General features: G+C 38.0%; 1 protein-coding gene across 3 annotated transcripts; it reads right to left on the minus strand.

Moving 5' to 3' along the window:
• Positions 1 to 10804: 10804 nt before the first annotated feature.
• Positions 10805 to 94877, minus strand: LOC132311042 (uncharacterized). Of its 3 annotated transcripts, XR_009482799.1 has the most exons (17): positions 94597 to 94877; positions 94321 to 94461; positions 94085 to 94176; positions 79658 to 79754; positions 78517 to 78560; positions 62950 to 63038; positions 44318 to 44409; positions 44084 to 44230; positions 43491 to 43638; positions 43232 to 43308; positions 42396 to 42467; positions 12868 to 12915; positions 12647 to 12774; positions 12384 to 12540; positions 12040 to 12250; positions 11216 to 11326; positions 10805 to 11144 (listed from the first exon to the last, which is right to left on the minus strand). XR_009482799.1 is itself a non-coding variant. In XM_059808731.1 (16 exons), exons 1-16 carry the CDS (start codon positions 94705 to 94707, stop codon positions 11277 to 11279), a joined length of 1704 nt encoding a protein of 567 aa, XP_059664714.1. In that variant the 5' UTR covers positions 94708 to 94877; the 3' UTR covers positions 10805 to 11276. The 3 variants fall into 3 exon arrangements, 2 of the variants coding, with proteins under 2 accessions (XP_059664714.1, XP_059664715.1); XM_059808731.1 differs by having other exon boundaries at positions 10805 to 11326; XM_059808732.1 differs by lacking the exon at positions 42396 to 42467 and having other exon boundaries at positions 10805 to 11326.
• Between the last annotated feature and the right edge of the window lie 49302 nt (positions 94878 to 144179).

Genomic DNA, 144179 nt, shown 5'->3' on the forward strand with positions numbered 1-144179 from the left:
TGAAATAACTTTCTTGGAAATCAAATTGGAAGGCAAACCATTTAAAATTTTACTTCCATGCAATGACTCAAATTCTTCAATTTCATTGTCAAGACATTTTTCCACAACACATGCTTCTTCATGCTTGTCTATTGAATTCGAGATTAGATTAAAGATGTTTAACTTCACTTTCATGTGGCCAAATGAGATTTTCATTATCCCCGTCCTACAATTTATGTTGGCATTTGCGGTTGCCAAGAAAGGACGGTCAAGGTTAACAGGAATTTGGCTCTTAGGATTTGGTACCGGTTCCGTGTCAATGACAACGAAATCAACTGGGAAGAAGTACTTATCAATCTTGATCAATATATCCTCAATAATACCCCGGGACTTTTTAATGGATCGGTCGGTAAGTTGCAAAACTACCGACGTTGGTTTTAAGTCTCCTAAGCCCAATTTAACATATACCGAGTACAGAAGAAGAATAACACTCACTCCTAAATCAAGAAGAGCTCGATTAATGACATGGTCACCAATGATGCAAGAAGTAGTAGGTGAACCGGGATCCTTAAACTTTGGGAGAGTGTTATATTACAAAATGGAGCTTACTTGCTCGGTCAAGACCACTTTCTTTGGTGATTGGCTTTTGTTCTTCCTCTTTTGGGTGCAAAGATCTTTCAACAATTTGGCATAAGCCAGAATTTGTTTGATTACATCCAAAAGTAGAAGATTAATCTTCACTTGCCTAAACACTTCAATTATTTCATTCATTTTGGTCTTTTGTTTTTCAATAGCAATGGATCCTTTCAAGGCATCCAGAAATGGAGCCTTTGCCTTAAAAACTTTTTCAAAATATTTCTTTGAATCACTTTCAACACAAGAAGTTTTTAAATCATCTTTCAAAACTTTTTCAATAATTGGCTTATGCACATGCAATGAAGGAGGAATAAAATGTGAAATGGGACGGGTGTCAACTTTTGGTTGCACCGATTTACTCTCTTCATTTTGGACACTAACTTGGTTGTCAACAATTTTTTCACTTCTTAAGGTTGTAACCACATTAACATGCTCGATTATGTGACATTCCGATGAGGAATTGGTTTCCACAACAAATTGTTGCTTGGGTGGGGCATTTAGAGGCATCTTCCCTTTCTCTCTAGCATTCAAGGTACTAGCTATCTGCTTGACTTGGGTTTCTAGCTTAGCAATAGATTGGGAATGAGAGTGAAGCAATTGAGTATTTGCCTCTAGAGTACCCAAAGCGGTCAACATTTTTTCCTCAAAATCGGGACTCCTAGAATTTCCTTGAGAATAAGATGATTGATTAGGAAAATAAGAATTAGAAAATTAATTTCCATGTGGTGATTGAAAATAAGATCTATAACCTTAGGGACATTGTCCTTGCATTGGGGGCAGAACATATTTACCTTGAAAACCACCTTGGGGAGGGTTTGAGCCTTCCCCTTGGCTTTTCTAAGAGAAGTTTAGATGGTTCCTCCACCCAGCATTGTAGTGTGTGCCATAGGGATTATTCCCTTGGTTGACAAATGCAGCATTAACTTGTTCATGATGTTCACTTTGCGCATGTCCATGGGGCAATTAGAAGTAGAATGTAAGACACTAGAATAAGTCATAGAAGATTCATTAGATGAATGGTGAATATGATTAGTGGAGGAAGACATTTGATTTGCCGAATTTTGGTTGATCAAAAATTGACCAAACCTTTGAGATAAAGATTTCACCTCGGTGGCTATGTCATTAGAATTGTCAACTTGATACAAGCCAACATTCTTCCTTCCACCTAGAATTCTACCATTTTTAGAAGACAAGGATTTATGCATGGAATTTTCACTCATACTTCCATATAATTGCCAAACATCATTTTCATGTCTATCAAGATAAGAACCACCCATAGATGCATCTACCATTCCTTTTTTTATTATTCGGCAAACTTTCAAAGTAGTATTAGACTAATTGCCACTTAGGAATATCATGATGTGGACACTTCCTAAGCAAGTCATTAAATCTTTCCCATACCTCATGAAACAATTCCCCTTCCTCTTGAGAAAATTCACGAATGAAAGCTCTCATAGCATTGGTCTTTGATACCGGATAGTACTTTTTCAAGAACTCTTGTTGCATTTCTACCCAAGAAGTTATTGAAAAAGGCCTAAAATTGTTGAACCAATATTTTGCCTTCTCCTTAAGGGTAAAAGGAAAAAGTTTGAGTCTTAACACTTCTTATGGCATGTCCATGTATTTCACGGTGGAACACACTTCAAGAAACTCATCCAAATGCTTGTAAGGTTCTTCACTTGGAAGTCCATGATAGTTAAGAAGTATTTGAATGGTTTGAGGTTTGATTTCATAGTGATATGCTCTAAATGGGGGCAATTGAATGCATGTAGATGCATTATATTCATTCGGCACATAATGATCACGCAAAGCAATGGGAGGATTCACAACCGGTGGTGCTACACGAACACCTTAATGGCCTTGCATAATGGGAGGTTATGGAGCAAAAATTGACCGAGGCATTCCCAACGGAACTTGGCCTTCTTGTTGTGGTGGAATGTATGGTCTTGGCATGCCTAATGGGACTTGGATGTTGTCATGATGCACATTAGGGTGGAGGATGCCTTGTTGGTTTATGTGACCAAGGTCCTCCACATGGTCGTCATGTTGCTCCTCCATTGGTAAAATGGAGTGGTGAGAGCTACCCCTTCCCCTAGGATTACGAACAATGGATTCAAGATTCAAATTAGGAGGAACAAGAATAGGATTTAATGACCTACGACCATGCATGCACAAACAAAACAAAAACAAGAAACAAAGCAAGTAACAATTACTTCGCCTCCGCAACAAATGAATAATCAAACATCCTCCACATACGATGATCCCATACTCCTATGCTTTCAACAATATGTAAAGAAAAGTAAATTGTCTCCACGCGGGCTCACGATTTATCTAAGAATTTAAGAACTTGCCACCACGCGGGCCGACGATTATATAGAGATTGACTTAGAAAGAGCTTACAAAGGGTCCTTAAGCAACTTCAATTCATTTTTCAATTTTCGCTTTACTTTGCAAATTTGTTTTAGATTTTAGCCTTTTTATGCTCAGCTTAGCTCATTGCTTTTCAATTCTCCCCTCGCTTCACTTACTTGCTTAATTCACCTAGCCAATCAAGAACAAACACAATAAGTAACTAAAATAAAATAAAGTAAAAACACAATCAAAAGAGTACTAATTCATAATTGTTTCCAAAACACGGCGTTGCCAAAATCCCCGGCAATGGCGCTAACACTTGGTGTCGTGCTACCGCAGTGCACCTAAATTGCATACAAAAATGTGGCCAAATTTAAATTTACAAAGTGCCACTACTACCTCAAACTACTAATATAGCTAGGGTGAGTATGGATCTTTCCAAGGGATCAAATGCATGTTTGAAATGTAAACAAAGTCAGATTAGTAGGTCGAATGATCAAAAGGTTGTTTGTTTTGTTAATTAAGTTACAATATAAATAAATTCAATACAAAGCAATTAAAATAAAGAAAGGGTAGAAAACAAGAGTGAGAGGTCTTGGGATTTAAAGGTCACCACTAAACATCACCTTTGGAGATACTCAATGTGTAATGAATGAGGGAAAATATGTGTTACAATACTAACAGGTGTGATTGATTGAATCAACAAGCATGGATGACTAATTAAGCATATATTGTCTAAACAACTTAATGAATAGCACAATATATCAAACTAAGCCATTATTCCTTCCTTTAAGCTCACAATTAAACATATTAACAAACTAGAAAATTATACTACTTGCATTCATAAGTATAGAACATCAAATAACAAGCATGGATTGTCCGCCTATCTAGGAAAATAAGGCAACTACACTACAACTAAGCTAGAGACATGAAAATTAAACTAATGAAACTAAGGTAGAGGCACAATCCATCAAGAAATGAGTATGAACCATCAAACAAACCACAAGAGTATAATATTTAAGCACTATACCTTGACAATCTCTAGATTCATAGCATCAACACACATAGACATGCATCAATAACACAAAACCTATAAATAAACACATGAATATCTATTCGAGCATACATAGACATATGAATAGAATAAAATAATCAATTGGAAGTATTAAACAACACAAATCATTGTAGAAACAAGATTCATATATAAATCAAATGTCAAAACAAGATTACAACACAAATCCCCTTAAAATACAAAACATCAAGGTCTAAAAGGCATGCTTAGGGCTAACTCTAGCCCCAAGAAGATGTTTAGTCACTCATTGATGTAGTCATCCAACCCTCAAGGGTTATCTCCATGGTATGAAGCATCTTCTCTTTGATGGAAACCCTAGATGAATGGAAGAACTCCCAAATGGTGTATGTCTCTCTATCTCTGGCCTCTTCTCCAAGATTGTATATATATTTAAAGTTGTATATGTGTAAAAATGGCTCAAAATCCTTATATAGGTAACTCAAGTGTCACACCCAATGGTCAGGTCTCGTGCACTAGGGCCCCTTCAATGATTGCACCACGAGCCATCTTTTAATAAGCTAGACTTTTTTTTATTTTGGACTTGAGGAGGTCCGATCGATTGATCGAATTCAGATGAGATCGATAGAACTATGGCCATATCAATCGAAGTAAGGCCAGATCGATCAATCCTTGGCGGCGCCTTTTTGGAAAGAGACAAATCTGAGATATTTTTGGGATATTTTGGGAAAAAGACAAAAGTGGTAGGTGGAGATAAGTTCAAGGAAGTTTGATCAATCTGAAGAAAAGTTGGGTTGATGGAAGATGGAAATTCTTGAGGATAAGGACAAGGGGTTTGATCTATCTTGCTGAGACTGGATCCATCACTGTGAGATCGATCAAAAATATGTCTGATTGATCGAAGATTGCTGTTTTCGCCCACTTTGCTCCATTCTTCCATTTAGCTTGAGATTGCTTCTTTTATGCTCTAATTTGGCTGAATTGACTTATTTTGGGGATAAGTGCCTGAAAAGGGCATTAACATGAAATTAATCTAAAACGAGAAAATAAGATAGATAAAGGTCCTAAAATGTTCAAGCTTAAGGGATTTAAGTGTGCACTTTTCAGCGCTCATCAATATTTGCCCCAAATCACTGAATTAGTGGCAGACCTGCACACCAAGGATCAAATAACATGTTAAAAGAACCACCATTTTCAATCTTGAATACCACATTTTCTTGAATAAAATCTCTTGTATCCAGAATCTGCTTCCAAAAACTTAAGTCTTAAGGTTTTGGTAACACCATCCAGAAATTATGTTGCTGTAAATATCTAGCATACATCCACTGCACCCATAAAGTGTCCTTGTTCCTCAAAAAATCCCAACATATAGAAACCTTAGTTGCAAAATCAATGTCAGAAATTCTGCGTAAATTAAAACCACCTTCTACATAAGGAAGTGTAACTTGACTTCATTTGAGTTGAGACATCTTTCTTGAATCTAACTTCCCACTCCATAAAAAGTGTTTAAAATTTTTGTCCAAAGCAGTAATATAGCCCCATGGAATTTTAAATCCAAAAACCCAATGATACAAGAAAGAATATAGAACTTATCTAATGAGCTCAATTCTACTTGCAAAGGATAGATTTATAGTATTCCAATGATCCATCCTTGCATTAACTTTACTAAATAATCCCTTGCAATCAACACTCTTCAAACCTCTGTTCACTAGAGTAATTCCAAGATATTTTATAGGAAAAGCTTTATTTTTCATTTGCATAATCTGTAAAATCCTTCTCTTCCCCCTAACAGCCTTAGAAAAAATTATTGAACTCTTATCTTTGTTCACTTCAAGCCCAGAAACCTTATGAAACCTCTTAAGCACCTCATCAACTGTCTTGACAGTGTAGATATCTGCCTTCACTATAATAAATAAGTCATCAGCATAAAAGGCATGAGAGACCAACAATCCAGTTTTCTGAACCACATTACACAGCTTGATCTGACCTCCTACAATTTTTTCATGCATAAGAGTGGAGAAATGATCAGTAACTAATGTAAACACAAGAGGAGAAAGAGGGCAACCCTATCTAATCCCTCTCCTAGCTGAAAAATAACCAGTAGGCACCCCATTGCAAAGAACCAAAAAATTGGTAGAAGTAACACACTGCAAAACCTACTTTGTCTAATTTGCACTGAAACCATATAACTGAAGATTCTTGCGAATAAAATCCCAACTAATAGAATCATAAGCTTTCCTAAGATCAACCTTTAAAGCCATAGTAGGACCTGTTGTCTTTAACCCAAAGTTTTTAATCACATCAGTCACCAACAATTTATTATCATGAATTCTTCTTCCCTTGATGAAAGCAGACTGCTCCAACCCAACAATATTAGGGAGAACAACACTTAGCCTATTTGCCAAAATTTTGGAAATAATTTTGTAACTAAGATTGCATAAGGCAATAGGTCTGTAATTCTCTAACTTGTCACCATAATTTTGCTTTGGAATCAAGGCAAGGAAAGTAGAGTTTATCCCCATAGGCAACACAGTAGCATTGAAATAGAAGATAATAGCATTAATCAAATCAGTACCTACAATGTGCCAAAATTTCTAAAAAAAAAACCTGGCTGGAAAACCATCTAGACCAAGTGTTTTTTCTGGACTAAAAGCTATCACAACCCTTTTAATTTCCTCAGCTGTAACCTCCCTATCAAGCTCCTGCAAATCTTCAACTACTAATTGTGTTCTAGGGGAAGCTACTTATGTCACAACTGAATCCTTGGCAGTATATAAATCTTCATAATATTGCACAAGCCAATCCTTAATCACTTGAGGATCAGAGGATATTGCTCCACCATGTTGCTTCAAACAAGTTATTGCATTGTAACATCTCCTCTGTTTGACCAAATTGTGGAAATAGACTGAACACTTATCTCCCTCTTTAAGCCACTTAACCCTTGATTTCTGACACCACAAAATTTCTTCTAAGTCCAGTGTAGATTGCAGCTTCAAAGTAACATCTCTCTCTTTAGAAATTAAATTATGGTTCATAGGATCTTTAAGCAAGTCCATTTGAATCATATGTAATTCTTCTCTCACTACTTGAACCTACTCAGAGACCTTACCTTTCTTCTTATTCCGATCTCGAATAACAGATTTCACAGCTCTAAGTTTCTTCTACAACTTGTGTAAGGGTTCCTTCCAACTAGATCAATCCATGCTTTGAGCACCAACTCCTCTACCTCTTGTTGAAAACACCATATTTTTTAAGAACTTAAAAGGTTTAAGCCTTACTGCACAATCTAAATGCCAAGTAACTGCCATCCGATAGTGGTCTGACAAAGAAACAGGTGTCAAGTGCACTCTAGTGTCAGTGAACTTATGTAACCAGTCTTCATTGACAAGAACTCTGTCCAATTTAATATTAATCCTTCTATCTCTCTCTTGTTTATTACTCTAACACCAACTATCATTATTAGTAGGTAACTCCTCCATTTGAATATCTTTTATCACTTGGTTAAATTCATCAAGAAGATGTTGAGGCACTCTTAATCCCCCCATTTTTTCACAATGAAACCTAGAAATATTCCAGTCCCCTGTAGCAATCCAAGAACTATCAACCACATCATCTTAATCTTTCAGATTCAACTATAATTTCCTTCTTTCTTGCACAGTGTTAGCAACATATATAGCAGAAATAAACACATTCCCTCCTGTTAAAATATGTCTAACCTTCAAAAACATCACTTGAGTATCATCCTTTATAAGCTGAACTTCAAACACCATAGGATCCCAAGCAATCCAAATTTTTCCCAAGAAGTGAGAGTCATAATTAGCCAACCAATCCCATCTAGAGTTAATTTTTCGTTGTATTTTACTAGCTTTACCTTGTCTAACTCTAGTCTCCACCAAAGCCACCAAAGAGAATTTATTCTCCCCCATCCAGGCATTGACAATTGTCTGCATATTAGGTCTATTTAGACCTCTAACATTCCAAACTCCAAGCATTAAGAAAAAGTCTTGGATGGTAAAGCACCGCCAATTTGTTTACCTATAATAACCCTATCAGAGGGTAGAGCTTGATACCTCTTCTTAGGTTTCGTCTTTTGTTCTTCTATTTATTCCTGTAGACCAACATCTTCTGGACCAGAACCTAAAAATCCAACCTTACCACTACCCTCAGTTTCTTTACCAGCCCCATCAGTATAAGAAAGTCCCTTGACTAAGACTTCCTCCCTACAAATAACCTGCTGTGACTCCTGTAAATTTTCCTTGAAATTTTCTTCCTTAGAGCCCTCTTCCTCAGTTAGTGTTAGGTCATACACAGCCCTAGTTGGACTAACAACCCCCTCATCATTCTTCTAAATAAGACTCTCCATAATAGGGATCAACTTCCCTTGATCTATGCTAGCTAACTCCAGTCCCTCATCAACCCTTGCATCACCATGCCCCTCCATTATATCTGTTATATCAGTATCAAGCAAATCAAAAGAATTAGATACCTCCAAAATAGTAGTTGCACCAGAATTTCCCTGAATAGTAGTTCCTTCTAAACCTCTTTAAGGCATTTTGTCAACAACCTTCTCGGCATCTCCATTGTCCACCAATTTTCCTTTCTGTTTTATCACCCATTAATCTATCTGTGGTTTTCTTCATTTTGACTGGAATAACTTTCTTTAGGCAGTGATCCACCACATGATCTATCCTTTTACACAAGGAGCATAAGTGAGGCTTCCACTCATATTCAAAAGATATATTACAATCCAGCCCATTCATGTCAACAACCATGTTTTTAGGAAAGTCCTTAAAAATACCAACTTCAATCATGACATGAACGAAGCCTCCTTGGTCTTTGTATTTAGCCGGATCATCCATATAAATTGAATGCGAGAATGAAGAACAAACCTTGGAGACCGATACAGCATTGCGACAATGCATATGAAGATCGTGTATACGAGTCCAGATAGGTACCGAATCCAAAGCTTCTCTTTCCAAAACCACATTCTTGCACCACTATTTCATATTTATCAATCTCCCTTCAAATGTATGAATCCTATACAAGACTTGTTGCACCAAATCTTCATTTCGAAACCGAACCATGAAGAATCCATTCTTTAAATACACCAACGTAATAAAGAATATCTTTATCCCATCTTTTCTCTATAAACGCCTTGAAGTGATGATAATATGGACGACATCCCAACACATAGCCCACCACTGATGTCTTCCAATAATCAATCTCGTCTGCTACATCTTCAATAGTAATAGAAACCTTCGATCCACGACTAGAACTATGATACTGCAGGTTAGTAAAAGCAGAAGAGGGGGAGGTTAAAGAAGCAAAGCAACTCCTCCATGAAAGTTTTGGTTGGGTAAGGGTATCATGCTGGCTCGGAGACACAGCCGACAATGGAGGGGAAGAGGAGTTGCCCTCCTCTATGAGGATAAGCCTCTATAAAATAACCTAAGGACATGCAAACCCTAACCCTAAAAATCGCTTCCTGGAGGGCGTTTTTTTTAAGATTTTGTCGAGGCCTCTTTAATCTCTTTGAAGCGTCTTTTCATCAGCACTTAGAATATTTTTGGACTTCTTTTTCAAGGTGCTCAATCACCTTGGCTGGGGTGCTCGAGCCTTTTACATTCTGCTCAAGCTTTTTGGATGGTGCTCTAGCATTTTGCATTCTGCTCGAGCTTTTTGGATGGTGCTCGAGCATTTTGCATTCTTCTCGAGTTCTGGCAATTTGGAACTTCCGAAGAGTCTTTTTCATCTTTTGAGGAAGTCTATGCTCAGGGGGTGTCAATGTAAAAAAAGCCATTGACCGTTCACTGAGTGACGTTGACCAAAACTTTAAAGGGTGTCAGTGCCATTTACCCTAAAATAGAAAACGCACACACACAGAGTGAGGTCGGCTCCAAGTAATTGAGATTAAGATTCTCCAATCTAAATTCAACTGGCGCAAAGGTTATATATTAAAGGGGTAAAGTGCAAAAAAACCCATTGAACTATGTTTGAACTTGCAAATAACCGTCTTAAATTATATTTTGTACATAAAACCCTCTAAACTATCTTATTTTGTTGCAACATACCCCAATGACTATATTATATTTTATTAAATGACCATAATATCCCTTCTTATTGAATTACATTTAATATATTTTCCTTATCTAAATAAATTATGAAAAAAAATCATACTAATTTGATGAGATATTTTCCATTAAATTTACATAAATTTACCTTTAATTTTTTTAATTAATTATTTAAATAAAAAAATTTAGCAAAAATTTTTTAAAAAAATTAATTTATTTTTTAATTTTTAATAAATATATTACATGAAAAGAAAGTATTTTTTTCAAAAGTATTTTATTAATTTTTCATCAATATATTGTCTGAAAAAATGATATTTTTTTACGATAAAAATGCTTAAATTGGTTATAATACATTTTATTATAAATAATAAAGTTTTGATAATAAGTTAATCAATTTAGAAAAAGATAGTTACAAATCTATTTATCTATTTTTTTTCTTTCAATTTTGTAATAAATTGATACTAAAAATAAAATTAAGGTAAATAGTATAATTAATATTTACTTAAGAGAGAAGATAATAAAAATAATTTAATAAGAAATGAAAATTTTAATGAGAAAGGGTAAAATAGTCTTTCGTGATTGATTTGTCCTTAATTGCAACAAATCAATAGTTCACTGGGCTGTTTTTAGTTTAGGGGGTTATTTGCAAAAGGGCAATAGTTTAGGGGGGTTTTGCACTTAAACCCTATATTAAAGGCATAATTTACAATCCAATAAAAGCATAGTTTGGCAAATAGAAGGCCAATGATCAATTAATCAAATAAATGCCATGACACTCCACAATATTCCACCACATCAAGAACAATTGCAAACGCCCAAAAAAAAAAAAAAAGGTACAGTGCCTCGAGTAGTTGTATCAGGTTCTACAAGGGTTTGGGCCTAATGGGCCATGTTTGTATTGCATTACTCTCTTGGGCCTTTGGGCCATGTAATCTTCAGCTATGCTGTATTATTCTATTTATATAAATATACAATTTGCTTGACCTTCAAAAAAATAAAAAATAAATAAATAAAAGGTACAGGGATAGCCAAGTCCAGCAAATCGTCTGCGCCAGTCTACATTTCTCAACAATTACCTGTATCGGAAACCTCCAAGTTTGATATCTCAAGCACGGACATGGCTAAATAAAAGGAATTCCAGGGATACCTTGGGATGATATAAATTTGGGGATTCCAGGAATTCATTTCTTTCTGCAAAATAAGCTTCATTATCTTCTGGGAAGGATATCTGAGAAGGAAAAATCGTGGAATGGAGGACCTGCAACAGAGAGTGTAGATATTAAGTCCATACTAATGGAAGTGAAAACGAGGGAAGCTACAATATTGGCTAAAGCCCATCTGGCAGCAGCAAATGGCATCAACTTCTAAATAACATTCTATTACATTGTAGGCTCCGTTTGTTTAAGGGTAAAATATTTTTCAAAAAAACATTTTCGGTGTTTTCTAGTGTTTGGTCGTTGTAAAATATTTACAAAGAAAAAAAAATATTAAAACCTAACAAAAATAACTTATTCATTAATTTTTGACAAGCTATTTTACACTCCCTACTTGATGGACTCAACCTCAATCTCGACTTACCTTTGCCAAACACCGAAAAATAAAAATAAAAGAAAATATTTTACGTCCAAACAAACGGAGTCATAACGACTGTTCATAGAAATGTTATCAAAAGTGCATTTGGCACATTTTAGGGTGGAACAGGGCACAATAACATTGCCCCTACAAATTGAAGTTAAAGATTGCTAAAACCCCAAAGAGCAGCATGTAGCATGCAATCGTCTGAAGTCAAATTTAAAATTTGTTGAATTACTTTTCAACTAGAAAGATGTGAACATCATCAATTCAAGAGCTATAGGCCTACACATACAATTATGATGCCTTTCAGAAAGTCAAAAAAGAGGATTTTGAGCTAAGTTGCATATTTCAGAATTTCAAATTTCCACAGGAATCATCACATGACAAATCATTTACCTTCTTGTTCACCAAGAATGTAAAATGGAATATGAGCAATCATTTTTGTGCCGCCTTCATTCCAGTTGACAGTGCCTGGATTATTCATGCATCCATGTGAAGGTCGTGAAGGACCCAGGACAGACGAACATATAGCAGGTTCATTCATTAAACCCAAATAATCACGAGCACGCCTCCAAACCCTGACATCTGAGATTCGAGAACGAGCCACCTGTGATGCATATCAGAACAAGATTCTGTAAGCTGAATTATATATAAAACTGTGAGCAACATACTAACTGTAGTAGTCATCATCATCAATATTTTTTTTCCCATACATTACGGTCAAAACAGACAAGACCAACCTTGGCCAAGGATACACGAGCCCTTGGTAGTAATTCACGGTGGTGTGTGGCAAGCTTTGCTATTGCTGTCACAACAAAACACAGAAGCCTTGATTGCGACGATTTTCTGAAGGCTGAACCACCGGAGCTAAGAGCTGACTCACTTAGACCCAGACGACTACCAAAACCAACAAAAGGAGAAGATAGAAATCAGTATGCAATATAGCCAAGATTACAATGTGAATCCATAAAAGTTTAAAATAGAGGGCTATTATAGAAGGTACCTGGATGAAAGGTTCTCATACAAAAGCAGTTCCAAGCTCTCAAAAAGTTCACGTGCTGCATCTTTATGAGACTCACCACCCCCTCCATGCTCCCCAATTGCCCAACAAAGTTGTAATGCCAACTCCATCTGTAGGACAATCAGTGTATAATCGTTCGCTTACACACACACACTTGTATTGAGGTAGGGGGGCAGGGGGAAGTTGGAAGTTAATAAACTGACCTTCGCAGGGTTGTCATAAGCTTCTCCGAGTCTGTCTACTATAGGCTTCTGTAAAAGATATAAGCAGATGTTATCCCGTCAATGAAGAAAAGGAAAAAAGATAGAAGTTTCTCTACAAAAGAGAAGTCCAGCAGAAGTATTTACAAGAGATGAATATATCACATAATTACTAGATGCACAAAGCATACTTTTGTATTGATAACTTCATTAGTACTAGTATAAACACAATGAGATGTTATACAGCATGAACATTGATGTTCACATCCATCTCCATCTTCCAACTTTAATTAAAATAAAAAATAGTTCTTTAGTATCGCTCTATAACTAGGATTAGAAATTGTTCCAAATTTGAGTTTCTAAACTTTAGTAGGATGCAAGGGTAATTTGTGCCTTTTTGTATCTCCATATGAGCAATACAAACTAGAATTGTGGAAAATTTTCATCAAAATGCTAACCAATCCCGTGTCTTTATTCATTGACCCACATAACTGAGCTAAAATGTAGAAAAAGGGGAAAACCACCTAACCTAGTCCAGACAGAACAAATTAACTAGGTAAAGGAAGTCTACAACTAGGTTAGCGAGACTCTAATTTAAGACTCCCTTAACTACCTCTGACCCAGACTTATGCCAAACAATACTCTATCATCTCTACTGATGGTCAACAAACTCATCTCCTCATGTAGTCCTCCCTTCCTCTAGTAAATTCAATCTCAGAAACGTCCAAACTTCCTTGATTGATGTATGAAAATTACTTGTGGTGTTGTATACCTAACAGCTTCTGGTTTGATGATTGTTAACACTCGAATTCACTAATCATCTAAATGTGTGATGATGAATGTTGAAATATATTTACTATTATTATTTTTATTTTTATTAACTGTTTTTAGCCTTTTATTAGGTGTTTTATATAAGATCCCCATAATCATGGAATCATGTAGATAAAATCCCAATAATCATGGGATTACGTAGATTTTGGCATATTTTCTGTTTTTCTTTGATTTAGTTTCCTTTCTTTGTACCATATTCTTGTATATAAATATAGATCTTGGCTCTCGGTTTGAGTAAGCCAAACCCCAAAACTTCTTCTTTCTGGTACCAGAGCAAAAAAAAAAAAAAAAACCTTCGCATCCCCATCTTCCTCCCCAACACCACCAACTTCTCTCTCCCTCTCTCCACTTTCCCTCACCTCCAGCGTACCTCCATCTCCTCCCAGCCCTTGCGCCGGACCCCTCAGGTAACCCTCTGTTTTTTACTCCTTTTTTAGGAGAATTCCCTTAGTTTTTTTTTTTTTATGATCTAAGGATCCTTCTAGTGTTTTTTTTATCTTTGCGGGCTGCCGGTGTTTGTTTGGCAGCATATTAAGAGGAAAGCGCCGATTTTTCCGGCCTTGTTTCTATCTTTCCTCCCTCTTCGACGTGTGGACCAGCCTTAGTTTGGTATTATGAGTGATTCTAGTAGCCAAAAGTACACATTATCTTCGGGCCGTGGCCGCAGTAGCCAATACTATTGGTGGGTATACTACTCCACATATTGTTGTCCCTCCTACTTCAACTCCTCCAAGACTATCTTTTTAGGACTTCAAACAGTCACAGTCCCAGATTGGTCAGATTCAGCAGCAGTTTGGAGCCTTATCTACTGGGGCCGACTCTTCTACCCCCACGACTACTATTGCTACAGGTACTCCTTTTGCTTGTCATGTTAAAGCGTGAAAACCTACTTGGGTTCTGGATTCCGGAGCCAATGATCACATGACTGGTGAGTTGTCACTATTTTCTACTCCCATTACCCCTGTTAATCAGGCTGTTAGTCTAGCAGATAGGTCAACCACCATTATTCGTAGCAAAGGAAATGTTCATCTATCCCCTAGCAAAGGAAATGTTCATCTATCCCCTGATATTATTTTGCCATCTGTTAACTTTGCATTTAATCTTCTATCTGTTAGCAAACTTGCCAAATCACTGAACTGTGCAGTGATTTTCTTTCCTCATTACTGTGTTTTAAAGGACCTGTGTTCGAAGAGAATTTTTGGCAGGGGATATGAGCACGATGGCGTCTACTACTTTAAGGATCCTCCACCGACACCTCCTCGACTTGCTTCAAGCCTCTATTCTTCCATTCCAGGTCCTATGATTTTTCATTTTAGACTCTTAAGTTTATGGCATGCTCGCCTTGGGCATGTTAACTTTCAGTATTTATGTCTACTTTTCCCTTCATTAATAACGGCTTGTAAGGATAATAAGTTTCAATGTGAGATTTGTGAGCTTTCTAAACATACTAGAACCAGTAATATTTCTCATATGCATCGTGCACCTAGTATGTTTGATCTTATACATTCTGATGTGTGGGGTCCTCCTATTACTACTTTTTGGGGCATCGTTATTACGTCACATTCATTGATGATTATTCCCGTTGCACATGGGTATATTTACTTAAAAAGAAATCTGAAGTTTTTCCCTTGTTCACTCAATTCCTTCAAATGATCAAAACTCAATATAAAACTGTTGTTAGAAACATTAGGTCTAACAATGGTTGTGAATATGTTTCAAATTAGTTTCGGTCTCAACTTAACCAATGGGGTATTCTTCATCAGCTTACTTGCCCATATACCCCTGAATAGAATGGTGTTGCAGAGCATAAAAACTGCCAACTAATGTCAGTTGTTCGAAGTCTTTTAAGTGGTATGAATATGCCAAAGTCATACCAGCACATGAAGGTTCTTACAGCTACTTTTCTCATTAATCATACCCCTAGTAGAGTCTTAAATGGTAAGGCCCCCTTATAAGTGCTTCAGCTTGATATTACTATTTTTTCCATCATGCCTTGGGTGTTTGGATGTACATGTTTTGTTCAGAATCATAGCTCTTCTCGTACTAAACTTGATGACAAGGCTATGAAATGTATCTTTTTAGGATACTCTTCCATGTCAAAAGGTTACCGGTGTTATAATCCAGTACACAAACACATGTATCACTCTTTTGATGTCACATTTCATAAGCATACACCTTTTATGGTTCTAACACTATTTTGCAGGAAACTTCTACTCTCAATCAAGAGGCTTCTACTCTTGCTCACCCTCTTCCTATTTTTCAAGAAGAGCCTTCTCTTGTGGTTTCCTCACTCCGTTTGCTGGTCTATTCACGCCGCCCTCGTGCTCCCGCCTCCACAGCCTTCATCCTCCTCAGAGTCAGGTTCAGGTACATATCTCTCTCCTTTACATTGCCATAACCCTGTTCCTGTTCTTGAGTCTTGGTATCCCACTCGGGACCGCAAACCCCTAACTCGATTTGGATTCGCTTGTAGTACTAATCATCTTATTTCGCATTATATCTCTTATGATGGTCTTTCAGGGTCTTACCAAGCCTTTCTAGGCAAACTTGATTCCATTTCCATTCCCAAAAAGTTATCTGAGGCTCTTTAGAATCCCAATTGGATGTCTGCTATGAAGGTAGAAATGGATGCTTTGCAGCATAATGAAACATGGGAGCTTGTATCTCTCCCTCCTGGTGAAAAGATTGTTGGTTGCAAATGGGTCTTCAGTCTTAAATATGTGGCTAATGGCTCTATTGATCGGCATAAAGCCTGTTTGGTGGCCAAAGGGTTTACTCAGATTCCTGGTATAGACTTTAATGATACCTTCGCTCCAGTGGCTAAATTGACCTCAGTTCGTTTGTTTGTCTCCCTCGCTGCCTCTCACAATTGGCCTCTTCATCAGCTTGATGTGAAGAATGCTTTCCTTAACGGTGATCTTCTTGAGACTATTTACATGGATCCTCCACCTGATTTTCGGGATGAGGGGGAGTATGCTGGAAAGGTCTATCGATTGCGGAAGTCTTTGTATGGATTAAAACAATCTCCCAGAGCGTGGTTCAGCCACTTCAGGGATGTAATTCTATCCATGGAATTTGTTAGATGCCATTTTACCATACATGTTTTATCCACCGTTTCTCCACTAGTCGATGTATCATTCTGCTTGTCTATGTTGATGATATCATCATTACTAGCAATGACATCCCTGGGATTGCTCAAGTAAAGCTTTAATTGGCTAAAGCTTTTGATGTGAAAGACCTTGGGCAGCTAAGATATTTCTTGGGAATTGAGATTGCTAGATCTATGCAGGGTATCTCTTTATCGCAAAGGAAGTATGCCTTGGATCTTCTTCGAGACACGGGTATGCCTGGGTGTAAACCTGTTTCCACTCCTATTGATCCTAATCTGAAGATCTCGGCCGAGTTCGGAGATCTCCTTTCTGATCCCTCGCAATATAAGCGCTTGGTAGGAAGATTGACTTATCTTACCAACACCCGTCCTGATTTGGCTTTTGCAATAAGTGTAGTGAGCCAATTTATGCATGCTCCTCGCACAACTCATATGGATGCGGTATATCATATTCTTCGATATCTTAAGTCCTGTCCTGGACTTGGATTATTCTATTCTTCTAGCAAGCAGGTTGGGCTATCCTGTTTCAGTGATGCAAACTAGGCTGGGTCCAAGACTGACACACGTTCCACATCTGGCTTTTGAACTTTCTATGGAGACCATCTTATATCTTTGAAAAGTAAGAAACAACCTGTAATTTCGAGATCTTCAGCTGAGGCTGAGTATCGTGCCATGGGTCAAGGTACTTGTGAGATTCTCTGGCTTCGATCTTTCTTGGAGGAGCTAAGGCTAGGTGAAAAACAGTCCTAAGACTTGTTTTTTAATAATAAGTCAACCAGCATGCTTGCTTCAGATTCTATTCTTCACGAGTGGACTAAATATATAGAGGTGGACATTCATTTTATCAGAGAGAAGGTTCGTTCGGGAATTATCAAGCCGTGCTTTGTTCGATACTCTAATCAGTCGGCCGATGTGTTCACCAAATCTGTTGGTCCATCTTTGCTTCATTCCTCGATTACCAAGCTAGGCTTGACTAATATCTTCACTCCAGCTTGAGGGGGAGTGTTAAAATATCTTTACTATTATTATTTTCATTTTTATTAGCTATTTTTAGCCTTTTATTAGATATTTTATGTAAGATCCATATATTCATGGGATCACGAAGTTGAGATCTCCGTAATCATGGGATCCCGTAGATAAGATCCCCATAATCATGGGATTATGTAGATTTTGGCATATTTTCTTTTTTTCTTTGATTTGGTTTCCTTTTTTTGTACCATATTCTTGTATATAAATATAGATCTTGGCTCTCGGTTTGAGTAAGCCAAAACCCAAAACATCTTCTTTCTCTAGCAATTGGAATGCTAGAATGCACTCAGAAACTTTTTTACACTCCATGTATGCTTTAACAAGGCAAAAGTTCCTTCGTCAATTCATCTAAGAAACCTCATAAGAGAAAGCTTTAACAACCAGTCTAAAAAAGTAACATACGAATGCCAATTGAAGCAAAAGAACCATGACTCCAATAAAACATAAAACAGTTCACAAGCATGACACTAGAACACAAGATTTTCAGCTTATTTATTTTTTTTTTTATAAGTAAGATTTCAATAATAAAAAAAAAAAAAAAAAGACTCAAGAGGGGAGCGCTCCCAAAGGAATACACAAAACAAAGATTTTCAACTTTTCCATATAAATAAAAATCTTCGAAAACAAAAATTAACAAAAAAATTTACAATCTAGCACTCCAGACTCCATTTCCAGATCCAGACTATACTTTTGAGTTTTCAGACACCTAGTGACTCCTAGATCATCCTTGGGGAAATTATTTATGACCCTAACCAATGAGGTAGGTGTATTGGGAGCTATATGATTCCTTACACTCGTTTGGAAGGTTGTAATTTAGTCCAAAATGAAGGAAAATAATAATTCATGTAATTGAAACATTTGCTAGTTGCATGTTTACCATTGTCGATTTGTTAAGTTGTTGCTTACTGACCTTTGCTCACTCTATTGTTTCCTCATATTTCAGGTACTTGAGTTATTGGATTACTAGGGGAGTTTCCATAGCAGTCCATTAGTAGTATTTATGCTTCATTTAGTTAGTTAGTTATTTTTCTTTTATTAGAGAGATATTATGTAGTTAGGATGTTCTGTAGTTAATTTTCAATCATGTATTTATATAGATCCTGGATAACGGTTTGGTTTTAGTTAGGATTGTCATAATTAATTATGGAATGGAGATTCCTATTACATATTTGTTTGAAAAGTTATGTCCTTCTCCTGCATATACTGACACACCTTATGTGTTTGTTTTTACTACTTGTGTAAGTAGGTAGACCGTTGCTATGTCATATGCTAGCTGTTTATTTTTATGTCTTATTTTGACATTACATGTTGTCCCAGCATGGTCGGTAGAGATTGATGCCAGGGCATTGTCTCTTAGGGTCTGCCGTATTCTTTAGATGTATTTTTGCTTTATGAAGTTCTTCCTTGGGTAGGAGAAATTCATTCTGTAAGGACCCAGGTCAGGAACCTTCTTGTTTGTTTTATTGGTTGGGTGTTTTGAGACCTTAGTCTGACGGTTGATGCGAGTAAGGCTCTTGTGAGCGTAAAATCGTAGTTTATGTCTAGTGGAGTGAGATGCGGGCCAGGGAGGTTCCGTTTCATTTCGCTTTCCTTCGTGGCTTCACAACGTGGTCGGGGAGTGTCCGGGGTATTGGTATCGTCTCTTGGAGTTTCGCGGTGACCTTGATGTGGTGACGTCATTGGGGTTTTGCTTCTAGCGTCGTGGGACGATGAGTTGGAGTAGACTCGAGTCCTTCCTTGGGAAGCCGAAAGTTGCCTTGTGAGCCTCAGGGTGAGGTTCTCGTGTCTTGCCTTCTTAGGGCAACGGTTTTGGGAATTGGATAGGTAAGTTGACTTAGGATCCTTCTTGAGTTACGTTGGACAGCTCTTACGAGCTACGGTTGGGATGTGAGATGTTTTGTGTAATTAATTGCATTGGTGCAATTAATTACTCTCCCTTGTTATTTTAAGGTTCCGTTAGGATCCTGCTCAGTCCTCGTTGAATTTTTCGGCATCTTGAGTTGAGTTCTCTATTGACGTCTCGTAATGGCTAGTGTTGGAACTATCCATTATGTCGTTGTTTCATTTTGTATGGCGTTAGGATTCCACGTTAAGTATGAGCTAGTTTTGGGAAAGACTTGTAGACTCCTTGTTTCGGGAACCTTGTTATTCATTCTAAGTGAACAATCCAATAACTCATACATCAATAAAAATATATATCATCATGTATCAATATATATCAACATATTAAATCATACATATATCATCATGTATTAATATATATCAACATATTAAATCATACATCAACATACATCAATAAAAATATATATGAATAAAATTTTGGATCCATGAATGATGATTTTGATAAAAACAAGATCTCTAGTAATAAATCAAACCATGCTCTGATACCAATGTTGGGAAACGTGCATGTTTTAAAAACTTTTTGAGGGATTTCCATTGACAGATCTTGATTCATCACATAGAGACAAGTTTTATGCAAAAATAAAATATGATGTATCATTCAATTAATGGATTGAATACTTACATCAAAGGTCTAAGTAAACCTTTAAATCTTTCCTCTAAAGTGAATGTTCTCATTTATTGTAGATCCCTTAGCAAGATGTCTTCTCCTTGGATCTTCATCTTCTTGGTAATTGTTTTGCCTTTAGAAATCACTCATAAGCCTCCATGAATGACCTTAGAAAACTAGGCTTGTGGGAGCCTCCATTAGATGAGAACACTAACCCTAATTTTCTAGAAAGAGAAAATATATTCCTTTTCCTTCCAAAAATCAACCCTATAATATACATAGACCATGTATATATATAGGCAACAAAAAGATAAGGAAAATGAAATAATAAATTCTTCTCAATCTCTAATTCACATGTCTCAAATCTAATAGGATTCCAATATCAAGTTGGGCTATGAGTGAGAATCCTTTGGGCTTATTATTTTATTGGCTACAATGAATTAATAATTGGCCCGGTCCATGGATCCAAATCAATTAATTCATAAATTAATTTCTACTCCACTAAAACAAATTAATTGAACTCCAATTAAATAATAAATAACCTCTAAGTCAATGTTGCACTTTGACCCCTCTATGCATAATTAGTTATCGGATAAATAAAGCCATCAATCCGACTACTTAATTAACATATTTATTTTGGTACCATTGATTATTTTTAGCTCGATCACAATAAAACATTTGTTTGACAAAAAATAATAATTTAAATAAATAAATATATAATAAATCATTTTGTCTAAAACACACGAAGGGCTTCGAATTTACTTTGTGATCAACCATAATCAATACAAAATAAAAAAAAAAGTAGTAATGATGTAAATATTGAAAATATAACCCTTTAACTATTAATTACATAACTACCCAAAGTGTTGGTCTAAAGATCCCGAAGTATCCGCCGAACAAATCAAAATAATTATTAATTGATAAAAGAGTTTATACTTTTCTCATGCTTAAGAGTCGAATGCCATGACGGTGATAGGGAGCAATTGTATACGACGGCTCTCGCAATATATCTCAACCTCACGCGGATCCAGTTCAAGTCTTAATCAATTATGAGTACATCCATAATTACCGACTATGAACAATTTATGATTACTATTTATATTCATGTATTGATCGCCATCACATACATATATAAATATCTCTTGTAATCAAGTGGACACTATTAATTCTATAATAAATCGAAACATAATACATTGAATTCACTAATTGTATAAAGCATAAATATTTCAGAAACATCAGGAACATATGTCACTATAATCCAGATAAGAATTTACTATGCCAGGGCATATAAATCCCAACACTTGATGTGGTGACGTCATTGGGGTTTTGTTTCTAGCGTCTTGGGACGATGAGTTGGAGTAGACTCGAGTCCTTCCTTGGGAAGTCGAAAGTTGCCTTGTGAGCCTCAGGGCGAGGTTCTCATGTCTTGCCTTCTTAGGGCAATGGTTTTGGGAATTGGATAAGTAAGTTGACTTAGGATCCTTCTTGAGTTACGTTGGACAGCCCTTACGAGCTACAGTTGGGATGTGAGATGTTTTGTGTAATTAATTGCATTGGTGCAATTAATTACTCTCCCTTATTATTTTAAGGTTCCGTTAGGATCCTGCTCAGTCCTCGTTGAATTTTTCGGCATCTTGAGTTGAGTTCTCTATTGACGTCTCGTAATGGCTAGTGTTGGAACTATCCATTACGTCGTTGTTTCATTTTGTATGGTGTTAGGATTCCACCTTAAGTATGAGCTAGTTTTGGGAAAGACTTGTAGACTCTTTGTTTCGGGAACCTTAATGTTCATTCTGGGAGATGATTCCTTTCCTCATTTTGGGATTCACTTTCAGTGAGTTCGCCCTTTTGAGAGGTATTTCTTCCATTCTTGCTTTTGACTTACGGGATTGTTAATTGCATAGTACTTTTTACATGTTCATATGCCTTGTTGTTTTGAGCATGTCTTATAAACATGTTTAGGATACGTGACCATCTGGTAGTTATGTGATGATATAGATGATGTGTGTTCCATTTACTATATCTGTTTAACCTATCAGTGCCATTGGTGGTGTATAGCTTGTCGTTGATTATTTGACCCCTATGTGGTAGGTGGCTTGTTTGATTTACCTTATATGTTGTGTGCTTAGTACTAAGGTGTTATTTGATTTATGCAATTTAATTATTGCGAGTATGTACTATGTGAGTATCTGGCTTATACTGTTTTATCTTTCCTGCACTTATGTTGGGGTTCTGTGACCTTGGTTTTTGGGATTTGGATGAGTGAGCTATGTGGTAGACTTCTGTTTTGAGAACTTAGTTGTCCATGATAGGGATTTTGACCCAGCATTTTGTTTCCGTTTGTGACCTTAGGATAAGTCTGCTTAGGACGGTGTCTTTTGGTTCTGTGGAGTCTGATCCATTGGCTTAAGGGCATAGACTTGTCAGGCTTTGGATTCGTGACTGGAGGTTATTGAAAAGGGTGTTTTGCAATGTAGGAGTTGCTGACTCTACTTGCACTGAGGATTTAAAACCTTAAGCATGACGGTGCCTATGACATTATTGTAAGCTACCCCAACTCTCACAAGATGCTTGGTTCCCGTAGTGCTTTTAGTAATGATCTTTTTCGAAATTGATGTCATTCGTATAGATAAATTTTTTTGGGTTGACCTAGGTTGGGCAGATTATGAACTAGTTTCTTATACTGTCATGTTACTGTACAAAGTTGTGTGTTGTGGGCAAATGCTAGTTGCCGTCGATGCTACCTTACTGACGAGTAAGTGTGGGCAAGCACTAGGCACTGTCATTGCTATCACACATTTGACTACATCTGGGTGGGTTCTGGTTGCTGTTCGTACTACCATGTCATTTTTAGTCTTTTGTCGTGTTTTGACGTTTCATTATCTTGGGATTCTCTCGGTGGTTGACATTGAGTTGACATGCCGATTCGTCTGAGGAGTTATCTTTCGGTTCGTGGTTTCGCGTTCCTTCAGTTGGATCTTGAGGCTTCTGGAGTTGTCCTTTAGTTCTTTAAGATCCTTTACTTGGTGTGAACTTGTGTTCGGTCCTTATTCGGTTCTCCTCGGGATGTTCCTAATTTCGGGGACAAAATTTCCTTAAGGGGGCAAGTTGTAATGACTCGGTCATTTTCCTCCCTTTCCTTTTCTCAGATTTTACGGATAAATTTTTCCGTTGAATTCTCTTTTCTCAGTTCAGTTACTCGTCACTTAGTGTCATCTCCAGTGTTCAGAAATGGTTTTGGTGACTCTTTCCTTTGGATTGACAACTTCCTTAAAAGACCGTTTCATTTTCAAAATTTTCAGTTTTTTGACACTATTCACTTTTCGCCCTTTTCCCCTTTTGTCACTTTGTTCACATAACCTCACTTTTCGTGTTCAGAGTTAAATTTTGACTTCATGAGTTTTCATTCCAGTTGATTTCCTCAACAGGTGTAACTTTACTTTTGGAGAGAAGCTCGTCGGTTGCCTCCTTTTCCCGTAGGGGCGTGGATGAAAGGATTCTTTAGAAACACTGATATTTCTTGGGGTGTTTTTCGTAAATATCTTTTGAAGATATTTTATTTCAGGGGTTTTTAAGAAAATAACTTTTGGAATATATTTTTATTATGGACAGTTTTACAGTTACCCTTTCTTGGAGGGGCCATTGTGCAATTAACGAAAGTTATTGCAAAATGCCTCATTTTGAGCCTGGATTCTCGCACGGGATTTATTTTCATTTTGAGCCTGGATCCTTGTACAGGTTAGCGCTGAACTTATTCGAGGCATATCTTCCAGCACGGGACTCAGTTTTCGACGCCGCTTTTTCCATTGTTCATTTTTTATCATTTTGGTTCTTTTTTGTTCACGGTGTTTTACCATATGAGCGCGTCGGCGCAGATTCCACTTTTCCGGACCCAACAGGGCCCGTTCGGGGCATGTTTAGGGTTTTACTATAAATAGGGGGACTTAAAATGAAAAATCAGATTTTTTTCATCTCTTTCCCCTCTTAGCCGACAGCCATTGCAGCCCAAGGGGCTGCCACCTTCTTTTTTTTTTTTTCGGCCACTTCCTTCTTGAATAATGCCTTAGTGCCTTAACGTTTATCGTAAGCCTTGGCGAGGCAGTCCTTTCCCACTTATTAGAAACCAGTTTTGACCATTTTTGAGTTCAAGTTGGGATTTTGGTGTTACCTCTGGAAGGAATGTTGTTCCCCTCGTTGTCCCCGTTGTAACCCCGAAGTATCGTTGGATTCGGGGCGGTTTTCCTTTGGTGGCTTTTGAGATTTTCATCTCAAAATGAGGTAGGGGATGTTTTAGATTATATATGTGTTGTATTGAGTGCTTGTCATGCTTATACAACTTGTTTGCATGTCTTTGTATTAAATTTACAAATTTAATTTAATTATTTCTTTGTATAAGATTTAATTCAGATGGATGTATATAACTTAGAATTAAATTGTGGCATGCTATTAAATTAAGCCTTGATATGTTCATTAAAATATATTAAATTGGGATTATTTGAATAAGTATTGAAACTTTTATTTAATTAGTTTTTGAATGAAAATTTAATTCACATGATTGTAACTTGTATGGAATTAACTTCTAATGTGATATTAAAATAGGCCTTGGTATGTACTTTAACCTATATTAATTTGAGAGTAATTGAAGTTGTTTTAAAATCTAGAGAAAATTAATTAATTAGATTAATTAATTTTATTTTAGGTGTTCTACTCACTTAATTGAATTATTAACTTGATATTGTTGATGAGCTTGGTATATTCTATCATATATATTAAATAGAGAATATTTGGATAAGTTTTAAAAACTTTATTTATTCATTTTCTTGGCATTGAGTTTAATTTACCTAGTTGCAACTAGAGTAGAATTAACTTGTAATATGATTTTAAAGTAGGCCTTGATATGTTTATTAACATACCTTGAATTGAAAACATTTGAATGAGCATTAAATACTTTATTTAATTATTTTCTTGTATGAAATTTAATTCACCTAGTGATGCCTAGTGTAGAATTAACTTGTAACATGAAATTAAAATAGGCCTTAATATGACCTTCGACATATATGATTTGTAGAATTTTTTAAGTTACTTTGTAATCTTGATAATTTAATTATTTAAGTTAATTAAATTCCTTTTTATGCTTCCATTGAGGTAATTAGGCATTGATGTTGTATATTAGGTTAATTTGTAGTTTGGAACTTGTCGTATGATTACATAATAGTATTCCATGAGTTGAGGTTATGATTTAATTTGTAAGTATTCACATTTTACTTATATGACATTTAATATGCCATTGTAGCTTGAATGCCTAGGGCATGGCTTGTGTGTATTACATGACTTGGTTGTGTATGGTAATTGATTTTGTGCATTGTGTACATGTGATATACTTGTTGCACAACTTGATGATTTTTGGAAAGCTTGTATGGACATTGAAAATTGTTGCGGCTAGGTCATGGCTCTAGTATGGGGGATGAGAGTTCCCTCTATATCATATAGTGCGCACTGGGTGGTACCCTGAAGGCTAGTAACCCAAAAACACCAATATAACGGTTTTATTCTGGGTTTAGTGCGCACTAGGTGGTACCTTGCGGGCTAGTAACCCGGTATCACTTGCTTGGTCATTGAGACCTTATGTCATTTGTCTTTCCGCCATTGGTTTATTTCATATTCAATTCCTAGTTGTAATCTTGGATTACTTTTAGCTTGTACTTGGATACACGATACTTCATTTCTTGCTTAGTATACTTGGATTTGTATACTTATTCGCCTTATATATCAAAAATGCTTAGTATACTTGGATTTGTATACTTGTATGCCATGTGTGTCAACATTGCTTAGTATACTTAGAAATGCATACTTGAATATATATATATATATTGCATTTCCATTTCAATATTACTTAGTGTACTTAGAGTGTACACTTGTATATTGATGATTTACTTTCAAGATAACCTAATATACTAGTCACTTGTGCATTTCAATATTGATTGTATATTTGTGTATGTGTACTTGTATATTTATTATCTTATTGCGTTATACCACATGTTCCTATGTTGTTTAAATTGCATGAATGATGTGATTTATGCTAGAAATGATCTAAGGTAGCTTAGGATGTTCCCTGAGTCTCACTTTTGACATAGACGCTAGGTGGCATGTCCGTTTGAAATAAATTATATCAACTTAATAAGTTTGTAAAACGTTAGGTCTTTACTTGCTTATCTCCTCTAAGTAGCTTTATGTTACTCACCCACGTAATGGAGACATTTTTCAGGTACAGGAATCAAGATTTGGGGATTCACATCTATGCTTGGATGATTTGTAGATTTGAAGTTCATGACTCATGCAAATGTTAGCATGAAATGCTAAATGTAGCTTTATATGTCAAAACTTGCATATTTGCTTCTAAATATGTAATGTATACATAAGTACATCTTTTGGGTTGTATTTGACATGTATGAGATGAGGTAATAGGCCATGGACATTTATTTTGTATTCAAAGCACATTTACTTCCATGCTATTTTATTGAAAAATAGAAAAATGCGATGCTTTAGCATCATTACATTTGCATGGGTGGTGGGAAGTGGGTTTTGACACTTCCACAGAGTCTCTTCAATCATGCATGAAGTGTGGCCAAGAGCCAAATGGTCATTTGATACTATTTTATAATTTTAGGTTTCAAAATTTCTTTTAAAAGTCATTTTTTAGGCATTTTGAGGTTTGGATAGGTCGTATTTTGCATCGGCCATTTTTAGAAGCCGCTGACCATTCCCGCGCGCTTAAAAACACAAAATACGTTTGCGTGCAGAGTTGTTTTAGCCTAAAAATGCATTTAGAGTCAAATAAGCACTTGGTGCAAAGTTGCATTTTCATCATTTTTGACCTAAACTGATCCTGGGGCATTCTAGGCATGTCACATTGCATTTTAAATTTTTGTTTTGACTTGGTCAGGTAGAAAACTTGATTTTAGGAGGGGTTTCTCCTTTGTGTTTTTATAAATAAAATCGTTTTGATGCCGAAAACAACTCGCAGATCTGGAAAATCGGGTGCACGAACTTTTCTCAGGTTTTTCTGAAAAAAGTTCTGATCTAAAGGGCATTTCGGGTATTTCACTTAAAAAATAAAAACATCTCTTGACATGGTTATGTAGAAAACATGATTTTTTTTTTTGGGGGGGGGTTCTTCACAACTTGTTTCCAAAAAATGTTGTTTAAGCCCACAAAACTCGATAACCCGATTTGAAATCTAAAAATCTGTGTAGGCCTTGCACAAATTTGAAACCAGGAAAGTCTAATTTTATGAAACTTTGAGGTTTCATATCTTCTTCGTTTGGACTCCGAATCAAGTGATTTTTGAGTCTACGTGTATTCATTTTTGCTTGTCTATCAAATGGTATACACGGTTGCAACCATTTCTATCTAAAAATACCATTTTACCCCTTGTCAAGTACCCTTGCTGCATTGATTTGAAACCCAAAAGTCTAATTTTATGAAACTTTGAAGTTTCATATCTTCTTCATCCAGAATCCGAATTGATGAGTGCTCAAATGTGACGCATTTTTTCACCTAAGCTAGGGTATTTTAGTCCATTCATCTATCTTACTTTCATGTCTTAGATACTGATTTGTGTTTTGCCTATTTCAGGTCAATAATGTTCAAACAGGCTAACAAGAGCCATTTAGCTCAATTTTAGAGCTAAGGAGTAAAGTTGGAAAGATCCCAAGAAAATGCACTAGAGGAACTTCAATCGATCGAAGAAGTCTACAATCGATCGAGATGAGGCAGTGCCAGCTCAGCAAAGTGGGTAAGACCCAGAAGATATTTTTTATGCCACGTCAGCTTCGATTGATCGAAGCTAAGTGTTGAATTGATTGAGAATCTTCGATAGATCGAGAATGCTGTTGGCATTGAGCTGTCTAATTCCCGAGTGCGCCGATTTCTACCTAACTTGTGTAGCTACGAATTTCCTCCAATCATAGGCTATAATTCTGACTTGGTCCTTACTCAAAAGAGTATGTAATTGATTTATTGAACCATATTGTATCATATCATAATAGATAGATATTACCAATTATAGAAAGAAATATTCCTCTCTCTAGAACTAGGGTTTTGGGAAGAAAACAAGGATGAAGATGATGATGCCAACCTCCAAGCTAGCCCTTGGGGGTTCCATGACCACTATAATGAGTGGCTAAATCCTTCTCTTGTGGTTAGAGATAGCCCTAGGCTTGCTTTTCAAACCTAGCTTTTGTGTATTTTTGAGGATTTTAGTTGTAATAAATGCTTTGACTATGAATAAATATAGATCTTGTAATTTCTACTTGATTCGTATGGATTAATGCTTTCAATTAATCATTTGGTTCTATTCATATGTCTATGTATGCTAGGCTTGCTTTTCAAACCTAGCTTTTGTGTATTTTTGAGGATTTTAGTTGTAATAAATGCTTTGACTATGAATAAATATAGATCTTGTAATTTCTACTTGATTCGTATGGATTAATGCTTTCAATTAATCATTTGGTTCTATTCATATGTCTATGTATGCTAGAATTGATGTTCATGTTCTTGTCTCTAGATTTGATGAAATTGATGCATGTCAATGTGTGTTGATGATGTTAATCTAGTGATGGTTAAAGCATAGTGCTTAATTGAACATTCTTGTGGTTTATTTAATGATTCATACTTATTTCTTGATAGTTTGTGCCACATCTCTAGATTAATCAGTTTAATTTGCATGCCTCTAGCTTAGTTGTAGTGTAATTGCTTCAATTTCTTAGGTAGGTGGACAATCCATTCTTGTTGTTTGATGTTCCGTACTTGTGAATGCACAGAGTGTATGTCTCTAGATATTTGTGTGTGCATTAATTGTGGTTTAATTGAATGGATTTTGGTCACATTTGATGGGTTGTGCTATTCATTAAAATTGGTTAGACAATCTATACTTATTTGTCATCCATACTTAGTTTCAATTAATAACACACACACACAAGTTACAACTTAAATTTCCCCATTAATGTACAATTGCTAGTATTTGATGAAGTAAAGCTTAGTGGTGACTCTAAGCCCCAAGACCTCTTTCCTATATCTTTTCTCTACTCTCTAGATTGTTATTTACTTGCATTGTTTTTAATTGCATTTTAATTCACTTAATCAACCACCAATCATCTTTGATCATTTGATCTACTAATCCAACATTAATTTCCAAGCATAAATACACATCCTTTCCCTTGGGACGATCCTTACTCACTCTAACTATATTTATAGTTAAAAGTGGTAGTGGCAATCTCTAAATGTAAACTTGGCCACACTACTCACTTTAGCACTCTTCTTGCTTATTGCATGCGACACCCACCAAGTTTTGGCGCCGTTGCCGGGGATTGGCACCGTCATATTTTGGAAATTAATTAGGAATTAGTACTCTTTTGATCTTATCTTTATTTTGATTTTGATTTTGGTTACTTATTGTGTTTGTTCTTGATTGACTAGGTGAATTGAGCCAAGAGGGTGAAGCAAAGGGAAAAGCAAAAGCAGCAAGCCAAGCAAAGCTAAGTAAAAGCATAAAAAGCTCAAAAAAAAAAAAAAGGCAATGAAAGAAAAAAAAATTAACGTTGCTTAAGGACCCTTTGTGAGCTTTTCTAAACTCTTTCTCTAGTTAAATCGTCGGCCCGCGTGGAGGCAAGTTCTTATTTTCTTAGATAGATCGTGAGCCCGCGTGGAGGCAAAATTTATTTTTCTTACATCTTGTTCAAAGCATGGGAGTATGGGATTATTGCATGTAGAGGATTGTTGATTGATTTGTTGAGGAGGAGAAGTGGTTGTTATATGCTTGATTGTTGTTTGTTTGTTTGCTTTGTTAGTGCATGCATGGTCGTAGGTCGTTAAATCCTACTCTTGTCCCACTTAATTTGAATCTTGAATCCATTGTTCATAATTCTAAGGGAAGGGGTAGTTCTATTCACTCCATTTCATCAATGGAAAACATTAATGAGAACATTAATGAGGACCATATGGAGGACCTTGGTCATATCGACCAACACGGTATCCTCCACCCTAATGTGCACTATCATGATTATATTCAAGCACCATTAGGCATGCCAAGGCCCTTCATTCCACCACAACAACAAGGCCATGTTCCATTGGGAATGCCTCAGCCAATTTTTGCTCCACAACCTCCCATTATTCAAGACAATCAAGGCCTCGTGTAGCGCCACCGGTTGTGAATCCTCCTCTTGCTTTGTGTGATCATTATGTGCTAAATGAATATAATGCACTCACATGCATTCAATTACCACCATTTAGAGCACATCACTATGAAATTAAACCACAAACTATTCAAATGCTTCCCAATTATCATGCACTTCCAAGTGAAGAACCTTACAAGCATCTTAATGAGTTTCTTGAAGTGTGTTCCACCGTGAAATACACGGACATTTTGCACACACTTATATCACATTGACAATTTTTTAGACTTTCTGTGAATCTTTTGATCACCTTTTCTTGGAATTGATTTCTGACTAAGTTTGGGGGTGTGTTATGGACTTTTGAGTTTGAATTGCATGATTTGGATGTTGTGTCTGTTCTTTGGCCTTAGTATCAATTCTTGCACTTAACTTGAGATTTTGAAATGCAATTTGAACCAAGTTAGGACTGTGTTTGCTTGATATTGATGTTAATAAGTTTACATACCATTGTCTTGATACCTTGTACTTATGATCTATTCTTGATGACCGAAGTTCTTTCTGGTCTAGATGTTGACTTCCAGATGGTAAGCTTCTTGTATTCTCAGTTTTTGACCATTCTCTGCTTCATTTAAGCTGTAGAGGGGGTCACGAGCTATGAGTGATCGTAGGACATTGATTTTGTTGCATTACAGTACAGGATATTTCTTTTTCTAAAGTAGTTGTTGATTTATGTGCATCATTCTGATATATGCCATCTTGTTGCATACCATGTCCAGGAATCATTCTTGAACTTGTTTGTCATAACATGCTTTGGATTGTAGTGTTTTGCAACCATGCATTTCACTTAGTCTTTATTACATGACATACTTGTTTCTTGAGTCCTAGGTTGACAGTTGCCCTATATGCTCCATGTTATCCTGCTTACTGTATTTGATCTTCACTATTGCACTTGTAGACATTCTTGCTTAGGAATTGATATGATGTCATCCTAGGGTCTACTTGTAATGTCATTGCCGCATCTACTTGAGTTTTAGGTTTGTGAATGCACGTTGCATCACTTATGCACATCATAGCCTATCCGTATCCTGTTGTTCATATTTCTGCTCTAAATGTCCCATCAGTGACTTTTCTGCCCTCTATGCCATCATTGCATATCTGATTTGTTTTGTTTAACTGAGTTATATAGAATGATGATTCTGAAGTTTTCTTATTCATTTATTGCACAAGCATGACCCTATTTGTTTATTCTCTGTTTCTACTTGATTTAGGCATGCTTTGTGTTTTCTTATCAGTTGCTTACCTTATCCTATACATGTGCACTGATTTATACTTGTGTTTTTGCAGATGCAGTGGAGACGAAAGACCGTCGCTAGAAAAAGAGTTCACAGAGTGCCATAGCCTCCTCCATCCCAGTGGCAGAGTCTTCCTCTTTAGCTTCTTCATCATCTGCACCAATTTGAGCCATCTTCGATGGATGCTGAGCATGCCATTATTCGGGAGGTTCCTGCTGAGTCTTACGCCAGTAAGGAATGGGAGACCGAGTACAGATTTGATACGGACCTATTCTCTACCTTGGATCAGACCAGGTGGTCCTATAATGAGCTTGTGAGGCGGGGAATTGATGTTATTATGACTCCAACAGACACAGTCGTCTATCCCCAGTTGGTTGCTTTGTATAATCAGCACCTCCAGATGGATGAGGATGATCGACTTTTTCTCCATACCACCACTGACGGCCAGGAGATTAATGTTTCTCTTCCGGCCATAGCTGTTACCAGTCGCTATCCCCACATTTCTCCATTAGCTGATGATTCTCAGGAGCCTTTAAATCCTACTGCTCCACCTTTTCCCACTGAGTTAACTATAATAGCTACATTATCTCCACATGCTGCATTTGAGGGGCGTACCTTTGCAGACTGGGTCGAGATTGATCCCCGGTATTGGTTCTTTGATTTAGTTCTGCACCTCAATGCATTTCCAACAGGCCATGGCACGCAGACGCGAGGGGGGATTTTTCAAGCTTTATATTGTCTAGACCAGGGGTACTAGATTTCCATCCCTGCACTGATTTGGGAGCTTATGCACAAGCTCTGGAAGAACTTACATCGTACACACAATTCTAGAGTAGACACTTGGCCTTTACCTTTCGGCCATTTTATTACTCAGCTACTTCTAGACCAGGGGTATCAGTTTGACCCCGAGGAAATTCCAGAGCTTGATACCGAGAGAGCAAAAAGAGCATATGATTTGGCCCGGTGGAATAAGACTTTCAATTCCTACCATAAGAACAGGGCAAACAGAGATATGAGGAGACTACAGGCACAGTAGCAGAGAGCAGCGGCACAGTCAGCTACAGCAGACGATGCTCCAGGGGATGATACAGTAGATAGATCTCCCCCCCAGGCAGAGACGTCACATTACCACTACAAGTTCTACTTCCCAGCCAGATGTACCTATTACATCTTAGTAGACTGGCCCTTCACATGCCCCTCCTACCGAGCCGATAGTACATACTAGCACTGATTCTAGCTACAGATCAGAGGTAGCTCAGCTGTACACAGACTTCATATCTTTCAGAGCTGATATGACTGGGTGACACGAGGATGCCATGAGGAGGCATAATGATCTGGTGAGGAGACATGATGACCTAGTGGGGAGAGACGATGATTTAGTTCGGCGATCCGATGAGCTGCGAGCTGAGGTAGCTGCAGTGAGAGGTGAGCTTGGCGCATTACGGACCGACCTTACAGATTCTCTCACTCGCCACAGCACCGAAATGTCTGCCATGCTACAGCATATTGCAGATATGATTACTCCAGATCCTATTATATAATTCCACCCTGTTTCTCTCCTACTCATTATCTATTGATGATACCTGCACTATCATGACTGAGATATTTTTGCACCATCTTGTCACTTGCACTAGGTTTTGGATATTTTGGATGTCTTGGACATTTTGGATACTTTGTTGGATATTATTGCTTCCACTGCGCTGATACATTGATTTTTTGATATCCGATCTTGCATTTACATTCTATATATGGATTTTTGGATCTTTACTATTAGTTTTGAATGCTCTGAGCTTTACATTGTTAGATGCCATGATTTCTGCCCAGTTCTCAGTTTCACCTCTCATTTATATCATTGATGCATATGCTTTGACAGCAGCTAGTATGACCATTTTCAGACAGGTTTTCGGAATTCAAGTTTGGGTGTGCGCTTTCCAATGCTAAGTTTCCGTTGCCGGGTCCCTTTTGCTTCACCCATTTGGTATACTCTTTCCATTATCTGTTGCTTCTTTGCACATTGAGGATAATGCACAGATTAATTTGGGGGTGTATTTGCATACTTTTCATGTCGCACTTACCTTCTATGCATGTGGTATGATTTGAGAGTCTTGGGCTATGATTTTAATCTTTTGAGGATCATGATACTTAGAATTTAAAAATTGCTTGACTTGAGAGTCCAACACTCCTTGTATGCTTTGTAAATGCCATTTAGGAGTAAATTTTTCGAAAGATTGATATCTTGCTTGCATTTGTGATCTACATCATCTTGATCTTGTGATTATTTTGAGATTCACTCTAGGATTCTACACTAGCACAGGCGCACACTAGCATTCATTTGTGGGGTACATGCTTTGTTGACCATTGATTTGGCTATATCCCAATTAAACTAGTAGTGCATTGAAAGCTTTCATTCTGGTAAGGTGGATAACAAACCCTTTTCATTGAGTAGCCGGGATTCTAACCTCATCAAGCACTGAATTTCTCGCGCCGTCCGGTTTGGGAGTCATTAACCTAACGCTCGACCTCATGGATCGCTAGAAAGCTTAATAAATCAACACATTGCACTATGCTTCCATCTTTAATCCTTAGGATAAAAAAAAAAAAATATGAGTGAAAAGAATAAGTGCACCTAGTGAATAAAGCTTTAATAAAAGGTCTATTCTTTGTCTTGATGATCGGTATTAGATTTGTGTGCTAGTTTGAGGGTAAGGATGTGATTATTTCTTTAGTTGGCTTAGACAGCAACATATTTGGTGCCGATTCACTCAAAAAGGATTTTAGAGTTATTTTGATTTGCATAATCATTATCTTGATGTGTGGAGGACCATACTTGCTTGATTGTGTTGAGATTTTGAGAGATTGCTTGAAAAGAGTTGAAAATTTGCATACTTGATGTAGTTTTCTCCCAATGCTTTTTTTGTATATTGGTGCCTCTCTTGTGAGAAAGAGCTCAATGTTTGTTGGTATCATTTCTGTAAACCCTTATAAGACTTCACTCGTCCACTAGGGGTAACCTAGGGGTTTAAAAGGCTTGTTGCATATGCTAAATGCAATCGTGTTTCCTACGAAAGTGGCGTTATCCTTTTATTGCTTTCTATTTCATAGTTACTTAGTTACTTATTTCTTTACTTTCCTTGTACTTCATTGCCAGGGACTATCAATATCTAAGTTTGGGGGTGTGATGAGTGCTCAAATGTGACGTATTTTAGCACCTAAGCTAAGATATTTTAGTCCATTCATCTATCTTACTTTCATGTCTTAGATACTTATTTGTGTTTTGCCTATTTCAGGTCAATAATGTTCAAACAGACTAACAAGAGCCATTTAGCTCAATTTTGGAGCTAAGGAGCAAAGTTGGAAAGAAGCTAAGAAAATGCATCAGAGGAACTTCGATCGATCGAAGGGAATCCCGATCGATCGAAGAAGTCTACAATCGATCGAGATGAGGCGGTGCCAGCTCAGCAAAGTGAATAAGGCCCAAAAGATATTTTCGATGCCACATCAGCTTCGATCGATTGAAGCTAAGTGTTGGATCGATCGAGAATCTTCGATCGATTGAGAATGCTGCTGGCAGTGAGATGTCTAATTCCCGAGCGCGCCGATTTCAACCTAACTTGTGTAGCTGCGAATTTCCTCCAATCATAGGCTGTAATTCTGACTTGGTCCTTACCCAAAGGAGTATGTAATTGATTTATTGAACCATATTGTATCATATCATGATAGATAGATATTACCACTTATAGAAAGAAATATTCCTCTCTAGTACTAGGGTTTTGGGAAAAAAACAAAGATGAAGATGATGATGCCAACCTCCAAGCTAGCCCTTGAGGGTTCTATGACCACTACAATAAGTGGCAAAATCCTTCTCTTGGGGCTAGAGATAGCCCCTAGGCTTGTTTCTCAAACCTAGCTTTTGTGTATTTTTGGGGATTTTAGTTGTAATAAATGTTTTGACTATGAATAAATATAGATCTTATAATTTTCACTTGATTTGTATGGATTAATGCTTTGAATTGATCATTTGGTTCTATTCATATGTCTATGTATGCTAGAATTGATGTTCATGTTCTTGTCTCTAGATTTGATGAAATTGATGCATGTCTATGTGTGTTGATGATGTTAATCTAGTAATGGTCAAAACATAGTGCTTATTTGAACATTCTTGTGATTTATTTGATGGTTCATACTTATTTCTTGATGGATTGTGCCACGTCTCTAGATTAATTAGTTTAATTTTCATGTCTCTAGCTTAGTTGTAGTGTAATTGCTTCAATCTTAGGTAGGTGGACAATCCATTATTGTTGTTTGATATTCCATACTTGTGAATGCAAAGAGTGTATGTCTCGAGATATTTGTGCGTGCATTAATTGTGGTTTAATTGAATGGATTTTGGTAACATTTGATAGGTTGTGCTATTCATTAAAATTGGCTAGACAATTTATACTTATGTGCCATCCATGCTTAGTTTCAATTAATGACATGTTGTGTCTAATTTTACCACTCGTAATAGTACGATTCCGTGTAGGATAGTGCTATAAAGAGAGGTGTCGAACCCACAAGGACAAGAGATTAATATTAAGCTTTCAATTTGGTTCTATTGCTTTACAGGTTACTGGATGAAGAGTTTGTTGGTTGTCATAATTTAACAAACTGAAATTAAAACAAAATATTAAACTAAATAAATTAAATGATCAGAAAGAGAAATCTTAAGACTTTGACTTCACCACAATCATCATACTATAGTCAATTGTTTTAACTCTGGGGATTTAACAATTATGTTTTTCAAATGAATTGAACCCAATAACATTCGTTCAATTCGGGTTTTAAAGAAAGATGTTTTACAAAATTCAGTTAACTATAACCTATCTGCGGTCAGCGTGGACTATCCACCTACCTACTCTAACTACTTTTAACTACTTTGCAAACAATCCACATTTCCTAAGTATAGATTATGAAAGCATTCTTTTATAAAAAACGTTATAGCACCATTATATATGACCTTTATTCTTGTGGCCGATAGAGCTCCGCCGGATACCATCCAACAAGGTAGGTTGAGAATAGAAAAACAAACGATTATATCTAAGACAAGGTAATAAAAGTTTGTAATCTATTTAAACATGAAAACCAATTGAGTTGTCTCGATTGCTCATAGTCATATAATCAAGGAAACATAATATATTAAAATAATCCCAGAGTTAAAACAATCGAACCATAATACTAGATTGGGTTACATCAGTGCCTTACGAGAGGTCTATAGAGGGCTTCCACATAACTGTTGTCAGGGGCTTATTTGTTATTACTTATATAATGTTGGAACTTATGTGTAATTTCTGAAACTTGTTATTATAAATAGAATGTGATTGAAGGATAAAAGTATTCTTTCATTCTTTCTCTCTTTCCCCATTTCTCTCTCTTTTTCTCTCATCCGCTTTCTTCTCTTTTTCTTCTTCTTCTTTATCACTTACTTTCGATTTGATTATATCTTAAAGTTAACATGGTATCAGAGCATGGTTTGTAAAGCTCTAGATTTGTAGTTGAAACCCTAGGGCAAGTTTGTGTTAACCCTAATGGGTGTGAACGGTTTTGAAGAGATTCCAAGATGGGATTTGTTTGCAAGGAAGTAGTGTTAATCACATCCACACGTACCACGGATCCAACTTTCCTTTTTTTTTTTTTAGCTATTGCAGTCTCGATTGGTGTTTTTTTTTTTGTGTTCGCGAGTTCTACAACAGCGGCTTTTTCTTCGTCGTTCGCGATTTTAATATACTTTGTTGCTTTCTAGGGTTTGTGTGGTGACTGTGTGGTCGCTTTTTATGCATCTCAGAAAACGGTAATCTTTTTAGTTGAAGTTTGTGTGTTGAGAGGTGGTTCTCTACGTATTTTGTTGCTGTTTTTGTTTCTGAGGATTGTATACCCAGAAATTGTTTGATAAAATGCCTGGCTTTGAGGTGACTTCAAAAGAAGCTGGGTCTTCTCCTAGTCTGACTCCAGTATTGGTAGGTAGTAGTGATCACCATCCAGGCCTTTGTATTACGACTGTTAGGTTGGATGAGAAGAACTATATGGAGGGGGCTCAATCTGCTCGTATGTATATATCACTGGTCGTAGGATGATTGACCATATCGAAGGGACTATTATGTATCCCTCTAAGAGCGATTTCAAAGAATGGAGTGCAAATAATGCACTAGTTATGACGCGGTTATTGTAGTCCATGCAGCCACAAATCAGCAAAGTGTTTTTGTTCATGAAAACAGCTAAAGAGCTATGGACAGCTATGGAAGAGACGTATTCCTCGGTTGGTAATTTTGCAAAACTGTATGAACTCTAACAACAAATTTCAAGATTCAAGCAGGAAGGCCAAACTCTTGCTACATATTACCACACTCTACGTGGTAAATGAGAAGAGTTAGATCACTATCAAGACCACATACCTGTGTGTGCAACTGATGTTAAAGCATTTTATGCTATGGTAGAAAGGAATCGAATCTACAAGTTTTTGGGTGGTCTGCATCCAAGATACGTGCATGACAAGGTACAAGTGTTAGGCAGGTATCCAGCCCCTACTTCTGTTAGAGATATGTTTTCGTATATCCAGGCTGAGGAGAGTAGAATGAAGGCTTTGTCTGCACCTGTATACACTAAGCCTAAGCCAAAAGTACCATTGTCTGAGAGGTCTGCTCTTGCCACACAACAATGGAACAAGCCCAATCCTCCAAAAGGAGGGAAGCAGGATGACAAAAGCAAGTTGAGGTGTGATCACTGTGGGCATACGCGCCACACTAGGGAAACATGCTGGAATCTATACGGTCACCCTACTCTAACTCCTACTAATGTGAATGCTAGGCCAAGGCCTGGTCCATTTAGGGGGTTATCTACGGCACATACTGCAGAGCGTGAGACTTCTTCTACTGGTCATGCCTCCTCAGGGCCACCGAGTTCTTTGTCCGGGGCTGAACTTGATGCTCTCCAACATCTACTAGCACAACATTCCTCCGTCTCCACCTCTAACTTCGCTCAGACGGGTACCTTTCATTCGGCACATCAAGTTTCCACAATTATCTGGTGGACCACCCTGGATTATTGATTCAGGAGCCACTAATCACATGACTGGTATGGTGTCTGATTTTTCTTCGTACAGTTTATGTTCTGGTAAGGATAAGTTTAGAGTGGCTCATGGCACCTTCACCTCTATTGCGAGGAAAGGCATTGTTTCTACCTCTCCTAATCTTACCTTGTCCTCTGTTCTTTATGTCCCAAAGTTTACCAATAACCTCCTTTCTGTCAATCACATACAAAAGGCTTGAATTGTAGTGTAACCTTTTTTCCACCTCACTGTGTGTTTCAAGACTTGGACACGGGGTAGACGATTGGAAGTGAGGACAATGGCTTATATTTGCTAAACGCGAGGCCAACTTCTTATTATATTGCAAATCAATCTAGTGTAAGGAATAGTAATGTCAATAAAGATCTGTTAATGCAATGGCATAATAGACTAGGTCATTTACCTCTTCCTATTTTGGAGCATGTGCTTCCCCAGTTTGCTTCTGTTGAATCTTTTGAGTTAAATTGTGAAACATGCGTTCTTGCCAAACAATGTCGTGTTTCTTATCCTACTAGTATTAATAAAAATACAGCTCCTTTGCAACTTGTTCATTCTGATGTGTGGGGTCCTGAATCTACTTCGTTACTTGGTTTTCGTTCCTTTGTTGTGTTTGTTGATGACTTTAGTCGATATACTTGGCTTTATCTTATGAAAACCAAAGATGAAGTTCATTCCATTTTCAAAACCTTTCATAGGATGGTATGTACTCAGTTTCGTTGTCCCCTCAAAATCCTTCGATCTGATAATGGAGGAGAGTTTATGTATGGTGGTCTTGCCACCTTTTTTGCTGATAACGGGATTGTCCATCAAACCTCTTGGTTGATACACCACAACAGAAGGGTGTAGTTGAAAGAAAACACCATCATATTACGGAGGTGACCCGTTCTCTTCTAATTGGGATGGGAGTGCCTAAAAGTTATTGGGCTAATGCAACCTTAATAGCTACATACCTTATCAATCACATGCCTTCTAAGGTTCTTAGCTATCAATCCCCCTTCTCTGTCTTACACCATAACACTACCTTGTTTACTATCCCTCCGAAAGTGTTTGGTTGTGTTTGTTATGTTCACATTCATCATCGCAAAGACAAAATGGACCCTAAGGCAATCCGATGTGTCTTTCTTGGATACTCCACCACTCAGAAAGGGTATCGGTGTTATAACCCTACCACTCGTCGTGGCTTTGTCTCCATGGATGTTACATTCTTTGAGTCTGTTCCTTTCTTTTCCACTGCTCGGAATTCTCTATAGAAGGAAACTACTATACAGGTAGAAAATCCGTTATCCATTCAGAGGGAATTCCCCCTTCCTTTGTCTATTCCCATTTAGAGGGAGGTTCCCATTCAGGAGAAGCTTCTTACTGAGGTGTCAATGTCTAGTCCTCCTTACACAATTGATTTGCAGCAGGGAAAGCAGCCAATTGTCTACACTAGGAGGGCAAAACAAGTTATTGACTCACCCCAGGACCAAGAAGTCTTCCTCGATCCAGGTAATTCCTTAGTTGACATTGATACTCCTGATTCTTTTCCCAATAGCATTCCTGTTGATCTTGATGTCCCTATTGCCTATCGTAAGGGTGTTCGTAGTTGTACAAAGCATCTCATATCTCAGTTTGTATCCTATGATGCCTTATCTCCAACATATCGTGCTTTCACTTCGTGTATCTCCTCTGTATTTGTTCGTTCTAATGTTTCAAATGCTCTCAGTCAAACTCTATGGAAGAAAGCTATGCTTGAAGAAATAAAGGCCCTTGAGAAGAATAGTACTTGGGATATTATTCCATTACCTAGGGGAAAGAAACCAGTAGGCTGCAAATGGGTCTACACAATAAAGTACCATGCAAACAGAACAATTGAGAGATATAAAGCTCAATTAGTTGCAAAGGGCTTCACTCAGACCTATGGAATTGATTATCTGGAAACATTTGCTCCAGTTGCCAAGATGAACTCTATACGTGTTCTTCTTTCTTTGGCAGCTAATTTGAATTGGCCTTTACATCAACTAGATGTAAAGAATGCTTTCCTTCATGGTGACTTGGAGGAAGAGGTGTATACGACTATGCCACCAAGGTTTAAGCTTGCTAATGGTCAGAATTTAGTGTGCAAGCTAAATAAAGCTTTGTATGGGTTAAAACAGTCGCCACATGCTTGGTTTGAAAGGTTCAGTACTGCTGTGGAAAGAGGAGGGTACACACAGAGTCAGGCAGATCATACTCTCTTCATCAAGAAGCACCAGGGCTGCACCACTGCCCTTATTATATATGTTGATGATACTGTTATCACTAGAAATCCAGAAGAGATTCATCGAATGAAGTCATTCTTGGGGACAGAGTTCGAGGTTAAAGACCTCAGATCATTGAGATACTTTCTTGGCATCGAGGTGTACAGATCGAAAAAAAGGGTGTTCATTTCTCAACGGAAGTATATGTTAGATTTGTTGGCTGAAATAGGCAGGCTTGGAGCTAGACCTATTGATATTCCCATTGAGCAAAATCATAGGCTTAATGAGGTAGATGGAGACCCATTAGATGATGTGGAAAGATTTCAGTGATTGGTTGGGAGACTGATTTACTTATCTCTCACGCGCCCGGATATTGCCTATGCTATTAGTGCGATTAGTCAATTTATACATGCTCCGCATACACCTCACCTTAAGGCAGCTCATCATGTTCTTCGCTACCTCAAGGGTTCACCTGGTAAGGGGATACTGTTTGGCAATCATGGCCACTTGCATGTTGAAGCCTATACTGATGCTGATTGGGCAGGGTCTGTGACAGATCTACGATCTACTTCAGGACATTGCACATTTGTTGGAGGTAATCTTCTTTCATAGCGAAGCAGGAAACAGTCTGACGTAGCTAAATCTAGTGCAGAGGCTGAGTTCAGATCCATGGCACATGAAGTTTGTGAGTTGTTATGGCTACGTACGATGTTGGGTGAGTTATCCTGTTCGCGAGTCAATGAAGTTGTATTGTGACAACAAGACTGTTATTAGCATTGCCCACAATCCAGTTTAACATGACAAGACAAAGCACATTGAAGTCGATCCACACTTCATCAAGGAAAAGCTTTGTCTTGAGCTTATTTATACTCTATACGTCAATACACATGATCAGATTGCTGATGTTTTGACTAAGGGTGTGAGCAAGACTTGCTTGCAAAATATGTTAATCAAGCTGGGCATAATAGATATCTTTGCACTAGCTTGAGGGGGAGTGTTGTCAGGAGCTTATTTGTTATTACTTATATAATGTTGGGGCTTATGTGTAATTTCTGAAACTTGTTATTATAAATAGAATGTGGTGGAAGGATGAAAGTATTCTTTCATTCTTTCTCTCTTTCCCCATCTCTCTCTCTTTTTCTCTCATCCGCTTTCTTCTCTTTTTCTTCTTCTTATTTATCACTTGCTTTTGATTTGATAATATCTTAAAAGTCAACAATAACTAGCTTAAAATTAAATAAATAAATAAGCAAGAGATTTCCAGGGAAAACCTTCAGAAGTGCAATGAAACCAGGAGATCGATAAAATGCGGAAAGCATGAACTCTAAGAGCCTTTTTTGAACCTACAAACAGATATAATATGTAAAAGAAGTCCCTCGATAAGAAAAAGCTATATAAGTCCCAATTAATCATGAACATTTCAAGCACCGAAAGATATTCAATATCTAGATAGAATACAAAATCAAGGAATTTTTATATATATAGTTGCATAAAATGATTGTTCATGGTATGCCCAATGATCTTTCATATAATAAGAGATAAAAGAATTGGCGTTTTCTTTTATTTTCGATAGCTTTAATTGGCATGATAAACAAAAGAAAGGAGGGAAGAAAGAAAAAAGGATCGGAGGGTGACAGTATTTAGTGAAGCAGCATGTTCAATGCAAGCCACATTTATATGACCAGAGCTGTGTGCTCTATTATGATATAACTTATTAAATCTACGCTGGTAATCTAAAAAACTATTGTTTTCCTTTTCCTGATAATGCCGAGTTATATTTCAAAGAAAAGAAGTACTTAAGTGCATAGCAGAAAATTTAACCAGTGCAATCTATATAAACACAACATATTGCAAGAGGTTTATATGCAATACCCAATGGATAAATTCTTTACATAAAAAAAATAATCTACTAATAAACAAATTGGGATGGTCCCCTAAAAAAATATGATTTCCAGGCCTCAAGCATTAAATCCAATTTAATATTGGAGTATCATCAGATCTATTTCTCTGTATATCATAATAGTCCTTTTGCTAGTCAAAACCTAAGAGGAACGCGAACAGATATCAGAAAGGTAAACTTAAATTCTTTCTGAAGACATTTAATTACCTCATAAGTGAAAATTTTATCTGGAAATAGCGTGGCATTTCTCGCCATAAGTAGGGGAATCAATGCACAAATTAAGGCTGCAATAAAAAATGAATTTCAAAGTGTCATCCAGAGCACAGTGCATTTGATTAGTTATTTTAAATATACATCTGCAGAAAAGCCAGTGTCCTCTACAATGAAAAAAAAATAATCTCATGAACTAACCCAAAAAAGAATGGTCTCATGCAAATAACAAGATTGAAGATAGTGATCTACATACAATCATTAACATCGCGCAGTGCTATAGCAAAATACACATCAAGAAGGCGAGGTGTCATATTGAGTGCTTGTTTCAGTCTGTTGGACTGAGGAGCATTAGTTGCAGCCTGCAGTGCTGCAGCCATCCCAGGAGTAGTCCAATGGCGTTCCTGAAACACCAATAAGATTGTAAATCACCCATTTCAACCATTCAGTTCAGAAGAAGTTTTGGGTTTTGGCCTACTCAAACCGAGAGCCAAAATCTATATTTATATATATATATATATATAAAATAATAAAAAAATAATAAATAAAAGAAATGAAGGAAAATGTATCACAGGGAACTGAAGGAAACAACAGAGACAAAAAGGAAGGAGAAAAAGTAAATTGTAAGGACCAATGCCCCTTCCCAATGGAAAAAATAAAAATAAAAAATACAGAGAGAAAAAGAAAGGGGGCAAACAAGTAAGTATTGATTCCACTTAATTGTAAGGCATAATTTAGTTATATTTGTATTTCTCAGAGATGAACAACAGTATCACTCATGATATTATTATTTGGACCCTAAAAAATCAACATCGGGATAAAGACAAGGAAGTGACTGTAGCACCATACAGAAAGACCGTCATTCTCATCCTTAAGAAGCTCAAGAAACAGTGGATCCGCTACAGCCATTGTATTGCTATCCTCAGATTCAGAGTCAGCTCCCCCATCCCCTATGGTTGAACCAGTGTATGCTTCATCCATGAGTGCAAGTAGCATCTGCATCCAGCAAGGAGTGTTCTTGATCATCTTATATATGCTAAATTTTCACTGGAGTCTTGTACATTCAGAAGTTCAAAAAAAGACCTCAGGAGCCGTACTCTTCTGGATTGAAGCTATGCCGCTGCCAATTAGGGATCCGGAGCTCCGTTCCACCTTTTCCATTGCCACTACCAATACTAGCATGGATGAAAACAGAAGATGTCAAAATGACATTATTAACTAAGGAAATAAAAAAAATAAAAATAAAAATTTTGATTCATCACGAGGAAGCTAATGCCCATAGATTATTTTTTCAAAATCAAGCTCAAAAAATATATATATTAAACGACCAATTTTGACTAATGTGCAATATTAACATTGAAAGCCATATAAATAACAGAAATATTTTGTACACACATCTCTACTGCAAAGAATCAGAGGTAGAAGTGCTATCTTAAGTTCCTAACACAACATACATTTGGCAAGAACCCAAAAACTGCTCATTTTAACACAAACAGAGGCGCTTCCCAACTCATGTTTAAGAAATATTAAGCAGGTTTCAAATAAAGCTTATAAAACAGGAGAAATCTGAATTAAAATTTTGTTTGCTTCATCCATGTCATTAAGTCCAGAAGTTATTCTAACTACCCAAATATTGATCCCAGAGAATGACACGGGAAATATAACGAGACCAAATTTGCTATTGTTCCCCGGCAAGTAATTCACAAGCACAACATTCCATTGATTTTAATCAGTTTCTAATTCTTTTCCTTTTTAAATCAGGCTGTGCTAAATCTCTGAAGCATATGAATGATGAGTGAAGGTTATGATTGTGAAATTCTTGTCCGCACATCTGAACTGCCCCGGTTATGATTGTGAACTTCTTATCCGCACATCCGAACTGCCCATAAGGTGGTACAATACATTACACCATATGTGCACAAACTAGGTTATTAGTGCATGTGTGTGTGTGCACGTACATAAGTATGTAAGTATGTGCATACGTATGTATGCACGTATGTTTTTATATATGTACGATACGTATGTATGTGCGTATGGTTTTATATATGTATGAATATATGGCTAAGTGACTTCAAAGTGGTCCGCAATTGTCACCATTAAGATGTCTTCAATTAGTGTACGGTCTAGAATCTAGATCAATGATGTCATATGTATGTGTTGTGTGTGTGTGTGTGTGTGTGTGTGTGTGTGTGTGTGTCTGCATGTATCCATGTGCGCATGTATGCCTCAACCACTTCACCTCCAAATTAGGGTTAGTGATGCCCACTTTCATTTAACTACAGTTGCAAACTCTTATCTTGAATATACCTTTCAAGTTCTACAAAAGGGTAAACAAAATCTCAAATATTCCTCCTCCAACCTTGTCCTGCAAATACTCTTGAGTTTTTTGTTGACTTTAAGATATATTCAAATCAAGAGTAAGTAATAAAGAATAAGAAGAAAAAGAGAAGAAAGCGGATGAGAGAAAAAGAGAGAGATGAGGAAAGAGAGAGAATGAAAAAGTACTTTCATCTTTCCACCACATTCTATTTATAATAACAAGTTTTAGAAATTACACATAAGCCCCAACATTATATAAGTAATAACAAATAAGCCCCTGACAACACTCCCCCTCAAGCTGGCGCAAAGATATCTATCATGCCCAACTTGATTAACATATTTTGCAAGCAAGTCTTGCTCACACCCTTAGTCAAAACATCAGCAACCTGATCATGTGTATTGACGTATGGAGTACAAATTAGCCCAAGACGAAGCTTTTCCTTGATGAAGTGTGGATCGACTTCAACGTGTTTTGTCCTGTCATGTTGAACTAGATTGTGGGCAATGCTAATAGTAGCCTTGTTATCACAATACAACTTCATTAACTCACAAATAGGATAAACCAACTCACCCAACATCGTACGTAGCCATAACAACTCACAAACTCCATGTGCCATGGATCTGAACTCAACCTCTGCACTAGATCTAGCCACTACAGACTGTTTCTTACTTCGCCATTAAACAAGATTACCTCCAATAATGGTTCAATATCCTGAAGTAAATTGTCGATCTATCACAGACCCTGCCCAATCAGCATTAGTATAGGCTTCAACATGCAAGTGCCATCACTGCCAAACAATATCCCCTTACCAAGTGAACCCTTGAAATAAACATGATGAGCTGCCTCAAGGTGAGGTGTACGTAGAGCATGCATAAATTGACTAATCACACTAACAGTATAGGCAATATCCGGGCACGTGAGAGATAAGTAAATCAGTCTCCTAACCAATCGCTGAAATCTTCCAACAGCATCTAATGGGTCTCCATCTACACCATTAAGCCTATAGTTCTGCTCAATGGGAATATCAATAGGTTTAGCTCCGAGCCTGCCTATTTCAGCCAACAAATCTAACACATACTTCCGTTGAGAAATGAACACCCCTTTCTTCGATCTGCAAACCTCGATGCCCAGAAAGTATCTCAATGATCCAAGGACTTTAATCTCGAACTCTGTCCCTAAGAATGACTTCATTCGACGAATCTCTTTGGGATCATTTCCAGAGATAACAATATCATCAACATATACAATAAGGGCAGTGGTGCAGCCTTGGTGCTTCTTAATGAAGAGAGTATGATCTGCCTGACTCTGTGTGTACCCTACTCTTTTCACAACAGTGGTGAACCTCTCAAACCAAGCATGTGGCGACTAGTTTAACACATACAAGGCTTTATTTAGCTTGCACACTAAATTCTAACCACTGGCAAGCTTAAACCCTAGTGGCATAGTCATATACACCTCTTCCTCCAAGTCACCGTGAAGGAAAGCACTCTTTACATCCAGCTGATGTAAGGGCCAATTCAAATTAGCTGCCAAAGAAAGAAGAACACGTATAGAGTTCATCTTGGCAACTGGAGCAAATGTTTCCAAATAATCAATTCCATAGGTCTGAGTGAAGCCCTTTGCAACTAACAGAACTTTATATCTCTCAATTGTTCCGTCTGCAAGATACTTTATTGTGTAGACCCATTTACAGCCTACTGGTTTCTTACCCCTAGGTAATGGAACAATATTCCAAGTACCATTCTTCTCAAGGGCAATCATTTCTTCAAGCATAGCTTTCTTCCATGGAGTTTGACTAGGAGCATCTGAAACACTAGAAGGAACAGATATAGAGGATATACACAAAGTGAAGGCACGATATGTTGGAGATAAGGCATCATAGGATACAAACTGGGATATAGGATGCTTTGTACAACTACGAACACCCTTACGATAGGCAATAGGGGCATCAAGATCAACAGGAATGCTATTTGGAAAAGAATCAGGAGCATCAATGTCAACTAAGGAATTACCTGGATCGAGGGAGACTTCTTGGTCCTGAGGTGAGTCAATAACTTGTTTTGCCCTCCTAGTGTAGACAATTGGCTGTTTTCCCTGCTGCAAATCATTAGTGTTAGGAGGACTAGACATAGGCAGTAAGAAGCTCCCCCCTGAATGGGAACAGGCAAAGGAAGGGAGCATTCCCTCTGAATGGACAACGGATTCTCTACCTGTATAGTAGTCTCCCCCTGTAGAGAATCCCAAGCAGGGAAAAAAAAAAAAAAAAAAGAAGAAGAAGAAGAAGAAGAAAGAAACAGACTCAAAGAATGTAACATCCATGGAGACAAAGCGATGATGAGTGGTAGGATTATAACACCGATACCCTTTCTGAGTGGCAGAGTATCCAAGAAAGACACATCGGATTGCCTTAGGGTCCATTTTGTCCTTGTGATGATGAATGTGAACAAAACAAACACAACCAAATACTTTCAGAGGTACAGTAAACAAGGCAGTGTCATGGTGTAAGACAGAGAAGGGGGATTGATAAGGTATGTAGAAGGCATGCGATTGATAAGGTATGTAGCTGTTAAGGTTGCGTCAGCCCAATAACTTTTAGGCATTCCCATCCCAATTAGAAGAGAACAGGTCACCTCCGTAATATAACGGTGTTTTCTTTCAGCTACACCGTTCTGTTCAGGTGTATCGACACAAGAGGTTTGATGGACATCCCATTATCAGCAATAAAGGAGGCAAGACCACCATACATAAACTCTCCTCCTTTATCAAATCGAAGGATTTTGAGAGGACAACCAAACTGAGTACATACCATCTTATTAAAGGTTTTAAAAATGAAATGAACTTCATCTTTGGTTTTCATAAGATAAAGATAAGTATATCAACTAAAGTCATCAACAAACACAACAAAGTAACGAAAATCAAGTAACGAAATAGTAGATTCAGAACCCGACGCATCAGAATGAACAAGCTGCAAAGGAGCTGTTTTTTTATTAATACTAGCATAGTTGTTAAAGGCTCAAGGCGCACTAAGGCGCCAAGGCATCCTGGAGCCTGAGGCGCAAGGCGAGGCGCGCGCCCAACTGAAGTGAGGCGCAAGTTGAGAAAAAAATTAAAAAAATGGCACAAAAGAAAATAACAAGCATTTTAATAGTTAACAAAGCAGGCATTTTCATTTTTCATAGTAATAAAAAAAGAAAAGAAAAAGAAAAAATAACATGCATTGTACAAATTAGTATGGAATAATTATTAAAGCAGAAAGCAGCAGAGCACAAAGCAAGTAAAAAAAAAATAATACAGAATAAGAAGCAAGAGAGAGAGAAGTGAGAACAGGAGGAAAAAGACAGAAGAAGAAGAGATGGAGAGAGAAGAGAAAAGAAGCAGCAGTAGAAGAACATAGAAAAAAAGTGGTAGGGTCCACCACTTAACATATGCCAGCAGAAGAGAAAAGAAGAAGCTACATGCTTGAGCCTATTCTTTTGTCTTTATATAACTTATAATAAGTGGTAGGGTCCATCCCTTAACATATGCAGCAGAGAAGAATAAAGAAGCAGCAGCAGAGCCCTATTCTTTTGTTTGCTTTACCTTTTTGGCTTTATATAACTTATAATAAGGGGTAGGGTCCACCACTTAACATATGCATACCAATTATATTAAAAGTCAAACCAACAATGAAAAGTCGCAACTCTTTAAATAACATAAAAACAAAGCCCTTCAAACAGGCGCGCCCCACATGCGCCTTGGGCCTATCGCCTTTAGCAAATAGGCGCGCGCCTATGCAAAGAGCCTCGCCTGGGTGCATGTAAGGCGCCAAAGCTGCGCCTTAATGCACCCGAGGCACATGCCTGGAACGCCTTTGACAACGATGAATAATAATAGGATAAGAAACACGACATTGTTTGGCAAGAACACATGTTTCACAATTTAACTCAAAAGATTCAACAGAAGCAAACTGGCAGGAAGAAGTAAAAGTAGAAATATAAAAAGAAGAAGGAGAGAATTGTGTAAAGGCTTAAATGAGATGAATCACTCATTCATAGCTCTAGTATTTATAGATAAAAAGAGCACATGCTCATATTACAAGAAAATAAACTAAATCAAATCTAAATCAATTCACAACATATTCTAAAGCATATTCTATGGCATATTCTATAACATAATCAAATCTCTGTTATTATGGTAAGTCATTCCATAAATCGTGGCTATCATATATGCTAGCAGTAAATGACCTAGTCTATTATGCCATCGCATTAACAGATCTTTCATGACATTACTATTCCTAACACTAGATTGATTTGCAACATAATAAGAAGTTGGCCTTGCATTCAACAAATACAGGCCATTGTCCTCACGTCCACTTCCAAGTCCTGAAACACACAGTGAGATGGAAAAAAGGTTACACTACAATTCAAGCCTTTTGTAATGTGACCGACAGAAAGGAGGTTATTGGTAAACTTTGGGATATAAAGAACAGAGGATAAGGTAGGATTAGGAGAGGCAGAAACAGTGTCCTTCCCCGCAATGGAGGAGAAGGTGTCATCAGCCACTCTAACCTTATCCTTACCAAAACGTAAAATGTACGAAGAAAAATCAGATGCCATACCAGTCATGTGATCAGTGGGTCCTGAATCAATGATCCAGGGTGGCCCACCAGATAATGTAGAAAATTGATGTGCCAAATGAGAGGTACCTGTCTAAGCGAAGTTAGAGGTGGAAATGGAGGAATGTTGTGCTAATAGATGTCGGAGAGCATCAAGTTCAGCCCCGGAAAAAGAACTCGGTGCATGACCAGTAGAAGCAGTCTCACGCTCTGCAGTATGTGTCGTAGATAACCCCCTAAATGGACCAAGCCTTGGCCTAGCATTCGCATTAGCAAGAGCTGGAGTAAGGAGACCGAGTAGATTCCAGCATGTTTCCCTAGTGTCTCGCATACGCCCACATTGATCGCACCTCAACTTGCTTTTGTCATCCTGCTTCCCTCCTTTTAGAGGATTGGGCTTGTTCCATTGTTGTGTGGCAAGAGCAAACCTCTCAAACAATGGTACTTCTGGCTCAGGCTTAGTGTATACAGGTGCAGACAAAGCCTTCATTCTATTCTCCTCAGCCTGGATATACGAAAACACATCTCTAACAGAAGTAGGGGCTCGATACTTGCCTAACACTTGTATCCTGGCATGCTCGTATCTCGGATGCAGACCACCCAAGAACTCATAGATTCGATTCCTTTCTACCATAGCATGAAATGCTCGCACACACAGGTATGTAGTCTTGGTAGTGATCTAACTCTTCCCATTTACCACGTAGAGTGTGGTTATATGTAGCAAGAGTTTGGTCTTCCTGCTTAAATCTTGAAATCTGTTGTTGGAGTTCATACAGTTTTCCAAAATTACCAACCGAGGAATAGGTCTCTTCCACAACCGTCCATAACTCTTTAGTTGTTTTCATAAATAGAAACCCTTTGTTGTTCTGTGGTTGCATTGACTGCAACAACCACGTCATAACTAGTGCATTATTTGCACTCCACTCTTTAAATTCAGGATCGCTCTTGGAGGGATACGTGACAGTCCCTTCGATATGGTCAATCATCCTACGACCAGTGATATGCATACGAGCAGATTGAGCCCACTCCATATAGTTCGTTTCATCCAGCCTAACAATCGTAATACAAAGGCCTGGATGGTGATCACTACTACCTCCCAATACTGGAGTCGGACTAGCAGAAGACCCAGCTTCTTTTGAAGTCACCTCTGAGCCAGACAGTTTATCAAACAGTTTCTGGGTATACAGTCCTCATAAACAAAAACAGGAACAAAATGCATAGAGAACCACCTCTCTAATACACAAACTTCAACTAGAAAGATTATTATCTGAGATGTATAAAAAAGCGACCACACAGTCACCACACAAACCCTAGAAGCAAACAAAGTAGACCATACCAGAATCTTAAACAACGAAGAAAAAGCCGTTGTTGTAGAACACCGCGAACACAAAAAAACACCGATCGAGACTGCAATAGATAAAAAACATGTCCAAAAAAGTTGGATCCGTGGTACGTGTGGATGTGATTAACACTACTTCCTTGCAAACAAATCCCATCTTGGAATCTCTTTAAAACCCTTCACACCCACTAGGGTTTACACAAAGTTGCCCTAGGGTTTCAACTACACACCTAGAGCCTCACAAACCATGCTCTGATACCATGTTGACTTTAAGATATAATCAAATCAAGAGTAAGAGATAAAGAAGAAGAAGAAGAAAAAGAGAAGAAAGCGGATAAGAGAAAAAGAGAGAGAGATGGGGAAAGAGAGAGAATGAAAAAGTACTTTCATCCTTCCACCACATTCTATTTATAATACCAAGTTTTAAAAATTACACATAAGCCCCAACATTATATAAGTAATAACAAATAAGCCCTAGACAACACTTTTATCCCAAATTTATAAACCATCTCGTTATATCTTCTTGCAGTTGTCCATTCCCAAAAGAATTGCGGCCATCCAAGTATAAGAAGTTCCAGAATATCCATTTCTGGCAAACAGCAACAATTTTTCAATAGCTTGATTTCTGATGGATTGACACCACCAATTCCTATTAACTCCTCTCTTAGTGACACCTACCTTCTCATATGCAGTCATGATTGGACTTGAGAAGCAGGTCACAGAACTTATAGAAAATGCCGAGAATGTCCAACTATGCTAGAGAAATGCAGGGCGATAATGTAGTGAGAGAGAGAGAGAGGTGATTCTCCTCGAACTAAAAATCAGGCACCCAATGACAATGCTGATGCTGCTGATAGCTTTGCTGGAGGAAACAAAAAGGCTCCTATAAAGCCGGATCCAAAACAAAAACACAAGAGGTTTGAGGGACTTGCAAGAGTGTGAAAGTATACAAACAAATTGCAAAAGAGGCACTTTTTTGTTCATTTAACACTGGAAAATTACTAATTTACTCCAAGGTGAAGAGGAATAAAAGCGTCTTTAATATTGAACCAAAAGAGTGTAAGTTATCAGTCACATGAGCTAGATAGATAGAGAAATTTGATGGCCAAGAGATAACTAAGATTGATCATTATTGATACCTTGTATCAATTATCCACAAGCGGAGATTGAAGAAGATGTTGACAGTTGACCTTAGAATTATAAAGATGGAGGAAATGATGAATTGCTCCAGGAATAGTGCATGATCCTAGAATTCCAGCCGAGCTAAAAGAAAAAATTTTAAAATAATTGCAAGGCCAGCTAGTCTTTAGGTGAATATTAGATATTTGAGGAACAATGCCCTTGATATTGAGTTAGCTGAAATCAGAACACTGACATGGATGAGTAGCAAACTGGCACTACAAGAAAGAATAAGCAACAAATCTATTAGTTGAGAAGTTAAAAGGGGCATGAGATGAAATAATCCAAAGATGCTTTGACCATGTGCATTGTAGATGACTTAATGCACTAATATGGAGTGATGGCACGCCCCCAAGTTGAGATCGAGGGCATAAGGACCTTTCACTCAACAAGTGCAGGACTGGATACAATATACCATTCAACCAAACAAATCCAAACTCACCAACATATGGTAAGCTTGCTAATCCTAATAATAAGAGCAATGTATCTTATTTGGATGTGCACGTAGTTTTTTCCATATGATAAAAATCATGATCTAACACATAGTTTCACTGTTTGATCAATCCCGGTCTCGCACATTGTTCGACCGTATAACATTTTGGTGTCGCACACGATTTGACCAAGCTCCAGTTGTCTCCATCACCACCATTTAATTTTAACCACAATTCACTAATATCATTACCCATTAATTATGTATCCTATAGAATACCTAAACTACTAACATATGGTCTCGTAGACACTACTAGAAAAAGTGTGATATCTTATTAAAGAGACATTATGTAGAGACAGCGCCCTGTAGTTAATTTTTCAGTGTAGGATTATGTATAGGTTCTTAATGATGGTTTTGTATTATTATAGATTTCATATTTAGATATGGATTAAGATTGCTGTAATATATTTGTTTGAAATTTCCAGAAATGCATGTTGATATCTTCTTCTTTTTTTGATAATTAAGCAAATTCATTCGAAAAGCGTTCAAAAGGGGAACGCGTCCCAGAAACTCACATTGGTGAGTTTCTGTTTGGTTTGAATTGTATATTATGCCTAGTCAAGCTCTTGTTGAGTGAAAGTTCAAGATGCCTTTGATCTCAATTTGGGGGTGTGATAGTTTGCTATAAGAGCCTAGGTTAGGATAAATTTGGAAAGACAAAGATGAATCCAAAGTTTAGGCAATGGATTTGTTTGACAATAATAGAGTTCGGTTTGTAGATCTATTAACAATTGCAAGTATGAACTAGAAAGACTTCGTTTAGTGAATTATCAATAGTAAGTTTCTTGTTTTTTGTGGTGGTTGGAGTGATTGGAGGAATGAGATTTTGTTTGAGGTTAATACGACAATAGAGTTAAGATAGGATCAGAGTGTGCATCAGAAGCATAGTGGACTGTATGATGTCTTGTTAAGAAAATTGGATTGATAACTTAGTTATAAAGTAAGTTCAACTAAAGATGTGTTTGAGCACGCAAGATTATTATCGTGAACCTTGATGAGATGTGAATTCAAATTAATATATGATTTTACTATTAAATTTATCAGTCATGAGACTTATTGAATTACATTGACTTAGTAATAACAATTGATGAAGTGTAAAACTTGCTAGTTACATGGTGATTGTTGATTGGTTAGACTGTTGCTTATTGGGCTTTCCAAACCAAATCTATTGTTACCACACATTTCATTCACTTGAGTTATTGGAGTGCAAGTGAGGTTTCTGTAGCAATCCATTAGTAATGCTTAATTTAGTAAGTTGCTATTTTTATTTTAGTAGAGAGGGACATTATATAGTGAGGATGCTTTGTATTTAAAATTTTAGTGTAGGGATGTTATTCAGTTTTTGTGTAATGTTTAATTTTAATTAGGATTGTCATATCTATTATTTAGTTATGAAATAGAGATTGCTGATATATATTTGGTTATAAAAATCTTGGAAAGCATGTTTATACCATGTGTTAGTGAGTTGAATTTGTTTGGTTGAATGGATTAATTAGTAATTGGATTGATGGCATTATTTCATCCAAACACTAATTAGCATGGATGGGTTAGTTTGTAAATATAACAGAGGGTACCCAAAAAGAAAAGAAAGCAAAAATGTCACACCTTCCAAGAAGAAAAGTTGGTAAAAAAGAAAAGTCGGAAGAAATACTCTTTGCCTTTTTTTCTTTCTTTGTGAGAATAGTTGAGATTTGAATGAGAAAGTAATCCAAAAATAGTGCAGGTAACAAGGTTCAAGTGCAAAAAAAAAAAAAAAAGGGGGTTTAATTTCACCGAGACTCCCTTGGGTTTGACCAAATATTACTCTCAAACATCTTTCAAAAATAACTATCCCTAAGGTCCATTTCTATTTTTCCATTAAAGTCTCCGTTAAAAATATGGGAAAAGAAAACTTTGCCCCGAATTTTTTAATCATATTTATTCCAAAATATCAGTTTACTTAAATGACCATTATACCCCTCAGATATATAAATATATATAACAATAGCAGGTATATATATGTAACAATCGCCTCAGATATATATATATATATATAACAATAGCAGGTATATACATGTAACAATCACAACCCGCGGACAAAGGAATGACGGCTAAGGCATCGAGATCGGTCGGTTGGGCACGACAGCGATAGTGTTGGTCTTTCTTACTGAACTAATAAATTGGCGATGGTTGGCGGTGATGGGGTGGTGGTGGATATTCACGGTCCCATGGAAGAAGACAGAGACGACAAACTACGTAAATCCGCCACCGTGGAAGAAGACAATCACGGGCAGGAGGTTGTCGAACGGTGGTGGTTTGGTGGGAAGGAAGACGCGAACCAGAGATTGCGGGTGGAGTCAATGGCGACGTCCGAGGTCTTGACGCCTTTAATGGGCTTGGAATTGGGTGAATCTCTGGTGTGGAGGAAGCGGACCACCAACCATCACCGTCCACGGCGTTGGGTGGAGCTCTAACGCTACAAGCGGCGCATTTCAGCGCGTCGAGGGTGCCTTTCAGGCCGGCTGGCATGAACTCTCCGCATCCATACACGATGTGGCCGCCAAGTCCGACAACATGGTTCTTCAAGCACCCCCTATACCTAGGTTTCCTCAGCGCTGTGATCTTCATTTCAAAATCCATGTAAATATGGGAAATTATAAAAGATAGAAAAGAGGATAGAGCGAGAGAGAATTGGGAATCCTCAGTTTTGCGGGAGATAGGATTTGTGTGGGGAATCATCAATTTCTTGGACTTTTGCAGCAACTAGGGTTTGAGTGAGGAGAGAGGCTCTCTTGCTGCTAGGGTATGTATGGGTTAGACAAAGAGTGAATGAGGAAACTACACTAGGGCACATAGATGATAATGGGGGATGTGGGATTGGAGTCTGACAGTAGTAAAGCGCCCTCCTCTTCCTCTTTATCCTCAAACTCCATTAACACTTCTTTCACTAATACAACTACTAATTATATATAATCAATATAATTATATATAGAGAGCTGTAAGACATATATATTGTAACTGGCGATGAGACTTAACCGATTTTGGTGTAATTTGATTTGGGATGAGCAAATCCAAATTAAAATAGGAAACTAATTATGTGGGTGTGTGGCTGTATATAGTATGAACCCATAATGGGTTTAAACAAAATGGGTATTCTAAAACTAATTATGTGTATGTCCATATCTAAAACTAATTATGTATATGTGTATACATATATATAGTATAAATCTATTATAGGTTCAAACAAAATGGGTACCTATATATATATATATATATATATATATATATATATATGTTCAAACAAATGGGTATGTATATATAATGTGTGTGTGTGTATATATATATATATATATATATAGTTTTAGTGATATTTTAGTCTTTTTATCTGATTAAAGAATTGTTTTGACAAAGTTAAAAGGTATTTAAGTCATTTTACATTGTGTCATAATTGTGCAAGTAACGATTGGGGAATGAGTGACAAACAGAGCAAAAGTTTGTAACGTAAGTGATAGTTATTTTCGAAAGATGTTTGAGGGTGATATTTGGCCAAACCTGAGAGGGTGTTACTGAAATTAACCCAAAAAAAAAAAAAAAACACACACACACACACACATATCTAGTAGGTAAGTAGTATACATGTAAGAAAGCAGTTTTTAGAATTTGAAATATGATTTCGAATGAGAAATAGATTCATCGAAATTTCTAAGGTAAACAAATGCTCATCACTTGAGTCTAAGAATAACTAGGTTTAAAAAGGTCGACAATGGTATTTGATGAGTTATATCCAATGAATTTTAAACAATATATTCAACTACAAGATCAACAATGCCTGCAACAACCAGATGAGCAAAAATTAGACCATAAAATAAACATCGCATATGTTAACAATTAATAGATATTACTTCCTTTTTCTTTTCCCCTTTTTTCTTGATCACAAGTTTTGAATTACCAAACTCTTGTGAACAAGGCCTCATGGTCTAATCCATTTGCCTAGACCAATAGGTCAATGGTGAATAAGAAATAATGTGTGCAGGCTGGAGCTAAAGTATGTAAGATCTAAAGTATTTCATACCATCTTTCTATACTGAATTACCAGTCTAGTTATTCTTTTGAGAAATAGCTTCTTCCACTCTGCAATATTCTGATTTCATGATTTAAGCCGTATGGCACCTTACTCCTGTATTCGTGGTGACTTTCCTTAAGGAAAAGGAAAGAGGGGATCTTGGATCAAATGCACACAAGAATCTCTCCTATCCTTTCATTCTATCCCCCTACAAGGAGGGAGCAATAGTCGTATCAAAGGAATGAATCAAGAAACCATGAGTAGAAATATAAAAAAAGAAGAGAAATGAGAGAATTGCGTAAAGGCTTGAATGATATGAATACTCATTCACAGCTCTAGTATTTATAGAGAAAATGAGCACATGCTCATATTACAAAAAAGGAAACTAAATCAAATCAAAATCAAATCACAACTTATTCTAAAGCATATTCTATGGCATATTCTATAGCATAATCAAATCTCTGCTATTATGATAAGTCATACCATAAATCGTGGTATCATATATGCTATTATATGCATAGTCAAATCTCTGCTATTATGGTAAGTCATACCATAAATCGTGGTATCATATATGCTAACACTCCCCCTCAAGTTGGTGCGTGGATATCTGAAATGCCCAACTTGAACAATGCATTCTCAAACACAATCTTACTGACGCCCTTTGTAAGAATATCTGCAAGCTGCTGAGAGCTTGTGACAAATGGAGTTCAAATTTGACCAGAGATGATCTTCTCTCGAATGAAGTGACGGTCCACCTCTATATGCTTAGTCCTATCATACTGAACGGGATTTGCTGCTATGCTAATGGCAGACTTGTTGTCGCAGTAGAGTGAGAATGGAAGCGACACTGGAAGGCACAAGTCTGTCATCAAGGTTTTCAGCCAAAGCAACTCACCTACCCCAAGAGCCATAGCCCTATACTCTGCCTCCGCACTAGATCGAGACAACATCGTGCTTCTTACTGCGCCAAGTAACCAAGTTACCACCAATAGTGGTATAATAACCTGAAGTAGACCTCTTATCTGAAATTGATCCTGCATAATCAGCATCTGTCCAAGCCTCAACACGTAAGTAACCATAATTGGCAAACAAAATACGACCGCCTAGACACCCTTTTTAAGTAGCGAAGGATCCGAATAGCTGCATCAAGGTGAGGGGCACGAAGAGAGTGCATGAATTGACTCACGACACTCACGGCATAAGCAATGTCAGGTCGAGTCATGGATAAATAGATGAGCTTCCCCACAAGTCGTTGATACTGATCTAACAACCCCTCCCCCTCAGAATCAGCCAACCGATGATTCTGCTCAATCGAAGTATCAGCAGGACGAGCGCCAAGTTGACCAGAAGCAGAAAGCAAGTAAAGAACATACTTGCGTTGAGAGATGAAAATGCCAGTCTCAAAGCGAGCCACCTCAATGCCCAAGAAGTACCGTAGGGGACCAAGATCCTTAATCTCAAACTGACGGCCAAGATAGCCCTTAACCTCATCAATTCTGGTAGCATCATCGCCGATAAGAAAATATCATCGACATACACAATGAGAGCAACTGTCTTACCGCCTGAACGACGTAAAAACAAGGTATGATAAGCTGCACTTTGATGGAAACCAAACTTGAGCATAGCAGTGCCAAAGCGATCAGACCAAGCTCGAGGAGACTGCTTAAGGCCATATAGAGAACGACGAAGACGACATACCATACCAGAATGAGCATGAGAACGAAAGCCCGGAGGAGGAACCATGTACACCTCCTCCTGCAAATCACCATTGAGAAAGGCATTCTTGACATCTAACTGAAATAGAGGCCAAGATCGAATTGCAGCAACGGAAAATAAAACTCAAATGGTATTCATCTTGGCAACAAGGGCAAAAGTCTCCTGATAATCTATGCCATAAGCCTGAGCATAACCCTTGGCAACCAATCGGGCCTTGTAATGAGTAACTGACCCATCTGGATTATGCTTAACTATAAACACCTAACGACAACCCACAGCCTTTCGTCCAATAGGAAGCAGAACCATGTCCCAAGTTTGATTTTTCTCAAGTGCTTGTAGTTCTTCTGTCATAGCATCACGCCATTGAGGTTGTGCTAGTGCATCTGCAACACTAGAAGGAACAGGAACCGAGGGGCAACAGAAACAAGAAAACTCCGATAGGAGGGTGAGAGAACATAATCAGAAACAAAATTAGAAATAGGGTAAGTACAAGAACGTTTACCCTTTCAAAGAGCAATGGGGCGATCATCAAGCGAAACAATAGCTTGAGAAGGCGGAGATGGTGCCGAAGGAACAGGGCAGTCGATCGTGGGAGTAGAAGCTTGTACATGTTATCTCCGACTATAAACCTGTGAAAAAGGAACAATTCCCCATGCTGGAGGGGTATCACGGGGAGGAATCATAGAAGAAGAAACAGGTAATGGTAGAGGAGTTGAAGACGGAAGAAGGTGATCATCCATTATATTCAATGGGAACCATTCACTCTAAGAACCAACTGAACCACTTTAGTATGGTGTATGCTCAAAGAAAGAAACATCCATGAATATAAACTGCCGACGGCTGGGAGGATGGTAACACCTATAACCTTTTTGAGAGTAAGAATAGCCTAAAAACACACACTTCAAAGCCTTGGGGTCAAGCTTTGTACGAGTTTACCCCAACTGCTAAACAAAGCACACACACCCGAAGGCGCGGAGGAATCAAAAAAAGAGATGAATTGGGATGTAAGATTGAGAGTGGGGCTGCAAAATTAAGAATCCTAGAAAGAGTCCTATTAATGATGTAAACAGCGATAAGAACTGCATCTCCCCAAAATGACTGGGGAACATTCATGCCAATGCAGATTGCTCTGGCTAAGTCAAGGATGTGGCGATTCTTTCTCTCAGAACGACCATTCTGTTGAGGAGTTTTAACATTAGCCATCTGATGTTCAATCCCAAATTCTGTACATAACCGTTGTACCTCCCCATAAGTGTACTCTGTACCCTGGTCAGATCGGAATTTTTTAATGGTACGACCATATTGAGTATGAACCATTGTCATAAAATTTTTAAAAATGGTGTATACCTCATTTTTGGTTTTCATAAGATAAACCCAAGTAACACGACTATAATCATCAATGAACAACACGAAATATCGAAATCCAAGACTAGAAGTAACTGGGCAAGGACCCCACACATCTGAATGAACAAGATCAAAAGGTGTTAAAGCAGATTTATTACTACTAGCAGGATAATTGAAACGAACATGTTTAGCCATATGACATGTTTCACAGGATAAATCTGACACTGCTACGTTACAAAATAAGGAAGGAAATACATGTTTCAAATAACCAAAAGAAATATGTCCTAAACGCATGTGCCAACGCATAAGCTGGGCTTTATTAGATGAAACAATATTAGAAAATGAAGCTGAATGTGCTTGAGGTGACAAAGGAGCATCCAACAGGTATAAACCGTCCACTTCACGCCCACTGCCAATCGTCCGTTTCGACACCAAATCCTGAAAAATACAATGAGAGGGAAAGAACGTTACACTACAATTTAATTGTTTGGTAACGCTACTAACAGAAATAAGATTTGTAGTCAATTTTGGAACATGAAGTGTATTTGACAAAGTTAATGAAGGAGTAACTGATATGTGACCCTTCCCAGCAATGGAAGATGGAGAGCCATCCGCAAAGCGGACCTTGCGTTGGCCAGAGCAGATACTATAAGATTGGAAGAGTGAGGACATACCAGTCATATTGTCTGAAGCACCAGAATCAATGATCCATGGTGTTGAAGATGTAGATACGCTATGTGCAGACGCAATAGTACCTGAGTGGGCATAAGTGGAGGTTGGCTGAGATGATGCCTCCATTTGGTTGAAGAATTGCTTAAACTTGTCCAAATCAGCTTGAGTCAAGGTAACTATGGCAGAAGATGTAGAGGCAGGGTTGTCAAGAGTTGACAACGAGACTGGTTGTGTAACAGAATGTGCAGAGGATCGAGGCTGTTGTTTTTGTTGCAGTGGACGTCCATGTAGAGCATAACAACGAGATTTGATGTGACCAATTTTTCCGCAATGGTCACAACGTCCACATTGTCATCCCAGAGGAGGACCGGTGGTAGTGCTCTGAACTGACTGGGATGGTGAAGTTCCTGAAAGGTTGGGAACCCGAACTGCCATAGCAGAACGATCAACAGAAGCAACACCTAATGGATGAGTCCGACGGCTCTCATCTGACAACACATAGGAGTATGCATCCTCAAGAGTAGGGAATGAAGATAAGCCCAATAAATGAACACGAGCATACTCAAACTCGTCGTTCAACCAGGCAAGAAGCTAAAACACTCGATTCTTCTCCACAATTCCTGCATATAAAACTACATCATCTGGATCCTTCCAAGAGTGGAGGGAATCATAATATGACATCTCCTCCCAAATAGCACGAAGTTTGGCGATGTAACCTGAAACTGTCATGTCACCCTGAGAAATCCTGGTGATATCTCGCCCCAGCTGGAAAATTCGTGCATTATTCTGCCTCTGAGAATAAGTGCGTTGAACTGAATCCCAAATCTGCTTAGCAGTCTTCATAAACATATAGCCAACAGCTATGTTTGGTTGCATCAAATTGACTAGCCAAGACATAACTATAGCGTTATCTGCAAATCACTGTAGATATGCCTTCTCTGACTCAGCTGGCTCTTTCTCAGAACCAGTAATATAGCCAATCTTGCCTTTGCCACCAATGAACATCTTGGCAGACTGTGCCCAAATCAAATAGTTAGAACCATCCAACTTCACTGTAGTGATTTGAAGTCCTGGATTTTCTGATGAGTTGGTGGGAAAAATGGCACCACCACCCACAGAACGTAAGCCAAGAGAATTAACAATCGAGGACCTTGAATCTGCCATAATCTGTCACACAACAATAAAAAAACTCCAAAAACATCACAAATTCTGTTAATAAATCAAAGGGTCTCCTCAGACCATAAACAATAACAATGTCTCCTCAGACCATTCCCGAAAAATCCAAATACATACCTTTTTTAAGGAGCGCTGCCCGCTTACATATAGCCAGACAGCCTCCTTCTTAATATCTGGAACCTCTTTGTAAAGTAATTTTTTTTACCCAAGCCCTTCTGGGTATTGGAAACCAACTATCCCAATTTACCCAACCCTAGAAGAGTGAAAAAGAAATTGTAAAACTTAAAAATACCTGTTTTCGATCACAAAACAGCAACACAGAAAAACATGTGTAGGTAACGTCACACGATGTCACAAACAACTTAAGGTAGCTATCGCACAAGTAGCAAGGCTGCTGAAAGGTGTGGAAAGGTGCTGGCTCTAATACCAAGTAGAAATATATACAAAGAAGAGAAAGGAGAGAATTGCGTAAAGGCTTGAATAATATGAATTACTCATTCACAGCTCTAGTATTTATGGATAAAATGAGCACATGCTCATATTACAAGAAAGGAAACTAAATCAAATCAAAATCAAATCACAACTTATTCTAAAGCATATTCTATGACATATTCTATAGCATAGTCAAATCTCTGCTATTATGGTACGTCATACCATAAATCGTGGTATCATATATGCTATTATATGCATAATCAAATCTCTACTATTATGGTAAGTCATACCATAAATCGTGGTATCATACCATAAATCGTGGTATCATATATGCTAACACCATGAGACCATCAGAAAGACAAGAAAAACAGTTAAAAGTATTTAGTAAAATAAGGGAGGAAACGAACTCACTTGGTAAATCAACAAGTGATGGGAACAGTGGAAGAAATGATCCAGGAGACATCAATCCTGGAAACACCTTCAAAAATGATTTTTCTAATCTGCATGCAGGAGAGAATTGTAAAAGTTAGCCCGTACCCTCTGATGCATCACATGAGTAGATCATTGAATCAAAGTCATCTGCAGAACATTCTTCTAGATCCTCCTTTTGCATATACAATTTACGTGGGGAAAAAAAAACAATTTCATATTAAGAATGTGATTTTATTTATTGAATTTTTCTTCTTTCCCTGGTAAGAATTCATAATTGTATTTTAATTTTTTTTTTTTTTTTTTCAAAAAAAAAAAGGAGAAGAAAGATAAAAACTAAGAGGATGCAAAATTCTTCAACAAAGGAATTCACATAACAAGGCAGAAAACATAGAAAGAGAAATTACTACATCTGGAAAGAAAACCTCCTCTGCCTACCATCCCCAATAAACTCAAGGAGGATTGAAGTGTCCTCCAGAATGCTCAAAAGTGGATGACCTGTTTTTTGCCATAACGAGGACATCCTCATTACATGATCTGAGATTGAACTAACATCCTCTTGAGTATTATTAATTGTTAAATTTATGATGGAAGGAACACGTGCCTAATAGTTGAACAGCTAACCCTTAATCCAGACTTGTTTATAGTTCACTGACTGTTCTGCATTTGGAAAGATTGTATCAAAGGTGTTAATATTGCACAGAGAAGAGAAGAAGAAAACAGTCGTGTTCTGTAATGCATAATTGAATATTACAGAATGTCGTATTACAAAGAAAAGGATAAAGTGATAAACCCAACTAAAAATAAAGGAAAAGACAAAGCTACCCTTACCCTAAAAATATATAAAATATAACAAATCTCTAACAAAAGGAACACGATATTTTAATCAGAAAAGAAATTTTTTGTGAGAATTATAAGCAACTATATTATTTCTGAATTAGTATCAAGAGGATTTCTTTGATAAGCATAAGTATCTCTTATCCCCATGATTGCAATGTATAAAAAGTAATATGCAGATATTAATTGTATCTTCTTGGTTCAGTTCCCATCTAGTTAAAGATTTATGAGTGTCCTATACATTATCACATTAAGGTAGCAGTTTCGAAGGTTTGCCCGAAGTTTTCCAGACCTTTATTCCTGGATGATCTCTCTTTGTCCATGAGAGGGTCCAATTTCTTCGTGTAATGGTGGAGATAGATATTTACGAGGCTTTACCAGAAACCCTACCTATTACTTTACCTGGCGATGGATAAATGTTTTGCTCGGTTTGAGAATGAATGGAGACCTTAGTTATGAAAGCACTGTCACTAATCAAAAAAAAAAAAGTTATGAAAGCACTGTCGGATAATTGACCACAATAGTTCTCAATGCCCTCGGAAGGTTATTGCCGATGCTAAATAAAAGAAGGTAAAGAAGTATGTTGTTAAGATTAATGGTAAACTTATGGAGGAAACTGATCATGGCAATGTGGGTGAGGCTAATGTGGCTGCTCCTGGGGGGGTGTGTGGGAGAGGGGGTTGCTGAGGATGTTCCTTGGCTCTGAACAAGGGCTTAATCAGAAATCCTCGATAAGACAGTAGCTGTTTCCGCTCAGCTGATATCTCAGAAATTATCTGACGCATCTGTGAGGGCTAGAAGGTCTGGTAAGATAATTGATGTCCCTGCTCATCAGATCAATTAAGAACCATCTCGTGCTGCTTCTGGGCTACTTGCTAGGCCTGATGTTCCCAGTTCTAATAAGTCAATTGATGTCCCTGTTCAACAAATTACTCAAGATTCATCTGTTGGAATTTGTGGGCTCCTTGCTAAGGTGAATGTGGCCAATATGTCTTTTGCAAAGCCTAATGCTTCTGTATCTCATGGTGCTTCATATTTTCCCAGTACTGGCAGCACAGCTCATGTGACAGATGATACTTCTTTGCTTCCAGCTGCAAAGACTTAAATGAGAAATGAGGGGAGCAAAAGAAGAATGTGCAATTGCAGATAACTTAGAGAGTTACTATCGGGAAGGTAGCTGGTGGAGCTAATCCACCAAATTTGAAGTTTTAATGATTGGAAGCTGGAATGTTAGAAGTCTCAACACAGTTAAAAAATGGTTATTTCAGCATCAATTTGCTCTTGTACTTTTTAATATTATTTTTTTTTTATGAGTAAAGAATTATAGAAACAAGCACTTATGCAGGGAGCGCATCCCACAAAAACTACACAAGGACCAAATAACCCAACAAAAAAATAGAACATAGTATAGAGAACTTAAGCGCCCCTATAGGAGTTCCTCGAGATCTTTTGCTATTTTGTTCCTTCCACAAGCTCCACCAAATACACAAAGGCGCCACCCTCAAAAAGTCTCAGGCTGGGGAACTCACTGTACATCCTCTCCAAAACTCTATCAAGCTCCTCGGAGACTGAGGCATGACCCACAGAAACACAAACAAGCCCAAGAGCATCAACTGTCCGAGCCACTAGGCAATGCAAAGCAAGATGATCTACCTTCTCCTCATCTCTCTTGCACGTACAACACCAATTCACAACTACTCCTTCTCAGGCTATCCAGTGTAGGATCCTCCCCAAAACTGTCGTCCTGGCGAAGAAGCCCCACCTTGAGAAGAGCCTTGCTGCCTTGGTGCGCCATCCGGCCTTCCATTGGATGGTAGGCCCCGTAGCACCCGAAAGGCATCTATAAAAAGAGTGAACGTCAAACCACCCCTGAGAAGAACCAACATGAGCCTAGCCCAAAATTTTTCGGAAATTGCAATTCAATACGTGCTTGGGTGAAAAATTAAAAATTAAGAACACGAGCCCGGAAATTGCAATTCAATCCGTGTCAGGCAACCCGAAGCCCAACCCAAGCAGATCCCGAATTACAAAACCCGACGAACAAGAAGAACCCCGATATATATATATATGTATATATATTTATGTACAATATTGTATATAAAGATGTATAATATTTGTGTTGGTTGCATGTGATTGATAATTTAGTGGTGTCACTTGGTATTATGTAATCACATATTAAACTTTTTAGTTTGATGTATTTGTTATGAGTAGTGATAGAGAAACCGAAACAAACACCCGAAAGAGTTATCGAATGTGACATGGTTTGGCCACGTAAGGCCATCTAAATAAAAATTTCTCTATGCGATAAAACTGAAAAAAAAAATATATATATATACAGACTCTCTACTCTCTCTCACACATACACAGTGCTTCACTTCCCTTCTTTACTGCAAAACTTGGAGAGAGAAAAACAGGGATGAAAGAGACTCTGTAGATAGAAACAGGGAATCAAAGTGCCTACGCTTTAACTCTCAAATCGATTATTTTTGGGTCTCATCTCACACACATACATAGTATGTACAAGTATAAAGCTCTTGACCCAATTTCTATATTTTTTGTGAACACAATCTTACAAGAAATTGACTACTTCAGGTTTTATCTCTTTACATGTGTGTTTTGTGTGTGAAATATCTGACCCAAGAAGAACAAGAAACCAAGATATGCTTTACACTTCAAGATCCAAAAACCCATTCGAAGGACGAGTCCAAGAAGATCAAGAAATCCCTACCATCATGGTGATGGGGTCGCCGTAGTCATGCCCTCAGGGGATCAATGTCCGGTCCGGTGTATATTACTGAAAGCCGGAGTGGGTCACCACCAACCGGTCGTCATCGGAGTCACTTAGCGGAACCCAAACACCATCGTGGATGTGGCAAGTGGAGTTACCGTACATGAGCCGTCCATGGATTTGATCTGATTTTTATTCTCTCACGTGTAGAGAGGACGTTGAAAGATTCTGACGTGACTAGGCCACATCAAATTCAGTGCTCATTCGGCGCCAATTTTCGGTTCCTTTATCATTATTCATTTGTTATTTATGTCATGTCAATATCTTCAATTATTTCATTTGTGAAAAAGTTAAAAAGTTTATTCATTTGTTATTATAACAACCCAAATTCTAACTAGAGTAAGCCCAATTCAACCCGAAATTTTAGCCCGAATTCAACCCAAGCTTAAAAAATGACGGATGGATGGCCTCGGGTCATTAGCTCGGGTTGGGTTTGGCTAGGGTTAAGGATTTCATACCTCGAGTTAAGCCACCAACCTGCCCAAGCCGCTCGACTTGCACCCCTAATCCCAAATACGAGAGGGAAAGAACTAACCTCAGAACCTAGAATGTCAACCAAGTCAAAAATTCCGTAACCTCCCCCACCGGGACCATCACAACCTTCCCAAAATTGACCTTCAAGCCAGAGACAAACAAAAAGCACACCAGAACACATCGAAGATACATCAACTAAGCACATCACCATAACAAAAGACAATACGGTTAATTTCAATTACACACCCTGAGGTTTGGACAAATCTTACATGGAGACACCTTTCAAAAATAAGTATCACTCAAACCTCAAATCACTTTTCCGACACTTTTACCGTTAAAAAGTGTGTAATAACAATTTTACCCTCAATTTTTTAATCCGCTTCAATAAAAAATATATCCACAAATTTAAAGGACAAAAATGCCCTCATTATTACTGACACAAAAGGATTGCCAGATTCACCAACATTTGAACCAGTCGGACTATCTTCTTTACATCACCACTCTCCAATCACTTCAACAGCACCTGAACCGACCGTTCATCTCCACCGCCGCCGCCGATTAACGCCGTGTGCTTCCTCTTCAACGTCGAGTTCCAGTGATTCTTGATCATATTATCTGCAACCATTGTAGGGATCTCGCAATTGCCGCCCACTTGTTCCCGAACCTCGCGTGCACTTGAATAATAATAATCTTGTCCTCCTCCGGCATGAAGGCACAGTGCTCCACCTCCGGCGAGAGCTGATTACACCATTGGAGACGGCACGACTTGCCGGACCGGAATCGATCTCTCTTATCTCCCTCTCCACCGGGCGTTGCCCCCACCACCACCACCACCACAAGAAAGACTTGGGGTTGATTTATGTCGGTGATAGCTTGATTTGCATGAATTTGGGGTTGATTTGCATTGGAATGACTTGATTTGCAAAGTGAAATTTGGAAATTTCTTGTGCAAGGTATGGATTAATTTGTGGATTTGGCTTGTGGGAGATGAAATCACCTCATGTACAGTATACTATCTCCATCTCTCTCATTCACTCCAAATCATTGAATGTCTTTAGTCCACCCATGTACGATTGACTACTCTATATAAACCCATTATGTGTAAATCCAATATGTTGATAAAAAAATATATAAACTCACTCTGGGTTCATACTTTATACATATATATATACACACATATGTAGTTTTCCTATTCTAATTAGGATTCCTTCTTTTTTTTTTTTGATAAATAAAAGAATATTATTAAAAGACGCTCAAGAGGGGAGCGAAACCCAAGGAAATACAAAAGAGCACAAAGGACTCAAGCCTTCATAGAGGCCAAAAAATCAACAATTTCCCCCAACGATCTATGATCTCTCCCTGAAACCCAACAAAAAAGAGTTGAAATAATCGAGAATTTAAGCACCGAAATCAACATCGCCTTTCCTTCAAAGTATCTCCTATTCCTTTCAAGCCAAATACACCACCACACACAAAGCGGCGTAGCTCTCCACGCATCCTGACTGAGAGCCCCCACATGGCAACCTCTCCACATCTCAATCAACTCTTTAGTAGATCCTGGCATAACCCAATAAAACCCAAATAAGCCAAGCATCAAATCCCAACACTCTCTAGCCAAAGAGCAATGAATAAGAAGGTGATCCACATATTCCTCATCACGAAGACAAATATAACAACGATTGACCACCACCTGGCTTCTCCATCTCAAATTATCCTGGGTTAAGATCCTACCCAGAACCAAAGTCCACACAAAGAAAGCCACTTTGAGAGGAGCCTTAGAACGCCAAACAGACTTCTAAGGAAAACGAACTCCAGGATCAAAAGAGAGGCACTTGAAGAAAGACCTCACCTCAAAACGCCCCTTGGAGTTTGCGACCCAATACCAACAATCTGAATCCTCCACCACAATCCTCTGGCGATATAACAACTCCAAGAGACGAATTGCCTCATCAATCTCCCAATCCTGAAAGGCACGCCTGAATCGAACATCCCAAACCAATCTCCCATTATCAAGATGATAACAGTTAACCACCAAGGCCTGCCTATCCGAAGCAATCCTGTAAAGCTGAGGAAAGGTAAGAGCAAGAGGAGCATCACCACACCACACATCCTCCCAAAAACAAATCCTCCTCCCGTCTCTAAGACGAAACCGAATGTGCTTGGAAAAATCATCCCAACCCTTCCGAATAAATTTCCAAACTCCCACCCCCCGAGGATTTCTAACTTCCAAAGAGCTCCACCCTCCTCTCCAAAACAACAAGCCACAACCCTCCTCCAAAGCCAATGTCTCTCCACACCAAACCTCCACAACCATTTTCCAAGAAGGGCCTTATTAAAGGGCACCAATCTACGAAGACCCAGCCCACCATTCCGAATAGGCCTGCATCCTGATCCCATCTCACCAAATGGAACTTAAACTCTTCACCTCTGCCCCCCCACAGAAAATTACGCTGCAACCTCTCAATCCTCTCCGCAACTGAAGATGGAATCTGAAAGAGAGATAAAATAAGTGGGAAGGCTAGAGAGGGTACTCTTAATCAGAGTGACCCTGCCGCCCTTGGAAAGATACTGCTTCTTCCAACCTGCCAATCTTCTCTCAAATCTATCCACAACTGGATCCCAAATCCCCACACACCTCGAAGGAGCTCCCAGAGGCAAACCTAAGTAAGAAATGGGAAAAGCACCAGTGCGACATCCAAGGATGTCAGCAAAAGTCTCAATCTCAGGAACCTCCCCAACCGGCACCAAAACGCTCTTGCCCACATTCACCTTAAGGCCGGAGATGACTTGGAACCAAATCAAGACACATCTCAGATATCTAATCTGGGACACATTCGCATCACAAAGAACTAGAGTGTCATCAGCAAACATCAAATGAGAGATCTCCAACTGAGAAGCAGCATCCCTGCCTACCCGAAAGCCTCTCACAAGACCCAAATCAGCAGCCCTTCACATCAATCTAGTAAGGGCCTCCATCACAAGCAAGAACAAGAAGGGGGAGAGAGGATCCCCCTGTCTCAAGCCCCTTAAGCTAGAGAAAAAACCGGTAGGAGCACCATTAACAAGGACCGAAAAGCAAGCACTGGAAATACAAAACTGAATCCATCTCCTCCACCTAACACCGAACCCCATCCTCTCCATCAAGTACAGAAGAAAGCTCCAACTCACATGGTCATATGCTTTCTCAATGTCCAACTTACAAAGAACACCCGGGACCCCACTACGCAATCTGTAGTCCACACACTCACTAGCAATAAGGACTGAATCCAAAATCTGACGGCCTCCTACAAAAGCATTTTGAGAGTCCGAAATGATACCATCCAAAACTTTCCTCAATCTAGAAGCGAGCACTTTGGCAATCAACTTGTAGATACAACCCACCAAACTAATAGGGCAAAAATCCCTCACATCCAATGCCCCCCCCCCCCCCCCCCCCCTCCCTTTTCGGAATAAGAGCAATGAACGTGGCATTCAAGCTTTTCTCAAAAAATCCTCGAGAATGGAAAGCATGGAAGGTGCCCATCACCTCTCCTTTAACCACCTCCCAGCAATCAAGAAGAAACCTCATGGTGAAACCATCTGGACCTGGGGCCTTATCCCCATTGCAGCTCTTCAAAGCAATCAGCACTTCCTCCTCAGAAAAAGGCACCTCCAAACCCAAGCACTCCTTCTCAGAAATAGAGGCAAACTACAACCCTTCAAGCAAAGGTCTCCACTCAACAGTCTCAAAGAACAACTTCTCAAAGAACTCTGAAATTCCTTTGCAGATGTCCTCCTCCTTACAAAGAGTAACTCCCTCAACCCGAATCCTCCCTATGTGATTTCCTCTTCTATGAGCATTGGCCAATCTGTGGAAAAATTTCGTGCTTCTATCCCCCTCCTCGAGGCATAAGGCTTGCCTCCACGAGATCTCCTCCATGATAGCAATCTCAGAAAACTCGGCCTTGCACTCTGCCCTCCTAAGCTTCAAAGCTTCCACCAAATCCCCTTGACCCTCCATACGGTCAATAGCCGCAATCTCCGTAAGAACCCGATTTTTTCTCCATTCCAGATTCCCAAAGACCTCTTTATTCCAAGTCTTAAGATTCTCCTTTAAAAGACGCAATTTACCTGCAAGTAGATGACTAGGAGTACACACCACACCATACCCCTCCCACCAAAGACGAACCCGCTCAAGAAAGCCCTCAGCCCGCAACCACATATTCTCAAATCTGAAAGGAGATCGTCTACTGCACAACCCGCCACAATCCAACGACAACGGAACATGGTCAGAGATAGGACGAGGCAACGATGCTTGAACAACTTCCGAGAACCTCTCCTCCCACTCCCCCGACACAAGGAATCTGTCAATCCGGGAAAGGGTAGGAGGGGTACGGCCACTGGACCATGTAAACGGCCCTCCAACCAAAGGCAAATCAACCAACCCGAATTCATCAATAAACTCCAAGAAAGCCACCATATCAGACGTCCACCTACCACCCGTTGACCTCTCAAAAGGAGAGCGAACCACATTGAAGTCCCCACCAATACACCAAGGCAAACACCATCGACTTCTGATCTCCCCCAACTCCTCCCAAAGCAAGGGGTGCACACCAGCCTCCGAAGGACCATAAACACCCGAAAAAACCCAATTAAAACCATCCTCAACCAAAGCAAGAACACAAGAAACAGAGAAGTGCCCCACCTGAGCCTCCACTTTAGACACCTCTCTGTTATCCCACATGATCAAGATGCCCCCCGAGGAACCAATAGCATCCAAAGCAATCCACTCCACAAATCTCCCACCCCAAAGACTCCTCACAATCCTATCAGACATCGAAGAAAATTTGGTCTCTTGGAGACATACCACATGACCCCGACCTTACGAATAACCGACTTCACCACTTTCCTCCTAACCGGATCATTGAGACCCCGGACATTCCATGAAAGAATTTGTAACTTTATAGGGAAACACTTTAGAAAGCAAACCCTCCCTTCCTTCCACAACCTCTCCATCCTGATCTACACCCCCTATTTCTCCTTTCATACGTGATAAAATCATTGGGGCTTTGCAACACTGTCTCCCCTCTCTCCTCCTGCAACCTTATCTTACCACCTGTTTTTTCCTGAAAATGAGAATTAAGGACATCATTAAACAAACACAGAGCCTCATCCACTCTGCCCTCAAAAGAAACCCCCAACAAAGGACCCACTTCCAATCCCTTCTCCCTTACCCACTCCTCCTCAAGATCATTCACTCCGACAACATTCGAGTTGCTAACCCAATTACCCCCAGGCGAAACAACAGCCAAATTCACTGCTTGTTCCAAGTCTTCCCATGGAATCATGCCCGAGTCACCATCCAGAGAAGAACCTGCAGCTCCCTCCCAATCATCAAGAACAGAAGAGGAATGCGAGCAAAACTGTGAAACAGGCTCCTCCTCTGTCAAAACTCCTCCTGAATCACCAAGAAAGCCTTTCGACGCCAAATGGTCCCGTATCTCCTTCAACAGAAAGGCAGCCGTATCATCATCAAGCTTCACCTTCACATCCCGACCAACACAAACTGGAACTCCCTCGCACGAACCTTCACCTTGCCGAGAGAAACCAAGTCTAAACCCAGAATCACCATCATGTCTGTCCACAAGAACGGAGTCCCTCTCACCCTCCGATTCTTTAGAGAACGAAGCAGAAGCTGTCCCACCCTTCACCCGTTCCAAAGACATTGTCGACTCCCCCAAAAAAGGAGAAGAAGATGAAGAGAAACACGGTTTAATAGGAGAAGAACCAGAAGGAACTGAAAACATACCCGATTCAAAACCGGATTGAGAAGATACCACCCATTTTTGCTTATCCTTTCGTGACCATTTCTTACGAAAAGCGGGAAGGATCACCTTTTTCTTCGGCAACCGACGTCTCAGGACCGGAACCTTCACTCGCCGATCAACATTCGTTCTCGTTTTCATCGACCCAGCAACACAAGGAACTCTATCATCTCGCAAGGAGGGCAAGGGCTCAAACCTGTTAGACACCGGCCCAGATCCACAACTCGGCCCACCTTTTAATCCCGCAGACCCGTCAACATTAACTTCTTTAGAAGACTGGACGCTCGGCCCACCAACCACAGCACAAGGAACTTGCACATCACATTCAGATCCCAAAGAAACAGAACTAGGCCTCTTAGAAACTGAAATAGGCCTTTCAGGCCCAACAAGCGGCCCAACAGACTTAGGCCCACCATTGCAAGAGATAGTAGCCTCGACACCAAGCCTTCCAACAGGCCCAACTGAATGGGAAGCCAAATTTGAAGTGAAATTTGAATTGACTGTGGGGACAGCTGGCTACACATATACAGACTGAGAGCTCTAGAAAGTCCTGATTCTCTCTTCCCAAAATTGGTGCTTTATATAAACCCATTCTTTATAAACCCAATCTGTTGATAAAACATACTTCATATATATATAGATATGTATATAAATAGACAAAAGAAAAAAAAAAATTACAAATAAAATGATTAATGTTGTTCTATTGAATTGTTTTATCTAAACAAAAACAGATACTATTGTAAAGTTTTATATATATACACAGATACTCCAATGGGTTCTTTGGTCACTTAACATGGGTCCTATGGGGTAATTAAGGTAACAATTTTTTTATAAGTTAACACAAAGTCAAAAGGGTAACAATGTCATTTTACATTCAAAAAGTGTTCTAACACTACTAAAAGTGATGTTTAGGGTGTTATTGAAAAACGAACCAAACATTTGTAATGTGAGTAATAGTTATTTTCGAAAGATGTCTCCGTTTAAGATTCGTGCAAACCTCAGGGGTGTTATTGAAATTAACCCATATTAATAATATTTTCTTTAAACAATAAATGGGAAATCTCGAGCTGAGTTGAAGGGCCCCTCCTTGAACCCTCTAATGAAACCGAACTCCACGGCTCTCCTCATCAACCGGCTAAGAGCCTCCATCATAATAATGAACAAGAATGGAGATAACGGATCCCCCTTCCTCAGACCCCAATAGCTATTGAAAAATCCTATCGGAGACCTATTCACAAGAACCAAGAACCTCAGAGAAGAGAAATACAACTCATCCACCTCCTCCATGTCTCCCCAAAGCCTATCCTCTCCATCAGATATCATAAGAAGCTCCGACCACATGATTACAAAAGGAATCTCATGGTAAACCCATCCAGCCCTGGGCTTTGTCCCCATTGCAACTCTTCAACACTAATAGCACTTCCTCTGCTCTAAAAGGTCCCTCCAAACTACCTCTATCTGCCTTGGAGATTGGATTAAAATCCAAACCCCTCAACTAACGGTCACCAGCTAGAGCCCTCCGAATATAACCTCTGATAGAACAAAACAACCCCCTTACACACCTCTTCCTCCCTCCACAACTCCTCCCCATCCACCCCGATCCTCCCTCTATGATTGCTTCTCAGCTAAGCATTTGTGAGCTTATGGAAGAACTTCGTATTCCGGTCACCCTCCTTAAGCCATAGGGCTTTAGATTTCTGTTGCCAAGGGATCTCCTCCATCGTAGCAGTCTCCACTTAGCACTCCTACCTCGGTCCCTCGTAGTCCTTCCAACTCCTCGAGGCCCCCACCCCCTCCTTGTGGTCAAGCTCTTAGAAAGTCTTGATATCTCCCTTCAAAAGACGGAGCTTGTTCACAAGGATATAACTCGGGCTGCCACTCACCGTGTATCCCTCCTACAATATCCTCATTCTCTTCTTGAAATCCTCCACTCAAAGCTATATGTTCTTAAATCTAAACAGAGCTCCTCTTCTGCATGTTAAATATAAAAGAGAGTATAGAACTCTATATTGTATTGATGTATAAGATGTGTAATACAATAGTACATGGGGGTTTATATAAGAGAGATCATATGTGGAGAGCAAGCCATTACCATATAAGGTAATGTTATATATGGTAATGAGGGTAGGTTAAGACAGCTACTATATAAAGTAATTCTATATATGGTAATGATATATTATAGAATATATTCTAACAATACATGGTAACAATATATTATAGAATATATTCTAACAGCCCCCCTCAAAGTCAAGGTGGGTTATATGAAGCCATCTTGAGTTTAAAGACAATCCTTTCACCCTGATGTATCTGACGTGGCACTAATGCTAACGTGGTTAATGACATGGCAATTGAAGTGGCAGGTGACTTGGCACTACTGCTGGTAATTTACCATAAGTAATTGAAGTAATTGAGCGTGAGAGCCAAATGAATCAAAAGATTTATGTTTGGTTCAGGAAGGGATTATGGAAGTTTTTAAATGAATGGAAAGATAATCTACTTTCATTAAGTGATTTATTAGATAATCGGAAACAGATGATCTTAAATACTATTCAAAATTCAGAAGAACTACGTGGAGGATCTGCTGCGTGGCAACTGACGTGATAGGTGACGTGGCACAAGTACTGGCACCATTGCAGAATGTGTCTGACGTTGCAACAATGCTGACATGCCAGGTAACGTAGGGTGGATCTGTGAAGATCTTGGAGGTAGGTGCGGAGCGTGAATAGGTTGATGTTGCCATCCCCGGTGGTAACTACTATAAACTGATGGGTGATGAATTTGTGAAGATTCACCACGTTGAAGGCATGTGTGAGCGCATCATGACCACTAATGGCGTGTAGTGGTGCGTGTGAGCGCAAAATGACCACTGATAGCGCGTGGTGGCGCGGTGACGAAGCGCGTGGTGGCGCGGTGACGGAGCTAATCCGACACGTTGAAGTGCGGGATTACCGCTGGTGCGCGTGAAAGCGTATGGAAGAGTGAGATTACCACTTGAGGTGCATGGTGGCACAGTGACGTAGCTGATCCAACACGTTGAGCATCTCTGAACGAGGCATCTCGTTAAACAACGAGGCTTCCCTATATGGGACATCCCTAGGTGGGGCTTCTCTAAACGAGGCATCTTGTTGGGTTTCCCGAAAGAAGACTTCGACAAAGAGGCTTTGCTGGCGGGGCATATGGATATCTTGGAGTGCGGAAGCGTGAGTTTGCTGGTTGACCGCTGCCGCCGAGGATGGGGCTAATGGTGCCATCCCCGGTGGTGACTACGATAAACTGGTAAATTGTTTACCAGAGATTGAAAAACTCTGATACCATGTTAAATATAAAAGAGAGTATAGAACTCTATATTGTATTGATGTATGAGATGTGTAATATAAGAGTACATGGGGGTTTATATAGAAGAGATCATGTGTGGAGAGCAAATCATTACCAATGAAGCATAGCCAATGCCGCTTGAATCACATCCGAGAATTTCTCCTCCCAATCTCTGGATAGCAAGAATCTATCCAAACGAGGTATGGTATGAGACTGCTTGCCACTCGACCATGCAGGTTGTCCATTTTAATGGATATTCTCCAACGGAAAGTCAATCAACTGGAAGCCATCAATAAACTCTGAAAATTAGTCCATTGCCATTGTCCACCTCCCTCCAAAGGATCTCTAAAACGGGAATCTAATCACGTTAAAATCCCCTCCCACGCACCAAGGAATAAGCCGTCTCCTCCGAACCGAGTCCAACTCCTCCCACAAGCAAAGGTCTCACCCCATCATCTACAAGCCAATAAACTCCGAAAAAGACCCCTGAAAACCATCTTCCATGGAAAAATCACAAGAGACAACACTTATCAAAAAAAATCACAAGAGACAAAGAAGCAACCTCTCCACACATCTCACTTAGACACCCATCTCCAATCCCACATCAAAAAAATACCTCCTGAGGTGCTCGTTGCCTCCAAAGCCTCCCACTCCACAAATCTCCCTCCTCAAAAGTTTTTGACCACTGTATCTAAGACTAAGGCTAACTTCTTCTCCTGCAATCACACCACATGAGCGCCCCATTTCCGCATTACCAACTTCACCACCTTCCTTTTGTCCAATTCATTAAGACCACAGACATTCCAAGACACTACGCAAAATTGCATGGGCACATTATAGAGTTCCCATCCCCCTTCCTCCCTCCTTTATCCCTCCCCTTCTCATCCCCGTTCTTCCCTTCATAGTTCATATACGAAATGAGATTCCGTAACTTCCTCTCTCCCCTCCAAGTAGGGTTCATCTTCTTTTTAACCCCTTCTAGTCCTCATCAGAAAAACTCCGTCGCCCAATCTTTGTTCCCTTAAAAAGTCACCCCCAAACATTTACTTGCATCCCCTATATTCTCCCTCACCCGTTGCTCCCCATTCACCCCATCATCTATCCACCCTCTCAGGACACACCACGGCCAAAAATTCCAACAGCCCCACCCCATCAGTACCTCCCTCTTCCCAAAGCGCTAAATCCATGGAGCAATTGAATAGGAAATGTGGCAGCTCCTCCCTAAATTCCCTGAGTTTATCAACTAACTTTCCCCAAACTGTTGAACAGGACCCGTCCACATCCTCATCATCAAACAAAGGATGCTTCAAGCCCTTCAGATTTCTGTGAAGACGCAGCACTTTAAGTAAAATCGTTGCTGACTCGTCACTCAATCCAAGACTCCAAGTTGAAAAACACGTCCCCCCACACACAGTAACAGTCTCATCTACGCTTCTACTCTTATGTGTCACGTTTGTGTTAGGTCGCTGAAGCTCCATAGACTTGGACCTGTCATCAACCAACTCGTCACTCAGGTTTGTGAGAGGGTATACCGTTGTTTGGGTTTGGGTCTTGATGGATGGTGATAGGTTGTGATGGATGGCAACGGCTATGGCTTCTAGGGTTTGCTTGAGGTGTGAAAAGTGTGACGCTTGGATCCTTTGCTCTTACAAAAATTGAATCTTTCGCTCTGGTACCAAACTGATGTAGGACGGGTGGGGGTGCTTCGATATCAAAATTGACCAAGAATGAGAGAGAAGAGAATGGAGAAAAGAGAAGAGAGAAGAAGAAGAATAAGGGAGAAGAAGAATGAGGGGGCAGAAATCACTGTAATCTCTGTATATTCAATAATTAATCATCAAAAGGTGTCTTTCACAATGTACATTGAGATTATTAGAACTTTCTCTTATAGTTAAATCACTACCATTCATGCTTGTTTTTATACTGGAACTATCACTTTTACAACTATTTCTACTTTCACCACAATTCCTACTACAAAAAATAAAGCCCTAAAATACAAATTATTGAAATAAACTAAATTAAAACATCATTAAAATAATAATTAATTAATAATAAACAGACAAAAATCGCTAATTCTATCCATCTTTTCCATGTCTCCAACAGTAAAGCCAAAACGCATGCACGTCAAGCTCTCGGACCAAATCTGGTTCTCGTTCACGTATCTTTACTTACATTATCAAAATTATGCTAATTTTAGTATTTCCTTTCACCCAATATAACCTCCACTGTTTTTCATATAAATAAAACTAATTAGAAAGTAAAAGTATTTCTGCTTGATTAAATATTTCTATTTAAAAAAATATAATATAAGGTTGACATAGAAGAGCTTACGTTTTTCCATTCCATGCAATCAGCTTCAGCAGTAAGGGATAAAACTGCAAATGAATTATTGAGACAAGGGGGCATTATTTTATAACAAAAAATTTAAAACCAAAGTCCATCATTGACACAAATCAGAAAGAAAATTTTGAGTCATAAATAGTACAACTACATATTTTCTCGTCAACACATACCAACATTTAAGAGATCATCAACAGAATTAGTCTAGAAAAGATGCAGTTATTGACATCTAGCTCTTGAAAGCAATGAGAATTACTATCCATAAAAGTATAACCACGGATATAATTTTAATTTTTAATTTTTAATTATCAATGACATGAACCCATGTAACTATAATTTTCAAGTTTGAAAGAAGCATAGTGCATATAGAGGTCAGGACTCAGCTGATACCAAATAGCTAGCATTAGCCTGTCCAATCAATCATTTAAACAGAACTAGATGTTCCTGGTTTGTATTTGGATGAGCTTGGTGAACATGCATGAGCTACTTACTAGCAATAAGAAATGAAGTAATTGTAAGAAGTTAGAGGCGACACTGAATTAGGAGGATATGATGATATAAAAAGACCAATTAATGCACCGATGTAGAGTGACTTGATTTAAGATGGTATTATGAAGACAATGGGAATGCCAACAACAATAACATGAACCAGCATGGTGATGAAAACCATTCAGGCATGTTTTAGTTGCTGAACATACATGTTTTAATCAGGCCATCTGTTAGGACCACCTAACACAGACAGTAATCAGGCTGCAGCATAAGAACTCAAGTCATTCTTGCATAACTCAGTATGGTCCAACTAACATTTTTTTTTTTTTTTGATAAGTATGGTCCAACTAACGTTGAACCATATAAAATTCAATCCATCGCAAAAAATTCACTTTCCTTGGATCACTGGAACTCTGTATGTTGTAAAGAACAATAAAATTACCTCTATTGCTCTAGTTAAAAGTCTATGTATCCACATGTTTCTAATCAAAATAACACATTCAACAATTGAATCACAATACATAGTTATACACTCGAGTTTTCTCTGCAATTTTTGTTTTTTTTTTCCTGAAATCTGACGTCATCCAGACCATATGTTCCTGTATTGATATTATCAAAAAGCAATTCAAATATCAGAATGTACCTGAGGGAGTAGGGTAGGAAAAGAAGTCAGAAGTTTTTTCTTGTTCACATTCAGAAAATCAAGGGTTGCTTCAGCAACAACAGGGTCTGCAAACTCGCTGCAATCGACAATAGAAATAAATTGGTGTGTAGTGACTATTAATTTCATATTAAAATATAATAAATTTAAGAGAATGGATATCAGTAAAAAAATATATGCAGGATAAACAATCACCAAAGGAAAGACAGACACAATATAAAATATAACATTGTCATCAAATATATTGCTTGTCAATGTATGCTCTAAAATGACTTAAATAACGTGCCTATAAAATCAAATAGAGAATATTAAATAAACTTTGGGTTCATTTTGCAAAAAACATTCCAACAGACATTTCATTAGTGGTAACAGTTTACACCTACACCAAATCAAGCGGTAAATCACCCTTTGGGAGGTGGTGAAGACTGAGGTGATGGGAACAATCAGATCTTTCTTTGTGCATGGTTCTTTTGAGAGGAGTCTCAACGCTTCCTTTATCACCCTTGTTCCCAAAAAGGATGGAGCAATTGAGGCAAAGGACTTTAGACCCATTAGACTTGTGGGGCTGTGTACAAGATTATTGCAAAAATATTGGCCGCTCATCTGAGGAGAGTTCTTGATGGGGTAATCTCGGATTCACATAATGCTTTTGTTGATGGGCGCCAAATACTGGATTCAGTCTTGATTGCCAGCGAGTGCATTGAGCCAGGGCAAGAAGTGGTAGTCTGGGGGTTGTGTGCAAATTGGATATCGAAAAGGTATATGATTGTGTTTGCTGGGATTTCTTGATGTATTTGATGGAGAAAATAGGCTTTGGTCAAAAGTGGAGGGCATTGATCTATTTCTGTATTTTGATTGCATGGTTCTCTGTTATAGTGAATGGATCCCCAGCAGGCTTTTTCGCTAGCTCTCGAGGCTTAAGGCAGGGGGACCCTCTTTCCCCCTTCTTGTTTATCATCGTTATGGAGGCTTTTAGCCGTTTGATGGGGAGGGCGGAAGAGTTAGGTTTTATTCAGGGATTCTCACTAGGTAGAGCACCCAATCAGTCAGTCATCTCCCACCTACTGTTTGCAGATGATACCATTGTGTTTTGTGATGCTAGTCTTGTTCAGCTGAGGTATTTAAGATGTGTGTCGACTTGTTTTCAAGTTGTCTCTGGTTTGAAGATGAATATTGGAAAAAGTGAGATTGTCCCAGTTGGGGAGTGGAGGGGATCCAAGCCTTGGCTGATATTCTGGGTTGTGGTGTTGGTTGCCAAATCTCCAACTTGGGACTCCCTTTGGGAGCCTCATCAAGAAGAGGTTTCTGTCTGGGATCCGATTGTTGAGCGGTTTGAGAGGAGGCTTGTAGGTTGGAAGAAGCAATACTTGTCGAACGAGGGGAGGGTTACTCTTTTGAAAAGCACACTTGCAAACCTTCTGACCTAATCTATGTCGCTTTTTCCGATGCCTATGACAGTTGTTCGAAGACTCGAAGATATTCAGAGGAAGTTTTTATGGGGTGGTCTAGGAGATGAGTTCAAGTACCATTTGATTAACTGGGAGAGAGTGTGTTCCCCTATCAAAAAAGGGGGTTTGGGTATTCGAAGGCTGGATGTGTTTAATAAGGCCCTGTTAAGCAAGTGGTTGTGAGGATTTAGGGAAGAGAGGTCCAAGCTTTGGAGGCGCGTTATTGCTTGCCATTAAGGGGAGGGAGATGGAGGGTGGCAATCTAGGTAGGTTAGACCCCAGCACGTATGGGTTCTTGGAAACTTGTTCGTAGAGGTTGGGATGAGTTTTCCAAATGCATTCGTTTCAAGGTTCGAAGTGGAAGAAATGTCAGGTTTTGGGAGGACATATGCTGTGGTGACTTGACCTTGGCTCATAGGTTTTCTCAACCTTTTCGGTTTGCTGTGAATAGAGATGTTGTGGTTGCCGACTATTATCGCCTTGAAACTAGGAGGGTGACTTGGGATGTGCAGTTATGTAGGTAGTTCCACAATTGGGAGCATTTTTTTTTTTTTTTTTTTTTTTTTTTGATAAGTAAAGGTATATAAACAAACACGCTCAGAGGGGAGCGAACCCTTACAAAACAAAAACAAAAACGCAAACGCATCAATACAACGATAAGTTGTCAACAAAATCCAAAAAACAATCTACAGATGGGCAGTTTTTCCCATTAACCCAAGAATAAAGAGAATGCAAAATATTCGCCTTGATAACCCACACCGACAATTCCTGTCCTTCGAAAGATCTTCTATTCCTCTCATGCCACAACCCCCACCAAATACAAAGAGGTGCAACCCTCCACACCTTCCTAACCCGACCATCTACTCTATTCCCTCTCCAAGCTTCTAACATATCCCTCGTATTACTTGACACTACCTATTCCACCCCAAATACATTCAGCATCAGACTCCAAACATCCTCTATCACTTTACAATGCAACAAGAGATGATTAACCGATTCACCGGCTTTCTTGCACATACAGCACCAACTAACTGTTACTTGGCGTCTTTTTATGAGATTATCCAAAGAATGCTGCCAATCGCCGCTGTCCACGTGAAAAAAGTCACCTTTTTTGGAGCTGAACTGCTCATCGAACTCGTAAGACTTTTATAAAACAGCCTCACCCTAAACACCCCTCTAGAATCCCCCCTTCCACACCATCTTATCCCTTCCTTCCCCCTCCACCACATGACTATAGATTAATCCCATTAATTCGGTAAACTCCAACAACTCCCAATCATTAAAATTTCTGCGAAATCTCACATCCCAAGTAGCTCTCCCATTCTCTAAGTTTACCCCTTTTCGACAAATATTGCTTCTTCCACCCCGAAAACCTCTTTTGAAAACGTTCCACCACTGGAACACAAACAGCAACTCTCCTAGAAGAAACACCCAATGGTAACCCCAAATAAGAAATAGGAAAAACCTCCACTCCACAACCCAAAATAGCTGCCAACTCATGAATATGTCCCACATCCCCTACTGGAACAATCACACTCTTTCCAATATTAATCTTCAATCCCGAAACCACTTGAAAACAGGCCAAAACACACCTCAAGTGTCTCACTTGATTCACACTAGCATCACAAAACACAATAGTGTCATCAACAAACAGCAAGTGAGATGTACACATCTGATTTGGCGCCAACCCACTGTAAAACCTTGAATAAATCCCAGAACCTCTGCCCTTTTCATGAGTCTACTAAAAGCTTCCATTACAATAATGAAAAGAAACGGTGACAATGAATCCCCTTGACGTAAACCTCTCGAACTTGCAAAAAAAACCTGCTGGCGACCCGTTTACTAAGATAGAAAACTGAGCAGTCGAAATACATTGATGAATCCACCCCCTCCATTTTGTGCCAAACCCCATCCTCTCCAACACATACGATAGGAACGCCCAATTCACATGATCATATGCTTTTTCTATGTCCAATTTACATACAATCCCCAGTTCACCACTCCTAATTCTAGCATCAATACATTCACTAGCAATAAGCACCGAGTCGAGAATTAACGCATTTTGAGACTCTGAAATGACCCCATCCATCACCTTCCTTAACTTGTTAGCCAGAATCTTCGCAATTATCTTATAAACCGCCTATGTTACCTGGACTCGCCGTTTTCGGCGAAAGTGTCTGTGTCGACACAACACGACACAGACACGGGATATGTGTCGGACTCTCCATCTTCTCTGTCGGACATGGCTGCTCAGTCTTCATCTGTTTAGGCACCTCAAGGTATGTTTATGGTGGTCTAGTTATGACTGGTTCAAAATAGGGTTTAGAAAGGAAAGGTTGAAGATGACTTGCTATCAGCGCCCCCTCTTTTCTGCGTTGAATCTTCACCGCTTGTACCTTTCTTTGCTTTTCAGTTCTTTTTGTCTGACATGGTACACGTGGGTGGGCTGTAACCCACATAAGTTTGTAATAAATAATGGGTTACGACCTTACAGCTATAACCCACTAACAGTATTTATTACCATTGTTTATTACCCCATATAAGCCGTAACTAATGTGGCCCACTGCTTTAAACTGTTTATTACAAATAATATAATATTATATAAACTTATAATATGTTGGTTACAGTTGTAACCCACCATCGATATATATTATATATACTACTATTACATTTTAAAGGATTTCAAAAAAAAATTTAACCTAGTTACCTAGTTACTTAAACAGTTTTAACTTACAAATTCAATCTCTTTTCAAACTATGGAACAAGAAGAAAGTATAATATGCATTTCAACATTGTGAAAATACTTTGCATGCGGTGTCCAAGTGTCCATGTCTGATTTTTGGATACTTTAAATTCGTGTCCCTGTGTCCGATAATTTGATAGATAGAAGGATCCGACCTCTAGACACGTACCCGTGTCTGACACCCGTACCCGAGTCCGGGTAACATAGTAAACCGCACCCACCAAACTAATGGGTCTGAAATCCTTAGCTTCAACCGCTCCCCCCCTCTTAGGTATAAGAGTAATTAAAATGGCATTCAAACTCTTCTCGAAACACCCTTCCTCGAAAAAAACATGCAACACACCCATCACATCCTCTCTCACCACCTCCCAATTCTTTTGAAAAAATGCAATTGTAAATCCATAAGGCCTGGAGCTTTATCTCCATCACAACTCCTTCAAGCTTCCAACACTTCCTCCTCCCCAAATTACCTCTCCAAATCCCCTCTATCCTCATCATAAATTTTTTCAAACACAATATCATCCATTCCCGGCCTCCAAGAGACAGACTCTGTAAACAACTACTGATAGAATGCCACAAAACCTGTCCAGATCTCCTCTTCAGTTTCAGCCATAACCTCATCAAAACATATCCTCCCCATACTATTCCCTCTTCTATGAGCATTAGCTCGGTGAAAAATCTGAGTATTTCTATCCCCTTCTTTAAGCCACAATGCTCTTGACTTCTGTCTCCACGAAACTTCATCACTACAATCTCTTCGAACTCAACCTTACACTCCTCCCTTCTACTCTTCTCCACCCTTGAAATCCCCTCCACACCTTCCTATCCAACTCTGAAATCTCCAAAATAATCTGATTCTCCCTCCACTCCAACTTACCAAACACCTCCTTATTCCAGACCTTAATGTCGCCCTTCAAGTATCGCAACTTATAAGCCAATATGAAACTTGGTTTGCCCCTAACATCATAAGCTCCCCACCAGTTCGTAACCCTTTCTTTGAAATCATCCACTCGAAGCCACATGTTTTCAAATCTAAAAGGGGTTCTCCCTCTCCTAATCCCTCCACAATCAAGCAAAATAGGTGTATGATCATAAATTGCCCGTACACACGCCACTTGAGCCACATCCGGGAATTTCTCCTCCATCTCCACTGAAATCATAAATCTGTCCAGCCTAGAAAAAGAAGGAAAATCCCTCCCACTTGACCATGTAAAAACGCCTCCCACCATGGGAAGGTCCAACAACCTGGTAGCATCCACATACTCAAAAAAATCAGCCATTGCTCCATCCCACACACCCTCAGAAGATCTCTCGCTCGTGTTAAGGACAACGTTAAAATCACCCTCAACACACCACGGCACCCCCCATCTGCTTCTAATTGTACCCAGTTCTGCCCACAACACCCTACGCTCCACATCACCTACAGGCTCATAGACACCCGAAAAACACCACTTCGAACCATCTTCTTCAAACTCAAACAGTAATGATAAGGAATGCCTCCCTTTCCAAACATCAGTCTTCAACACCCATCTCCTATCCCAAAGAACAGCAATTCCCCCAACAGTCCCCTCCGCATCAATAACCTCCCTGTCCACAAATCTGCCCCCCTACAAACTTTTCATAACCTTAGCCTCCTCCACTGCCAATTTAGTCTCCTGCAGACATCCCACATGAACCTTCCATTTCCGAATCAGAGCCTTCACCACCTTCCTCTCTCTCGGGTCATTCAGTCCCCGGACATTCCAAGACACTATATTGAGCTTCATTAACAACCAATAATTCTTCCACTCCCCCTCCTTCCGCCACTCCTCTTCACTCTCCCTGCTCCACTCCTTCCCTCATAATTCACTTCAGAAAACAGACCTTTCAGCTCCCTCACCCCTTTCAAAACATTCACACTCTTATCCTTCTTCCTCACACTTTCATTCTCCACTACTTGAAACAAGTCAATCACTTGTAAATCTTCCTCTTTCCAAGTCAACCCCAACAACTTACTTTCCTCTTCAATACCCTTCATAAACCAATTATCATCAACATCATCTAACTCCGAGTGTCTCTGACCATCCCTAATCATTGCCAAGGGAGTGTGTATTCCCACCATACTCTCTCCACCCTCAACCCCGGTGTTCCATAACTGAACCGAATTCTCCACAGCAGCCTCATTAATATCCAACTCATCTTGTCCACTGTCTATGCCAGACTCTGTACGCACATAATCAGTACCTACATCATCAAGCACCGTAACACTGTACCCCATTCTTGTAAAGTCATTCCTCTGTTCAAATGCTTTTGCCAGCATCATAATCAAACCCCTCTTCCTCTGAATGAAACACCCCCCCATCCTCCTTAACTGAACTTACTGGACCACTCCCTTTACCTTCCACTTCAGGTATCGTTGCAAGTCTCTGCCCCCAGTGCCTATCCCCTTCCCTCCCTCTCACCCACTATCCCCACCACCCCAGAAAAAGGAGTAGAAGAAGAAGAAGCAAGTGTAGAGGGAGAAGAATTCAACTCAGAGAACATACCTGAGCCACCACCTCCGGCAACAACCCATTTCTGCTTTTGAATTCTCAACCACTTTTTGCCTATCATCCGGCTACGAACTTAGAATTCACGGCGGGAACTTATAGAGGTTATCAACTTCCTAGCCTTCACTTATCAAAAAAATAAACTTCCTAGCCTTCATTTATAGCCAGATGGTGGTTGGAGTGGGCACGGATGGTGCTATTTGGAGAACGAAAGCTCCACTAAAAGTGGTTTTTTTCTCGTGGACTGCTGCATTGGGAAGCATCCTTACTCTTGACAACCTTAGAAAGAGACGTCACATTCTGGTTAACAGGTGTTACATGTGTAAAGAGTCGGGTGAATCTATCAGTCATCTTCTTATTCATTGCTCGGTGGAAAGGGAAGTTTGGTCTATGGTTTTCGTTGTGTTTGGTCTTCCATGGGTTTTCCCAAAATCCACGGTCGACTTGTTAGAGACTTAGAAAGGGTGTACAGTGGAAAGTCGAGTCAGAGATGCTTGGAGGGCCACTCTCCTTTGTATTTGGTGGGGTTTGAGGGAGAGGAGTCTCCCATTTGGGCTCTTAAATACAATATTCTTACTTTATTTTTTTAGTTTAATGGGCGGTGTAGAGAGAGAAAACATTAGAGAGAGAAATTCTGAAGAAGGCTACAATTTACTCTCCTTACTTACCTAATTATACTAAGGCCACAAACTATAAGTAAATTACAAATCGGCCAACATATATATATATATATATATATATATATATATATATATATATATATATATATTCTAACACTCCCCCTCAAGTTGGAGAATATGTATCATATGATCCCAGCTTGGAACAGATAGTCCTTAGCCGATTATGGCCAAGTGCTTTGGTAAACATATCAATAAACTGATCTCCAAACTTCACAAATGGAGTAGAGATGCTCCCACCTAATATTTTTTCTCGAATGAAGTGACAATCAACTTCAATATGCCTGGTCCTCTCATGAAACACAAGATTGGATGCAATGTAAATACCTGCTTGGTTATCACAGAACAACAGAATGGGAGTTTTGACTATCAACCCAAGTTCCTCAAGAAAATGTTGTAGCCATGTCAACTCACTAGAGGTATGTGCCATGGCCCTATACTCAGCTTCAGCACTAGACTGTGCTACCACTGTTTGCTTTTTACTTTTCCATACAACAAGATTCCCTCCTACAAATGTGCAATAGCCTGTAGTAGATCTCCTATGTGAGGCACAACCAGCCCAGTCAGCATCTGTAAAACCTTCCACCTTGAGATATCCATTTGATTTATACAGCAACCCAAAACCTGGAGCTTGTTTAAGGTATCGGATTATTCGAAGAACAGCATTCCAATTTGGCATCCTAGGAGCTTCCATGAACCGACTTACGATACTCACTGCATATGAAATATCAAGCCGAGTGATAGTGAGATCAATTAATTTCCCAACAAGTCATCAATATCTGCCACGATCATTAAATAGATCACCCTCATCAGACAAGAGTTTTGTATTTGGATTCATAGGAGCATTAATCGAACGACTACCTAACAGAGCTGTTTCTTCTAATAAGTCCAACACATATTTTCTTTGAGATAAACTTATACCTTCCTTGGATCTAACAACTTCAATACCCAAGAAATATCTGAGTTCACCCAAGTCTTTAGTTTGGACTCGATTTTGCAGAAACAACTTCAACTTAGCAATGCCTTCAGAATCATTACCTGTGATCACAATATCATCTACATATACCGCAAGAAAAATGAAACTAGCTTTGGTGTGCAGGTGAAATACCGAATGATCCGTCTAACATTTATTAAGACCAAATGCTAATGCTGCCTCGGAGAATTTTCCAAACCAAGCCCTTGGAGATTGTTTCAATCCATACAGGCCTTCCTAAGGTGACAAACAACATGACGATACTCCCTTGAGCAACAAACCCAGGTGGTTGCTCCATATACACTTTTTCAGCTAAGTCACCATGTAAGAAGGCATTTTTCACATCTAATTAAAACAATGGCCAATTACAATTGGCAGCAATGGAAATAAGGACTCGGATAGAAAAAATCTTTGCAAAAGGGGAAAAGGTCTCGTTATAATCAACACCATAGGTCTGGGTGTACCCCTTTACAACAAAACGAGCCTTCAAACGCTCAATAGACCCATTATGACGATATTTGACAGTGTAGACCCACTTACAACCAACCAGTTTGGAACCAGGAGGTAAGGGAACAAGATCCCATGTCCCATTACGATGAAGGGCGTCCATTTCATCTACCATTGCTATGTGCCAATCTGAATTAGAAAGAGCATCCTGCAAAGTCTTGAGAACAGAAGTAGTAGACAACTTGGATAAAAGACAGGATAAAGAGGGTGAAACATGATTATATAAGACGAAGTTAGAAATGGGATGTGCAGTAACACAAGAGCCAGTACCTTTACGCAAGGCAATAGGAAGATCATCAACAAGAGGAGGAACCTCAAAAGAAGTAGACAATTGGTGGGATGCTTCCCGTGGTCTTCGACTATACACTTGAACTAACTCTAGTGTGACAGAATCAGTTAAAGTAGACACAACAGGCAATGGAAGTAACAAACCGATATTTAAAGACGAACCATGTGAAGAGAAGTAAGGAGTGTCCTCAAAAAAGATGACATCAATACACACAAAAGCACTACGAGTGCTAGGATCCCAACATTTAAAACCTTTTTAAGTTCGACAGTAACCAATAAAGACACATTTAATGACACGAGGAGACAATTTACCAGCGCCAAGATGTAATACATGAGCAAAACACACAACCAAAAACACGAGGCTTCAATGCAAATAACGAACGAGTAGGAAAAACAATAGAAAAAGGGCTCTTCCAGTTAAGAACAGAAGATGGCATGCCATTAATTAAATAGCAAGCAGTTAAAACGGCATTTCCCCATAATGCATTGGGAAGATGCATATGAATCATTAAGGTTCGAGCTAGTTCAATTAAATGCCTATTTTTCCGTTCTGCTGCGCCATTTTGTTGAGTATAAGAACAAGAAGTTTGGTGCAAAATACCACGAGTGTCGCGAAATTGAGAAATAGCACCTTTGACATATTCCATGGCATTATCAGATTGTAAAGTTCATATAACACATCCAAACTGGACCTCAATTTCTTTAAAAAATAATTGAAATATGGAAAAAAGTTCAGAACGATCTTTTATTAAAAAGATCGAAGTCATCCTTGAATAGTCATCAACAAAGGTAACAAAATATGAAAACCCTAAGTGACTGACATGACGAGCGGGACCCCAAATGTCCGCATGCACCAATTCAAATAAAGAAGACCGACGATTACCAATATGGGGAGGAAAAGACACTCTATGGTGCTTGCCCAATTGACACGACTCACAGTCTAAATTAGGCACCGACTCAAGAAAAGGTAAAGCAGACTTCAAGTACCTCAAAGAGGGATGACCTAACCGATAATGCCATTGCCGTACAGAAACCTGTGAATGGAAAGCCACACCACTAGTAGACGATTCACAATCCAAGTAATAGAGGCCATTTTTTCTAATGCCACCACCAATTGTCTTCTTCGTTTTGAGGTCCTGAAAGACACAAAATGAAGGATAAAAGGTCACAGAGCAATTGAATGCTTGAGTCAGTTTACTCACAGATAGTAAATTAAAAGGAAATTGTGGAACCAATTGCACAGAAGATAACGAAATGGAAGTACTTAGTCTAACTGTGCCCTGACCAAGAATGGGACGAGTTCTACCACTTGCCAAAGTAACAAAAGATGTGGAACTTGACTTGTAGAAATTAGAAAATGGAGATTCATTACCCGTTAGATGGGTAGATGCCCCAGAGTCAAGAACCCAAGGTGAAGACGAGGATTGCAAATCCAAAAAACATGCATTATTACCTGACCGGGCAAATGTAACAACACGATCAATAGATTTTTGTTGTGCCTGATTGACCAAGGTATTAAACTCAGCGCGGGATAGTGTGACAGTACTAGAACATTCTGACATTGTAGGAGAATATTGAAGACAGCAGAACTAGAAAGAAAATAAAACAAGGTGCTGTTGCTGTTTTGAAGCCAAATGAGGCTGTTTTTTTTTTCTCTCTGGAAAAAAAACCAACCAAATGAGACTCTTTTTTTTCAGAGAATAGAGGAGCTGCCTTCCTCACGATCTATTGTCAATCTACCACTAGAATTTCACTGCCCACTATGCAAAGAAGACAGGTGCACAACAAACTGTTATAGAGAGAACGAGTAGAAATACCAAATACTAGTGAAATTTAAATCCAAAGATTTTTGTTTTCAGCTCAAATGATCTTCTATTGATTCCAACAAAACAAATTTCAATTCAACATACTTGCAGATGCAACAAATGTGCAACAAATGTCTAGAGATCCAACAAAATTTGCAGATCCAAAAGAGGTTTGTCGGATACAGACTGCAGCAGAATGCCAATCAAGTCGGGTCTGACAAACGGGTCACTGAACCGAGTTGGATCTGAACCCGGTCACTGCAAAACTAGTTTGATTAAAACTAGGTTGAGACACCCATGCCCCTATAACCAAACAGGCCCCTTCTTCTTCACAATCCCTCAACAGAGGGCAAGCTGTGGCACCGACAAAGCACAACAATGAAAACTGAGGAGGCAACGGCTACAATGGATAGAAGGTAAGTCGCAATCGCAACTCAGCCGACAAAGCATAGAGACCAAACAATCAACACAAAAAAAACTCTGCAACTTCCGACGACAGCGAACAGATAGGTCGCCGGTGGCCGTCAATCAGCTACACAGCAACATTGATCTCTGCCAACTTCTCAGCAACAGTAAATAGCAGGTCGTCGATAAAAAAACTCCGTTAGAATAAGCTATGAAACCTGTGGCGACAGCGAAGGACAGGTTCGAAAAATGAAACCTCTACAACTCTCTCTGCTACAACAAAAAAAAATGAAACCTCTGCAATCTCTAGGCAAGCGCAAGTCACACAACCTCTACAAACGATTATACTGCAACGGTAATAATTGGATCGGCCGCTTTGATACCATGTAGAGAGAGAAAACATTAGAGATAGAGAGAATGTCTGAAGGAGGCTACAATCTATTCTCATTACTTTAACCCTAAACAAAATAGGGGTTGTATACAAATATAAGAAAGGCCTAATTATACTAAGGCCACAAACTATAAGTAAATTACAAATCCGCCCAACATATATATATATATATATATATATATATATATATATATTCTAACAGGAGGGACTGTAGTTCTATGTATTGTCCTTCGGATTTGGTTGATAGCTTAAAGCTATAGGGCCATCCTGAATGGCTTTTGTTTTCTTTGGGAGCGCGTGTCAAATGCTTACCCAAAAAAAAAAAAAAAGGGAGTCGTGTCAAATTCCTATCATATCAGTATCAAGTTTCCCATAAACTGAACCATTATCATTGTAGTTGGTGAACTTGATTTTGAGGAAGCATGCATCATGCTTTACTCCCAAAATTGGTTCACAAGAGATGTCCCTACCTTGATAGTGACCCTATCAACCCAAGCTTCAATCAGGTTCAATCCCTTCTTCTCGATGAGTTGTAGAACTACTGATTGGAGATAAGGTTTCGAGGAGAACACGGTAAAGAAGTCGCAAGGCTCAATCACATATCTAGGACGCAAGTAAATGAGACCAAAGTAGACCTAACTTGGCCTAGATTTTGATCTTGTTGTTGGCTCAAAATACATTTTTAAACTTGTTTCTCAAAGTTGGGAGTTTTAAATTGAAATTTTCAGAAAAGTTTTCAAAATAAATTTTTATTAAAAAAATGGATTGTGTTTATCAATAGGTCAATTGATTGAAGGCTCACCAAAAAGCCTCCACTGACACGTGGATCGGAAGAAGTTTTTCCCTGTCGAATTTTTTAATTGAACTCTAGTAAGCCTCAACCGAAGGCTCGATCCATAAGGTGTGACACGTGGATTGGAAGAAATTTTTCCCTGACGAATTTTTTTATGAACTCTAGTAAGCCTGAACCGAAGGCTCGATCCATAAGGTGTCAATCAATGTCTCGATCAATCAAACCCTGCAAAATTTTATTTTTGGAAAATCTCTTAGATTTGATTTCTAAAAGGATTTAACTTACTATATTACATGGATCTCCTATATTAACTATAAATTCAAGTTATAGTCAGTCTCGGGTATCCATCCAAGCCTTTGAGAATTCTAGAGAGAATCTTTATTTTTCAGAGAGAAAATTCCTTATTCCTCAATCCTAAGGTTTCCCTTAGAAACAATCATATGTGATTGAGTGATCAACTACAAAGAGATCTTCAGACAAATAAGAAAGAGTAATTCACCCAATAATAGCGTAGACTGGAAAGAATTAACAACCATGGAGAAGCCAATTATGTGAGGAGCAAAGTTTGTTAATGGAGCAGACTAAGGGCTTGAAGACTCGATTGGAGAATTTTGCTACGGTCTGTGTCAAGAGGTAACTAGGGGTTTTAGAATATGAGAACTCCTAACCTAATTCTAACTTTTTTCTCATACAGTGTGCTCATGGATAGACTAGAACTGTGGTTTTACACTATTTAGGGGTTTTTAATGTAAAAATCTTGTATCTCTGCTCTTACTATTTACTTTTTATGATTGTGTTGATGCCAATGATTTATGAAATCAAACTAATTAACTATAATTCAAATCACAGTAATAAGTATTTTAAGTCAGTTGAAAATGCAAATTAATCCATAAGATCTATTCACCTTCCTAAAGATCTAATGCATTGTAGCTACAATGACGTATCAAAGCCTCATGCCACGGTCCTTAGATTTCTTACCGCTTTGTTTCTTCATCTTATTATCTATTTATACTTTGCTATTGATAACGACAGAGTAGCTAAAAGAGGGGCATTGCTATTAAATGTTTTAGAGGCCACTTATACAATCCTGGAGTGATTGAGTGACTGAGTGAGAGAGAGAGAGAGAGAATATGATGATAAAAAATAAAAATAAAAGTAAAAATAAAGAAAGAAAGAAAAGAAAGTTGAGAATATAGTAATAAACAAAAAAACAATGACAAGGAAGTGAACCAACTGATGGATATCAATTGACCTCTTGTACCGTATATTCTTGAACAACAAAACCAAAAACATTTATAGTTAGGAATCCTACAAGTAGAGATGAGAAAAACAAATTAATTATGTGAAACAAGTTACATAGAGGCCTATCTAAGTACCACAAACACTTGTTCTTAATAGCCATATTTCTTCTTGATTGCCAGACATGTACATATTGTCATATATAGAATTTCAAAATATAAGCTTTATATGTGCATTGCCACAACTTATTTGTGTTTGTTTCAAGTTTTATAAGAGTGAATCACACTATTGTGTTCATACTGTGCAAGAACATGTCCGATGCCAAGTTCGCGCAATGCAGAATATCATCAAAGACCACAAAACATTTCTTGAATTAGATGCTTCTTCATCCAATATCATAGTATGAACTGCATTAAAATGATTCACTTGTTCATTTTATGTGGTTTTATGGGTTTAAATTTCATGGATTTTTTTTTTAAGCTTACACACCCACAATATATCAATATTGTCCCTAACATGGCTCAAACACTCAATGTTCCCCTTTAGGAAGGAGAGATCATACCATCTGGGCTAATGCCCATTGGTAAAAAAATGGCTTAGCTATATCTTTACCGGCTCAGGCATGAACGGAAAAAAGTCCTCAGACTAGGATCAGCATCGTGTAGAACCACCTCCCCGAAATCAAGGAAAAATTGAAGAATTGCCTGAGCAACGATAAACAATATAAACTATAAGCAATAGGCCTACATATTCTTAATTAAGCTAAATTAATTCTAATTATACTTATTGGAGTATACAACAAGAAATATGGATAATGAAGATCAAAGAAATGTAAAACAACACTACACCAGTGATAGAAGGCCGTTAGAGGACCGAGATTGAGCAATTGCAGCCACGGAGCGTTGAAAAATCTTGCTGAGCTGCGGATAAACCCTAGCTATCAAATCCTCAGATTTCTCAGCTTTGCACAATTCAGAAAGCTTTTTCACCTGATTATATAGAAACATAAATAAATATTGTATATAGAACAGTGCAATCAAACAAATCACGGAACAAAAATGTATTTATATATATACATATACACACGTATATAGAGAGAGAGTGTGTGTTTTAGAGAAACTTACTGAGGTAAGGAGAGATGGATCGGAAGCAGGATCGTTGGCGAAATTGGAGTCTCTGGCACTAGAGGATAAGGATCGGAGATGAAAGTCCCACTCTCTGTCTCGATCAACCATTTCCTAGTGAGTAATCTCAAAAGGTTGCCTACTCTACTCTCTCTCTCTCCAGCTATGAAATCACAAGTGCTCTTCTGGTCTCTCAGCTACAAATAAAGTTTCAGAAGTGGCTAACCAACCCTTTCAGAGGCAACGGGTCCTTACTACAGAGGCTTTCAATATGAGATGAGGACAACTAGGCTCAAAAATTTCAGAGAGTATGACGGAAAATATTTTTTCCCCGAAAATATTTTTTTATTTTTATTTTTTAAGTTGAGATAAATTAGGAGTTGTCTAAGATAATTTGTCAAAAATTTAAGAATAAATTATTTTTATTAATTTTTCATATTTTATTTTTATAAAATAATTTGTGGAGAATTAATGAATAAATTATTTTTATTAATTTTTTATATTTTATTTTTATAAAATGATTTGTGGAGAATTAATGAATAAATTATTTTTTTATTTTTTTTATTTTTTTCATAAATATTTTACCATAACTAAAAATCAAAAAGTAAAAATAAAAATATTTTAAAAATATTTTACATTTAAACAAATGGAACTTGTACTAATTGCGTAAAACTTTCTTAATAAACTCCTTTTATTTATATTTATATTTTTATTATTTTTAAATATAAAACCCAAATCCACTAACCAATAAATATAAAACCCAAATCTACTAATCAAGGAGGTTACAAAAGTAAATACTGTATATAAAAAGTAAAAATTACTAAGGGCATGTTTGGTGGTTGCTTCTGCCACATGTTTTTCGCTTGTAGCGAAATTCCAGCCCAAAGCATGTTTGGTGAAAACTGCTACTCTTCCGAACAGTGCTGAAAACACTTCTAAAATTGGGCCTATCTTTAGAAGCATCATAATAGTTCCACAACTGTATCGATAAAATGCTTCATGCACTGTGGCCCATTAGTGGAATCATTAGGCCCAAATACTTGAAGCAATATTTTCAATATCTAGCCACAAATGTGAAAGCAAATGAGAGCTTACCCTAGGGCGATTCGGAGGCGATTCCACTGTGCACCGAGCTTCAAATCATCCCGTCGCTATAAACGATGTTCTTGCAGGCTCCGATCGGTAAACATAACTCCATTCTGTTCTTGTTCGTCTTCTTCTTCGTCTTGATGGTAGTTTTTTCCTATTTCATCTTCGTTTTTTTCATTATATCTAAAACCCTAGTGGTGAGGGTTTCAGTTTTGTTACTTGGATGAGTTTTTTGTCATGTTGTGTAACAGTTTGGGTCGACTTTGTGCTTGGATCTGGAAACCGTACTTCAAAAATTCAAGTTTTGTCACTTTGACTCATATTTTACTATTTTGTGTCTTATTTTTGGTTGAATTTGTGCTTAGATCTGAAAACCGTACTTCGGAAATTCAAGTTTTGTCACTTTGATTCAGATTTTATTATCTTTTGTCTTATTTTGGGTTGAATTTGTGCTTGGATCTGAAAATCGTGCTTTGGTATTTCAAATTTTCTTTACTTCATTTCATATTTTATTATGTTGTGTATAAATTATAGGTTTATTTCTGTCTTAGATTTGGAAACCCTTCTTCTGAAAAAAAAATTTCTAGTATTTTGATTCAATTTTGTTCTATGTTGTGCATAACTTTGGGTCTATTTTGTGTCTTCGATTTAGATACCCTACTTCTGAAATGAAATTTCAACTGTTTTTAACATTATTTTCACTTCAATTAAATTTTTTGTGTTTGTGTTGGGTTGTTCGTTTAGTGTTGCAGTGGCATGACGTTGTCACTGATCTTTAATTCGTCCTAAAAGTAAGAATTTCAACACTACTTTTGAATTTATAGATTTGTGTAGGATCAATTTTTGTTTTATGCTGTGTATAAATTTGGGTTTTTTTTCTGTCTTCCATTTTTCTGAATATACAGATTGGTTACTTCGATTCATTTTTTCTATGTTGTGTCTAATGATCTTGCTATGTATAAATTAGGGTTTTTTTTTTCTGTCTTCCATTTTTCTGAATATACAGATTGGTTACTTCGATTCATTTTTATATGTTGTGTCTAATGATCTTGTTATGTATAAATTAGGGTTTTTTTTTCTGTCTTCCATTTTTCTGAATATACAGATTGGTTACTTCGATTCATTTTTTATATGTTGTGTCTAATGATCTTTCTGTGTATAAATTTGGGTTTTTTTTTTTTTTTTCTGTTTTCCATTTTCCTGAATATACAGATTGGTTACTTCGATTCATTTTTTATATGTTGTGTCTAATGATCTTGCTGTGTATAAATTAGAGTTTTTTTCTCTGTCTTTCATTTTTCTGAATATATAGATTGGTTACTTCGATTCGTTTTTTATATGTTGTGTCTAATGATCTTGTTTGTTTTGAAATTACAGATTGGTTAGTTCGATTCAACTTGTAAATTTTTTGATGTAAAATCTTTTGTCATTGGTTACTGAAACTCAGTTTTTGCGTACAACAAAATGCAAATTGGAATTGAAACCAAATTGATCTATTTGTTAAAACTGTTTATCATGCTACCTATATGCAAACTGACTTTCAACTTGTAACTGTTTTTGATTTAAAAATCTTTTTTGATTGGTTCTTAGTAAGCGTTATATTATATCTTCTTATACTTTTTATTTGTACTGAACTTGAGTTATTGTGTATAACTATATGAAAACTAAATTGAAAGTAATTGATCAAATTGTAAAACCGTGTATCATTCTACGTATATGCAAAGTGACTTTTAGCTTGTAACTTTTTTTCATTTAAAAATATATTGTCATTGGTTACTGAATCTCAGTTTTTTTGTTAGAACTATATGCAAACTGAATTGAAACCCAATTGATCTAGTTGTTTAAATTGTGTATCATGCCTACCTATATTTAAACTGACTTCCAACTTGTAACTTTTTTTCATTTAAAAATCTTTTATGATTGGTTCTCAGTAAAATAATATTTCTTCTTATACTTTTTATTTGTACTGAACCTCATCTTTTGCGTATAACTATATGAAAACTTTGATCAAATTATAAAACTGTGTATTATGCTACCTATATGAAAAAATGACTTCCAACATGTAAATTTTTTCATTTAAAAAACTTTTATGATTGGTTCTCAATAATATTTTTGATTATACTTTTATAACTATTATGTTTGTTAGATGGATCTTAATCCCAATAATCTATATGAATATGCCAATGAAATGAGCTTGGGTGATGAGGTACAAGTAGATATGGACACGATGGATGATGGGAAAAATATTTGGGATGACTATTTGGAAGAGAAATTTATTTTGCTGGTGGAGGAAGAGGTTAGGCAAGGAAATTGTAGAAATGCAACTTTTAACAATGTTGGGTGGAAAAAGCTAATCGAAGGAATGATGGTTGAAACAGGCAAAACATACACCATTAAACAACTTAGAAATAAATTCAACCAATTGAGGGCAATACACAAGGATTTTCAAAAGTTGTTGTCTGAGATGGGTGTAGGCTATCATCAAAAATTGAATTTCCCCTTACCTTCAAACTTAGTGTGCACATTGTCCTCAATGTGTAAAAACAAAGTAGAGTTAGAAGGATATTACCATACTATACCAGACCAGCAAATGTATACCAAAATGAAGCACAGAAAGGCAAAATAGAGAAGTCACCCCCAAACTTGGTTCTTAGTACCTGACAAAATCAATGAACTCCAACACATATCAGAGTATCAAGTATATGGAATAATAATAGAGAAATATCAACATATAGCACCAATATCAACATAAGTATAGGATAGGCAAAAAACATGTTATAATTAGGTAATAATAATTGGAAAGCCTTACGAGTTATATGTAAGTATAAAATATATTATCTAGTTGTCTAAAAAGCTTAAAAAAATTGCAAGAAGTCCTATTTGGTGGACTTCGGTTATGCAAATCAGCCAAGTTACTTGGCTCTGTATCGGGGTTAACGGTATCACTTACAAGATTACCATAGAAATACGAGAGGACCACGTGGTCGTGAAGAAGTATATAATCATAGACACCCATCGTTGAGGAATTTCATAGAACGTTGTTTTGGTTTGTTAAAGATGCGATTCCCTATTTTAAAGCAGATGCCTCTATTTGGTTTTGATGCTCAAAAACTTATTATCATAGCATGTTGTACGATACACAATTTTAAAAAAATGTAGGGTCAAAGTGATACTATCTTTGATGGTAATGAGTTAGGGGATGACCCAGAATCTTCTTCTTCGCAAAGTGAGCCCCATGTAGAGGTAAACGCTACGCCAGGTCAGGTACGAGCAATGGATCGCATCCGTGATAATATTGCTGATGCAATATGGAGAACTGTGCAACGCCGTTGAGAATATCCATTTTAACCTGACTTATATGACACTGGATGACTGTAACTTTATTAGTACTTTTAACTACTTTAATTGCTTTAGTTTCACTTATTACATTGCGGGATGACTGTATGTAATGTCGTAGTATATTTGTTGTATTTGTGGTTCTTATTGCATGTTAACCTTAATTTGATGAATATGCAGTCATGTATGAAGTACAGGGACCACCGTGTGCATGTGGTAGAGGTCCCATGAATCTTTACAGGGTAGGAACTCTGAAAAATAAATGACGTTTCTTCTATAGATGTTCAAAATGGGAGGTATGGTTAAATGTATACATCATAATTGTTATGATTAAATGTATACATCATAATTGATATGATTTATTATGATATCAAATTTCTTGTCATAATTATACACGTTTTTCATTATTGTAGTCACACCCACGTGCATTCATATGGTTGGATGCTTTGCACTAAGGTGCACATGTTGAAGGAAATATAGATGATGAATTGGAGGGTATAATTTTAGCAATGTAAGCTGAACAAACTAAGCATAAGTATATGCTATATGGTGGTTGTGGGTGTATTGCATTGACCATACTATTTATAGTGGTTGTGATGTTATTTTTGCTCATTGTTGTTGTTGAGAAGTAACGTGTGTGATATATTTACATATGATAACTTTGACACTCATACGATATGTTTTATTTTGGAACTGTAATATTATGATTTTAGTAGCTTATGCTTTCTTTTGGGTCTGAATGTTACTTTAATACATGAGTTGAATATGGTTGTGGTCATTCTTTACTTCTTGCTATTCGGAACAAGTCTGAAAAAAGGTATTTAATTTCTATGTATTTGCCTCTAAGTTGTTATACATTGCGGGATGACTGAATACAATAACGGTAATTACTATATTTGTTTTTTTTTTTGTCAGTAATGTTACTACTTTTACTGAGTTGAACATGGTGGCGGTCATTGGGTTGTTGTTGTTTGCAACAAGTCTGAAAAAAGGTATAATTCTTTTATTCATTTTCCTTAACTTGTTATACACTGCGAGATGACTGTATAACAATGCTAATTTTCTTATTTATTTTTTTGTGGGTAATGTTACTACTTCTACTGAGTTGAACATGGTGGTGGTCTTAACTTAGTTGCTGTTGTTTGTAACAAGTTTGAAAAAGGTATACTTCTTCTATTCATTTGCCTTTAACTTGTTATACACTGTGGGATGACTATATGACAATGCTAATTTTCTTATTTATTTTTTTGTGAGTAATGCTACTACTTCTATTGAGTTGAATATGGTGGTGGTCTTAACTTGGTTGCTATTGTTTGCAACAAGTCTGCAAAAAGGTATAATTCTTCTATTCATTTGCCTTTAACTTGTTATACACTACGGGATGACTGAATGACAATGCTAATTTTCTTATTTATTTTTTTATGGGTAATGCTACTACTTCTACTGAGTTAAACATAGTGGTGGTCTTAACTTGGTTACTGTTGTTTGCAACAAGTCTGAAAAAAGTTATAATTCTTAATCAAATGATCCAAATTTAATATATATCAACCAACATATCTAAGCATAATTTCCTAACATGTTACAATTCAAATCAAAGTTATACATCATTATAAATTTTAAATCTTATACAAAGAAATAAAAATTACTAACTTTCTAGATTTGATACAAGGCATGCATATATGTTGTATAATCATGGTAAATACACAATACAACACACAAATAATCCTAAAACATTCCCTACCTCAATTGGAATGAAAATCCCAATTACCACGGAAATGAAATCGCCCCAAATTTTCGGTCCGCAAAACAGATTTTTCAGCTTGCTACCTTCAACTTGTAAAATTCTTAAAAAATTCAATTCTAACCCAAATTGAATAAATCCAAAGCCCAATGAAAACTTAAACATTTTAATTTGATAATATCAATTTAATTTAACAAAATATTTTCCCAATTGAAACAGTTTTGACCCACAACTTTGAAACAAATTCTGCCCAGAAAACACATTTTCAACTTGTAGTTTCCAACTTTGAAAATTCATGAAAAATTCATTTGACATCCAAATTGGGCAAACCTAATTTATTTTGGAAGTAAACATATGACAGTGTAAAACTGAAAATTTAAGCAATGATCCAATGTCAAAAGGTAGTGAAATAAATCATCTAAAAATATGTTTTCCAGCTCCAATAAAAACATGGACAGCAGATAGTTTCGGATTTTAAAAAAAATTTACAAATTCTCTAAAATCGTGAAAAAATTCTGAGTAGTGTCAAACCCATGGCGGAATTTCCAATAAAAATTTTAAGGCAATTGAAGCACCACAGTTCCATATAAAAATTCATTTCCAGACTAAAAAGGAAAAGCTTCAAATTTCCAGCAACTAGCTTGCAACTTCAAAAATTCATAACTAATTCATTTTAAATCTAAATTATATGAAACCAAAACTAAATGAAAGCTAATTGAGTATATTTTCATATTCTATATTTAATTTGATAAGATTAATTTCAAGTTAAAATAGTTTAAGGGCAAAATACAAGTCCTTCTCTTCCATGCATGTAGAACACTCAATAATGACATAAAAATACTTCAAAATAATAGATCAATACCTCACTAGAGAATTGAATCTCTAGATACCAAAGCAAAACTAAGAGTTAGGCTAGATCCTTTAAGGGTTTTGAAGAGAAGGATGAGGGGAGCAAAAAGTATTTCAAGCTTTATGGTCTAAAGTAAGTGGAAGGGCCTCAAAGATCAAGGTCAATGCCTAATGCTTCAAGCTCCATCCATGGAGGCTAGGGTTTTCTTGTAAGGAAGAGAATGAAATAATGTGGTTAAGTGTGAGTGGAAGAAATAGAAATCCTCCACTCACTATGTGCTCTTACACCATGGTCAACACACATATCTATGGTCAATTGCATAAAAACCTTCCTTTAAAACCATAATCCCAAAGTGGCCCAAAGATATTTGCAAGACTAAATTGTGAACCTACACTTGTCACCAATCCATGGTTCCTTCCTAGGCTTAATCCCACACCTACACTTGTCAACCATCCAAGCCAACAAGTGCACCAATCCTAGGCCAACAAGTGGGTGAATCCTCACCCTCCAAATGTCATCATCCAATGCATTAAAGTGTTTCCACACAAATGTCAACAAGTGGACCAATGAGAGTGTGACACTTGTCACACTTTTCAAAAATTGCAAAAAGGTCCTTTTTGAAAATATCTTCCAAATTTAATTACAAAATAGTCCCCAAGATGAAAAATAATTACTTTATTTAATTACACTAAAACCCCACAAGTAAGAATAATTACACTAAAGTATGCATTAATTCCCCTTTATGAAAGAAGTAAGCAATCAACATGCTTTTCTAGAAAAGTAAAAATACAACTATCATGAAAATCAAATATTATGAATGCAAGCAAAATTGGAATCAAATTTGAGCACAAAAAGTGAGGTTGTGCAAGGAAAAAGGATAAACAAGAAAAAGACAAAATGTGAATAGTGTTCGGAAAAATAAAATATGGAAATGACACAATCCCCAAAGGAAGTTGTCAATCTAAGGAAAAGAGTCTCGGAAATCATTCTAGAGCACTCGAGACAATATCAAGTGATGAAAAACCGAACCCAAAAAGGAAAAGACAACGGAAAAAAAATATCCGTTAAAATCTGAGAAAAAGAAAAGGAAGAAAAATGGCCGGGTCATTACACCTTTAGTCTTACATTAGTGTGTGTGTGTGAGGTAGTGCAAGAGCACCTAGTGAGTGGAGAAGCCCACCAATTTAGCTTAGGGTTTACACATTTTAATTCATTCATTACTTTCCTTTCAAGAATCCTAAGGAAGCCACCATTGGAGAAAAGCTTGACTAGTAGCTTTGACTTCATTTTTGGTGTCCTTTCACTCACCTTAGAACTTTGAACTTGGAATACTTTTGGTTCCTCCCACTCTCCTCTTTAAAACCCTTGAAGGATCTAGCCTAACTCCTAGTTTTGCTTTGGTATCTAGAGATTCAATTCTCTAGTGAGGTATTGATCTATTATTTTGAAGTATTATGTCATTATTGAGTGTTTTACATGCATGGAAGAGAAGAACTTGTATTTTGCCCTTAAAATGTTTTAACTTGAAATTAATCTTGTCAAATTAAATATAGAATATGAAAATATACTCAATTAGCTTTTATTTAGTTTTGGTTTCATGTAATTTGGATTTAAAATGAATTAGTTATGAATTTTTGAAGTTGCAAGCTAGTTGCTGGAAATTTGAAGCTTTTCCTTTTCGGTCCGAAAATAAATTTTTTATATGGAGCTGTGTTCCTTCAATTGCCTTGAAATTTTTACTGGAACTTCCCCCATGGGTTTTACACAACTCAAAATTTTTTCACGATTTAGAGCATTTCTAAATTTTTTTTAAAATCCGAAACTATCTGCGGTCCATGTTTTTATTGCAGCTAGAAAACATATTTTTAGATGATTTATTTCACTAACCTTTTGACATTGGATCATGGCTTAAATTTTCAGTTTTACACTCTCATATGTTTACTTCCAAAATAAATTAGGTTTGCCTAATTTGAATGTCAAATGAATTTTTCATGAATTTTCAAAGTTGGAAGCTACAGGCTGAAAATGTGTTTTCTGGGCAGAATTTGTTTCAAAGTTGTGGGTCAAAACTGTTTCAATTGAGAAAATATTTTGTTAAAATAAATTGATATTATAAAATTACAGTGTTTAAGCTTTCATTGGGCTTTGGATTCATTCAATTTGGTTTAGAATTGAATTTTTTATGAATTTTACAAGTTGAAGGTAGCAAGCTGAAAAATCTGTTTTGCGGACCGAAAATTTGAGGCGATTTCATTTCGGTGGTAATTGGGATTTTCATTCCAATTGAGGTAGGGAATGTTTTAGGATTATTTGTGTGTTGTTTTGTGTGTTTGCCATAATTATACAACATATATGTATGCCTTGTATCAAATCTAGAAAGTTAGTAATTTTTATTTCTTTGTATAAGATTTAAAATTTATGATGATGTATAACTTTGATTTGAATTGTAACATGCTAGGAAATTATGCTTAGATATGTTGGTTTACATATATTAAATTTGGATAATTTGATTAAGAATTATAACTTTTATTTAATATTTATCTTTAGTGAAAGTTTAATTCACATGGTTGTATCAAGCATTAAATCAAGTTGTAATTTGGTATTTAAATTGGCCTTGGTATGTTCTCTAACATAGATTAAATTGAGGGCATTTGGAATTGTTTAAAAATTTAGAGGAAATTAATTAATTAGCTTGATTAATTTTGTTTCAAGTGTTTTTATCACTTAACTTGTCATTTGATGTTATATATATGATGACCATGACATGTCTTTCAATATATATTAAATTAAGGTTATTTGGATTAACTTTAAATTTAGAGAATTTAACTATTTATGTTTAATTAAATTCTACTTTATTACTTCATGTATTTAATTGCATTTTGGAAGTTGTTTCTATATTTAAATCATGGATTTGGATTTGTTGTATGTTCACTTGATTACTTTTGAGCATTGGATAACAAAGTTGTTACTTTTATATTCATGACAATATGTTTTTCCTTATTGAATATATTGTTGCTATGTGTAAGGAATTGCACACTTTGTATATGACATCTTACATGCCAAAGTACTTGTGAATTTTGAGCATGTATTGTATAAGTTTCTAAAATTTGGATTGTGCTTGGTAAATAGTTGATATCTTGTATATACATGTTGATATATATACGTTGTTTCACAATTTGTTGATTTTGGAAACTTGGGGATGTCGTTCTTTGGCTACGGCTAGGACTTAGTTCTAGTACGGGGGGATTGTCCCTCTATACAGTCTAGTGCGCATATAGGGAGGTTACCCATGGGCTAGTAACCCTAAAGTAACTATGTTGTCGGTCTGATCCGGCGTGACGTCCGAGTATCCACTTTGTTTGATTTCGTATTTCATTTCAAGTTGATAACTAGATGATATCGTAACTTGTTGTTCCTTATTTGATTTCCTATTTTGAGCTTAAGATGTAGCTTTGTGAAAGCATGCTGCATGCGTTATATTAGAAGTTCCATTGTTGGTTAAATTGCATCGATATCATAATTTGTGTTTTGATGTTCAAATGTAGTTTAAGAATGACCTTATAGATTCATTTTGAACATAGACGTTAAGTGGCATGACCCACACTTGTTGTTTTAGTATTTTGGATTTCAAGTTGAAGACTTTGAGAATCTATATCTTGTTGCCTTGTATAACATGTTTCCATGTTGTTTGAATTGCATGAACAATGTGATTATGATAGAAATGATCTAGGTAGCTTAGGATGCTCCCTGGGTCTCATCTTGACATAGACGTTAGGTGGCATGAGCCCCTTTAACATGTTTCACCATAAGGTGATAAATTTGTAAAATGCTAGGTCGATGCATACTCATCTCCTATGAGTTGCTTTATGTTACTCACCCCTATGATACTGGGGCATATTTCAGGTACAGAACTCAGGATTTGAAGATTCCATTGCTCCTTGGATGGCTTACAGTTTCTATGTTTTTATTTTATGCAAGTGTTAGCATAAGATGGCTCTTTGTAGCCCTATTTGTTTAAACTTGTATTCGTTGATTCGTATATGTAAAGTGTACGTAAGTGCACTCTTTTCAATGTATTTAACATGTATGAGATGAGGCCGGAGGCCAATGACATGTATCTCGTTTTCTATGCACTTTTGTTTTCAAAGTTTATTATGAAAATATTAGAAAATGTTAAGTTATTGCTTCATAACTTTCGCATCGGGTGTTGGAATTTCATATCTTTTCTGCCCGGACTCAGAATCAGACGATTCTTGAGTCTAATTTTGTTCATTTTTTGTTGTCCTTCCAATGGTGTGCACGATGGCACTCTTTTCAGTGAGAAATGACCATTTTGCCCTTAGTTCATCTCTTTTCGGGTTAGGCATTCTTGCTTCATTTGTTTGGTTCATTTGAGTTCCGTGGTTTCATGGAGAGTCATTTTGGGGCCTTAGGGATGACGTACATCTCTTGAGGTCATTTGGCTTCTTTTGCTTCCGCATTTTGGGTTCGTTATCAAGTCAACTTTCGGTTCATCACTAACGCACCGGGTTGAGAAATCTGGGTCGTTACAAAACTAGGACTTAAAACACAAGGAATCCATTGATGTAAATATACCACAAGTATAAGATTAATGATTTAATTATTTACTAAGAAATACATAGATAATTAAATCATCTAAGACAATTATGCTAGTTCATTAAACACATTAATGGAGTCAGGTCACAAGAAGTCTAGATACATGATAAAAAGCTAAAAGCCTCATGAAATACAAGTCACAACCATGTGAATTAAGTTCCATATAAAGAAAATAATTAAATATAAGTTTCAGAACTTATACAATTATTCTCAATTTGATACACGTGAAGGAACTTGTCATGGAAATCATGAATACTAAGTTAGAAACTTAATCAAGCTCATGGAGCTATAAATATAGGTTTTAATTAATTCTTTTAATTAAATTTTAAAAGTCATCCAAATGCTCTCAAATTAAAGAATGTTATAAAACATACCAAGAATTGATTTAATAGCCTAATGCAAGTAATTTTCTTGCAAGTTACAACCATGATAATTAAACCTTCATACAAGAAAATAATAAATGAAAGATTTCAAAACCTAATCAAATATTCCTAATTTAATATATGTGAAAGTATATGGCATGCATATCAATAATATCAAGTCGGAAATCCAATGGAGTGAATGTACACTTGGAATAAATTAATTAATCAAATAAATTAATTATCTCTAGATTTTAAAACACCTCCGATTACTCTCAAATTCACATATGTTGAAGAGTATGCTAGGGCCTAATATAATATGATAACACATATTGATTTTAAGCTAGATAAGGCCACATGAATTAAATTTTCATTCAAGAAAAATATTAAATAAAAACTTCAATACTTGACCAAATGCTCTCAATTTCAGATATGTCAATGATCATATCAAGGTGTAATATAATATTATGCCACATGTTTAAACCAAGCTATAACCAACCGGGAAAATCAAATTTCACACAAGAAAAATAAATAATAAAATTTCTAAATTTAATACATAGACATGTAAATGAGTTGTATAAGCATTAATAGCATGCAATATATCAAGAATATAAACTATAACACCCTCTACCTCAATTTGAGATGAAACTCAAATCCCTACTGAAAGTAAATGAGTTGTAAATGCTCCGAATCCGACGATACTCTTAGGTTATGTCGGGGATGAGAGGAACAACTTTAACCTTTAAGGTACCATAAAAATCCTAACCCAAACTTGAAACCCGAACTCAAAAATGGTTGGAAATGGATTCTAATAAGGGGGAAAGGTAGAGCAAGACGAGGCCTACGATAAACGTTAAGGCGGAAGACTTTTTACAAAGGAAATCAAGTGGAGGAGAAGAAGAAAGTGTGGCAGCCCCTTGGGCAGCCATGGCTACCGGCCATAAAGTGGAGAAAAAGGCCAAAAAATCTAATTTTAAAAATTCGGGCAACTTATTTATAGAAATCTCAAAAACTGCCCCGAATGGGCCCCGACATGTCCGAAAAAGTGGAATTTGAGCAGACATGCTCAAATGGCAAAACTCTATGAATGAAAAAGAACGGAAATAAAAAAAATGAACAATTGAAGAAAGTGCATCGAAAACTGAGTCCCGAGCAAAGAGATGTGCCCCGAACAAGTTCGACGGCAACCGGTGTCAGAAAAATCCCTGAAACTGGGGAAAACATCCGGGAGGAAATTCTAAGAGTGCACGACTCGACGAAATGTGAAAATGAATCTCGTATGAGGATCCAGGTTCAAAATGAGTTATTTTGTAATAACTTTCATTAATTACACAATGACCCTTTTAAAAAGGGTTAACTGCAAAACTGGGCCAGAAAGAAAATATCTTCTAAAAATATTTTCGTAAAAACCCCTAAAATAAAATATCTTCAAAAGCTATTTATGAAAAACACCCCAAGAAAAGAAAAAGATTCTGAAAAACTGTGCATCCATGCCCCTATGGACACCGGGAGCAACCAAAGCACTTTTCTACAAAAGTAAAGATACGTATTTCGTTGAAACCACTTAGAATGAAGATACGTGAAGTCGGAAATCAACTCCGAGCACGAAAAGTGAGGTTGTGCCAAAAAGTGACCAACGTGGAAAAGATGAAAGTAAATAGTGTACGGGGAAAAAGACGAAAAGTGAATAGTGTCGAAAAAACAAAAATGTGAAAATGACGCGGTCCTTAAAGGAAGTTGTCAATCTATACAAAAGAGTCTCAAAAACCATTTCCAAGCACTCGAGACGACACCTAGTGACGAGAAACGGAACTCCAAAAAGAAAATTAAATAGAAAAAATTTATTCGTAAAATTTGAGAAAAAAGAAAAGGATGGAAAATGACTGGGTCATTACAGCTTTATTCAACTAGGTGTACTTATTCTTTTCACTCGAAGTATAATGCAATGTGTTGATCTCTTAAACTTTCTAGAAGATTTATGAGGCGAGCGTTAGGTCAATGACTCCCAAATCGGACGGCTTTAAGACACTAGGTGTAAAAATACCCCTAAAGACTTACAAGCTCAAATCAACTAGGCTATAAATCAAAACAACTCCCATCTAATCATTTTCCACTTCTTACCTTTTGGGAGAAGTCCTCACTTTTATTTTTTATTTATTTATTTTTTTTAACCTAGAATTTGGTCTCTCCACCTTTCAGCGCGAGAAATTCAATGCTTGATGAGGCTAGAATCCTGGCTACTTGGTAAAAAGGGTTTGTTATCCACCTTTGTTAATAATGAAAGTTTTCAAAGCACTACTAGCTCAATTAAGATATAACCAAATCAATAATCAACAAATCAGGTACCCCACAAATGAATGCTAGTGTGAGTCTTTGTTGTGTAGAATCCTAGAGTGAATCTCAAAAAAATCACAAAATCAAGATGATGTGGATCACAAATGCAGGTAATATATCAATCTTTTGAAAAATTTACTCCTAAACTACATCCACAAGTCATACAAAGAGTATTGGACTCTCAAGTCAAGCAATTTTTAAATTTTAAGTATCATAGTCCTCAAAAGATCAAAATCATGGCTAAAGACTCTTAATCCATATCACATGCATATAAACTAAGTGTGACATGTAAAATATGCTAACACACACCCCCAAACTTAATCTGTGCATTGTCCTTGTTTGGCAGAATTTCCATATATGTCTTCTATATGAAAAAGGGAACTTTAGGGCTGATCTTCTTTTATTTAAAGGGAGTTCTCTACATTATTAGATCATCATACAGAGGAGCTTAAGGCTGAGATCAGAGGAGAAGCATTCAAAAGAAAGAGGGATCAATCTATTGCGGTGAAGATATCTTCCTCAACCATGAAGAATTCCATTTCAGTCACGCTCAGCTAAACGCTTTGCTAAGGTTGTGATGTAGCCCTAGCTTATCACCATTGGTTTGATTATTTTTATTTATAGGAGAACAATTATTATTCATGCATGATTGTGTAACCTATAGGATTTTTAATTGACTTTTCATTAAAAATCAGTTTTAAAGTTTTAATTCAATTACAAAGTATTTTTCTATCTTGTCTTAAATATTTGAATCTTGTGATTGAGCACAACTTATTCACTTCTTGTAGTTGTGAATGAGATGATTTATGCAATGGTTTCTCTCTAAATATAAATTAGGAATTTAAAGGATTATGCCTAGAAAAGATAGACCATACAACACTCTATAATAAAGTAGGTAAGTAGATGGTTTATGCTAATCGAAGATAGTCCATGCTTAGCTTTAATTTATATTGTCTTCTAACTGAATTAATACATACTTGTAGCCATGATTAATTCCTTATGCATGTTATATATATCTATACATATATATATATATATCCAATAAATTGAAGCAATTAACTGGTGGTGCAACGTTGTGGTGAAGTTATGCCCCTAGTTTTTCTCTCTCTAATTTAATCATTGCTTTTTATTTAAATTTATACTTAGTTCATCTAGATTAAAACCAATTCAAACTTAATCGTCCTAATTCAAGATAATTGAGAATTTGAGAAATCTATTGACAACTTCATTAACACAAGTCCCTTGGGTACGACACCCTTATAAGTAAGCCCTATCTATAAAGATTCGTGCGCTTGCGAGTTGTTACATCTAAAGTTTTATAAGAAGTTTTTGGCGTCATTGCTGGGGACTTGTTTTAGTTCTTGACATATTATAATTCTGCAATTAATTTCAATTAGGATCTTAGTTTAGGATTTTATTTTATTTTATTTCGATTCTATTGACTATTTCAGGTGGCAATATATGTTTAGAAGACATTCTTTGTCACTCCCTAAGCTTTCGTTAGGTCCAAAAATTGAAAGGACTCTCATACACTTAAAGAAAGATTTTGGAACCCTTAAAAAGGAAAAGATGGCGGATGATAGGGAGAACAACAGGGAATTGCAAGTAGAAGGAGTGGTTCGCTGTTTAAAGGATCACTATGAACCAGGTGCATATACAAGTCCCTTAGGTACGACACCCTTACAAGTAAGCACTATCTGCAAAGATTTGTGCGCTTGCAAGTGGCAAGCAAATCAACACCTCCAAAGGTCAAAACGAACCTCACAACAAGGCATTTCATCGAAAGTCCTACATATTTCCCTAAAATAGATCAACTATAAGAACAATCACCTTAATTAAACATTGGATCCACATCCCTATCATGGATAACTAAATTCTCGAAAAACAAGTCCACCACGTGGTACACACATCAAAATCTCGACAACCAAAGTCACAAATGAGTCTCTCAAAACCGTAGTTGGCATCACTAAGCTAAATTGAAATTCTTCAATTTCAATCCATAAACAACCACTGGAACTACGATTCCTCAAAACCACGCCTAGTCATAACTAGGACAAGAAAACTCCACAAACAAGCCATATCCAACAGCAATCCTCCAAAACTTCTCCTAAGAGTCAACCACATCCAGGTTTCCTAAACTGAAGCAAGTCTCCAAAAGACAACCTTAAACAGCATCAAACTCACACAACGAGTCAACCAAATCCTCAATCAAATGGACACAAGTCCCCGTAAAATGATCTCACACCAATCAACTCACTCTGAGCACCACAACTCCGTCATCAACCGCGGCAAAAACTCCCCAAGGGAAGACATAAAGGAAAAGAACAAATAGTCCAAAGAAGGACTACACCACGACTCTATCTCTGAAATGAAAGATAGCAAAGTCAAAGACTTCGCCCCCTACATGGGAGTAAGTCGACCAAAATCCATCAAATCGTCACCAAGGACTCAAGATAATAATGGTGATCCTAACAGACTGACCAACCCCAAAACTGTGCTCAAGGCAACGAAGAGAAGAGACTTACTCCCTGTGAAGTCCCTAACACGAACCAAGACAAAGAAAAGAAACCCTATTCTCCCACAAGTGTCAACACGATAAACACAAAATGTAGCATTCTTCCCACCTTAGGGAAGTGGATAGCTCAAGAAAAACAAATGTGACAATTCCTCTATAAGGAATTTCACAACAAAACCATTATCGAAACCCGCATACACACTACGTATGACCGAGGGGAACAAAAAGGGAAAACTAAACATGAAAGTCATGCATGTAACAAGAAAATACAACTACTAAGTAAGTAAATCTACTCACATAGATAAAATCAAAGGTGGTGCGTCATCAATTCAAACCCAAAGTTTATGCTTATGTGGCTAAGTTTTATATTTATAAATTGCCACTACTACCTTTCACTAAAAATATAGCTAGGGTGAGTAGGGATCGTCCTAAGGGATTGAGTGTCGTATTAGGTTGAGGGATCAAAATTATGGTTAGTAGGTCGAGTGATCAAAATAATGGTTGGTTGGTTGAATTAAACTAGATGCAAATTAAATCAAAGTAAGCAATAATGTAATAGAGAAAATGAAAGAGAGAGAGAGATATCTTGGGGTTTAGAGATCACCACTAAGCATAGCTTTTCTACACCTTTAATGAATGATTAATGAGGGGAAGGGCATGTATTGCAACAAAGTGTGTGTGTGTGGTTGTTTCAACAAGCATGGATGACAAATTAAGTATATATTGTCTAAACAACATGGTGGATAGCACAACATATCAAATTAAGCCATTAATCCTTTCTTTAAGCTCACAATCCAAACACATCATAAGGTTAGAGATACATGTTACTTGCTTTTCATAAGTATGGAACATCAACAACAAGCATGAATTGTCCTCCCATTTAACAATTACACTACAACTAAGCTAATGGCATGAAATTAAACTAATTAAACTAAGGGAGAGGCACAATCTATCAAGCAATGAGTATGAACCATCAAATAAAAGCACAAGAACATGACATTAAGCACTATGTCTTGACAATCTCTAGATCTATAGCATCAATACACATAAACATGCATCAATAACACAAGAAATAAAGACAAACACATGAGCATCTATTCTAGCATACATAGACATATGGATAGAATGAAATGATCAATTGGAAGCATTAAACCACATAAATCATTGAATAAACAAGATCTATATATATATAGATGTCAAGACATGAATCACAATACAAATCCCTTCAAAAATACATAAATTAAGAAGTAGAAAGCATGCTTAGGGCTAACTCTAGCCCCAAGAGGATGTCTAGCCACTCATGGATGAGGTCTTCCAACCCTCAAGGGCAAGCCCCATGGAAGAAATTTGCTCCTTGGTTGATGAAAAGTCTCCAATGGTATCTCTAGCCTCCTCATCTTTTTTGCTTCCTCCCTAAGAGTTCTACAAGGTATGATATGATCTTCTATGATACAATATGGTATGATACAAAAAGTAATCCTTATCCTCATATAGGTAGGTCAAATGACACTAAAAATGAGTTGGGGTCGTATAGCAAATATTCTCCAATGATTGGATAAGGGACAACTTTTTGTGAGCTGAAAATTTAACTTTTTTGCACTGGAGGAAGTTCGATCAATCAAACCTTAGACTTGGATTGATCGAACATGGCTGAGATCTATCGAACTTAGGCTGGATTGATCTTCAATGGCGGCGCCTTTTTGGATAAAAACAAATCTGAGATATTTTGAAGATATTTTTGGGGAAAAGGACAAAAGCGGTTGGTAGGGTGGTACAACTGGATAAGATCAATCATTTGGATAAGGAAAAGAATGTTCGATCGATCGGAGAAGGAAGTTAGATCGATCGAACTTTTGAAATCTTTGAACAGGGACAAAAATGGCTCAGATCTATCATAAAGTGCTGAGATCGATGAAAGTTGGATCGATCGAACTTTTCTTGAGATCGATCGAAGTTGCTGAAATTCCACCATTTGCTTCATTTTGCTCTATTTTGCTCCTTTCTTTGATTCATCCCAGAATTGCTTCAATTACGCTCTTATTTAGTTGAGTTAGCTTATCTTAGGGATAAGTACCTGAAAATGGAAATAACACGAAATCAATACAAAATGGTAGAATAAGATAGATAAAGGGTTTAGAATACCTAAGCTTAAAGGGTTTAAATACGCACTTTTCAACGCTCATCAAAAGGGTACACGCTGCACGTCTCCACGTAAGTACAAAATCATATCACTATAGTACAGTAATAACATGACATCACTAAGCATATAAATAAGGCATGCTAATGTCACGCAATAAGAAGGCAAATGTGGACACACCTCTACCTACTAATGCATTACAATATTATAAATTATACTACTAACATGGTAGTAAACGAAACTACAGAAAATAAAATGATGCAATAATGAACCTTATGGACATTGTGTCCTAGAGTGTCTGAGTAAGAGGAAAGACCAGTCCTAGCCATAAACTAACTCCATAAACCAATGCGACAATAACCTGCCTCAAAAGAAATGTGAGCTCTTACCACAATGGTAAGACTCTAACAATCCATCTCCGAATCTAGAGGTGACACTACAAGTAACACTAACAATGCAATGCTCTCTCTCCACCTGAAACATCAATCAATCCATTTGATCCCAAAGCATCATCACACAAGAGAACTCAAAGACAATGGTAACTATAGGTATACCAACAACAACCAAATCAATCACTATGACTGATCCCCAAAACAACCATCATCATCATCAATCAAAAGGACTATGCCTATCAAAACAAAACCAACATTGATTCTATCTAAAATGCACTTGTAGCTAGCTAGTACGGTAGCATGACAGTGCTATGCAGCCGCCCAAAAACGTAATCGCCTACGAAAATCGCAATCCCAGAGGAATCATCCTGAACAACCAAGGAACTTAAGAGGTCCATAACCCCATCATGGCCCAAAACCAACAAATCTAGCACTACGGCTACGCTTAATGGCTCATCTCATGAGAACCTAAACAAAATGTGTCTCTACACCTACCTCAAAACCAATGCTAGGTCGACAACAACCTATACTATCACGAAACTGTGACTACAATCACCATCAACCTCAACTCGTGCCTTAATGACCAATCCCGTGTCATGCCAAATATACAACACAGTTATGCATATACAAATCTAATCTAGTATACATCATATATCATGCTCTCTGTATTAAAATAAAATTATGTTAAACAAACGGCATACCACATATAGCACATAAACATATAGACATGTTATTAAAAAGCATGTGAACATATCAAAGCAAAGAAAAAAAGAGAGCATGAAATGCACCAAAAACCCATCGTTCAAGGTATTCAAACCTAGGCGCTCTGATACCACTTGTGATGGCCAAGTTTTGCAGCCCGGAGCGTCAGTGATGACCCAAAAGTTGACCCGGTAATGAATCTGAAATGCGGAAGTGAAAGATAAAACCAAAGTCTCTAGAGATATAAATCATTCCTAAGACACCAGAGTGACCTTTCATGAAGTCACAAAACTCAAGGAAATAACCAGAAGTAGAAACTAGAATGAAAAGGGTCAAATGGCATCCTATGGCACCAATGACAACCAAAGGAACAAGATCTATATCAAACTAGACCATGTATGCCATTAAATGGCTTAAACAAAAAAAATAAGGTCATGTGGGAATAAACAAATGGGGTTAACCTGTCTAGGCAACCAACAAAGTAAAACCCATAAAGCTGCCTCATTTTGATCGTCCAAAATGGTGCTTCGGTCGACCGAAATAGGCCAAAAAGGAGTGAGCACTTCGGTCAGCCGAAATGGCAAACCGATCAACCGGTTGTGGCTCAGAATGAGGGAAGGCTACTGGAAATTGAAATGCAACTATTCCAATAGTCATTGGTAGGCCAAAATGATGCTTCGGTCGACCGAAACAACTCGAAATTCTGCAGAACCTAAAACTGAAAAGGGGCTTTATAAACCTTACTTGAATCCCCCATAGCATTATCAATTTAAATTAAATGTTATTGTATGACAATGTGAACATACACGCAAGTGTAATATGGCATTTTAAACACGCTACAATGGCCTATGGCCTTATTACAATTTATTTACAAAATTTGACATGCCAAACCTCCAAAGTGAAGAAAATTACATTTCAAGGGCAAAACTTGAATTTTAAATGCATACACTTTAACTTTAAAGTTTGTGGCATTTGGCCTCATTACATACATGTCAAATATGTCATAAAAGGTGCACTTATGTGTACATTACATATTTAGAAACAAATATACAAGTTTTGACATAAAAACCTACACATCACCCAAGGCAAATGCAAATCTCCAAATCTTGAATCCTATACTTGAAAAATGTCCCCACTATGTGGGTGGGTAACATAAAGCTACTCATAGGAGATGAGCATGCAAGGACCTAACGTTTTATAATTTTGTATAATTTAATCATTGTGGTTTATTCCACCTAACGTCTTTGTTAAGAGTGAGACCCAAGAAGCATTCTAAGCTACCATAAAACATTTCTAGCATAAACCACATTTTTATGCAAATAAACAGTATAGGAGCATATGGTACAATGCGACAATATATAGATTATCAAAGTTATCAACTTGAAATCTAAAATGCGAAAACAACTAAAGAGGGTCATTCCACCTGACGTCTATATTCCAAATGAATCTATAGGATCATTCCTAAGTTACACTTGAACAATATAGCATAAATGTACTTAACAACATCAAAACGGTGATGATTCATTAAAAATCATAATGCATAAATGTACTTAACAAAATCAAAATTGTGATGATTCATTAAAAATCACAATGCATAAATATACTTGACAACATTAAATCGCCATTAACCAAAATCACAATTCACAATTAAACACTGGTTGTCAATATGAAATTGAATGTGAAATCAAATAGTGGAAGACTTGGACATCAAATCTCAGAGTAAAACCAAGACCTAAATGGTTATTCCGGGCACTAACCCGCTTGGAATGCCACGTTAGTGCGCACTATAAAATGGGGAGACCTCATACCTCTTGCACTAGAGCCAAACTCTAGCCATGTCTTGTAACAATGTCCCAAGTAACTCCAAAATCAATAAATAAGTTCACAACTTATATGTAATTAAATAATACACGAAACCACAGAAGTAGGTTGAAACCACACAATCCATGCCTTAGAGTTTCAATTCTAAAATGGCATATATATAATGTCAAGTCTTTACTATGATACAATGTACAATACAATATCATCTGCTTAATAATTTAAATCATGCTTCCATAGTGAACTTTAAACATTAATTCTATGACATTGTAGCAATAAGTTCACAAGGTTAATAATATTGATAATTCACAAGAATCTCATATTACTACTACATAATAACAAGTTAGCAATTTAACTTTCAATAATACACAATAAGCATTCTATATTCACAATACTATGAAATCACAATAATTTAGTAATCTACTAAATTAAATAACTTCTACATAAGTTATATCTATTCAACTACTTGATTATATCAAAGGAATCATTAAATAGATTTTAATTAATTCATTTAATTAAAATCCTTAGATTTCAAAACTTATCTGAATATTCCCAATTTAATATATATTAAAGAACATGCCAAGGCCATCAACATTATCAAGATAAAAATTCAATTAAGTGACTAAAACACTTAAAATTAAATTAATTAAACTAATTAATTATTTTCTTCTAGATTTTAAAACAATTCCAAATGGCCTCAATTTAACATAGGTTAAAGAACATACCATGGCCTATTTTAATATCACATTACAAGTTGATTTCATACTAGTTACAACCATGTGAATTAAACTTTTATAAAAGAAAATTATTAAATAAAAGTCTCAATACTTATTCAAATGTTCTCAATTTAATATATGTTAATAAGCATATCAATGTCTAATTTAATAGCATGTCACAATTTAATTCCATCACATATACAACCATGTGAATTAAATCTTACACAAAGAAAATAATTAAATTAAATTCAAGATTTTGAACAAAAGTATGCATACAAGTTGTATAAGCATCAATAGCATACAAGACAACAAAAATAGAAACCTATAATATCCCCTACCTCTATTTGAGATGAAATCTCAAATCCCATAAAAAAGAAACTGCCCTGAATCCGATGATACTCCTATGTTATGTCGGGGACAACGAGGGAAGCAACTTTGACCTTTGAGGCACCATGAAAATACAAACCCAAACCAAAAATGGTCAAAAACGGATTCTAATAAGTGTAAAGGAAGATCTCACCAAGGCTCACAATAAACGCTAAGGCACTCCAACATTTATCAAGATGGAAGATACCGAAAAAAGAAGAAGAAGGGTGGCAGCCCAAAGGGATACCATGGCTGCCGACCAAGAGAGGGGAAAGAGATGAGAAAGCTTGACTTTTTCTTATGACACCCCCTATTTACAGAAAACCCTAAAAGTATTTCGAATAGGTCCCACCGGGTCCGGAAAAGTGGAATTTGTGCAGATGCGCTCAAACAGTAAAACACTGTGAACGAAAAAGAACCAGAATGAGAAAAAATGAATAACAAAAGAAACGGTGTCTAAAACTGAGTCCTGTGTAAAAAGATATGACTCGAACAAGTTCGGCGGCAACTAGGGTCAAAAACCCTAAAAATGGGGAAAAAGACCAGAAGACAATTCTAAGAGTACACGACTCGATGAAAAGTGAAAATGAATCTCATACAAGGATCCAGGCTCAAAATGAGGCATTTTGTAATAACTTTCATTAATTGCATAATGGCCCCTACAAAAAGTGATAACTGCAAAACTGGTCCATAAAAGATATTTTCTTAAAAACCTCTGAAATAAATATCTTCAAAAGATATTTATGAAAAACACCCAAGAAACAAAAATGTTTCTGAAGAATCCTTTCATCCACGCCCCTACAAGAAAAGGAAACAACCGACGAGCTTTTCTCCAAAAGTAAAGCTATGCTGTAATGACCCGGTTATTTTTTTCCTTTTCCCTTTTTCCTCAAATTTTGTGGATAAATTTTTTCCGTTGTCTTTTCTTGTCTGTGGATGGTTTTTCGTCACTTAGTGTCATCTCGAGTGCTCAGAATTGGTTTCTGAGACTTTTTCATGTGAATTGACAACTTCTATTGAGGACCGAGTCATTTTCGCATTTTTCATTTTTAGACACTATGCGCTATTTCGTCTTTTCCCTATTCTGTCATTTTCCCTATTTCGTCTTATCTCCGTTTGTCAGTTTTTGGCACAACCTCACTTCTTGTGCTCGGAGTTGGTTTTTGACTTCACGTATCCTTATCGTGAGTGGTTTTCACGAAATACGTATATTTACTTTTGCAAGAAAGTACTCTAGTTGCTCCCGGTGCCCATAGGGGTATGGATGCATAAATCTTTGGAATTAATTTCATTTCTTAGGGTGTTTTTCATAAATATCTTTTGAAGATATCTTTATTTCAGGGGCATCTAAGAAAATATCTTTTGAAAGATATTTTCATTCTGGAGTAGTTTCGCAGTTAACCCTTTTTGTAGGGGCCATTGTGCAATTAACGAAAGTTATTGCAAAATGTCTCATCTGGAGCCTGGATCCTCGTATAGGATTCATTTTCACTTTTTGTTGACTCGTAAATTCATAGAATTCCATTCTGGTCATTTTTTTTCCAGTTTCAGAGTTTTTGGACCCTACTGCTGCCGAACTTATTCGGGGCATAACTTTCTGCTCGGGACTTAGTTTTCGATGTTATTTCTTCCGTTGTTCATATTTTCTCATTTTGAATCTTTTTTGTTCATGGAGTTTTGCTGTTTGAGCGCGTTTGCTCAAAATCCACTTTTTCAGACCCGGCGGGGCCCTTTCGGGGCACTTTTTGTGATTTACTATAAATAGGTGCCTTAAAGAAGAAAAATCAGATTTTCTTCTTCTTCCTCCTCTCCTTGCATGACCAAAGGCAGCCATGGATGCCCATGGAGCTTCCATCTTCTCTCTCCTCATTTAACCTACTTTTCCTAAGTGAAAATCCTTCGGCCTTTGCATTTGTTGCTTGACCCGTCGTGCTCTACCATTACACCTTATTAGAAACCATTTCTGACCAAATTTTGAGTTTGGGATTTAGGCCAAGTTTGGATTTTCATGGGGCTTCTTGGAGATTCAAATAGATCGTGTTGTCCTAGACAAAACCTAGGAGTTTCGTCGGATTCAGAGCCGTTTCGTTTTTATGGCTTTTGAGATTTTCATCTCAAATTGAGGTAGGGGGTGTTTTAGGATTATATTTGTGTTGTATTGATGATTATATATGCTTATACAACTTGTATGCATGTTTTGTATAAATCTTGGAATTTAATTTTAATTAATTTCTTTGTAAATGATTTAATGCTCTAGGATATGTATGACTTGGAATTGAATTGTAACATGCTATGAAAGTATGCTTGGGTATGTTGGTTAACATATATTAAATTTAGCTCATTTGATTAAGAATTACAACTTTTATTTAATATTTATCTTTAGTGAAAGTTTAATTCACATGGTTGTATTAAGCATGAAATCGAGTTGTAATGTGGTATTTAAATAGGCCTTGGCATGTTCTCTAATATAGATTAAATTGAGGGCATTTGGAATTGTTTAAAAATCTAGAGGAAATTAATTAATTAGCTTGATTAATTTTGTTTTAAGTGCTTTAATCACTTAAATTGTCATTTGATGTTATATATGTGATGACCATGACATGTCCTTCAATATATATTAAATTGAGGTTATTTGGGATTAACTTTGAATTTAGAGAATTTAACTATTTATGTCTAATTAAATTCTATTTTATTACTCCATGGATTTAATTGCATTTTGAAAATTGTTTTTATATTTAAATCATGGATTTGGATTTGGTGTATGTTCACTTGATTACTTGTGAGTATTGGATAACATAGTTGTTACTTTTATATTCATGAGAATATGTTTTTCCTTATTGAATATATTGTTTTTATGTGTATGGAATTGCACACTTTGTATTTGACATCTTTCATGCCATAGTAGTTGTAGACTTTGAGCATGTATTGTATATGTTTCCAAAATTGGGTTGTGCTTAGTAAATGGTTGATATCTTGTATATACATGTTGATATATATATACGTTGTCACACAATTTGTTGATTTTGGAAACTTGGGGATGTCGGTGTTGGCTACGACTAGGACTTGGTTCTAGTACGGGGGATTGTCCCTCTATATAGTCTAGTGCGCACATAGGGAGGTTACCCATGGGCTAGTAACCCTAAAGTAACTATATTGTCGGTCTGATCCGGCATGACGTCCGAGTATCCACTTTGTTTGATTTCGTATTTCATTTCAAGTTGATAACTAGATGATATCGTAACTTGTTGTTCTTTGTTTGATTTCCCATTTTAAGTTGCAAGATGTTAACTTTGAGAAATCATGCTTTAAGCGTTGTATTGGAAGTTCCAATGTTGGTTAAATTGCATTGATATCATAATTTGTGTTTTGATGTTCAAATGTAGTTTAAGAATGATCCTATAGATTCACTTTGAACATAGACGTTAGATGGCATGACCCACTCTTGTTGTTTTCATATCTTGGATTTCAAGTTGAAGACTTTGAGAATCTATATCTTGTTGCTTTATATAACATGTTTCCATGTTGTTTGAATTGCATGAACAATGTGATTATGCTAGAAATGTTTTAAGGTAGCTTAAGATGCTTCTTGAGTCTCATTTTGACATAGACGTTAGGTGGCATGAACCCCTTTGATATGTTTCACCTTAAGGTGATAAAATTGTAAAATGCTAGGTCGATGCATGCTCATCTCCTATGAGTAGCTTTATGTTACTCACCCCTACGATACTGGGGCATATTTCAGGTACAAGACTCAAGACTTGAAGATTTCATTGCCTTGGATCGTTTGGTAGCTTTATGTATCAAACTTGTATTCTTTGATTCTACGTATGTAAAGTGTACATAAGTACACTCCTTTTAATGCATTTTACATGTATGACATGAGGCCAAGGGCCATTAACTTGAAAGGTTACAAGTATGTTTCCTCTAAAACTCAAGTATTGCCATCGTAGCTTATTTGTGAGAAATGGAGGCTTTGTATGCTAAAACTTGTTAATAGAATGTAAAGAGGCTTTAGGCCATGTTGGTACATCTATTTTATCATATTGCATGCACTTGCATACTCACTTTGGCAAACAACACCATCCTTGATGAAATAAAAACTCTAAGTAGCATTTTTAAGGAGTTTTACCCTATTCTGTTCCAGGGGCATTTCGGGTATTTCACAATGCTTTTTTTTCATTTTCCTTGCGAGTCACGTACAAAACTCAATTTTGAGGGGGGTTTTTTCTTTCTGTTTTTCCAGAAAATGCATCTTGACCCTCAAAAATCCATATTCGTCTGAAAATCCTTGCTGCCAGGTTTTGCAGATTTTGAGTGCAAATATACTTAGTATTATTCATCGACTTTTTTTTCAAAAGTGTGACGATCGATCCGAAACTTTCGGGGGTCTTGTGGGTGTATTTTAAGATTGCATTTTCAATTTAGGCAATTTAAAAACCTCTCGAAGCCCTATTTCCTTTCTTTGCGCAGCAGGTCGGAGAAATTTTTACCCCTTTGACTAGATTTTCTTGGGGGCATTCTAGGCATTTTACAATGCATTTTTTTTGTTTCCGTCTGCGATCTGGGTAGGAAACTTGATTTCAGGAGGTCTTCTTTGAGTTTTTCTAGAAAAGTACGTTTAGATGCCTGTTTTTCCTCTCAGTTGCAACAGTAGTGGGTTGACGGCACTGTAGCTGTCACGACCTTCGTTTGGCCGCCGCGACGTCGATTTTGTTTTTGACCTTTCTCCCTCATCCGGACTCCAAATCAAGTGAATTTTTTTTTTTGAAATTGATTAATTTTTCATTGTCTATCCAACGGTGTGCCCAGTTGCACCCAGATATTTCTGGATAATTACCAGTTTACCCCTTTTTGCTTTATTGCTTGTTTTTCTTTGTTTTGTCGTTTCTCCTTCGTCCGGAATCCGAATAATGAAATTCTTGAGTCCATCGTGATTAGTTTTTCATTGTCTTCCCAGGGGTGTGCTCGATAACACTTGAATCCACTTTTTTGCAAAATGACCATTTTGCTCCTAGGTTCCTTTTTGTCCATTTTTGAAACTACACTTCCGCATTTGTTTTCCTTCGGGTTCCATGACCTCATTGAGGGTCACATTGGTGTCTTAGAGACGCATTGTATCTTTAGAGACCGTTGTTTCACCTTTCGCTTCCGCATTTCGGATCCGTTATCGGGTCATCTTTTGGTCATCACTAATGCATTGGGTTTACAAAACTTGGGCCGTCACATATGTGTTTCGAGGAAATCAACTGGAATGAAAACTTATAAAGTCAAAACTCAACTCCAAACATGAAAAGTGAGATTATGCCAACAAAGTGACAAACGGGGAAAAAGACGAAAAGTGAATAGTGTCCAAAAAAATGAAAATGTGGAAATACACTTGCATATCTATTTTATCATATTACATACACTTGCATGCTCACTTTGGCAAACAATACCTTCCTTGATGAAACAAAAACTCTAAGTAGCATTTTTAGGGAGTTTTACCCTATTCTGTTCCAGGGGCATTTTGGATATTTCACAATGTGTTTTTTTCATTTTTCCTCATGTGTCATGTAGAGAACTCAATTTTGAGGGTAGTTTCTTCTTTGTGTTTTTTCAGAAAACATCATCTTGGCCCTCAAAAATCAATATTTTTCTGAAAAATTCTTGCTGCCAGGTTTTGCAAATTTTTAGTACAAATGTAGTTGGTACTAGTCATCGACTTTTTTTTGAAAATTGTCATGACTGATCCGAAACTTCCGGAGGTCTTGTGAGTGCATTTTAAGATTGTATTTTCAATTTAGGCAATTTAAAAACCTCCCGAAGCCCTATTTCCAAAACTTGGGCAGTAGATCGGATTAGTTTTTTTCCTCTTGACCTGATTTTCTTGGGGCCATTCTGGGCATTTTACAATGCATTTTTTTTTTTTGTTTCCGTTCACGAATGCGGTAGGAAACTTGATTTTAGGGGGGTTTTTTTTTTTTGAGTTTTTCCAAAAAAGTCCGTTTAGATGCCCGTTTTACTCTCAGTTGCAGCACTAGTGGGTTGTCCTCGTCGGGCCGCCACGACATCATTTTTGTTTTTGACCTTTCTCCCCCATCCGGACTACAAATTGAGTAAAATTTTTTTTGAACTTGACTAATTTATCATTGTCTTTCTAGCGATGTGCTCGATTGCACCTGAATCCACTTGTTACAAAATGACCATTTTGCCCCTAGGTTTTTTTTTGTCCGTTTTTGAAACGACACTTCTGCATTTGTTTCCTTTGGATTCCGTGACCTCATTGAGGATCACATTGGTGTCTTAGAGATGCATTGTATCTCTAGAGACCGTTGTTTCACTTATCGCTTCCACATTTCGGATCCATTATCGGGTCATCTTTTGGTCATCACTGACGCACCGGGTTTACCAAACTTGGGCAGTCACATCTTTGCATGCTCATCTCCTATGAGTAGCTTTATGTTACTCACCCACATAGTGGGGATATTTTTGAAGAACAGGATTCAAGACTTGGGGGGCTTATTTGGTCATTTTCTGATCTTTTCTTCCGTGTCGGTTCTTATGGAGTTCTGTGGCCTCATGAAAGGTCACTTTGGTGTCCTAGGGATGTTGTATATCCCTAGAGACTTATTTTTTGTGTTCGCTTCTACATTTCGGATCCATTATTGGGTCAAACTATAGTTCAGCACGGGACGCACTGACTTGAGAAACCAGGGCCATCACAACCACTTAGAAATATTTTTTAACTTTTACCTTTTTAATTTTCCATCACACACACATATATATATACACCAACCATACAATAATCACATAAAACATAATAAATAAGAATAAATGAAATGCAAATGGACCCGACCATAATCCCCGTTCACGACAATTCTGGTAGCGGGTCCCACCCGGGACTGCCCTGCTTGAAAAACGAAAAAAAATGCCTAAATGGCAACCGATGCATTTCCAAGAGTCCTAAACTCAATGGAATGCCCCATCAAACTCTCGGGCATGCCCGGCACACCCTACGGTGTCTGCCATGCAAAAAGAGAAAAAAAGGAAAATACCCCCGAAAAATAAAAAAATTTCAGAAAATGAAAAATGGTGAAAAACATAAATATTACACATTTCCGCCCAAGAAGTTATGGAAAGAAGTCTCAAATTGTTAAACCAATATTTTGCCTTATCTTTTAGGGTGAAGGGAAAAAGTTTCAACCTTAAAATGCTTGTATGGTTCTTCATTATTAAGCCCAAAGAAATTGGGAAGCATTTGAATGGTTTGTGGCTTAATCTCATAATGATGTGTTCGAAATGGATGAAGACGAATACATGTTGGTGTATTTTATTCATTGGGCACATAATGAACTCTCAAAGCCATGGGAGGATTCACAATTAGTGGCTCTACATAAGCTCCATTGTTGACTTGGACATTAGGCAGTGGAGGTGGTCGTGCATAATATAACCTTGGTATTCCAATTGGAACTTGGCTTTGTGGGACTTGAATTTGTGGTTGAGGAACAAAAGGTCTAGGCATACCTAAGGGAACTTGCACATTATTATGTTGTTGTTGCACGTTAGGGTAAAGAATGCCATGTTGGTCTATGTGACCAAGGTCTTCAACATGGTCTTCAATATGGTCGTCCATTGATGAAATGGATTCACTTGAATTGCCCCTACCCCTTGGATTGCGTACAATCGACTCAAGATTAAGATTCAATGGAACAAAAGGAAGTTTTAAGACCTACGACCATGCATGCATAATGAAAATCAACACAAACAACAACTCAAAAAATAGCAAATATTTCTCCTCCACAACACAAATCAATCAACAACAACCCTCCACATATAATGATCCCATACTCCCATACTTTTCAACAAATACAAGAAATAAATGCCTCCACGCAGGCCGACGATAAACAATAAAAATAAAATTGTCTCCACCTGGGCCGACGATTTAACTAAGCAAGAGGAGTTTGAATAGCTTACAAAGGGTCTTTAAGCAACTTCAAGAAATTTTTAAGCTTTTTACTTTGCTTTGCTTTTGCAATTTTTTTTATTTTAGCATTTTATACATTACTTTGCTTTGCTTGCTTTCTTGCTTTGAAGTTCTCTTTGTTTTGCTTCTCTTAGCTCTAAGTACCTAGCCAATCAAGAGTAAACACAATAAGAAAACAAAATAAATATAAAAATAAAACAAGGATCAAAGGAGTACTAATTCCTAATCAATTCCAAATACGACGTTGCTAATTCCAGTAACGGTGACAAAACTTGGTCGCGCTTGTCGCTTATGCACCAAAATTGATGTGATTGTGACCAAGTTTGAATTTATAAAAGCCACTAAAACTACTAACTACTAGCATAGCAAGAGTGAGTAGGGCTCGTCCCAAGAGATTTACAAGATATTCCGGAATCAATATCGGATTAGTAGGTCGAATTATCAAGCAGGGGTTTGGTTGGTTGAAGTACACTAATGGTTCAATTAAAACATGCAATTTAAATGACAATCTAGATATTAGGGATTAAAGAATGAGAGAGAGGTCTTGGGGCTTAGAGTTCACCACTAAGGTTCACTTCACTAAACATTAGCATTTGTAAATTTAAGGGGAGATTCATGCTGTAAAACAAGTGTGTGTGAGTATGTGTATGTCATTACTTGAAAACTAAGCATGGATGGCAAATAAGCATAAATTGTCAAATCAATCTAGTGAATAGCACAACCTATCAAACTAAGCCATTAACCATTCAATAAACCCACAATTAATGCACACACATAAATCTAGAGAAATGTACTACTTGCACTAATAAGCATGGATTATCAAACAACAAGAATGGGTTGTTTACCTATCTAGGAAATTAAAGCAATTACACTACAACTATACTAATGACATGAAAAATAAACTAATTAAGCTAAAGATGTAGCATAATTCATCAAGAAATAAGTATGATCCATCAAACAAACCACAAGAGTAATCAATTAAGCACTATGCCTTGACCATCATTATATTTATAATTTCAATACACATAGACATGCATCAAACTCATAAAAACGTAGTGTAAGCACATGACCATTCATTCTAGCATACATTTTTTTTTTTCCTAGTTCGTACTCACACACACATGCCTCCACTGAGGCTCGAACTCCTGACCTCCCTTTGGGAAGTAGGGCCTTGGTACCACTAAGCCACAGGCCTGTTGGTCATTCTAGCATACATAGACATATGAATGGAAATAAAAGATCAATTGGAAGCATTAATTTATACAAATCATGTAAAAACAAAATATTTATATTAATTCATGGTCAAAACATTATTTACAACATAAATCCCCAAATATCTATAAAATACTAGGTTTAGCAAGCAAGCCTAAGGGCTACCTCTAGCCCCAAGAAAAGGATCTAGCCACTCATTGTAGTGGTCATGGAACCCTCAAGGGTTTTCTTCATTGTAGGCACCATCTTTTTCCTCTTTGCTTTGCTCCAAATCCCTAGTTCTAGAGAGAGAAAATCTTGAAGAGCTATTTCTATAAATGGTAATAAAACTTAAACTAAAATTGCTAACCTATCCAACCTTATAAAAATTGGTTCATTGGATTTATATACAAGCCTCTTTGAGTAGGCAACAAGTCAGAAATAAGGCCTTTGATTGGTGCAAATTCGCAGCTACAAGAGTCGGTGGAGTTCAGGCACACTCAGGAATTAAAACAGCTCACTGCACCCCTTTCTTCGATCGATCGAATAGGGTTTCGATCGATCCAACACTTGCTTCGATCAATCGAAGTTGACGTGGCAACATATTTTGGACAGCTGGCAACCTTATCCATTGAACTGGCACCGCTTTCATTTCAATCGATTGTAGCTTCCTTCGATCGATCAAGACTTCCTTCGATCGATCGAAACTTCAACAGTGCAAATTTTCTGACTTTTTTTGGATCTTCTCCTTAACTCCAAAGTTGAGCTAAAAGGCTCTTATTAGCCTGTTTGAACCTTATTGACCAGAAATAGACAAAAACACAAATAAGTTCTAAAACGGGAAAGTAAGATAGATGAATAGACTAAAATACCCTAGCTTAGGTGCTAAAATGTAGCACATTTGAGCACTTATCACACCCCCAAACTTAGATATTGCTAGTCCCTAGCAATGAACTACAAAGAAAAGATAGAAAGATGTAATGACCCGGCCTTTTTCCTCCTTTTCCATTTTTGGCGATTTTCTTTCTTCATCTTTTTCCTATTTTGTCTTTTCCCTATTTCGACTTTTTCCCGTTTCTTTCATTTTTCCTTGCATAACCTTACTTGTTGTGCTCGAATTTGATTCTGGTTTTGCATGCATTCATGGTATTTAAATTCCATGACATCTACATTTTTGCTTTTGTAGAAATGCATATTAAATGATTACTTTCTTTGTAAAAGCCATGAAAACAAGACTTTTTGTTATTATCCATAACTTGAGAGGTTTTTAGGTAGTTAAGTAAAGTAATTATTTTTCGTCTTAGGGACCATTTTGCAATTTAATTTGGAAGATATTTTCAAAAAGGACTTGTTTGCAATTTTCGGAAAGTGTGACAAGTGTCATACTCTCATTGGTCCACTTGTTGACATTTGTGTGGAAATACTTTGATGCTTTGGATGATGACATGTGGAGGGTGGAGATTCACCCACTTGTTGGCCTAGGATTGGTACACTTGTTGGCATGGATGGTTGACAAATGTAGGTTCAATATTAAGTCTTGCAAGTTTACATAGGATGGTGACAAGTGTAGGCTTGAGATTGAGCCTAGGAATGAACCATAGATTCATGACAAGTGTAGGTTCACCATTTAGTCTTAAATTATGTGTGTGAGAGAGGTAGTGTAAGAGCACATAGTGAGTGGAGGATTTCTAGCCCTTCCACTCACCATTTTACACTTTATCATTTTCATTTTCACTTGTCTTCAAGAACCATAACCTAGCCACCATTGGAGAAAAGCTTGGTTAATAGCTTTTTTCTTCATTTTGGCCTCTTTCCACTCACCTTAGACATAAAACCTTGGAAGACAAAAGCTTCCTCTCACTCCCCTCTTCATTAACCATAAACTTGTTTTCCATTTTGAGCTTGGTTTCTTAGATTATAGAGATTCAATTCTTTATTGAGGTAGGGGGTGTTATCATTTATCTTCCAAGTGATTTTATTTGTTCCTATAGTGATATCTAAGTTATATGTTTGTCTTGTATTAAAATGAGAAATAAATGATTAATGGTGAATTGTATGTAATTCACTTTAGACTTGATAAATAACATGACCATGGCTTGATTCATAACTTATGTTAATTTGAGGTCATTTAGAGTTGTTTTAAAATCTAGAAGGATTAATGAATTAATTTAATGAATTTTTATTTATATGCTCCCATGACTTAAATCAAGTTTTGAAATGATTTATATAATAACCATGACATATACTACAACATATATTAAATTGAGCATGTTTGGATGAGAAGAGAAATCTAGGGAATTTAGTTGTTTTATTAAATTGTTTAAATTATAATTTTAAACTTATATCATACTTGTGAGGTTATATTCTTGTTGTTGAATGATATTGTTGTAATTAGTTGCAAATTGCATAATGATCATTCAATATTCTTCATGCCATTTTAGTTGAGAACTTAGGGCATGTATTGTGTTTCCAAAATTGGTTTGTGCATGTTGATGGCTTTACATTGTATATATATATGTTATGTTGATACATATATGTAATGTGCACAAAATATTGATTTTGGAAACTTGGGGATGTCATTGTTATGACTATGGCTAGGGCATGGTTCTAGTACGGGGAAAAGTCCCTCTACAAGTCTAGTGCACACATAGGGAGGTTACCCATAGGCTAGTAACCCTAAAGTAACCACATTGTCGGTTTGATCCGGCGTGACGTCCAAGTATCCACTTTGGTTTGATTTTGCATTTAAATTCCAAGTTGTTAACTTTGTAAAATTACATCTCATTGTGTTATGTTGAAAGTTCTATTGTCACTTGATAGCATGAATTAAATGGTATTGGATTGTAACTTGGTACAAAGATAAACCAATGCATTCCCTACGAGTAAACTTGTTTACTCACCCCTAAGTTAATGGGTGCTTTGTAGGTAAAGAAGCCTCAGTGTGGGATGCACAGTTTTCTTAGACTCACTAGAGTTCTTGAAGTATATTTTGATGACATAGAATATGCATATGTTAGCATATCTTGTCCTACTTTTGCTTACTTTAATAAAACTTGTACTTATTGTCTAAGTTATGTAATGTGAACTTAAGTGCACCTTTTGACACTCTTAGAATGTGGTTGTAATGAGGCTAAGGGCCAAAGAAACTTATGTGAAATGTATGCTAACTTTGAACTTCATTGTTGCCTATAGAAGATATGTGGATTAATGGATTGAAGGGTTTTATTTTGCATATGACATGCCATGAGGCCATAGGCCATTGCAACACATCTATTTTATCACATTACATATGCTTGCATGCTCACTTTGGTAAACAAAACCATCCTTGATGAAACAAAGACTCTAAGTAGCATTTTTTGGGAGTTTTACTCTATTCTATTCTAGGGGAATTTCGGGTATTTCAAGATGCGTTTTTTTCATTTTTCCTTAATAGTCACATAGAAAACTCAATTTTGAGGGGGATTTCTTCTTTGTGTTTTTCCAGAAACTGCCATCTTGGCCCTAAAAAATCTATTTTTTTTACGAAAAATCATTACTGCCAGGTTTTTGCCGACTTTAGTGCAAATATACTTGGTACTATTCATTGACTTTTTTTTTAAAAGCGTGATGATCGATCCAAAACTTCCGGGGGTCTTGTGGGTGTATTTTAAGATTGCATTTTTAATTTAGGCAATTTAAAAACCTTCCAAAGCCCTATTTCCTTTCTTTGGGCAGTAGCTTGGAACGATTTTTGACCTCTAGACCTGATTTTCTTGAGTGTATTTTGGACATTTTACAACGCATTTTTTTGGTTTTTGAACACGTGTCAGGTAGAAAACTTGATTTTAGGTGGGGTTTCTTCTTTGAGTTTTTCCAGAAAAGTCCATTTATATGCCCGTTTTTACTCTCAGTTGCAGCAGTAGTGGGTTGATGGCACTGTAGCTGTCACGGCCTTCGTCGGGCCGCCGCGACGTCGATTTTGTTTTTAACCTTTCTCCCTCATCCAAACTCCAAATCAAGTGAGGTTTTTCTTAAAATTGATTAATTTTCATTGTCTCTCCAACAGTGTGCTCGGTTGCACCCAGATATTGTTGGATAATTACCAATTTACCCTTTTAACTTTATTGCTCGTTTTTCTTTGTTTTGTCGTTTCTCCTTCGTCCGGAATCCGGATAATGAAATTCTTGAGTCCATCATTATTAGTTTTTCATTGTCTTCCCAGTGGTGTGCTCGATAGCACCTGAAATCATTTTTTTTTGCAAAATGACCATTTTACCCCTAGGTTCCTTTTTATCCATTTTTGAAACGACACTTCCGTATTTGTTTTCCTTTGGGTTCCATGACCTCATTGAGGGCCACATTGGTGTCTTAGAGATGCATTGTATCTCTAGAGACCGTTGTTTCACCTTTCGCTTTCGCATTTCAGATCCGTTATCGGGTCATCTTTTGGTCATCACTGACGCACCGGGTTTACAAAACTTGGGCCGTCACAAGTGGTATCAGAGCTCCTAGGTTCGAAAACCTTAGGACGACGAGTTTTGGGTGCATAACATGCTTTTATTAGTGTGCTTTGATTTATTAGCATACCTTTGATAATATGTTTTTGGCATTATAACATGATGACATATTTCTTGGTGACATACTTGTTATTATGATATGTCGCTATGTTTGTATGCTTATATGTTTAAGAAGCATCCTTGTTTAACATATTGCTTAAGTGCTTACCTATTTAAACAGCCTTCCTTGATTGCCTTATCATGACCGTATGTTACATACCTCATCTTGCTTCGTATTTCTTACTTTCATAGTACGAGTTGCATTCGGTCATAATAACTTGTGTTATAGTTGACCTCTTTCATTGCATATGTTTAGCATCATGGTTGTCACACGTGGGGAGTCTTCGCGTCAGGACATTGAGGAGCAGGTGGATGACACCGAGTTTACGAAGGGTCCAGGGAGGCCTAGGATTCCAGTTCGTGGCACGGGTCCAAATCCACCACGAGCTCTGACTTACGAGGAGTAGATTGCACAGGGAGTGGCTATGCGGATGTCAGAGTCTATTCAGGAGATGTTTTGCCAGCAAATGGCTGGGATACAGATTCCAGTACCGGCACCAGCACCGGCACCAATTGCTAATGAGGCATTGGACTATTTCATGAAGTTACAGAGGGTTAAGATCGACCAGTTTGCAGGGAGTATGGATCCACTTGCTTCAGAGGCTTGGTTTGATCTCATGGTACGCAAGCTTGATAGCATGGCAGTACCTATAGACCGATTGAGGATCTCATTGACAGCCTCTATGTTCATGGGAGATGCCGATATCTGGTGGAGGTCTATGACCAATATCCACGATGTGGAGGTGATGACTTGGAAGGAGTTCAGGACATTATTCTTTGACTGCTTCTTTCCAAGGGCTGTGAGGAATGATATGAGAGTGCAGTTTACAGGTCTCTATCAAGGCAGGATGAGTGTCATTGAGTATGAGACACACTTCACTTTTCTTTCCTGCTATGCACCGGAGATGGTAACCATCGATGAGCTCAGGGCGAAAAAGTTTCAGGATGGGTTACATCTTGATATTAGGCCACGAATTTCAGTGTTGGATCTGAGGACTTATAGGGAGGTAGTACAGAAGGCTATGCTAGTTGAGGCAGAGGACCGAGATCCGCTTAGGATCATAGGTTCATATAAGCAGCCACGTGGAGAGGCTTCATCAGTATCCGTTGGGGGTCAGTGGAAGAAGGCTAAGGCTGGGGACAATTCATGCACTCAGGGACAGTTACAGTAGGCTCGGTCTACATCTGCAGGTCCAGTATCTTCAGGGTCAGCCCGGGGAGTCATTTGTCACCACTGTCAGCAGCCGGGGCACATCAACCCTCGTTGCCCACAGTTGCAGTCTCGGGGCAGTCGTTCTCAGACTAGTAAATCTTCAGCTTCGACGCAGGGACTTCAGGGGGTTTACAATTACTGCAAGCAGCCTAGACATTTCAAGAGGGAGTGTCTGCGCCTACAGAACAGGGCACAGAGTGGCGCAGGCCCACAGGCCACACCGGCACAGTCGACAGTTGCACAGTCAGGTTTCAGGGTGCCTCAAGCACGATAGCCAGTTGCACCAGTCAGTTCGTATCTGGGTAGGAACCCTACACCTACTACTTCCAAACATCAGTTAGCTCAACAGGGCAGTTCACAGCAGTCAGGTGCTCAGGGAAGAGCTTACGCACTGCCACAGGCCGATACCTCCGCAGGGACTTCTACAGTTCGAGGTATCTTTCCAATTTTCAGTTCTTGGGCTAGAGTTCTTGTTGACACAGGTGCATCACATTCATTCATATCTACATCATTTCCATATTCTTTGGGTCTGGAGGTCACGCAGCGGGATTGTTTCCTTTGTGTTGACACACCAGTTGGTGGTCCAGTGTTTTTGGACCGTGTTTGTCGGGGTTGTGCTATCGAGATAGCTGGACGGACGTTGGAGTTTGATTTTGTTGTTTTCGACATGACGGGTTTTGATGTCATTCTTGGGATGAACTGGTTGTCTTTCTTTCGTGCCACGATTGATTGCTTCCGTGGGCGAGTGTCTATTTACACTCCCGCGGGGGATTGTTTTCACTTCGTCGGAGATCGGAGCGATTCCCACCCGATGATGATTTTCAGTATCGGTGACTGGAATCACCACAAGTCCTTCTTGGCTGGCCTGTTAGTTGACAAGGGTAGCAGTCTGGGCCGTGTTTTTTCGACAGTTGTAGACGAGTTTCGGGATATCTTCCCGGAGGAGTTGACAGAACTCCCTCTTCTTCGGGAGGTTGTCTTTGCCATCGATGTCATTCCCGGTACTTCACCTATTTCTATGGCACCGTACCGTAAGGCATCGGTAGAGCTTGATGAGCTGAAAGCTCAATTGGATGATTTGAAAGCTAGGGGCTTTATTCATCCTAGTGCTTCACCCTAGGGAGCATCGGTTCTTTTTGTGAAGAAGAATGATGGGTCTCTGAGACTTTGCATCAATTATCGCAAGCTGAATCATGTCACAATCAAGAACAGGTATCCTTTACCTAGGATTGATGACTTGTTTGATCAGTTGAAGGGAGCGACATGCTTTTCGAAGATTGATCTGAGATCGGGTTACTATCAGTTGAGGGTTAAGGATGAGGATGTATCCAAGACCGCTTTCTGCACACAGTATGGCCATTATGAGTTTCTAGTGATGCCATTTGGTTTGACCAATGCTCCAGCAGCTTTTATGGACTTAATGAACCGTGTATTTAGTGACCATCTTGATCAGTTCATTGTAGTCTTTGTTGATGAAATTCTTATATACTCAGCTTCGGTGGAGGAGCATGAGTATCATTTGAGGATAGTGTTGCAGATCGTTAAGGATAATTGGTTGTACGCCAAGTTCGAGAAATGCGAATTTTGGCTACCAGAAGTGAAGTTCCTTGGACATGTTGTGTAAAAGTGCGGTGTTGCAGTGGATCCAACGAAGATTGAGTCAGTGATGGATTAGGAGCGTCCAAAGACAGTTTTTGAGATTCGAAGTTTTCTTGGCCTAGCCGGCTATTACCGGAGATTTGTTCGGGATTTCTCTCGTTTAGCGGCACCTATGACTCGATTTACCCGCAAGGGGGTCAAGTTCATATGGAATGAGGCATGTGAGTTTGCTTTTCAGGAGTTGAAGGTCAGGTTGACATCGGCTCCAGTTTTGATCATTCCTGAACGTGGTTTAGGTTATGTGATCTTTTGTGATGCTTCACGAGAAGGTTTGGGTTGTATCTTGATGCAGACAGAGCGGGTGGTTGCTTATGGTCTCGACAGTTGAAGACTCACAAGTTGAAGTATCTAATACATGATTTAGAGTTAGCAGCAGTTATCTTTGCCCTGAAGGGGTGGAGGCACTATTTGTATAGGGAGAAGTTTGAAGTTTTCTCCGACCATAAGAGTCTCAAGTATCTCTTCTCTCAGAAGGATTTGAATATGAGACAGCGCAGATAGGTTGAGTTTATGGAGGATTACGATTTTGAATTACAATATCACCCGGGTAAGGCCAATGTGGTAGCCGATGCATTGAGTAGGAAGTCACGAGGAACTCTTGCTAGCATTTCCCTTCATAGATGGAAGATGCTAGAAGGGTTTGCAGATCTTGGTTTACAGTGTTATGAGGATGTTTCACCGGCTATTTTGTTTAGCCTTGTGACTCAACCGGCACTTGTTAGCAGAGATATTGAGGCGCAGTTGGAGGATGGGGAGATAAAGGCCATTCATGTTTGGATTTCAGGCCGCGAGAATGTAGAGGGTTGGACCTTACATTCAAACGGTGGTCTCAGGTACAAGGGGATGATGTTTGTTCCATTGTCTTGTCGTGAGGACGTTCTTAGGGATTTCCACCACTCTAGGCTCGCAGTTCATCCTGGTGGTACAAAGATGTATCACAATCTGCGATGGCAGTTTTTGTGGCAGGGCATGAAATGGGATGTTCTACAATTCGTGGCTCGATGCCTTACTTATCAACAAGTGAAGGCAGAGCATCAGCGACCGGAAGGATTGTTGCAACCATTACCAGTAGTTGAGTGGAAATGAGAGCATGTCACTATGGATTTCGTGACGGGACTTCCGAGGTCTCAGGTAGGGAATGATGCCGTTTGAGTCATAGTTGACAAGTTGACTAAGATGGCTCACTTCTTACCGATAGCAATGACAGATAGTGTAGAGAGACTGAGTGGACTGTATGTGAGACAGATTGTCAAGCTTCATGGGTTCTTGTATCCATTATTTCAGATAGGGATCCACGGTTCACCTCTTACTTTTGGCAGAGTTTACAGGAGGCTCTTGACACGGGGCTTCATTTTAGCACGGCATTCCATCCTCAGACTGATGGACAGTCGGAACGCACCATTCAGGTATTGGAGGATATGTTACGGGCATGTATCTTGGATTTTGGGGGTAGTTGGGAGGACTACTTGCCGTTGGTTGAGTTTGCCTACAACAATAGTTACCAGGCCAGTATTGGCATGGCACCTTTTGAGGCGTTGTATGGCAGACCTTGCAGATCTCCAGTTTGTTGGACCGAGGTCGGTGATACTGTTGCCTTGGGTCCCGACATTATTATTGAGACTACAGAGAAGATCAAATTGATTCGGCAGTGGTTGGCTGCCGCACAGAGTAGACAAAAGAGTTACGCTGACAGAAGGAGGCAATCATTGTCTTTTGAGGTAGGGGATCATGTCTTTCTTAAGATTTCTTCGTGTAAGGGGCTCCTGAGATTTCGGCAGACTGGCAAGTTGTCGCCTAGGTTCATCGGACCATTTGAGATTTTGGAATGTGTCGGTGAAGTTGCTTATCATTTGGTATTGCCGCCAGACCTAGATAGGGTTCACGACGTCTTTCATGTCTCAATGTTGAGGAAGTAAGACCCGGACCCATCGCATGTTCTACGGTGGATTAATGTGGTTTTTGATGAGGACGTGACCTACGAGGAAGGTCCGGTCCAGATTCTTGATTCACGGGAGCAGGTCTTGCAGACTAAGACCATTCCATTGGTTAAGGTCTTGTGGAGACATCACGGTGTTGAGGAGGCTAACTGGGAGCTCGAACAGGAGGTTCGCTCACGGTATCCCCATTTGTTTTCCTTTTCAGGTACGACTCGATTTCGGGGACGAAATCCTTTTAAGGAGGGTAGGTCGTAATGACTCGGCCTTTTTCCTCCTTTTCCATTTTTGGCGATTTTCTTTTTTCATCTTTTTCCTATTTTGTCTTTTCCCTATTTCGTCTTTTTCCCGTTTCTTTCATTTTTCCTTGCATAACCTTACTTGTTGGGCTAGAATTTAATTCTGGTTTTGCATGCATTCATGGTATTTAAATTCAATGACATCTACATTTTTACTTTTGTAGAAATGCATATTAAATGCTTACTTTGTTTGTAAAAGCCATGAAAACAAGACTTTTTGTAATTATCCATAACTTGAGAGGTTTTTAGGTAATTAAGTAAAGTAATTATTTTTCGTCTTAGGGACCATTTTGTAATTTAATTTGGAAGATATATTCAAAAAGGACTTGTTTGCAATTTTCGGAAAGTGTGAAAAGTGTCACACTCTCATTGGTCCACTTGTTGACATTTGTGTGGAAACACTTTGATACCTTAGATGATGACATGTGGAGGGTGGAGATTCACCCACTTGTTAGCCTAGGATTGGTACACTTGTTGGCATGGATGGTTGACAAATGTAGGTTCAATATTAAGTCTTAGAAGTTTACATAGGATGGTGACAAGTGTAAGCTTGAGATTAAGCCTAGGAATGAACCATAGATTCATGACAAGTGTAGGTTCACCATTTAGTCTTACATTATGTGTGTGAGAGAGGTAGTGTAAGAGCACATAGTGAGTGGAGGATTTCTAGCCCTTTCACTCACCATTTTACACTTTATCATTTTCATTTTCACTTGTCTTCAAGAACCATAACCTAGCCACCATTGGAGAAAAGCTTGGTTAATAGCTTTTTTCTTCATTTTAGCCTCCTTCCACTCACCTTAGACATAAAACCTTGGAAGACAAAAGCTTCCTCTCACTCCCCTCTTCATTAACCCTAAACTTGCTTTCCATTTTGAGCTTGGTTGCTTGGATTATAGAGATTCAATTCTCTATTGAGGTAGGGGGTGTTATCATTTATCTTCCAAGTGATTTTATTTGTTCCTATAGTGATATCTAAGTTATATGTTTGTCTTGTATTAAAATGAGAAATAAATGATTAATTGTGACTTGTATGTAATTCACTTTAGACTTGATAAATAACATAACCATGGCTTGATTAAGAACTTATGTTAATTTGAGGTCATTTAGAGTTGTTTTAAAATCTAGAGGGATTAATGAATTAATTAAATTAATTTTTATTTATATGCTCCCATGACCTAAATCAAGTTTTGAAGTGATTTATATAATAACCATGACATGTACTACAACATATATTAAATTGAGCATGTTTGGATGAGAAGTGAAATCTAGGGAATTTAGTTGTTTTATTAAATTGTTTAAATTATGATTTTAAACTTATATCAAACTTGTGAGGTTATGTTCTTGTTGTTAAATGATATTGTTGTAATTAGTGGCAAATTGCATAATGATCATTTAATATTCTTCATGCCATTTTAGTTGAGAACTTAGGGCTTGTATTGTGTTTCCAAAATTGATTTGTGCATGTTGATGACTTTACATTGTATATATATATGTTATGTTGATACATATATGTAATGTGTACAAAATATTGATTTTGGAAACTTGGGGATGTCGTTGTTTTGACTATGGCTAGGGCATGGTTCTAGTACGGGGGAAAGTCCCTCTACAAGTGTAGTACGCATATAGGGAGGTTACCCATGGGCTAGTAACCCTAAAGTAACCACATTGTCGATTTGATCCAGCGTAACGTCCAAGTATCCACTTTGGTTTGATTTTGCATTTAAATTCCAAGTTGTGAACTTTGTAAAATTACATCTCATTGTGTTATGTTGAAAGTTCTATTGTCACTTGATAGCATGAATTAAATGGTATTGGATTGTAACTTGGTACAAAGATAAACCCATGCATTCCCTACGAGTAAACTTGTTTACTCACCCCTAAGTTAATGGGTGTTTTGCAGGTAAAGAAGCCTTAGTGTGGGATGCACAGCATTTTTAGACTCACTAGAGTTCTTGAAGTATATTTTGATGACATAGAATCTGCATATGTTAGCATATCTTGTCCTACTTTTGCTTACTTTAATAAAACTTGTACTTATTGTCTAAGTTATGTAATGTGAACTCAAGTGCACCTTTTGATACTCTTAGAATGTGGTTGTAATGAGGTCAAGGGCCAAAGACACTATTGTGAAATGTATGCTAACTTTGAACTTCATTGTTACCTATGGAAGATATATGGATTAATGCATTGAAGGGTTCTATTTTGCATATGACATGCCATGAGGCCATAGGCCATTGCAACACATCTATTTTATCACATTACATATGATTGCATGCTCACTTTGGCAAACAAAACCATCCTTGATGAAACAAAGACTCTAAGTAGCATTTTTAGGGAGTTTTATCGTATTCTGTTCTAGGGGAATTTCAGGTATTTCAAAATGCATTTTTTTCATTTTTCCTTGAGAGTCACATAGAAAACTCAATTTTGAGGGGGGTTTCTTCTTTGTGTTTTTCCAGAAACTGCCATCTTGGCCCTCAAAAATCTATTTTTTTCTGAAAAATCATTGTTGCCAGGTTTTTGCCGACTTTAGTGCAAATATACTTGGTACTATTCATTGACTCTTTTTTTAAAAGCGTGACGACCGATCCGAAACTTCCGGGGGGCCTTGTGGGTGTATTTTAAGATTGCATTTTCAATTTAGGCAATTTAAAAACCTTCCGAAGCCCTATTTCCTTTCTTTGGGCCGTAGCTTGGAACGATTTTTGACCTCTAGACCTGATTTTCTTGAGTGTATTTTGGATATTTTACAATGAATTTTTTTGGTTTCTGTGCGCGAGTCAGGTAGAAAACTTGATTTTAGGGGGGGTTTCTTCTTTGAGTTTTTCCAGAAAATTCGGTTTAGATGCCTATTTTTACTCTCAGTTACAGCAGTAGTGGGTTGATGGCACTGTAGCTGTCACGGCCTTCGTCGGGGCGTAGTGACGTCGATTTTGTTTTTGACCTTTCTCCCTCATTCGGACTCCAAATCAAGTGAGGTTTTTTTTTTTAAATTGATTAATTTTTCATTGTCTCTCCAACAGTGTGCTCGGTTGCACCCAGATATTTCTAGATAATTACCAATTTACCCTTTTAACTTTATTACTCGTTTTTTTTTTTTTGTTTTGTCGTTTCTCCTTCGTCCGGAATCCGGATAATGAAATTCTTGAGTCTATCATCATTAGTTTTTCATTGTCTTCCCAGTAGTGTGCTCAATAGCACTTGAATTCATTTTTTTTGCAAAATGACCATTTTACCCATAGGTTCCTTTTTGTCCGTTTTTGAAACGACACTTCCGCATTTGTTTTCCTTTGGGTTCCATGACCTCATTGAGGGTCACATTGGTGTCTTAAAGATGCACTGTATCTCTAGAGACCGTTGTTTCACCTTTCGCTTCCGCATTTCGGATCCGTTATCGGGTTATCTTTTGGTCATCACTGACGCACCGGGTTTACAAAACTTGGGCCGTCACAAGTGGTATCAGAGCTCCTAGGTTCGAAAACCTTAGGACGACGGGTTTTGGGTGCATAACATGCTTTTGTTAGTGTGCTTTAATTTATTAGCATACCTTTGATAACATGTTTTTGGCATTACAACATGATGACATATTTCTTGGTGACATACTTGTTATTATGATATGTCTTTATGTTTGTATGCTTATATGTTTAAGAAGCATCCTTGTTTAACATATTTTTTAAGTGCTTAACTGTTTAAATAGCCTTCCTTGATTGCCTTATCATGACCGTATGTTACAAACCTCATCTTGCTTCGTATTTCTTACTTTCATAGTACGAGTTGCATTCGGTCATAATAACTTGTGTTATTGTTGACCTCTTTCATTGCATATGTTTAGCATCATGGTTGTCACATGTGGGGAGTCTTCGCGTCAGGGCATTGAGGAGCAGGTGGATGACACCGAGTTTACGAGGGGTCCAGGGAGGCCTAGGATTCCAGTTCGTGGCACGGGTCCAAATCTATCACGAGCTTCGACTTACGAGGAGCAGATTGCATAGGGAGTGGCTCTGGGGATGTCAGAGTCCATTCAGGCAATGTTTCGCCAGCAAATGGCTGGGATACAGATTCCGGTATTGGCACCAGCACCGGCACCAGTTGCTAATGAGGCATTGGATTATTTCATGAAGTTACAGAGGGTTAAGATCGACCAATTTGCAGGGAGTATGGATCCGCTTGCTTCAGAGGCTTGGTTTGATCTCATTGTACGCAAGCTCGATAGCATGGCAGTACCTACAGACTGATTGAGGATCTTCTTGACAGCCTCTATGTTCATGGGAGATGCCGATATCTGGTGGAGGTCTATGACCAATATCCACGATGTGGAGGTGATGACTTGGGAGGAGTTCAGGACATTGTTCTTTGACCGCTTCTTTCCAAGGGCTATGGGGCATGATATGAGAGTGTAGTTTATAGGTCTCTATCAGGGCAGGATGAGTGTTATTGAGTGTGAGACACGCTTCACTTCTCTTTCCCGCTATGCACCGGAGATGGTAGCCACCTATGTGCTCAGGGCGAAAAAAGTTTCAAGATGGGTTACATCTTGATATTTGGCCACGAATTTCAGTGTTGGATCTGAAGACTTATGGGGAGGTAGCACGTAAGGCTATGCTAGTTGAGGCAGAAGACCAAGATCAGCTTAGGATCAAAGGTTCATAAAAGTAGCCACGTGGAGAGGCTTCATCAGTATCCGTTGGGGGTCAGTGGAAGAAGGCTAAGGCTGGTGACAATTCATGCACTCAGGGACAATCATAGTAGGCTCGGTCTACATCTACAGGTCCAGTATCTTCGGGGTCAGCCCGGGGAGTCATTTGTCACCACTGTCAGCAGCCGGGGCACATCAACCCTCGTTGCCCACAGTTGCAGTCTCAGGGCAGTCGGTCTCAGACTAGTAAGTCTTCAGCTTCGACGCAGGGACTTCAGGGGGTTTGCAATTACTGCAAGCAGCCTGGACATTTCAAGAGGGAGTGTCCGCGCCTACAGAACAGTGCACAGAGTGGCGCAGGCCCACAGGCCACACCGGCACAGTCGACAGTTGCACAGTCAGGTTTCAGGGTGCCTCAAGCACCACAGCCAGTTGCACCAGTCAGTTTGTATCCGGGTAGGAACCCTACACCTACTGTTTTCGGACATTAGTCAGCTCAGCAGGGCATTTCACAGTAGTTAAGGGCTCAGGGACGAGCTTACGGACTGCCACAGGCCGATACCTCCACAGGGACTTCTACAGTTCGAGGTATCTTTCCAGTTTTCAGTTCTTAGGCTAGAGTTCTTGTTGACACAGGTGCGTCACATTCATTCATATCTGCATTATTTCTATATTCTTTGGGTCTGGAGGTCACGCAGCGGGATTGTTTCCTTTGTGTTAACACACTAGTTGGTGGTCCAGTGTTTTTGGACCGTGTTTGTCGGGGTTGTGCTATCGAGATAGCTGGACGGACGTTGGAGTTTGATTTTGTTGTTTTCGACATGACGGGTTTTGACGTCACTCTTGGGATGGACTGGTTGTCTTTCTTTCGTGCCACGATTGATTGCTTCCGTAGGCGAGTGTCTGTTTACACTCCTGCGGGGGATTGTTTTCACTACATGGGAGATCGGAGCGATTCCCACCCGACGATGATTTTTAGTATCGGTGACTGGAATCGCCACAGGTCCTACTTAGCTAGCCTGTTAGTTGACGAGGGTAGCAGTCTGGGCCGTGTTTTTTCAACAGTTGTAGACGAGTTTTTGGATGTCTTCCCGGAGGAGTTAACAGAGCTCCCTCCTCTTCGGGAGGTTGTCTTTGCCATCGTTGTCATTCTTGGTACTGCACCTATTTCTATGGCACCGTACCGTATGGCATCGGTAGAGCTTGATGAGCTGAAAGCTCAATTGGATGATTTGAAAGCTAAGGGCTTTATTCATCCTAGTGCTTCACCCTAGGGAGCACCGGTTCTTTTTGCGAAGAAGAATGATGGGTCTTTGAGACTTTGCATTGATTATCGCAAGCTGAACCATGTCACAATCAAGAACAGGTATCCTTTGCCTAGGATTGATGACTTGTTTGATCAGTTGATGGGAGCGACATGATTTTCGAAGATTGATCTAAGATCGGGTTACTATCAGTTGAGGGTTAAGGATGAGGATGTATCCAAGACTGCTTTCTGCACACGGTATGGCCATTATGAGTTTCTAGTGATGCCATTTGGTTTGACCAATGCTCCAGCAGCTTTTATGGACTTAATGAACCGTGTATTTAGTGACTATCTTGATCAGTTCGTTGTAGTCTTTGTTGATGACATTCTTGTATACTCAGCTTTGGTGGAGGAGCATGAGTATCATTTGAGGACAGTGTTGCAGATCCTTAGGGATAATCGGTTGTACGCCAAGTTCGAGAAATGTGAATTTTGGCTACCAAAAGTGAAGTTCCTTGGACATATTGTGTCAAGGGGTGGTGTTGCAATGGATCCAACGAAGATTGAGTTAGTGATGGATTGGGAGCGTCCAAAGACAGTGTTTGAGATTCGAAGTTTTCTTGGCCTAGCCGGCTATTATCGGAGATTTGTTCAGGATTTCTCTCGTTTAGCGGCACCTATGACTCGACTTACCCGCAAGGGGGTCAAGTTCGTATGGAACGAGGCATGTGAGTTTGCTTTTCAGGAGTTAAAGGTCAGGTTGACATCGGCTCCAGTTTTGATCATTCCTGAACATGGTTTAGGTTATGTGATCTTTTGTGATGTTTCACGAGAAGGTTTAGGTTGTGTCTTGATGCAGACAGAGCGGGTGGTTACTTATGGGTCTCGACAGTTGAAGACTCACGAGTTGAACTATCCAACACATGATTTGGAGTTAGTAGCATTTATCTTTGCCCTGAAGGGGTGGAGACACGATTTGTACGGGGAGAAGTTTAAAGTTTTATCCGACCACAAGAGTCTTAAGTATCTCTTCTCTCAGAAGGATTTGAACTTGAGACAACCCAGATGGGTTGAGTTTATGGAGGATTACGATTTTGAATTACAATATCACCCGGGTAAGGCCAATGTGGTAGCCGATGCATTGAGTAGGAAGTCACGGGGAACTCTTGCTAGCATTTCCCTTCATAGATGGAAGATGCTAGAAGAGTTTGCAGATCTTGGTTTACAGTGTTATGAGGATGTTTCACCGGCTATTTTGTTTAGCCTTGTGGCTCAATCGGCACTTGTTAGCAGAGTTATTGAGGCGCAGTTGGAGGATGGGGAGATGAAGGCCATCCATGTTCGGATTTCAGGCCGCGAGAATGTAGAGGGTTAGACCTTACATTCAAACGGTGGTCTCAGGTACAAGGGGATGATGTTTGTTCCATTGTCTTGTCATGAGGACGTTCTTCAGGATTTCCACCACTCTAGGCTCGCAGTTCATCCTGGTGGTACAAAGATGTATCACAATCTACAATGACAGTTTTGGTGGCAGGGCATGAAACGGGATGTTTCACAATTCGTGGCTCGATGCCTTACTTGTCAACAAGTGAAGGCAGAACATCAGCGACCGGTAGGATTGTAGCAACCATTACTAGTAGTTGAGTTGAAATGGGAGCATATCACTATGGATTTCGTGACGGGACTTTCGAGGTCTCAGGTAGGGAATGATGCCGTTTGGGTTATAATTGACAAGTTGACTAAGACGGCTCACTTCTTACCGATGGCAATGACAGATAGTGCAGAGAGACTGAGTGGACTGTATGTGAGACAGATTGTCAAGCTTCACGGGGTTCTTGTATCCATTGTTTCGGATAGGGATCCACGGTTCAC

The sequence above is a fragment of the Cornus florida genome, unplaced genomic scaffold, assembly GCF_030987335.1.
Source record: "Cornus florida cultivar Cherokee Brave unplaced genomic scaffold, ASM3098733v1 CherokeeBrave_3.0.0_Hap2_Chr06, whole genome shotgun sequence".
Taxonomy (NCBI): Eukaryota; Viridiplantae; Streptophyta; class Magnoliopsida; order Cornales; family Cornaceae; genus Cornus; species Cornus florida.

Coding starts and splice junctions, on each gene's coding strand:
- LOC132311042 (XM_059808731.1), bottom strand. CDS start 94,707: ATGGTTGATCGAGACAGAGAGTGGGACTTTCATCTCCGATCCTTATCC. Junction 42,468..43,231: donor ATAAAATTTTCACTTATGAG/GTAATTAAATGT, acceptor ATCTGTTTGTAG/GTTCAAAAAAGGCTCTTAGA. Junction 12,916..42,395: donor GTTTCATTGCACTTCTGAAG/GTTTTCCCTGGA, acceptor TATCTTTTACAG/AAGCCTATAGTAGACAGACT.